Source organism: Diplotaxodon limnothrissa, linkage group LG3 (genome assembly GCF_057381915.1).
Source record: "Diplotaxodon limnothrissa isolate DT_005_m linkage group LG3, D_limnothrissa_male_GT1.1, whole genome shotgun sequence".
Lineage (NCBI taxonomy): Eukaryota > Metazoa > Chordata > Actinopteri > Cichliformes > Cichlidae > Diplotaxodon > Diplotaxodon limnothrissa.
Genome location: NC_140598.1, coordinates 34,589,088 through 34,733,266, shown reverse-complemented (window position 1 = coordinate 34,733,266; position 144,179 = coordinate 34,589,088). Strand labels below are relative to the sequence as shown.

General features: G+C 40.0%; 5 protein-coding genes across 5 annotated transcripts; 2 read left to right on the top strand and 3 right to left on the bottom strand.

Annotated features, from left to right (window-relative positions):
• Positions 1–5,083: 5,083 nt before the first annotated feature.
• Positions 5,084–7,114, top strand: LOC146635517 (butyrophilin subfamily 2 member A1-like). The gene is made up of 6 exons (XM_085350158.1): positions 5,084–5,171; positions 5,516–5,857; positions 6,093–6,386; positions 6,477–6,609; positions 6,748–6,820; positions 7,106–7,114. Exons 1-6 carry the CDS (start codon positions 5,084–5,086, stop codon positions 7,112–7,114), a joined length of 939 nt encoding a protein of 312 aa, XP_085206284.1.
• Positions 7,115–30,983: 23,869 nt separating this feature from the next.
• LOC146635516 (high affinity immunoglobulin gamma Fc receptor I-like) lies at positions 30,984–41,792 on the bottom strand. Its single transcript, XM_085350157.1, has 4 exons — positions 41,759–41,792; positions 41,242–41,493; positions 40,615–40,872; positions 30,984–31,258 (listed from the first exon to the last, which is right to left on the bottom strand). Exons 1-4 carry the CDS (start codon positions 41,790–41,792, stop codon positions 30,984–30,986), a joined length of 819 nt encoding a protein of 272 aa, XP_085206283.1.
• Positions 41,793–60,680: 18,888 nt separating this feature from the next.
• Positions 60,681–69,275, bottom strand: LOC146635515 (uncharacterized). The gene is made up of 11 exons (XM_085347234.1): positions 69,188–69,275; positions 68,570–68,911; positions 67,947–68,240; positions 67,728–67,853; positions 67,353–67,471; positions 65,324–65,341; positions 62,238–62,315; positions 61,788–61,904; positions 61,244–61,402; positions 60,927–61,034; positions 60,681–60,833 (listed from the first exon to the last, which is right to left on the bottom strand). The coding sequence occupies exons 1-11, from the start codon at positions 69,273–69,275 to the stop codon at positions 60,681–60,683; spliced, it is 1,602 nt and encodes a 533-aa protein (XP_085203360.1).
• Positions 69,276–73,464: 4,189 nt separating this feature from the next.
• LOC146635514 (Fc receptor-like protein 5) lies at positions 73,465–74,961 on the top strand. The gene is made up of 3 exons (XM_085349857.1): positions 73,465–73,495; positions 73,964–74,218; positions 74,651–74,961. Exons 1-3 carry the CDS (start codon positions 73,465–73,467, stop codon positions 74,959–74,961), a joined length of 597 nt encoding a protein of 198 aa, XP_085205983.1.
• A 10,806-nt stretch (positions 74,962–85,767) lies between these two features.
• Positions 85,768–129,258, bottom strand: LOC146635513 (uncharacterized). Its single transcript, XM_085347256.1, has 25 exons — positions 129,171–129,258; positions 128,519–128,860; positions 128,090–128,383; positions 127,864–127,989; positions 127,682–127,776; positions 123,981–124,067; positions 121,754–121,858; positions 121,364–121,462; positions 118,491–118,565; positions 112,717–112,812; positions 111,565–111,615; positions 104,183–104,249; positions 103,718–103,776; positions 103,251–103,329; positions 102,833–102,924; positions 99,928–99,996; positions 99,582–99,638; positions 98,966–99,040; positions 98,125–98,217; positions 97,061–97,153; positions 94,785–94,859; positions 94,362–94,451; positions 92,955–93,053; positions 86,129–86,179; positions 85,768–85,965 (listed from the first exon to the last, which is right to left on the bottom strand). The coding sequence occupies exons 1-25, from the start codon at positions 129,256–129,258 to the stop codon at positions 85,768–85,770; spliced, it is 2,655 nt and encodes an 884-aa protein (XP_085203382.1).
• Positions 129,259–144,179: the final 14,921 nt, after the last annotated feature.

The following is a 144,179-nucleotide window of genomic DNA, read 5'->3' as shown; positions in this document are numbered from 1 at the left end:
TGTCTTTACGTTGGGTGAATATTTGTATATGTGTGCATGAGGGTGGGAATGCACGCACACCGCAGACCACGGCCTATCTATGTGAGGATCTAAACGCATTCTACGCTAGATTCGACACAGCGAACACCACGAGACCGGACAGTGTGCGCACCGCGGATGACGTCAGTTTGCACACTGTGTCTGAGGAAGTGTGCGGAAGTGCTTCAGGAAGGTGAATGCACGCAAAGCTACTGGTCCGCATCCTCAAGTCATGCTCAGCTGGCTGGAGTGTTTACACACATCTTCAACTTTTCCCTCTCTCTGTCTGCAGTCCCAGCCTGCTTCAAAATGGCCACTGTCGTCCCTGTACCCAAATCCTCCACCATCTCAACATTGAACGACTGGCGACCGGTAGCCCTGACCCCCATCGTTAGCAAATGCTTCGAGAGGCTGGTCAGGGACTTCATCTGCTCTATGCTACCCGACTCATTGGAGCCTCTACAATTCGCATACCGCCACAACAGGTCCACTGATGATGCCATAGTCCTGACACTACATACTGCCCTCTCACAGCAGGAAAAGAGAGACACGTATGTGAGAATGCTGTTTGTAGACTACCGCTCAGCATTCAATACCATCGGGTTACAGGGAGGAGGTCAGCACCCTGACACACTGGTGCCGAGACAACCATCTCACCCTCAACGTCGCAAAGACAAAGGAGTTGATAGTGGATTTCTGGAGGTGCAGAGAAGTACACACCCCTATCACCATCAACGGCGCTGCTGTGGAGAGAGTGAGCAGCTTCCGGTTCCTTGCTGTACATCTGGCGGAGGATCTTGCGTGGTCAGTACACATAAACAAAACAGTGAAGAAGGCGCAACAGCGCCTCTTCTTTCTCAGGAGACTGAAAAGATTTGGCATGAGCCCCCGCATCCTCAGGACCTACCGCTGCGCCATTGAGAGCATCCTTACTGGATGCATCACCACCTGGTATGGCAACAGCACCGCCTACAACCACAAAGCTCTCCAGAGAGTGGTGCAGTGTGCGGAAAGGATAATTGGAGGTGAGCTTCCCTCCCTCCAGGACATCTACAGGAAACGGTACCTGAGGAAAGCGGGGAGGATCATCAAGGACTCCAGTCACCCCAGCCATAAACTGTTCAGACTACTTCCATCAGGAAGGAGGTTCTGCAGCATCCAGTCCCGTACCAGCAGACGGAGAGACAGCTTTTTCCATCAGGCCATTAGACTGCTGAACACTTCATAGACACCTCACCTTCACTTAACGGAACTTCAACATTATACACTCCATACTGTACATTAATGCCACTTGTTTTGCACATTTCCGACTGCCGACCTCTGTATATTTTATTTTATTTTATTTTACTTTATTTTATGTATACACACACAAACACATACACACACACACACACACACGTTGATATAAATATTTAGTATACAGGGTGGGCCATTTATATGGATACACTGTAATAACATGGGAATGGTTGGTGAACATCCCTTCGGCAGATATTAGCTACTTACCCTTACAAACTCCAGCTACTGCAGCATCTCAACAAGGATGACCCAGATCTGTGCACAGAATTTGCAGAATGGGCAAAACAAAAATTGGAACAGGACCCTCAGTTGACGCAGAAGATTTTGTTCAGTGATGAGGCAAACTTTTATGTGAAGTTAACTAACACAACCACCGCTATTGGTCTGACACTAACCTACATTGGATGGATCCCTCCAAGACTGTTGGAACAACAAAAGTGATGGTTTGGTGTGGTATATGGGGTACAACAATAGTGGGTCCATTCTTCATCAATGGAAACCTCAAGGCCACTGGATATTTGAAATTGCTACATGATGATGTGTTTCCCTCTTTATGCACTGAAGCTGGCACGTTCCCTGAGTTTTTCTAGGAAGAGGGTGCACCACCACATTATGGGTACCAGGTCTGAGCATTCCTAGATGAACAGTTTCCTGGAAAGTTGGTTGGTCATCGTGGGCCAGTTGAATGGCCCCCAAGGTCTCCCGATCTGACCCCCTTAGACTTTTATCTTTGGGGTCATCTGAAGGCAATTGTCTATGGTGTGAAGATACGAGATGTGCACCACCTGAAACTACGGATACTGGATGCCTGTGCTGGCATTTCTCCTGTGGTGTTGCTATCAGTGTGTGAAGAGTGGGAGAAGAGGGTTGCATTGACAATCCAACACAATGGGCAGCACACTGAACACATTTTATAAGTGGTCAGAAACTTGTAAATAACTCATGAAAGAATAAAGTTACGTTGAAACCAAGCTCACCATTGTTTTTCTTGTGGCATTACCAATAAGTTTGATGTGCCACATGACCCTCTTTCTATTGAAAAAACAAAAGTTGTATCCAAGATGGCCGACTTCTAAATGGCCACCATGGTCACCACCCATCTTGAGTTTGCCCCCTCACATATACTAATGTGCCACAAACAGGACTTTAATATCACCAACCATTCCCATGTTATTACGGTGTATCCATATAAATGGCCCACCCTGTACATATTCAGTAATGCGCATACACTCTTATATTTGTACATATATTTGTTGTTATAATCCTCAGTGTTAAGTCTAATTGTTGAATGTTGCCATTGTGTTTCTTAAATTTGTACACACACACACACACACATTCTCACATAACACACACACACACACATTCTCACACACACACACACACACACACACACACACACACACACACTTACATACAGTGCCTTGTCTACGTAACCAAAGGGGGGTTGCAAGGGGAGGTGTTTTGTAAGCTATTGTTTGAAGTTTGTCAATAAAAGGCAGCGAGAGGAGGCCACCATTGGGGTCATTGTCGTGCTGGACACAGATGAGAGGCCTCCCTTGCGCAAGTAATGGATCGATCGACTGTCTTGTTTTCTTCATGATGAATAAGTCTCTAGAATTAGCGGGGTTTGTGGAAACACAGACCCAACACTCAGATTACCCATTCTTATATTTTGCTTGTTCTCATGTTATTGTATTGTATTTTGCACACCTCTTTTGCTTGTGAAGCTTGCACATAAGAATTTCACTCGCATGTTCTGTACCAGCGTACCTGCACGTGTGATGTGACAATAAAAGTGATTTGATTTGTTTGTGTCTGTGTGTGCCTGTTTGTCTGTGTCTATATCTCAGGTCCGGTCTTACACTCCACCTCTCTGGGAACATCTCAGGCCCTCCAAAGTATGGAGGCCTATCTCCCCCCAGCACGCTCCCTGCTGGTAGCTGATGCCCTCAGGTGTCGGTGCGTTGGTGGCTCTTGGTGTCCGGGGCTGGGCGCTCAGGTATGCACCTGCTCACTCCTGGTGTCTACTTGGTGGGGCCAGGCGCCCGAGGTCCGGTTGGGCCTCTTCCGGGGTGTGGGGGGCCCTCAGACCTCCAGCCTCTGGACCTACGGCTCGGTTCACTCTGGTGGCCCAGCCAGGTGGCTGCCGGCAGAGCCCGCGGGCACGTCACTGCAGCCCCCTCTGGCTTCTGCTCTGTGGCTGCTGGGTAACCCCTCAACTGGGGCTCTCCTCAGCTCTTCCCAGGAGGGTGGCACAGATGCCCCTCTGGCGTGCTCATCCACACAGGTGTGCACATGGATGTTCACTGTTCATAGACACAAACTATACCTTTCTTGGCTGCTACCTCAAAGCACATTGTGCGCTGTCGGTCCTGCGTGCTGCACAAACACATTCAATATTTACTATTTACTGTTATTTACACTTAGCAAGATTAATGCAATGGTGTCATGTTTATTATGTTGCTCTCTTTTTTGCTTGTTTTCTCTTTTTTTCTCTCTCAACAGGTGATCTGGGAGAAATTTTTTTTCTTCTTAGGTGCCCTTTCTCACTGTCCATCTTCCCCTCTGTTTTTCTCTTCCTTCATCTTGCTTTCTTCCTTTCCTATCCCCCAGCAATGTCTGTCCCGTGTGTAACAACTGAAAATAAAATAAATAATAACAACAAAGGTTGATCAAATGGACCAATACGGCAAGGCTGTGATGATCACAGGAACCCAGATCCCTGCTGGCACCACTGCTCACACTGTAACAGCTGGGAAAGGCTCCGCACCCCTGTGACACTAAAATGGATCATTTAAAACACCCCTGAGTAGCTTATCAGTGTGTGTTCAAATATCAGTCCTGTACTGCCACCTTCAGTATGATAGTTGAGATAACACATAACATGTGAACGCTTCCCCCCTTTTTGAACACCATAAAGACAGATATGGTTTCAGCTCGATTATTTTATAACAGGCTCAAAGTTCAGCATTTGACACACTGTATACCTGATCGAACCAGATTCAACAATGAGTGTTAACCTGATAAATTAATATTTTTCCAGCATTATACTTTGATTAAGAAGAACTTGAGCCTATTTTTTCCATAACTCTGAGCATATATGAGGGATCTGCAGTTGATAAGCCAAAGTAAGTTCAAGCCGCAGATTAATGATTTTCAGACTTCACCTTGTAGTCTCACACAACTTTCCACAGGTAAGTCTCTTTCAAATTCTGTATTTAGTGTGTTTAAGTTCTACATGCTTTTCTGATGTCTAGTTATAAAGTCTAATTATAGTATAATTTATTTCACTGTCATGAATAGATCTTTGTAAATGTTATCAAATGTTTTAGAAATGAATCACCGAGATTTTAAATATTTGACTGGAGAGCAGAAAATAAAGTTTTTATAGTTAAAGTATACTGTAGAGGTCTGAGCAGAGATATTCTATTGAATAACTCAGTACGGTATCTATGAAAAGTCATACAGAGAACAGAGATAGCACTGATCAAAGGTTATTCTCTAATGTGCAATTTGGCACTAATGCAAAATAATGGGTTTGCTTTAACCAACAACTTTATGTCTGTTGCTTTAACTCTGGAGTTACTGGAGAGCAATAACATGTTAAGTGAAAGTCATGTTGATGACCTCATGAAGGTAGTTAATATACTGAAATAACATCTAAAATGTGTTTTTAGTCTTGAATAAGTTGATTTTAGATATGAAATGAACAAATTATTATTATATTAATGAACTTTTGTGGCCACACTTGATGTATTTTCAGAGGAGGATGCTTCCACAGATAGATGCCCTCTCCCTTTCTCCAGTCAAAGTCTTCAGTATTTTCATTTTCCATCTTCTAATATACCTAAATAAAGGTAAGTTTGATGTTACATGCATTATATCTTTTATTATCATTGGTGCTAATGTACTCACTTTTTGTGCAGCAAGACTGTATAAAAACCATACAGTTATTACAAAATGGTGCAAATTTGTTACATTTGGTTGAATTGTAATTTGTACTTTCATGCTTTTTTTTTGTTTCCTGCCTGCCATGCTGAGTATCATCTTTAAGTTTGATATATGCATTCACTCCTGCTGCAGAAATTAATAAACACTTCTTTCTTTCTTTCTTTCTTTCTTTCTTTCTTTCTTTCTTTCTGTCTGTCTGTCTGTCTGTCTGCCTGCCTGCCTGCCTACCTACCTACCTACCTACCTACAGCGGAGTCTCAGGTGGTTGGTCCACATCAGCCAGTAATTGCATTAGTTGATGATGATGTTATTTTACCATGTCACGTGGAGCCTGCAGAGGATGTGACAGCTCAGATATTGGAGTGGACACGATCTGACTTGAACCCAAGATTTGTCCATGTGTGGCGATCCGGTCAGGATCTGGTGAATACAAGAAATCCTTCATACAGGGGAAGAGCATCACTGTTCATCAATGAACTGAAGCGTGGAAACATTTCACTGAAACTCTCCAGAGTAAAACTCTCTGATGAAGGAACCTATGAATGCAGCATTCCTTTAATGGGGAAAAAATATTTTGTTAATCTTGTGGTTGGTAAGTAGATACACGTCACATGTTCATGGTGTAGTGGATTTAGTTACAGTGAAAATTAATATTTGTGCAGGATGAGGAAAGATTTTATCCCAGAAATGTTTATTTATTACCTTTACAAAGAGAAAAAAACCAAACAAATCTGAATTTTGCAATAATAATAATTTCATAATTGTGAATTACTGTACAAAATGTTTTTTTCAACTATTAATATCTTTCTTTTACTCTTTTTGCTCAGCATCCGATGCTGCCACCTCACCTGTCATCAGTTTATCAGGGATTGACAAAAACAGAGGAGGAGTGGTGTTACAGTGTGAGTCTGCAGGATGGTATCCAGAGCCTGAGCTGCTGTGGTTGGACGGTGAGGGAAACCTCCTCTCTACTGGACCTACAGAGACCCTCAGAGGTCCTGATGACCTCTATACTGTCAGCAGCAGAGTGACTGTGGAGAAGAGACACAGCAACAACATCACCTGCAGAGTCCAACAGAGGAACACCAACCAGAGCAGAGAGTCACACATACATGTTCCAGGTTCAAATTATATTATTACATTTATGATAGAAACACTTTGAATATCTGAAGTCCAGTTTTATTGAAATGTTGTGTTTTTTATGATTTCAGAGGATTTCTTTAACATCCTGTCCAGTTCTCCCTCAGTCACGGACACTTCGCCTGTTAGTTTGGCTCTTTGCATCATCTTGTTAATTTTATCAGTTGTTGTTCTTGTACGTAGAAAGAGGAAACACATCAGTAAGTCACTGGTTAATTATTCTTTACCGCTACTATGAATCAATGTTTTCATTGAGACTCTGATGAGAGTTTTAATATTATAATCCAAGTTTTGGCATTTCCTTCTTATTTAATTTTAATTTCAAAAAGAGACCAACAGAAGGCCAAAGGATCACATTGGAGATTTTCAAGTTTCCACGGACGAAGACAGAGAGAAAGAGCAACTCAATACGAAGGTAAGAGGAAAAACTGAGAAGCAGAATTAACTTGTGAGTAGATAAACACACAATATCAAGATGTTCATTGGTTTTCAGGAAATTGAATACTAATCAAACAAAATGTTACCATCGATTTCTCACTTAGATAGGCAATATTTATGCTCAGTATATCTTATTCAACACAATTTTATAATGAAACATAAAAATAAGAATATCAGGTTTTAAAACAGAACCCTAATATGAAAAACAGGGCTAAGTGTAAACGTTTTGACCTTGTCATTGTGTTTTATATCATTTGAGCAGATCTACTGATGTGGTTGTAAGTAGTGTTGGGCTCATACTGTAACTCACATTACACTTTAAAGTAATGTGTTAAATTACTTATCACTTTGAGTGAGTAATCTGTTACACCATGTGTTATATTACTTTTGTGCTGTCCATAACAAGGCCTGAAACGCACTTTGATATAATTACCGTTTAACAACATGAACCTAGACTGCAGTCGCACAGAGTGACATAAACCTTCATCTTAACAACATCAGAAGTACAGACAATCTGTATTAGATGTACAGATTCTAGGGTTAAAAAATACTGTTATGTGATTACTGGAAAGGTAATTAGAAAAGTAATGTTTGACATTACTGTGCTACAGCAAAATGTAATGTGATTACACTAATATTTTACAAAGTCATGTGTTAGACCAAACCCTGATTATAACTCTGGTAATTAAATGGTGTTTATTATTCACTTTATTCTCTCTTTCTCTCCTTCCATTTATTATTTTTTATTATCGAATTATCACCCCTGTTTAGCTGTAATGTAAAGTACTAATGTCATGTTGTCCACATTACAGTTTTTCTCGATTGGTTTGGCTCATTTCTTGAAACCGAGATGACAATCTCAAAACCATAAGGTCATTTGGCCAAACAGTCTTACAGTTCTGCCCAACATTATAGCTCACTAGCAAAATCAAATATCCTTCCCCAAACTCTTCGTCCATGCTTCAAAAGCAGATTCCTTTCCCATATAAAAGGTCAGTACAGTCAAAATAGCACAGATCCTTCTCAATTGCCTTGGCATATGTGCATTCATTTAGTGCTTTTGTCAAAATAACCTGGATGGTTTAGCACAACACCATGAATCCCCTGCAAAAGCTCATATCTCTCCCAAAAGAGTTTATCCATGTGTCAAAACTAATTATCCTTCTCATATAAATAGTCAATGCCCCCAAAATGCATTATACCTTTGGCATTGTTTAAGCACTGCAAGTCAAAATGCTTAGACGTTTTGTCACTGAGGCACAGGTCTAGCAACAGAATACCACTATGAATAAAACTAAAAGATTTTACAGTAAAATCAGCCTCCAATAAACCACTCATACTCAAGGAAACTGTAAACATTTTTATTCGTACAAAGAAATGTTAACATTAGAGAACATACTGTGAAAAGAAAACATATACAGGATTCTGTAAATGTGAACAGTCATAAACACAAACAAAAAACAAAAAAAACAAAAAAAAACTAGCCTACCATACTGTAAATAAAGTTTCAGAACTATAGTACAGTAATATTTTCAGTGGTCGCCATTGTCACCCTCTCTTTCCTGGCCACCATCCTCATCCCCCTGGCCATCGACGCGCTGCTCTCTGTCAGAGTTTCTCTCAAATGGTACCCTGTAAATCTGTTTCATGGTCATCTGATGTTTCTTCAATACCCGGTCTATTGTGGAGATGCTGATAGAGTTTATATTTTGGAACATTACATTGTCTAGCAGGATTGCATTACGAATCTGTCTCAGTGTGATGGCATTATTTGCAATGACCATGTTGCATATTTCTCGTTCTTGTTGTTCATTTTGAAGTTTTCTTCTGCCACCCACTTGAGGCTGTCGTCCAATCCTAGACATACAAGTCAAAGGTCAACACTGTAAATTTGTTACAAAATGAGTTACCAATGTAATTGTACTGCTGTTTTATGGTACTAAAAGTGTGATGCACTGCACAGTGACCGGAATACTATTCACAGTATTTTCTCCATTTTTTTTTTGTCATTTTTATAGTATCATATAACATCACATGAAGATATTACAGTACTCTAGGCCTACACACACACCAACACTGAATAGTTCAATAACATAGTTCTGTACCTGTTTTCCCTGCGAAAGGTTTGGATGATGGGGGAGACTGTGGACCGAGGCACATTAGGCTGCACTCGGCGACCTGCCTCTGCCATTGTGAGGCGATGGTTTATAACGTGGTCAATAAGGGACATCATGGTGCCTCCGTGCTCCTCGGCCTCTTCCCCCTATTCCTCCACGCATTCGCACTCCTCCTCTTCCTCTTCTTCTTCCTCCTCTTCCTCGAGCAGGAAGTTGCTGTTGTACTTGGTGAGGTGCTTCCATGTTCACACTGCAAATGAAACTGGCCCCGGGCAGCAGTCATAATCATAGACAACACCTGTCAGGTATCTAAACAACCTGTTTGATTGGTCATCTGAGATGTGGGAAACTGCTCCTTCGTTAGTTCTAATTTCACCTGATTGATTGTCAAGTACTGTCATAACTTTATCAAATGTTCCAAGATATTCTTTCATGGTATTATATCTTTGACTAATTTTGACAGTTGAACAGACAATTGTGCATATGATGGCTTACACAATGAAACCATGCTGATATGTTTTGGAGTGAGTAACCATTTCACTGAAAAATCAACTACCGTATTTCCCGGACTACAAAGCGCACCTGAATATTAGCCGCACAAGCTAAAATCAGGGGAAAATCCTGTTTTGTACATACATTAGCCGCACCTGACCAAAAGCCGCAGGTGTTTCAATATTGACTTATCATATGTAAGAGAATATGCACAAAGCGAATTGTCAGGAAAGAGATGGCTGTTTGGAGACACACCCCTTTTATTAATATTTTGAAAATCAAGTTATGGGTACATATTTGCACATGTGCTGTGCTTCATAAATGAGTAACAAATGTAGTACATAACAATAACCTACAGCACACCAGAAAAATAGATTCAGACTACCTTTTAGGCTCAGGTGCAGTGACACGGCTTTAACAAGAAGAAAAGTCAGTCATTCACCACCATCTTCCTGCGCACTAAAACCACCAAAGTCCTCTTCTCCAGTGTCGGAAACGAACAGGCTCAGGATGGCTTCGTCATCCACTCTCAGCTTCTTTCCTTCGTTGTCACTTTCAAAACCAAAGATAATCCTCATTGTCATTGTCAGTGTCGGAGTCGAACACCCTCTGAAGGGCCGTGGCGGTGTCCTCCTCTTCATCATGCAGCAGTCCAGCCCTTCGAAATCCGTTGGTGATCGTGGATGTTTGCACACTTTTCCACGCTGTCAGAATCCACCGGTAGAGTTGAGCACAACTTGCTTTTCGCAAGTTTATCGCCGCTCGTCATCCACGACTCCCGCTGAACGCATAGCGCTACTTTGAAGTTTGTTTTTCGCGCTACTTGTACGGCACTATGTTGCCTGGCGGATGGACATGTGACCAACATACCACTCTTGAACCCCGATCCTTCCGCCAGGCAACGTAGTGCCGTACAACAGCGGAACAAACAAAACAAATCGTCTTACGATATCACAAAAATCATGGACAATCCATAGAAAAGCCGCACCTGACTAAAAGCCGCAGGGTTCAAAGCTTGTGCAAAAAGTAGCGGCTTATAGCCCGACAATTACGGTAATCAGTTTAGATCGCCAAGATCTATTTATTTGGAAAATGTGCTAAATGTGGGCTCATTGTGCTAACTGTAGCTACTTGTACATAATCATTTGAAAAGAAGCACAGAGTCACTTGAGACATGTACTAAAGCATTTGCAATTTGATAAAACCAATGAAAAATGACTTTCTGTTGTGAACAATTGCAAGGTGGTTTGGAGATTTGTCCATGTTATTTTGAGAATGTCATCTCGGTTTCAAGAAGTGAGCCAAACCAATCGAGAAAAACTGTAACTTAATATGAATTTGAAAAACTGTATTATCTTGTAATCTCTGCCATCTCTCAATGGAAGTTGCCAATAACTTCAAGGCAGCAGCTCCAGGAGGAACAACAGAGGAGGGAGGATGCTGAAAATAAACATGGCGACCTGCAGAATGATAAAAAAAAGGTTGATATTTGTCATTTGTTATATGTTTTGTGTGTCTTTGTCTATTAAAAGCTGTGATGTCTCTCCCTCTTGTCTGCAGCTGGAAAATGAGCTCCAGGATGAGAAGAAGAGGAATGTGGAACAAGAAGCAAAACTCAACGAGGTACATTTTTCAAATATTTTTTTTCATCTTTATTTGATCTTTTTACATTTAATACTAAAACTGTTACTAAAACATATTTACAACTTAAATAAAATGTTATTATTTTTGTGTCTTAAACATGAACATTTCTTCCTTCTGGTCTTTCTTCATGTAACATTTCACCTGCAGTTGGAGAAGAAGAATACTGAAATCATCAATCAGCTCCAGCAGGAGAAAGAAACATCAGAGGAGCTGAAGAAGCAGCTGGAGTCCAAAAATCAGGAGGTTTGTGTTTCAGTTACAAATATCCTGAATTTACTGACCCCAAACTCTTTATCTCTGTATTGTAAAGAGTTATGGAGGAAACTTTATAAATTAGAATAAAATGATCAGGCTCTTAATTCTATATAGTACAATCATTCAATTAATCACTCACATATAAAAAAATATGTTTTTTCATCTCATCTCTCTAATTTTATCTTCTCAATTGCAGCTTTCTGACAGCATCAGTGAGCTTAACAGGGAGAAAAGTATGAGGGAGAGTGAAATAAACACCATCAGGGATCAGCTTGAGTCCAACAAACAGGAGGTTCATTTCATCATTTGATACTCAGCTGTCTGTCACTGTCATATGAAACATATTTAAACATGTCCAGCATGTTCTTCATCTGCTAAATAATTTTTCATCACTGGTGGAGAACCTTATTGTCTCCAGGATCTAAAGGATCAATTCTGCTCCAGCTTTTTATTGAGCCAAAAAGCTGCTGTTTAAAACAGAGGTTATGTTAACCAGTTATAGAGAGAAAGGACCAGGGGAGCACAGAAAATTCATAGAAATATCACCACTTGCCTCAACATTGACATAATTTAGAGCAAACATGAATTATGCAGCTTGCTGTTGTTCATTTTGTTGAATTACAGCTGTGCGTCAGGCTGCTGTGTGACACATCCTGCAGACATTATGTGCATGTTTTGCTGTCTTTGAAGGTGCAGCTGATGGAGAAGAGCAGAGACACTCGTGTGAAAAAGATTGACCCTAATCTGAGCGTCATTTATTGCATCAACTCACAGTTCATTATGCTGTAGAACACGTTACATGTATTTCAATATTAACTCTGAGGCACTGTGGTTGGAAACATGTTGTTCACAGTGTGAAGCTTCAATAATTTTGTCACTTTTATCAACAAAGCGCTGCAGAAACATCAACATCTGTCTGACTTTATTTCTGACAGATGATCAAATCTGAAATGGAGAAGGATGAAATCATTACGAAGCTGAGGCAGACGATCCTTACACTGGAATCAAAGGTCAGTGGAAGTATCTGAGTATACAAAGATCATCATGGACATATGTGATGGCTGTCATACTCCCGATGATCAGACCGGCACACTCTGTGTGTACCTCTCTGTGACTTTCTGTGAAGTGGTTGGTAGCACAGCAGCTGATGTGACGTGTTTAATGTGATCAACCTGCTACTTTCTGACTTTCTGTTGAGAAACAAGAACAAGAAACAAAACGTGTTAATTTAAAAGAGGATTTCATTGTATTATGATCTTTTAAAAGAACATGTGTGTAGTCTGTTCTTATGAGTCTTTTTCCCTTTTTCTTCAGCTCCAGGAGGAGAAAGAGAGAAGGGAGAAACCTGAGAAACAAGTTCAGATGTTGCCAACTGAAACAGAGGTTTGTGTTTTTAATTTGGTCATGAGCCACTTACCTGTTGTCAGCTTTGATCTCTATCTTTATGACACTAACCAAGAAAAATTAAACCATCAATGACAACAAACGTGAAACAATAATGGAATTAGATTACTAGTGACAATGAAATCCAGTGTAATTAAGCAATATATAAATCAAGATTAGTTTAATGTATTTGTTGTCCTTTTAATCCAGTTTGATAAAGGTTTGATTTTTTGAATTTATGTTTGAATTATTTCCCCCAAAAAGATGACAGCCTCCCTTAATTACAGGTTTACTGACTAATGTCTGATCAAATCTTTTATTTTATAGGCAGAACTTAAATATGATTTAAAGGGTATTTCCTTATAGGTTTTGAAGAGGTAAAGAGTAAAGAAAAGGATGCTTTTAATTTCAACAGGCAAATTTAGTTATTTGTTTTACTTTATTTACATTTGTTCTTTCATGTCTCCCATTTTCACTTTTTTCATGTCTTTTAATGTGCAGTTAAAGGAAAAACATTCTGAAATGAAAAATCAGCTCCATCAGGAGAGAGAGAAAAGGCAGCACATTGAGAGGAAAATGGAGAAACTAAAGGAAATATTTAAGTTCAAAACGCAGGAGTTTCATCTTATCATTATCAGTTTCTGAAATATGAAGTGCTAGGAAGGAAACTTTAGTAATGTAATCTTTATTTTATAAAACTGTTTTGTTAATGTGCAATTTCTACACACTGAAGTTGATAAAGAAATCAATGATTTCAATAAATGTATGACATAAAAATGTTTCCATAGTAGATAAGCCTGAAATATTGAAAAAGGGGATAAAAGAAGAAAGAAAAACAAAAGTCACACATCTTAAGAAAGTCTCTTTCTCAGTTTAATGTAAAGTGCTGGAAGAGAAACTTTGGTAACAAATGTCTGCACATCTGACTGTTTCTGTACACTGAAACAGATGAAAAGTACAAATTTTACTTTTCAATTAATAAAAATATTTTTATTGTAGATACCAAACCCATAATTAATATGTACCAATTCTTCAGCTGAGTGATGCAGTTGTAAACCAATGTTGGTATAAAGGAGTATTATTATTAATATTTTGATATAATGAAAATAATTTAGACTGTGTCATGTATCTAAGCAGTGTCTGTAAAGCATTTATTTAAATGCACAATGATATGCTCAAAGCGAAACAATCAGAAACTTAAAAGCACAAGAAAACTAAACTAGGAAACATAGCAGACTATTCAAGATCAAAGCAATAATACATAAAAGAAAAAGTCTAGAAGACTAAACACTGGGTCAAAGACCATGACAGCAAGTGTATAATCTGGTCTCATGAGTCTTTTTATTCAACTCCAGGAGGAGAAACAGAAAAAAGAAGAAACTGAGAAAAAAGTTCAGACCTTGCCGATCAAAGCAGAGAAGGTTTGTGTTTTTAATTTGTTCACCAGTGAGGAGCGCACACGTATTATTTATTTAGGTTTGAGAAAAAGAACTGTAATTACATGGTCAGGAAATCCAACGCCAACAAAGAAAACAACCATTTATTATTAATTAATGATCTGATTAAATGTCAAATAATATTAAAGAAATGTCTGTCTACTTTAAGGAAGAAACAAATCTAAAAAAAATTCAAATTCAAATTCATTGTTAATTAATATATTTCACCAATTTTTAAAATTTAAACTATTGGCATCTGTGACTGTGTTGTGTAATTACTCGTGTGCCTTAAAAACAGCATGTCTCACATTCCTTAATGCTTCTGACTTGCAGATTTCTCACATCAAGAGTCCGTCCAAGCAGAAGAAAAAGAGACTGAAGGAGCCTCAGAAAGAAGTCAAGGCACAGCCCAAAGATCAGTGCTGTGCTTTCTGATTTGATTTTTATTTTTAAAGAATTAGTTTAAATTTATGTTTACATCAACAGCTGGTGAGACAAAGCAAATTGCAAGGCACCCATATGTGTATGTGTGTGTACGACAGAGAGCAATTTTAAAATGTGTAACTTTAATGCTGTTATATGCACCAACTGGTCGCAGCAGATGGCCACCCCACCCTGAGCCTGATTCTGCTGGAGGTTTCTTCCTGTTAAATGGGAGTTTTTCCTCCCCACTGTAACCAAGCAACTGGACTCACATGGGATTTTTTTTTATTGTTGGGGTTTTCTTTGTATTATTGTACGATCTTTACTTGACAACAATGTTCCCTCTAATTTTTCACGTGTCTGAGCGAACACACAAACTCCCTGAGCGATCCCTTGGACCACTGTGAGCGACATCAGACGTGTGCACTGTGGTCACGCCGGCATCTAATCCATCCAAGTTACATGGTTTATTAAAATAATCAAATTACAGCATTTACGTTTATGTTAGACTACTTTTAATTAACTGCTTTAGCCCACTTACAATGAAAATTTAAAAAAAAAAATCTAGTCATTGTAGTATGTTAACACTATTATATTACATTATATTAACACATTAATTATAATATAATATAATTATAATAACACTAGTATAGTATTATGGAAGTAAAAATAACTTGAACTCCAATTTCGAAAACACAACTTAATTTTTTTTTTTTTTTTTTTTTATAAAGCTCTGACTTGTATTATGAGTCTGTGGTTTGGGAGAGAGTCCTGTCTGCAAAATACAGTATATAATGACCAATGTTGGGCAATTAATTATATAGTTACTTCTTCAAAAAAGTTACTCAGTTTGGCAAACAAAGTTTTTTGCAGCTATTTTTTTTTAAATGCAGCCAAGGCGTTTTTAAATAAACATTTCAAACTATTTACAGAACAACCAGCTGTTGTGCATCAAATCTGATGCCACACAAATTATTTGTGCCACTCCAAAAGTAATTTCTGTCCACTATGAGATAAAGGAGAACAACAGCCTGGTACCTGCAGGCCTGACAACAGCAGATGTATCACTCCTGTAACACCTGTAACATTCAGCAGTCGCCTCATTGTTCTGACACACACAACAAAACTACACTACACACTAACTACACAAGATTTGCGCTAAACGTCTCAAATCTCTCACATCTCAAAGCACCGCCGTCACTCCTAAAACTTCCCCCCGTTTCTTAACAACTAGATGCCACGTTGCCATATCATTTTTTGATTGGTCGAATGGTACTTTTTTTGGACGAATAGGAAAGGGAGAGGAGGGTGGAGTTTGTTTTTGCTCACAGGCTCAGAGTGCTTTCAAGCCTTTTTTCTTATAAAACGCAGTTTTTACCGTTTCTTCCCGCAGTAAATATGAACAACGATAGTATTCAGCAAGGAAACCAAACATTGCAGATATTTTTATCATACCTCTGGTTTTACGTGGCCCATCAACATGATTTAAAAACTGGTATAAAGTTCACACTTTTTCCATCAATTGTTCCGTCTGTCCTGCTCACATCTCCAATGGTTTACATGTTGTCATTAACGTGGCTTCACTTCACATCAGCCGCTTTGCTAGCTAAAAGACCGATGTCAGCACATAAGGACGCTGTCATAGCCTGTCAACAACGTTGATTAGCTGCGTATATACGAATGTAAATCGCATCATTGGCTGGACTATGGGATAAGGTGGCATCGTTCTAACCCCATACAGGAGCAGCCAGTCACTCACTGACTAACACTGCAAAACAGAATTGTTAAAGTATTAATTTTAATTTCAATTCAGGTTGGATTTTTTTTTGTGCGCAACGCAGATTTTCTGTGCGCAGAGACCGTGCCAGCAGTGCGCAATTGCGCACGTGCGCAGCTTAGAGGGAACATTTCTTGACAACATAATGAACTTTGACTTTGCTATATAAATAAAATTTAACTGAAATGAATATATCTAAATGTTGTCATTGTGATTGAAATTTATTTTATCTGTTGATCACGTTTTAGTTTTATCACTTATGTGTCACTTTATTCTATATGTTGCACACTTGGACAAATGACACTTCCAGGCGTGCATGAGTTCAGAATCGTTCTCTTTACTTGCTCTTTTGCAACTGCAAATACAAAACACAAGCACTTCAGTTCAGCGTAGCTGCGCTTTGCAGGCTATCTGTGCAGTAGAACACACACGACCATTTTACATATAACTACTGAACACGTGTTAACAAAGTACTCATTTACTCAGTATTTTCCCACCAATGTTCATATTACAATATTCTGCACACTCGTATGCTCCTCCAACTAGTATTGTTGCGCATGGAGACTACCCTCTCGATCCCCTCATTACATCATTTGCGATGTGACATCCCGTTTAACACCAGTTCAGGTACATCATGTAAATCACAAACTCCGACATTAGCGTTGTGTTCCATTAATGACAGTACCATACTCTAATACATTTCTCATACGTCAACATCATTCCGTTTATCAACACATAACTTGTGCTCACCTGCAAATACAAAACACAAGCACTTCAGTTCAGCGTAGCTGCGCTCTGCAGGCTATCTGTGCAGTAGAACACACAGGACCCCAAGGCTGCCCGATTCAGTGCCTGCGTGAGCCCGAAGCTGCCCGTTTCAGTGCCTGCGTGAGCACCACCCGTGGGAATCATCATTGATCAGAGTATCCTAGCTATATTGCCAGTTATCACAGTATGTGTCAGAAATAGTAATACAGAACTGAACGCATAACATAACAATGATAAGAATGCATGAGATTATGGAGGGGGGGCGATATCTATTACAATACTTCCATCTGTGCCCACCCATTACATGAGTCCCACACTCTCCCCTCCAAAAATGAATGTCATCCTGACATTAGAGATTTTTTCCAGAATGCATGTCTTCAACAGAAGGTTACAGCAGTAGCTTCACTGGGAGTCAGCCTCTCAAGATACGTTCTGTCCGGTAACAGTCTTTGGCATGACATACATCTCCCCCTTCATATCATGTACCAGCAACAGACACTACTGGCCAGGCAATGTCTGTAAAGTCTCTCCGCCACTCAGGCGTGCTCTGTATCCGGCTGAAGGTGTAGACCTATCACTCTACCATGTAACCTTTTACACAGACACACATTTACTGCTGTATATCTCACATACAAGCCAGTATCTCTCTATGTGTAGCTAGTCTGGTTCTGGTATTCCCTGTTTAACTCATGTGAACTATTAAACAAATACATGCAGTTGTTGCTCTGTCAAATTTGCTCTTTTTAACATTTGCTACTGTGAACACTTCCCTTTCTGTTTAAACTGTCACCACAGTAAACTCAACATGTGACAATGAACTTAGTTTTTTCCTCTTAGCTGTGGACATCACTTGTGTCTGTTTATGACTGATGGCTGACCTAAGGTGTCATACGTGAATGTCTTGGGTGGATTTCTGCATCGGAAAGGATACTTTCTTGTGGGAACTGGCTGTGAGTTGGGCTCTCCCTCGTCTTCTTCATCAGATGACGACACCTGTCCTTGACTTCTTCTGTTCTCCTCCCCAGACAGCTCACTTCGCCCTGCCTCTTCCTCCTCTGCACTTGACTCCAGTCCACCTTTTCCACCCTCGTCTAGGCACTCGCTGCTGACACCACCACTTGACAGTTCTCCGTTAGCTTCTTCTGGCTGGAACTCCTCTGCCTCTGCCCTCAGCTGACTCCTGATCTGGGTGGGTGATTCCGCAGCTTGTGTGGTGATAATTCCCCAGTCACACTCATCCTCTGAACCGCTGTCGTGGTCACTCTCCTGCTGCTTTTCTTGGGTCTTTCCTTTTCTTTGTTGTTTGGCATCCTCCTTCCCATTCTTGTTTTTCTCCAGCTTCTCCTCCTGGACGGGGAGAAAGTCACAGGGCAGTAGGAGGTTCCTGTGCAGAACTCTCACTTTCCCTGGTCCTCTCTCTGGCTGTACGGCATAGACAGGGCTATCTTTGTGCTTTCTTTCTAACACGACATGTACCCGCTCCTCCCAGTAAGACCTTAGCTTTCCGGGCCCACCCCGATCTCTGAAGTTCCGTACTAGCACCCGACATCCCGGTTGCAGTTCCACTCCATGAGCCTTCCGATCATACTGCTTTTTCGCTCTGTTCCTCTCTTTCTGGGCTGTTTCTGATGCCAGTCTGTATGCCTCTTGCATCCTACTTCTCCACTTACGGACGTAATCACTGTGAGAAGTACTCTGGTCACCTGGAACCAGGCCAAACATGATGTCCACTGGTAGGCGGGGGTTTCTGCCATAGAGAAGATAATATGGGGCATATCCTGTTGCTTCACTGCGTGTGCAGTTATACGCATGCACCACTTTGCTCAAGGAGTTTTTCCAGTCCGCCTTGGCTTCCTCTGTCAGGCTCCTCAACATGGAAAGGAGTGTCCGATTAAATCTCTCCACCTGGCCGTTCCCCGCTGCATGGTAAGGTGTTGTGCGTGACCCCTGGATTCCACAGTACTTTTCCAGGGTGGCAAACAGCTGGTTCTCAAACTCCCTTCCCTGATCATGGTGTAACTGGGCAGGGAATCCAAATTTGAGCACAAAATCTCCAAAGATCTTTTCTGCCGCTGTTCTTGCTGACTTGTTGGTGCATGCATATGCCTGTGCAAACCGGGTGAAATGATCCATCACGACTAGGATGTACTCATATCCTCCTTTACAACTCTCCAGATGCAGGAAGTCTATTGAGACCATCTCAAAAGGGTATGTGGTGACAATGTTGACCAGCGGTGCTCTGTCTGGTTTGCCGGGACGTTTCCGTTTCAAGCAACTGCACACCTTAGTCACATAATGTTCCACATGTCTTTGCATATGTGGCCAATAGAATCGATCACGGACCAAGGCGAGTGTCCGCTCCACTCCGAGATGTCCCATTTCCTCATGGAGCTCCTTGTACACCAGCTGATGGAATTTTGTGGGTAACACTAGCTGAGCTCGAGCAGCTGATTTCCTGTACAGGATGTCATCTTTGTCGAGGTACAGCTTACTCTTTTCCCGGCTTAGAACGGAAGTGTCTTCCCCCCTGTCTCTTCCTCTCCAAGGGGGCCATTGTCCTGTCATAACACATTCTCGCACCCTGCCAATGACTGGATCATCCTCCTGTGCTTTCTTTAGTGTCTCTTTGGAGATCTGTGTCACTGGGGCCATTACTCGTTCAAGCTCTACATCAGCACATGCTGTGGTTATGGTAGCTGGACACATCCATGGCTCATCTTCATGGGCTTTCAACTGAAGCACCTCTGTCGCAGGGGTGATTACCTCTGGTTTCATTTCCTGCGAGCATGTGCGCATGTACTCCTCCATGTCTAGCGGCATTCGTGATAAACCATCAGCATCGCCATTAGCCCTTCCCGGCCGATACTTGATTGAGAAGTTAAAATCGGCTAGCTCAGCAACCCACCGGTGTGTTGTAGCATTTAGCTTCGCTGTAGTCAGGACATAGGTCAACAGATTGTTATCTGTATACACTGTGAACGAAGGTGCGTAGTACAGATACTCCCGAAACCTCTCAAAGATTGCCCACTTCATTGCTAGAAACTCTAGCTTTCCAGAGTGGAGGTGGTAGTTGGTTTCTGGAGCTGTTAGAGTTCTCGACCCATACCCAATGACAACCAGTTGGCCCTGCTGTCTCTGGTACAGGACTGCACCAAGCCCTTCTTGAGAGGCATCACAGTGCAGCACAAATGGCCTTTCGAAGTCAGGGTATGCCAGGAGTGGTGGACTCAGCAGGTGTTCTATCAGTTGGCATAGCACTGCCTGGTGTTGTTCTGTCCATGTGATTGGCTGGCTTGAGTGGCGTTGGTCTGCTTTTTTCCGCTGTCCTTTGTGCTTTGTTACCGTTGATCTTCTGTCAGTAATCACTTGACTCTTTCCGATCGATAGCAGCTGGTATAGTGGCTTGGCAGTGCGTGAGAAGTTTGGAATGTAGGGGCAGTAGTATGACAGGAAACCTAGCATTTTCCTTAGGTCTCCCACAGTCTCAGGTTTGCGGTTTTCTAGTGCTTGCACTGGTGCCAATTCAGCAGGGTCCATGCAGTAGCCATCTTTGGATACAATTTTTCCCAAGAATTTCACCTTGTCCTTGAACACTTCACACTTTTTGGGGGTTAGCTTCACCCCGTGCTCTTGGTAGCGGCGCAGGACCTCCCTCAGATCACGCAGGTGGTCCTCAAATGATCTGCTGTGGACCAAATTGTCATCCAGATATGGCTGAGATATTTCATCCCTCAAGCCTGCCAGGCACTCTTCCATACTGCGCTGGAACTCTGCTGGAGCCGAGGACAAACCAAAGGGAATCCTTACCCACTCATATAAGCCCCAAGGTGTGATGAAGGCTGTGAGGGGTCTGCTACTCTCCTCCAGGAAACCCTGGTGGTACGCCTTGCCCTGGTCCAACACTGAGAACCATGCACTCCCAGTCAGGCTGTTTAGCATGTCTTGAACACGAGGGATGGGGTGACGGTCAGGAATGGGTTTCCGGTTTAACTCACGGTAATCCACGCAGAGACGCAGACTTCCATCCTTCTTGCGCACACAGACGATGGGCGATGAGTAGGGGGAACGGGATTTCTGAATCCATCCTCTATTCAACAGGTCCTCCAAATACTCCTTCACCTCCTTGTGGAGTGGCTTGGGGACTGAGATGTATGTGCGTCTTACTGGGGTTGTGTCATTCAATCTGATCTTTAACTGCAGGGAGGGGATGCATCCCACATCGCTCTCATCTTTTGAAAATGCAGCACACTCATCACGCAGGACTTTTCTCACCTGCTCCTGCTGGTCTGGGGTCAGGTGATCAACTGACACCGGTGGGTCCCATAAATCTTGGCTGCATCTGCCCACCTCTTCATACTCCCCTTTGTGCTGTTCTGGGGCGCTGATGGTGCTCCCTGTGTTTTCACTAGCACACGTCAACTTGCCCATGTTTTCAGCACTTACTGGTCTTACGTCTACTGGGTAAATAGCCTTCACTTGCTGTAGCCGTCCCAACACTGCATGAGGGAGGAGGGTGATGTCATGGCTGCTGCCATTCGTGACTGGAATAACCACCCTGGACCGGGTTCCCCTCTGCAGTCCAATGACAGTTTCATTCAGGTTAACCCCCTCTGGTAGTTTTGAAATGTCCTCTGGTTCGAAAAGAACCTCCTGTTTCAGGCGAAGGGGACCTGTCCTCACACTGCACTTAACCTCCCTGCTTTGTCCCGCTGGAATCACTATCTTTTGCCTCCCAACTTTCACCACACCCTCCTCGTCGCTTTTGTGGCAGCGCTGCACGATGTTAATTAGCACTTCCGCTTTCTTACAATCAATCGAGAAGGCTTCCCTTACCACCGCAGGTGTAACGTCTGGATGCTGCTCCATTCCATCCTTCACAAAATGCTCAATCACATTATAGCCAATGATGGGTGGCTCTGCTACTCCTGGTTCTTTTGAGACAAGCACGGGGACAACTAGCTCTGGCTGTGGATCTCTAGTTGACCCCAGTCTAAATTTTAGCTCAACCCAACCTGCGAAGGGTATGGGTGTTTGGTTCGCTGCTTTGCCCACCAGAGCCTCATCCTCACCTAGGAGTTCACTTGTGCTTCTCAGTTGGATATGTGGAAAGCAGGACTTCCTCCAGTTCTCATTAATGATAGTCACCTGTGAGCCTGTATCCCACAATGCTTGTGTTTCTACACCTTCAAAGAAACAATCCACCATACACTTCTTCCCGATCAGGGCTCTCAGCTTAGCCTGACAGCGTAGTGAGAGATGACTGGCATACGTGGCACCCACAGTCTCTTTAGCCTTGCCACTCTGCTCTAATTCTGCCTCCAACTGTCTTATCCGATTCCAAAGCAGTTCATGCAACTTGTCATCTGCTTCAGCATGGATGGGAATTAATGATTTGGGAGGGGCGATGGTCTGGATTCCCACTTGAGTGCTCTCCGATCTTTCTGCTGCCCCCCTTCGCCCTCTACAGCCTCTGGAGAGGTGTCCTGGCTGGCCACACTTGAAGCAGTGTTCACACCCTTCATTGGTTCCCTGCTCCTGGCATGCCTTACATCCCCTCCTCCCACTGGTTCTTAGTGGGCGAGTGGGGCCTTGAGGGGTGGTGATGCTCCTCCTTAATTCAGCCATCTCCTCTCTCAGCAGCCTGACCGCTTCATGCAGCTCTGACTCTCGGGAAGCAGCTACAACAGGTGTTCTGCGGTTCTTGGGTTTCACCACTTCAGCTGATTGCTCTTGAGTCCCCAACCTAGTTTCGGCTACACCCAGACCCAATTGACTGGCTGGCCTTTCCGTCTGGAGTTCATTTACTTTCACAGATTTGCTGCCTGTAGTTTTCTTTTGCTTCAATTGTCTTTCTGATTCAACACTAGCTGCTTCATTCATCTTATCAATGAGGATTTCATCTGTCACCCGAGGGTCATCCAGATAGGGCTTGAGCTGAAACTTGATAGGGTCACTCAGTAGCCCAGTACTGACCGACCTCAAGAATTTCTTCTGGATGAGCTCAGGGCTGTATTGTTCATCGGACCCCGTGTCTTCCGATGCAAGCAGCAGCCTCTCTTTTAACTCAATTGCTCTGAAGAGGAAGTTTTGGGGAGACTCACGGCTGTCTTGTGTGACGTTCACTAGTCTGTGATACAAATCTGTGGTGCTATCTTCTTTAAAATGCCCCTTTTAATATGGCCTTCAATTGGGGGAGGGTGAGGTCACGTTTTATCTCAAGCATGTCTCTAAGACTCAAACCTGGGCTGACAGACTTCACCACAGCCTCTATAACCTCCGCTTCACTGTGTCCTTTGTTCAGACCTCTGTCAATCTGATGCATCAGGTTGGTGTATGAGAGTCTGTCCTTTTGGCCCTTCTCCCCAATTTGACCACAGATTTTGAATTCCCTCCTTATCGTCACTTCCGAAAGGCGGTTGGCTGCGACAGGAAACACATTTTGTGGGGTGGTTGGTTGATTTGGTGGTGTCCTCTCCACCCTTCCACTCAGCCTCCTAATTTCTTCCTGCAGTGCTTCGCTGTTTCTCTGGAGCTGTGCGTATCTCTCTGCTAAATCAACTTCTTCCCTTATTTCCTGAGCCCCCTGTGGCGAGCTCGTTGGATTTGATCCACTTTCTGTGCTTCTGGAGCTCCCTATCGCTGGGTCGACACTTTCTAACATTTTCTTTAGATAGCAGAGCGCAACATCCTGCTCTTCATCATTAATAACCTTGTCCATCGATTCTGTAATTAATCTTATTAACGCTCGTCTTGTTGTGACATTTCCACTAGGGATTTTAGCTTCAGCACATACCCCTTTGAGTTGGTCGAGTTGTAGGTTCCAGAGTGTCTGGGACACAGTCTCTGCCAGCTCCTCGAGGTCCATCGTGGTTGCTGTAGCCACGCCCCTTCCTTATTTTCATCACGCTGGACACGGCGTTAATAATCCCAGCGGTGCCTCCAATATTTGTTGCACACTTGGACAAATGACACTTCCAGGCGTGCATGAGTTCAGAATCGTTCTCTTTACTTGCTCTTTTGCAACTGCAAATACAAAACACAAGCACTTCAGTTCAGCGTAGCTGCGCTTTGCAGGCTATCTGTGCAGTAGAACACACACGACCATTTTACATATAACTACTGAACACGTGTTAACAAAGTACTCATTTACTCAGTATTTTCCCACCAATGTTCATATTACAATATTCTGCACACTCGTATGCTCCTCCAACTAGTATTGTTGCGCATGGAGACTACCCTCTCGATCCCCTCATTACATCATTTGCGATGTGACATCCCGTTTAACACCAGTTCAGGTACATCATGTAAATCACAAACTCCGACATTAGCGTTGTGTTCCATTAATGACAGTACCATACTCTAATACATTTCTCATACGTCAACATCATTCCGTTTATCAACACATAACTTGTGCTCACCTGCAAATACAAAACACAAGCACTTCAGTTCAGCGTAGCTGCGCTCTGCAGGCTATCTGTGCAGTAGAACACACAGGACCCCAAGGCTGCCCGATTCAGTGCCTGTGTGAGCCCGAAGCTGCCCGTTTCAGTGCCTGCGTGAGCACCACCCGTGGGAATCATCATTGATCAGAGTATCCTAGCTATATTGCCAGTTATCACAGTATGTGTCAGAAATAGTAATACAGAACTGAACGCATAACATAACAATGATAAGAATGCATGAGATTATGGAGGGGGGGCGATATCTATTACAATACTTCCATCTGTGCCCACCCATTACATGAGTCCCACATATACATGTGAGATAGCATTCAGTTTCAGCTTTATAGCACACCCTGTTAATCATCATGAGAAAGTTGGAGACACTCAAGCGCCGACCATATAGAACAACAAGTAGAACAATCAAACTTTCCTCTCGTCCACATCAGGGGAAAGCTGCAGGTCCCATAAAGGTAAACAAAAAAATATACTCTCAAAATTACAGTTACAATTTTATATACAAACATTTTTCTTGTTCTTTTTCAGATTTTCAGCACAGCTTTAAATTGAGAACTCCTCCACTTTTGGAGTCAGGTGTCACTGCTCTCTGTGGCCTGTAAGACAGAATAAAATATCATGAAATAAAGATGTACATATCCCTTACTATCCCTTACATATAGCTTAAAGCCCAGGCTTTAGTAAGCAAAATTTACTCTAGAGGTAACAAGACAAGTACATAACTTCACTCACACCCTTACACCAGCACTAGTCTGATACACTACAGACTAATAAGACATCTGTTTTAGGCCTAGCACAATTACATGGCCGCTTCACTGAATGTATGCATGACAGCCACTGCAAATTGAATGCATTTCTCAGAATGGAAGAGGCTAACTTTCAAAATAAAGAATATACATTAATGTTCAGGTCTTAAGCCACCACTCATTCCTTTATATTTTACTAGGAAATTGAAACTGGAAATAAGTGCAGCAATTTATTGAAATATGCAGTGTAGAACCCCCAGAACACCAAACCTCTGAAAACCACCAGGGGGAGCCCTTTTGATCCCACCCTGCAACATCAGCAGTATTTACAAGGTCCTTTCTTGAAGGAGAAGTTAATTTTCACCATACTTCTTAGCAGCCACTTTATTGATATCCAAACATGATTTATCATCTTTGTGATTTTGTGGCGTTAAACATGTTCCAGTACTTCCAAGGGTTAAAAACCAGGACTTACCATTGCAAAGAAGTGAGGCATTCTGGATATTCCTGGATGATGACTTGTACTCAGTGTTATGTTGTAGCTTTTTCATGACCAGATTTTTTGGGGTGTATTTGGTTTGACGTTTCATTTGTATAAATTGTGATGTTTGCATTTTTCGAAAACATTGCACGTCACTGACTAAAGAATTTATAGAGCATTTTTGTAAACTAATGTTATACTTTTTATTCATGGATTCAAGTGAGAGTAGAGTTTTTAACAGTTTTGGATGAGAGGATGTTGTAAAATTATGCCTTGCGTCTGTCTAATAGCCAGGAATCCCTGAGTGCATGAATCTTACTGAATGTATGTGCAAATGTTTGCATGCCCATCAGAGGGAGTTGTTCACTCTGTCTGCTCTTGTTAGTACTAATTTACATTTCTTTTAGCAACAACTCCAAACTTGGCTCAATTCTAACTTGTCAGCTTTGGTGATTTGGTCTTCTGTCATTTAACTTGTGACAGTAATTTTGACTGCTCAAATAAATAAATAAATAATTTTGGAAAGAAAAAAAGAAATCGTATCATATTCCTTTAACTCAAGAATATAAATGACAAATTCAATTATTTTTAAATGAACCCTCAGGTACAGAACCTTAATGCTGTCTTTAAAAAATGTTCACATCGATCCACATGATAGATTTAAAAGGAATGACAGCGCACTTCCCTGCATTAATGTGTTACACTGTGTGATGACAGCTAACCTCTGACATTGATATACAGAGACATTATACTATAACAATTGTTTACAGTAAGTAGGAATGGCTTCTGAAGGCCAAAGACCAGTAGTCTTACAATCCGGATAGAGGAATAAATATCTTCCTTCACTGGGAGCCCTGGGCCTTCACCTCCTCTGGAATTCACTGTGGAGCTCAACAAGTCTGATTCTTCTAAAAACAAGAAGATCACTTGTTTTACTTTAATGGAAAAATGATACAATAATCTGAGAAGATTTTAAAAAAAAATTGAGCGAAATTTTTTTTGAAAATATTTCAGAAAAATTAAAAAAACTAAGAATAGATGAACAATTTCGGTTTTGACTGGCATTTCAGTTTAACATCTTGAGTAAGAGGATGAAGTTAAAGTTACTGTCTTACAGTGGCTTTAAAGAGTAAAGAGATTTAAATGTAATGGCATCATTTTGAAAAGATCTAAAATGTAATAAAATCAAGATACTAACCTGGCTGGCAATTTTGTTGGGCCCCACGAATGGTTAAAGTGGAGTACACAAGTTCATCCGAATCATCTGAAGAAAAAAAAAAAAACTCAATATAACATAACCAATTATAAATACATATATTACATACTGAACTTTTATGCATTTTCTGTCTGTGGATTTATGCTGTGGTTTGACCCAAGGCAGGTTCACATTAGCACAAACACCAGATGGATGGAAAACAAAACCCTGCATATAACACATAGAGGGAAGGTAAAAATATCCCGCATGTATGCAGCATATCTCAAACGTCACATGATGACGCTACTGCTGCCAAATTTGACTCTCGTAATTCTCGGAGGTCAACCTGTTATAAATAATAAAAGTATTTCAGTATCTCAAAAGAAGCAGTGCATGTTTTAAAAAAGTGTTATTAATTTAGACATACACATTTTGTGTTTGTCACACTGAGATAAAAAAAAATACAACAATACAACAGCATATACAACAAAATACAAAGAACCGCATCTTTCTAGCAATTTAAAAACAAAAATCAGTTGACACAATGACACTATTTTGCTCTAAACTACTGACCTGCTGTGTTGGCTTCAGCAGAGTGTGATGTGCTTGTTAGCATCCTTTGTAAAAGCGATGAACAGAAAACAAGAAATCCTGACATGAACAGAGACACAGAGAAAGAAGATGGATTAAAGCTTATCATTCCAACATGACTATGTATATACGCAAAACAGGTGATTTCAAAAGTTAGAGTTCTAGCAGTAAATATCAGATTATCAAAAAAAACCCTCTATTTTGCTTTGAAATTAAAGAAAATAAAGAAAAAACAGTAACAAACTTAATATTTACCTGCTGGATTGGCTTCCATTGAGATAGACGCTGCTGTTGTTCTCCTTTGTAAAGGTGATGAACAGAAAAGCAGAAATCCTGAAATGAACAAAGATACAAGAAAAAATATGAATTAAAGTTTAGCTTTTTATCATGACAAAAAGTCAGAAAAAAAAGAAGACTAACAGTCATTCATACAACCATTTTCTGTTTAGTGGTTGGTCACTCATTCCTCATCAATACTGTAGTATATAATTTCCTCAACCTCCTATGTGGACATCACATTTTGGGTTGTCTAGACCACAATACTAAATTTTGCTCTACAAGGGCCTGATATCCACTTACGAGGATATTATACTGCCACTGTTCTATAGAAATTGAAAACAAATGTACTAACATGTGGATTTCATTTTTCTCAGAAACAAATATCAGGTAATTATTTGTTTTTACATTCATTAGGTCCCAATCAGCCCAAATAGCAAAGAGAAATTGAAAATGCATGCCATGAAAGAGTTCAGGTTTTAGGAGGTTAAACATGTGGGCATGTAAGATTTTATTAAAAAGTAAAAACTAAAAAACACTAATTTACAGAAAAAATGAGTTACAACACCCTTTGATTAAAGTTGTAAGCCAATATAGCAATGAATTAAAAATAAGTTGGATTGTAGAAATCTAGCGTCAAATCCAGATTGTACTAGATTACTACGTGTTTCATACTTTGTGTTTATTTGAGAGTCTTTTGCCTACAGTTTATTAGAGGTAGCAGTCATTTTTACCTCTGCCTTTTCCCGTATGAAGAAATCGAACCAGCACAGTCACCAGTATCATGATCAAAATGATGATGGCAGTCCAAAGCAGGGCGATGACATATTTGTAGTCAGAACCATGAGGGCGAGTGTCTTCATGAGGCGATGCAGATAACGCTAGACACAGAATGTTTTTGTATTTATAAATTATACATATTGTAATAAATTAACAGAAAGAAACAAGCATTTTTAGAGAACATTTGTTCCAATGAATATAAAGCATTCGCTCAATCTTCTTATAATTCCTTATTTATTTATTTTTTGTAGTGAAAAAACAAACAAACTGAACTTTTCTTCCAAGTGTCAAATTACTAGATCTGATTATGTGTCTATACATTTACATTATTTTTCTTAAAGCCTAATAACGAGGTGTATCTGTTCTAATTGAAACTGATATGTTATTATGACTCACCTTTCATAGACAGCCAGCTTTCCGGTGACTCTCCAACATCAGGGATGCTGCACTTGTAGAGACCTTCATTCAGCTTGGAAAAATTGTCAATATTTATCCTTTGTACAGCTCTTTTTTCCAAGATGACATCATCTTTGTAGAAAAATGCAAAGTTGATAGAAGTCGTCTTATTTCTGCAGAGAAGAGTGACACTGCTGCCTTCAAGCACAGCAAGAGCCGGACTGTCCAGGATCACTGAACCACCTAAATATTTATAAAACATGATAATTTTTTTTTTCTTATGTGCACTCCTTGTGATAATCTGAAAAGATTATTGAAAATTTAAGTGCGATAAAGAGATACAATAAACTACTACTACTATACACAACATTACAAGGTACAAGAACATACAGATAATCGTATTAAAACCCTTAAGAAGGTATTCGTAACTACCAATGGGATGAAAGCGATTGCAAATCTATATTTTTTTCACAAATAAATAAGTTATAAATATACAAATGAATGAATGAATGAAAAACAAATTGATTTGCAGTATAAACAAGCTGTGATACGCATACCTGTGACTGTGATGTTGATAGTATCACTTCGCTCTCCTCCTTTAGCCTCACACCAGTACTCTCCACTGTCTCCTTGATAGACTTTATCAAACACACAGGAGGACCCTGATGATGTCTTCTTTGTTATACATGCTGGACTAAACGCTTCATTATTCCTAAACCCTCTCAGCTGAGTGGAGCCATCACAATGCAAAGACACAGATTCATATTCAAAGTGCTGCAGTCTGTTTGGAGTAACACGAGGGACAGTGACATCTGAAATTAAGAATATATTAGTTACACAGCCGACTGTTAAAACTGAAACTGTGTAAATGCTTCCTTCAAACTAAAATGCCTTCTGGTATTATTTAGTAAACCAAAATTAACAAATCACTTTACCTAAAAATAATAATGAGATGTTTTAATGAAAAAGTAAAAATGGAGGATCCTAAATGATATTGTAAGCACATACAGAACATGTTTTGGCTCTTAACATTGTTTATACAAAAAGAATGAATGAGTTCTAAATAAATTAATAAATTTAAAAAAATAAACAAACTCACCCTGATCCCACGTACAGCTTTTCTGAACTTGTGTTCCCAGCAGAATAAATTCAACCATCACTAGATAAACAAAAAAAAAAACTCTTGATGTTTTTCCTCAAAAATTATCTACTGGTCATATAAACTCATACAGAAACCTGAGACTAGACACTTACTCATCCTGAAGCACAGAGTTGTGACTGCCATGTTGTCCAGTTGACTGAGCATCAGGCTGAAATACAGCTGAAGTATTTGAGAGTTTCCTCTTCCTGTGCAGAGTTAGAGTCACGCTCACTGTAACCTCAGTCTATAAACAACCACAGCTGGAGTTTATATCGTCCTTTACATGTCATCACTTACTGTATTTACTCATCTCAAGAACAAGCTTTAAGTGAAGGTCATATTTTCTAAGATGATGAACTTACAGTTTCACTCCAAAGAATAAATGGCATGGAAAACTGATTTAGGCCACTATGATAATTAGTTCTTTAATTTTGAGAGCCCATTTTTAGCTTTTGAGCCGTGGACATGTAGCATAAATGGAGAGTTCAAAATGATGACGTCTCTGACTTTCTAATGCCATGAATTTAAGCTAATACTAACAAGCTTGCTTAGAAAGTGTATCTGTGAATTTAATCATAGTAGGGCCATAAAACATACTAACACTGAACTATAAAACCAGTGCAGAGACTTTGTGATTGGCCTGATATAATTAAGTATGCTGCATTTTTAACCATATATTATTATTGCAGATAATTAAATGAAAATTCCATATAAGTTAACCAAGATCAGAAACACTGCAGATCTTAATAAGATTCTGAGCAGTATAGTATAATGTTGCATTATTATGAGTTTATACCTCCAAACACATGTTTTTGGATAGCCAGCCAGCTCTGTGGTGATTCTCCCAATCCAGAGAGAGTACACCTGTAAAGTCCTTCATCAGATTTTGAAACATTGCGGATGGTAATGTGTCCTTTATAGCTGGTTTTGAATAAAAGCCCATACTTATAAAATTCAGCCACAAGTTCAGCTGAGCTTTTCTTCTTTATACAGCGCAGAGTCACACTGTCTCCCTCCATCACAGGCAGAACAGGACTCTCTAAGATCACAGAACCAGCTGAAGAAATTGCATCAAATGTGAAATTGAATCAAAAAACACCACAAACAAAACAACCAGTTACTGATATTAACAGAGAATCATTAATGACATTAGTTATCAGCAGTATTTCATCTATGAGTTGCTAATGCTCTATAGCGGCCAGCTTGAAAATGTTTTTGTAAATAAATTTTCTCTTCCTCTTTGAATGTGACTGAATATTCTAAGGCACTTGCAGACTTTATGAATTACCATTTAAAGTAAATATCATTTCAAATGACTAGAACACTTGTTTATTTTTCAGTGTATAATGGGATTGCACATGACAATATTTTTTCTCCGTACCGGTCACACTCATGTTGATAATGCTGCTTTTTAGTCCTCCTTCATTTTCACACCAGTATCTCCCGCTATCTGATGAAAGTGCAGGGTTAATGGTGCTTGACCCAGCTGATGTTACCCAGTTGGAAATGTTTGTTGGAACTGCTTCTTGGACGTCCCTCATCACTTTCCACACAGATGAGCCATCAAACTCACAGTTTAAAGTGATGGATTCATATTCAAAAAACTGCAGTCTGTTTGGAGAAATACGAGGAAAAGCTACACCTGAGGGATATGGACGAGGAAACACATTAGCCTTTTGTCATGATTTCCTGTTTTAAAATTTTTCTCCCTTGCATCTTACCATACTTCAAATGACCAAATGAACTCTCCCGAGTGTGTGCAACCAGCAGAACCAACACATTCATCACTGGTGAGATAACACAAGCCAACAGATAAACCATTAAGACTCATTTTATACAGCACATAACCCACTTATTGATAAAGTGTGATCTGTTAAATGCAACATATTCTTTGCAGTTAGGAATGATGGGTGGTTAGACAGCACCGACTTTGTTTTGTAAATATAATTATGGCAAAGTACTCACCCAGTCTAACGCAGACGCCTGTAAGTTCCATGTTGTCTTGCTGGTGACTCTGAAGATCCGAATCATAAACGTAACACTGTTGCTGAGAAGTTTTCTACCTGCTCCTCTTATTTCTGGGTTTGAAACATTAGCATGCATGAAGCTGTTCTAGAAATATCCCTCAATGTTGAGCTGCTCTGAAGCTAGAAATAAACTGAAGATGTGCAACCGCAGAGTTTCGAAACACAATAAAAAGGTTGAGTAAGGTTAAGTATATGTTTAATGATCAAGATTACTTTTAAACTACTCACTGAGAATACTTTACATTGTGTGGAACAACATATGTGATGACCTTCAGTAAATTCAGACTGCTATTTTTTTTATACTAATAGGGATCAAGGTATTTTCAATAGGGAGCTACAATGGTCTGCCATACTAAAATAATACGGACATAATTACATTTTTGGTCTCTGGATGTCTTTTCCATAATACAGCTAATACGGTGGTGTGAAAAAGTGTTTGCCCTCTTCCTGATTTCCTAGTGTTTTGCATATTTGTCAGACTAACATTTTTCAGATCATCAAACACATTTTTTTATCAGACAAAGATAACCCGAGTAAATACAAAAGGCAGTTTTTAAATAACGATTTCACTGATTAAAGGAGAAAAATTATATATATATAAACCTACCTGGTCCCATGTGAAAAAGCCATTGCCTCTCTTGTGAAATCATGAATAAACTGTGATTAACAACATTGTTTGGAAAGCTCAGTTTAGAGTTCAGTTTCACTAAACACACTGATTACTGGCTGCCCTGTTGAATCTAGAAATCGCTTAAATACAACCTGTCTGACAAAATGAAGCTAGATCACAGGCAAGATCTCAAAAAGCAACACATCATGCCAGGACCTAAAGAAACACCTGAGAAACAAAGTCACTGATATCTATCAGCATGAAAAGGGTTACAAAGACATTTCTAAGGCTCGAGTAATTTTGGTGGAGCTTCCCAGGAGCTCCACCAAAATTACCCCAACCTTAACAAGACAACATTAAAGAAGCCTTACATGTCTCAGTTACAGTCAGTGTTCATGATTCAACAGTAAGAAAGAAACCAGGCAAAAATGGCATCCGAGGGAGAGTTCAAGGTGAAAACCACTGCTGACCAAAAATAACACGAAGGCTCGTCTTATATTTGCCAGAAAACATGTTGATGACCCACAAGACTTTTGTGAAAATCCTCTGTTGGTTGACAAGACAAAAGCTTTGAGTCTCATTACATCTGGCATAGAACTAACAGCATTTCAGAAAATGAACATCATACCAGCAGTAAAACATGGTGGTAGTGTGATGGTATGGCGCTGTTTTGCTGCCTCAGGACCTGGAAGACTTGCTGTGGTAAATGGAGCCATGAATTCTGCTGTCTACCAAAACATCCTAAAGGAAAATGTCGGGCCATCTGTTCGTGACCTTCAGGCTGAAGCACACTTGGGTTCAGCGACAGGACAATGATCCAAAACACCTCTTACTAGGACACTTCAAAGTCTTCAGTTTGTTTTTCTTAGGCCATTCAAAGCCATTATATATTTTTATTTGCATCTTTTTATCTTTAAGTTGTTTAGTGTACACTGAGGGCCAGTGGAGTATTTTAATTTTAGTTGAATTTTAAATTCCTGTGTCTGAGCTATACATATGGTTTTTGACAATAAAGACTTTGACTTTGAATTTTGACTTTGAAATTCCTGACTTGAATGCAATGGCATGGATGAAAAAAGCCAGTTCATGCTCAAAAACCCTCCAATGTGGCTGATTTAAATATGGTAAATTAAGAGCTACACTGCTCTCTACTGTAAGTCAGCTATATTCTCAGTCTATCACCATATTTTTTTTATTTTTTTTTTATTTAGAATTTAATAAGAAATGTGGATCACAGGGCCAGCCTCCTGTACCCCTTCCATACTTCTTTCTGACTCGATTGAAGAAACAGCCTTCTGTGTCACATATTTAAGAGCTGGGTTGTAATTAAACACAAATCTTATTTACTTGGTCAATTTAAAAAGGCATAGTTTAGAAAACACACACAGAAAAACAATCGCTCATGCAATCAAAGTCCAATCAAGTTTTTTGTCTTTCTTTGTTTGGATGTCATTTGTATACTTGATGAGGGACTAAGCCACCATTTTCTCAAGTCTTGACATATCTATTGGTGGGGCTATGTGTAAGGTTTATAATATACATTTGTCATCAAGATGTGGTGGTCTATTGAACATTATATATTAAAGTTAACTGCATGTGGGTGTTATGGAAGTGGCTAGATATGGACCCATAAAGTGGACACACTTTATCTCACTACAGCTGGGCAGAGTTCAAGTATTTTATTCGAGTACTTTACCCATTCGGTTTACTTACGTTACAGTAAGCAGTAGCGGTTTTTGATATGGGTGACGAGGATACTCTGTCTGGCTGGAGTGGCATCTAATAATCAGCTCAAACCAACAAACTAGGCGCTGTCATCATGATTAACGCAATTAAAAACTTTAATGCAATTAATCATTTTAGAGCGAATGACTCAAAATCCCTAAAATGTCTCTGTCAACGCATTTCAGGCAGAAAAGTTTGTCCATTCTGCGCTCCAGATGGGTTGATTGCGTTAAAAATTTTAATGGCGTTAATCATGATGACGGCATTAATGCGTTAACGTTGACAGCCCTACAACAAACACAAAAACTGAAGACTTATAATTTGCCCCGATGTGTTTTCTAAATTCTATCACACACATATACATGAAAAAGTGAGCTCGAGGGCCCTCGGTGCGTCTGCTTGCTGCTGCTGCTCACACACAGCCTGTTGAAAGGGGAGGGGGCGGGCTGCTTCCAAATAGAGCACATTTAATTCATAATGTTGTCAATTCAAGCCCATTATATATTAATTATGTTAACTGGGTTGTTTGAAAACCCAGAAAAAAAACTCTATACAAGGTGTAGGTCAATTAGTCTAATAGTCTATGTTGTGTGGTTGTGTGTTGACACTGAAGTGCAAAATTACTGATGGAAGGTGGACAAGAAAAGGTCAAAGGTCACCAGGTCCCTCAGTTTAGAAAAAAACATAGAAAAGAGGAGGAGAAACAAGCAAAACATACGGGTAAGCAGATGTGTCTGTTGATAATGGGAGGTATTATGGATCCTGAAACAAGATAAAATTCATTAGTAGGGATTGGGAAAACTTCTGTTTACCTTTGTTAGCCACTTGGCTATGATAGTAAACAGTAGACAGACAGTAGACACTGATGTGGGTTACTGAATCTTTTGGACTGTGTTCAGCATGATATTAATTAGCCATTAATTGGCTAATTAATTTGATTTGTCTGCTATTCTCAATGTATGATGAATTATAATGGCTGTTTGTTTTTGCGTACTCTCTCTCTCAGTATATAAAATATTTATCTGGTTAATTTCAGTATGGTTCCGGCAGCAGTTTTCATAATAATATATGTTACTGTACTATCCTTAATATGTTTTATGTGTGTGTGTGTTGGGGTGTGTCAGGGTGTGTTAGGGGCGGCAGAGGGAGGTTTACCTAGGGCACCAGACAGGCCAGGACCGCCCCTGACAGTAAGATGACTGTTGTGGCATACAACAGGTAAGAAAATTAGTAAGTCAATTTATGTAGTTCATTTCGTAACATTATTGATCCTTTTGCAAGACATTCATTCATTCTGAAACTGTCTACTTGTGTGTTTCATCGGAGCAGTGGCCGTTTTTGATATGGGCGACATGGGTCTTTGCCCAGGGCGGCATCACAGGCATCGACAAAAAAAAGTTGCTTGTACTCATGCTGCCCCGACATCATGCCAGCATATTTTGGGGATGGCCAATCATTTCAAACAATCACCAATCATTTTTTTCTATTGCCCATTTGCGAGAAGTAAAGGTGCCCTCCACTTGTGAGGTGCACCTGCTGCTTGCTGCACAGGGAGAACCTGCTTGCAAAATAAAAATATAAAAACAAACCGACAAACACAAAAACACAAATAAACAGCCATTATGACATAGACTTATAATTTCCAACAATGTGTTTTCTAAATTCTGCCACACACGTGCGGAAAGTGAGCGTGAGGGCCCTCGGTGAGCCTGCTTGCTGCTGCTGCTGCTGCTGCTGCTGTGCTGAAGTCTCACATACAACTCGGTCTTGTATCACAGTTGTCAAAGAAAATCAACCAATCTAAAATTTCTGGAGTGACATGATGGCCCAAAAAATTGTCTGACCAGACTCTGCATCCCATAAACTGCATCTAAATTTGTTTCTGTATCTGTACACACCACTCAAAATCATGCATGCTTTTATGTCTTTCTTATATATGTATGCAAAACTTCCCACAGTGGCTCATTAGGGAGAAGCACAGAGCCATCGTTAACCCTTAAATTTCAATAAATTAAGTCGTTCATGTGTCAGTTGGGTTGAACTTAATTTGAGTGTGTGGGTTTCAGAAATACACTGCTGCATTTAGCAGAGTGTGTTATAAAAGATGTCAGTGGTTGAATATGTTAAATAGGAACACAAAAAACAGTGCACTGTTATGTTAGTAGCTAACCACAATGAATTTATATAAAAAGATGTAGCAACTGTGGTCATATGCACAGCATCTTCAGATGTGCTGACAAATCGAGCAGGAAAGAGCAGTTTAACTGACACTAATGTGACTGAGAAAGAGACTAATATAGTGACATCATGTATGTGAGGGGGGGTCTTCAGTTTAGTTCAACTCTCCCACTAACTCACATACTTTGAAACTGTGTTGGGAAAAAGCATAACCACCAATACTGTAAGTAGTAAGTTTGCATTTGTATGATGTGTAACAAAAGGCGGAGGTTACTCTTTACCACTGCAACTTACTGTGAATATGATTTTTTTTTTTTTTTTAGAAAGAAGACATAATTGTTTGAAATTGAGGAAATGATAGTAGAACTTGATTGATGCTTTTTTGGTACCGAAATATCTTTGGCTTTGCAAGTGGTTTCTGTACTTTTTGTGCTTCCTGAAATCCTGATCTTTGAGGAATGAATATGAATAGGTTAGAAATGAAATGTCAGTAAAGTTCATTTCAGTCCATTCCAAACACTGTCCTGTGGCACCAGTGTTCAATAAAACCTTGCACTATAATGACTGCTAACAAAAAAAAAACCAAAAAGCAAAAGAAACAATACCTCAGTATTTGATTTTTTTTTCCTTTATTGATGCTTCATTGTTGCAAATTACAATGACTGGAGAAAGAGATCCTTTCTCAGATGAAATCAATTTCTAACACACTTTAAAGAACTTTAATGTGCCATTTGGAGGGCTTTATGGGATAATACTTTCAATAACAGGTAAGGCTGATTTTTCATTTTTTAAGCTAAGAATAACAACAGTAATGATCATCGTTTTGTTTTTTGTTTATCTGTTTTTCTTATTTCACATCTAACCTTAGATAACAATTTACTATAGGTCCAGCAAATGATCTATGTATGACGCTGAACATCCTTGACGGAAGAATAGATGACAGTCTTTTCTCGACAGCATGGAGTCATGTTTGCTCTGGACAGTTTTGGTTCTGTGTTGGAAACAAAGGTATCTGTTGAATTATCAAGAAACTACTTTTTTTCTTGATGCATGTTCAATCGTCCAGGTAAAGAAATATCAGAAACTTTATTTGATCGTGTACATTTTTTCATGTTCAGTGTTTTTACTGAAAATGCTACATCAGGATGAACAGAACAGATTGGAAATTCTTTTTCTTCTTTCCATTGGTAAAACATGTATATTAGATTATTTTTTTTGTACAAAACATAATTCATACTGATCACTATATATATATGTATTTGTGTGTGTGTGTACCTTTTTTCTTCCAGTGGCTTTTAACAGTGGCATACAGGACATCATCTGGATCATCTTCATCTATCAACAAATATAAGTCAAAACCTGAGCACTAAGACACTTTGTCACATGCTGTTGTTTTTGTATGTATTTAATTCTTTAAAACAAAGTATAAAGGACAAATAAAAACTTTACCTTTCTTTTTCCTTTGTTTTCTGACCACACTATATGTCACTTGATGTGGGTCAATGATGTTGTTGTCTTGCAGGACTGAAAGGTAAAAAAAAAAAAAGGGGGGGGGGGGGGGGGGTCGGGAGTCAGAAGGCATGTCTGAAGTTTGGGTTATAGTGTTACATACCAGCACTGGAAAGTTAGGTAGACAATAAACTGCCTGGATGTCCATAAAGTCATTAACCCTTTAAGACCTACCATAGAACCAAGTTCGCCAGAGCTTATATTATATTTTTACATGCTGTGGAGCCATTTTTGGGAGCATTTCAAGTTGCTATACATCAATACAACCATTATAGCCCAAACTTTAATAATATGTCTGCATTAGGTGCATAGTAATTACATAAATTGCAAAAAAGTGCAATAAACTACAAAAAAATTGAAAATCGTTTTTGTTTTTTTAACATATATTTCTAGTTAGAGAAATTTAAGAGGCTTATCCCTCAAAACTGTAAATACAAAAAAGTTTCACAAACTAGTTTCCCACCACAGGAAATTTATTTTGAGTGTCTTCATAGTTTTATTTTTGAAATACACCAATTTTTATATACTGCAGGAAAAACGAAAATAAATATTATAGTGCAAATTTGCAAAATAACAGCATATGCATCAAAATAAACTATTTCCAGCAGTGCAATATGAGTCTTAAGCATCCCAGAAACGACACAGAAAGTCATAAAGTCAAACATAACTTTTTAAAACACATAACAAGTAAAACACAATATAGGCTCATAAGGCCCCGATCGTAAAAAACTACATTTCCGCAAAATGACGTCACTTCCGGTTTCGGGCAGGTCATGCGGTCATGTGATAGTTCGCGTTGATGGACGTAGGAAGTGTTACAAACAGCTGATGGATCGGCGAAGCGTGTTTCTGGAATATCATGTTTTTGTTGCTGCAAGTGATTTTTATGCAGTTTTTGCAAAGCTATATGTGGAAGGAAACTGTGACCTAGGACAAGCTGATGGCATAAGATGTAAGTACAACTCCTCCAGTTTCATATGCAAAAAAAAATATTGCGCTAGCTTACTTGGTTGCAGAGCTACCGGGATTTAAAAATAGTTACGCAAAACAGAGCGTGCCCGCTCCGATCGGCTGTAAAGGGTTAAACCTTTTAATACAAATATGGCATTTTGATTACCCTAACTATTGCCAGCTGACTAATCTGTGATGCTTCCAGTCATACTACTCAAACATGTTTGTTGTTATTAAATTACCAAATGATTTTGATATAGAAATAGTTTAAAACCTTCTGTTCACAATCTCAGTATTTGTTAACTGCATATATTTTTGTTATTGTTTTTTCCATGTATTCCCTGACTGAGGAAAGCTTGACAAATAAGTGTAAGGACTTTAGGGTCAAACAATAAAAATGCCACCAAAAGAATATAAGCTTCCACACTTAATAAATTATGAGGATTTAAAAATGCTAAAAATATATTAATGAAAAGTGCCAAATTCTGACCCATAACACTGTACATGTGCATAGCATGAGGATCAGTTTTGTATGGCAGATTGAATGTCATGAATTCATTTATTTATTTGAATTTTCCTCTTGTGATGAGACTATCTTAAATGCACCTCTCATTTACACTTCTGTCTTTTTCTACAGGTTTGAATATGCAAGAGTTCCCTTCTTAGGGTACTATGTAATTGTAGGCATTCAAAGCTGTCAAAATAAGAGAAAATGCAGCTTAACAAGATGATTATTATTGATAATAAAATAACATTAAACTCAAATCAAGTTATATATGAATCTAATTTTGTCACATGTTCAAATTGCATTATATTGTATTATTGTATAATTTTATTATACACATTCCACTGAACAAGGATGCAGTTTCTCACCGTTACTGTCTTCTCGTGAGTGTGAACGTCGTACTGATGAAAAACAAGCTGATACTGAGAGAAAGAGCAGTCATAGGATAGAGGATAAGTGAAAGTTAATGTAATGATATATAATAATCAAAGTTAGCAGCTGATACATGAGAAGAAATTCCTGCTAATGTTGTGTTGATCTATTAAAATTAGGAGAAAAATTAGCTTATCATTAAAATAATATGCTAATTATGACAACTTTACTGGAAAAATTAAGTGAATTTACAATGTATTTCTATACCTGTGTGCCTCTTATGAAGAAGTAGGCCCACCACCAGCAACAACAGAGCTACTGATAAAGCACAGATAACAGTCCACAGCAGAATGTCTTTTTTATGGAATTGACTTTGTGAAAGATCAGTTTCTTTGTGAGGCGTTGGAAAGGTGCTGGCTGCATTAGACATGAAGTAATTTAAGAAAGAGAGAAAGACAAATGAAAACAAAGAAAATAGGTATACACACACACTCATATATATATCCTGTTATATATGTATATATAATCTAAATCACCTTTGCTTTGTTTTATAACAGCTAGCCAGCTCTCAGGTGATTCTCCAGCTCCATCAATGCTGCACTTGTAGAGTCCTTCATCAGACTTGGAGACATTTTTGATGGTCATGCTGCTTTGATACCGGGTCGCAAGAGATAAACCATCTTTGTAGAAGTCAGTGATGTGTTCTGACTGAGTTTTCTTGTTTTTACAGTTAAGGGTCACCTCATTTCCCTCCTTCACAGGGATGGTTGGACTTTCCAAGATTACAAAACCAGCTGAGAAATGATCCAATACATTTTATTATTTTTTACATGTTTTTGTAAACATCTGACTATGGAAAATTACATTATTATGAAAAGTGCTAAAACAACTAAGGCAGGTCCAGCCATGTATTGTAGACTCTGCTGGTTAATGCGTTTTACTCTGTACCCTTCACCTAATTTTGTTTCTCTTGTTAGCAGATCACATTGAATATTAGTGTATTGTTGAGTATAAATAATGTGCTTCATATTCATCCTGATTGTCCTATTATGAGGAGATATTTTAAAGAAAGGTTGCCATATATTGTCAGTGAACACCAGTAAAGCTGAATTAACACACACACACACACATGTATATCTATCAATAACAATCACTCAACATACCAGTGACAGAAATGTTCACAATCTCACTTCGTTTTCCATCTTCATTTTCACACCAGTATTCTCCACTGTGTCTTTCATAGATGGGATAAATTGTACAGGGTGATGTTGATGTGTGGGAAGTGTTCCTTATTTTATGGGATTTCCACTTCACTCTCCATTCAGTGGTGTTGTTATCTTTCTCACAATGTACAGAGACAGACTCGTATTCAAAGAACTGAAGCCTGTCTGGAACAAAGCGAGCGACAACTGCACCTGAGAGAGAGATATGAAGAAGGAAAGCAATCAAATCAATTTTCTTTTCTCAAAACAAACAACATAATATGTTGGCATTGCAAACAAAAAATAAAAGTGCAAATTTTGTTAGACAGTGAGCAGTGACATTACTTTCTAGGCAGGATCTGCTAATGTTAAAAATGCAGACCATTAAAGACTACAGTTTCAGAGCTTCAAACACTTTTAACGGTAGTTGGCATTAAAACTTTAAGTTTATATCAGGAATAAACTGTTTCTTACTCACCAGCAAGGTTACTGTGGCCAGTTTGTATGGCCATCATCACTAAAACATCAGTGACTGAAGAGACAAATGGAATTTTGTGCATCAGACATATGTGATTGCTAATCAATGACTGACTGGTTGAATCGGTACTTACAAAGTTGGATGCTGAAAGCTGCAAACGCCATAATGTCTTGCTGTTGACTGTGGGAGCATCAGACTGAAATACAACAAAGACAGAATCTAGGTTGGGACTTCCTCTTCCTGTTTAATTTATTTCTGATGTTTATGGTGTAACTTGTTAGATGGAATATATATTAGTGATATGATGCTAATGATGTCACATATATGATCCATTTTCTAGCTATTTTTTGTGAAAAATTTTTTTTTAATTAATTAAATAATTAATTACTGTAATTTTTCTTTGTTTTCTTTGTTCACCATCACCCAGGACCTGAAGTGGGAGCCCACCATCACCTCCGTCATCAAGAAAGCCCAGCAGAGGATGTACTTCCTGAGGCAGCTGAAGAAATTCAACCTGCCAACACGGACGATGATGCAATTCTACACTGCAATCATCGAGTCCATCCTCACCTCCTCCATCACCGTGTGGTACGCTGGAGCCACTATCAGGGACAAACAGAGACTGCAGCGTGTTGTGCGCTCTGCTGAGAAGGTGATTGGCTGCAGACTCCCATCTCTGCAGGACCTGTACACCTCCAGGACACTGCGGCGTGCAGCCCGGATATCAGCTGACCCTTCTCACCCTGGACACAGTCTGTTTGACCTGCTCCCCTCAGGCAGGAGGCTCCGGTCCATTCGCACCAGAACCTCTTGCCACAAGAACAGTTTCTTCCCCTCTGCTGTTGGACACATGAACAATAACCACATGACTGTCCCTGCCACTAACACATGACCCTACGCTGTGTCACTGCATCATTTCATGTCTGGCACTGATCACCACCTGCACTCATGTATATATCTTTCTACGTAGCACTCATAATTCTTATTCTCATGTATATATCTCATGTATATCTCATGCACATATCTTTCTTTCTACATAGCACTTTAATTCTTATTGTTTGCACTGAAGCACCGCAGCAATTTCCTAATGTTGTAAACCTCAACATCTGGCAATAAACCCATTCTGATTCTGATTCTGATTCTGATTTATTTTTAGAATTCCAACTCAAGGATTTTGAAACAAAGATACTTGGACTAATGGTGGCAACAGATTATTTAGAGGATTAAATCCAAGATAAAAACTTTCCAGAACTAATCTTCATACATTCAGTAACACAGGAAGTCAAAGCTGTCCTCAATATGAAGAAGAAGGCTGCATCGTCCCGGTCCCCAAAAGGACCTGGCCCAATGAGCTGAATGACTTCCGAGGCACTGACGTCATATCTTATGAAGGCTCTAGAGCGTCTCTTCCTCAACCTCCTCCGACCACAGGTACAACGTGCCCAGGTCCCACTACAGTTCGCATACAAGGCAGATGTCGGAGTGCAGGATGCCATCCTGTACCTCCTACATAGAGCCCACTCACACCTGGACAAGGGAAAAGACACGGTCAGGATCCTGTTTCTTGCCTTTAATACCATCCGGCCCTGTACGCTCCAGGAAAATCTGAACAGGATGGAGGTGGACCCCTGCCTAGTCGCTTGGATCTCCGACTACCTCACTGACAGCGGTCAGCAGCACATGAGCACCACAGGGAACTGTGCTGTCCCCTCTTCTCTTCACCCTGTACACCTCTGACTTCTGCTACAACTCTGAATTATGCCATATTCAGAAGTTTGCAGACGACATCATGGGGTGTATCTGGGATAATCAGGAAGAGGAGTACAGAAGTCTGGTGAGGAACTTCGTCACATGGAGTCACACAAACCACCTGCAACTCAACACCTCAAAGACCAAGGAACTGGTTGTGGACTTCGGGAGGTCCAGAGTAGGTCCACTGCCAGTTCAGATAGAGGGGGAGGAGGTGGAGGTGGTCAACAAGTACAAGTACCTCGGGCTGTGGGTGGACAACAAACTGGACTTGTCATGTAACATAGAGCACCTGTATAAAAAAGCCCAAAGCCGACTGTACTTCCTCAGGAGGCTGAGGTCTTTTAACATCTGCAGGAAGCTCCTGAGGATGTTTTACCAGTCAGTGGTTGCTGGAGTACTTTTCTATGCTGTGGTGTGCTGGGGGAGCAGCACAGCAAAGAAGGACTCATCCAGGCTGGAGAAACTGATCAGGAGGGCTAGCTCTGTGGTCGGCATGAAGCTGGACACTCTGGTGACAGTGGCAGAGAAAAGGACATTAAAGAAACTGCTGGACATTATGGACAATGCTGGGCATCCTCTGCACACGGCCATTAACAACCAGAAGAGTCTGTTCAGTGACAGGTTGCTTCTCCCAAAGACAAGAACCAACAGACTTAAAAACTCCTTTGTCCCACACGCCATCAGACTGTTTAACTCCTCTCTGGAGGGGAGAGGGAGGGGAAACAGGAGGACAAAGGAGGGGGGAACAACTAAGCTGTAGTGCCTCTTCACTTCACTGTACAATACCTTTTGTTAATAGTCAATGGTGCAATAGACTTCAATACTTGAAATGTGCAATTCACTTGTATTTTTATTTTTATTCCTATTTATTCTATTTATCCCCTTTGTATATTTTATTTATATATGTCTCTGTATTTATATATGTGTATATATATAATATTCTGCTCACATTCTGTAACTTCTGTCGGTGCTGTGCTATTGGAAACCGAATTTCCCAGAGGAACCCACCCGAGGGATTAATAGGGTTTTATCTTATCTTATCTTAATGGCTGTTTTCCTCTCCCTTCACTTTTTGTTAGTTCCTCTGCCCTCTGCTGTTAGTCAGCCATTTTACACTCTTCAGTACATATATTATTGCTCGTTTTTACTGATCAATTGAACACTGAACCTTATAAAATTCAAGGGGCTTAATGATAGTCTGATAAGGTGGAATTTATTTTCTACTATCATGTTATAGAGTTTGTGATAATCAGTGTTGGTCAAGTTAGTTTAAAAAAGTAATTAGTAACTAATTACTGATTACTTCCTCCAAAATGTAATCCTGTTACTTTGCTGATTACAAATTTTAAAAAGTAAATAATTACTTAGTTAATTTTAAAAACATGATACACAACCTGAATACGTAATAAAGCAATAGACCTTTCAGCCCAATTCTATTTTTTCTGCATAATCCATCATATAAAATTGAATCAAATGGAAAGCCTCTTTTTAAAACTTGTTTTATTATGTTTAATCTTTTAATTATATGGACATTGCATTCATCAAACATTAAATCATATGCAACTGTCCTTGACTTGAAGAAATTTGTTTAACATTTAAACCTATTTTCTGCATATTCCAATATTTTTGTGTTTACACTCACTCTTTCAAATAAATGCAAGTAAAACACAGCAAAAAATACATAAAATCAAAGATTCAGCAGCACTAAGTCCTGTCGCTCTTAAATCTATTTTCACCGGTTTAGCAGGAGTGGGGCCGGTGGAGGTTTTCCTGGTGCTCAGCGGACGTGTCAGCGAGGGGATCTGGGGGTTTCTCTGTGAATTTCACATTCCCCCGGTGGCTTGATAGGTGCTTGCTCAGATTTCAAATTAAATTTTTCGCTGTAGAAAGAAGTTTTCTTCTCACACAGAGTGTACAGCAGACACTAATGTTTTTGTCACTTTTTACGGACTAAAAATGAAAGTAATGTAATTACGTCCACTCTTTAATCGCTGCATGGTCATACTCTCTCCCGCACTCCATATTATCCATTGTTGATCTACACACGGCTGTTGCTGCCACGGGTGTCGCACGTGCTTATGTCATTGTCATGAGACACTCACAAACAAAATCAAGATGGTTTAGTAATGCAGTAATGTAGCGTGCTTACGGGAAAGTAATAGTAATCTAATTACTTCTTTTGCAACCGTAATCCCTTACATTAGTTGTTACTTGAAAAAAGTAATCGGATTAAGGTAACGTGTTACTTGTAACGTTACTGTCCATCTCTGTCAGCCTGCCAGACTTGTGGTGACAAAGACCATAATGGAAGGCCTTTGTCATCACTCAGGACAGAAATGTGGCCTTGTCCTGTGAGCCACCATAAGACCCCCCCCAGCCAGGGGCCCGACCAAGCCACAGGCACCTGGGAATGAGCCACCAACACACCGACGTCTGAGGGCATCAGCACTGGCAGAGAGTGTGATGAGGGGAGATAGGCCCCCATACCTGGGAGGGTCTGAGGTGTTCTCAGAGAGTTGGAGTCTAAGACCTGACCTGACATATAGACACAGACAAACAGGCACACACAGACACAAACATGCATTCCCACCCTCATGCACACATATACAAATACTCAGCACATGTTTGGGGAGTGTGAGTGTGTGTACAGTGTCCAGTGCACCAGAGGCCCACTGGGCCAGGGCTGACCCTAGGCCTAGGGCATAGGTGTCAAACTCTGGCCCGCGGGCCAAATTTGGCCCGCAGCCTAATTACATTTGGCCCGCAAAGCCATACCAAATTACTATTAGAGCTGGCCTACTGGTATTATACAGCTAATATATATGTTGTTTAGTATTAAGCTTTGCTTGTTCCATATTCAGTTTTTCAGCTAAACTTGTTTGAGTCCATAAGAAAAGATTCATTCTTATATCTGGAGGAAGATTTTTTTTTTTTCAATAAATATTAATGTTAGCCCGCGACTTTGTTCCATTTTGAATTTTGGCCCACTGTGTATTTGAGTTTGACACCCCTGGCCTAGGGGATGTTACCCTTTCCCTGGGGTGGAGACAGGCAGGCTGTCCCAGGTCCCGTAGCAGCAGGGAGGCCCCCCAGAGAACGGGGGAGTGTAAAGACCCCATCCACCTGCTCATATGTGGTGTTGCTGCGTGCTGTTCTAAAGTGCATTTAAAACACGGGAGGGCATGGTGCTTTCTGACAGAGAGCACCAGGTCTCAGCATGGCCCCTCCCGAGAACCCTTAATGTCGACATGCATTTAAAATTGAGAGGTGGGCACCAGCACCAGAGGTGAGGTTGAATACACCGACCTTCCTCCCCACCCCCAAGGCCCTATATGTGTGTGTTATGCGAGTGTGATGAATGTGGATGTCTATGTTGTGGAATAAAATTAAGGCACTGGTGGCTAGAAGGGGACAGAGGGGGGAATGCCTCCCCTGCACCCGGTTAACACACCTGCACCCCAAGGCCCTGCATGTATGGGTTGGTAAGGTGGAGTGGGAAGAAGGAGGCAGTTGGGGATGGGAAGGGAAGGAAGGTGGGGGCAGGTAGCCCCTCCCTGGGGCCAGCTCCCCCGCTGACCCTAGTAGGCACCCACGCTCTCTGGAATCCACCAAGCCCCACAGAACTCGTGGCACCCCATCCGACCCCACGACAGAGGAAACTGTACCCACCCCATCACCCAATCATCTCCCAGACTACACAAGACAATAGACACCCAGGTTAACTTCATTCTCCACCTCTCCTATATCTCTCCCCCACCTGCAGAGTGAAGGAAGGCCAAGGAACATAAACTCTGATGAGATCAAAGCCACTTGACCATGTGGTCAACACTGTTGCCAAAGGGGGTCAAAATGGTGATAGTAATGTATGTATGTATTATTGTAGGGCCTACCTTACAATATAAAGCGTCTTGAGGCAACTGTTTTTGTGATTTGGAGCTATATAAATAAAACTGAATTGAATTAAACCTAGAATTTCCCCTGGTTAAACTTATAGTTGATTATATTCTGATTAGTATTAACCCTTTAAAGCCAGTCGTAGCGGGCACGCTCTGTTTTGCGTAGCTATTTTTAAATCCCGGTAGCACTGCAACCACGTGAGCTAGCGCAATAATTTTTTTTGCATATGAAATCGGAGGAGTTGTACTTACATCTTATGCCATCAGCTTGTCCTAGGTCACAGTTTCCTTCCACATAAAGCTTTGCAAAAACTGCATAAAAAGCACTTGCAGCAACAAAAACATAATATTCCAGAAACACGCTTTGCCGATCCGATCAGCTGTTCATAACACTTCCTACGTTGGAATAGACGTCAGCGCGAACTTTTGCATGTCCGCCATTACCTGCCCGAAACCGGAAGTGACGTCATTTCCGCGGATTTGTAGTTTTTTTTTTTACCATCAGGGCCACAGGGCCTATACTGGTGTTTTTAAAAGTTATCTTTGACTTTATGACTTTCTGTGTCATTTCTGGGATGCTTAGGACTCATATTGCACTGCTGGAAATAGTTTATTTTGATGCATATGCTGCTTTTTTGCAAGTTTGCAGTATAATATTTATTTTCGTTTTTCCTGCAGTGTATAAAAATTGGTGTATTTCAAAAATAAAACTATGCAGACACTCAAAATAAATTTCCTTGGTAGGAAACTATTTTGTGCAACTTTTTTGTATTTACAGTTTTGAGGGATAAGCCTCTTAAATTTCTCTAACTAGAAATATATGTTAAAAAAGCAAAAACGATTTTCAATTTTTTTGTAGTTTATTGCACTTTTTTGCAATTTATGTAATTACTATGCACTTAATGAATACATATTATTAAAATCTGGGCTATAATGGTTGTATTGATGTATAGCAACTTGAAATGCTCCCAAAAATGGCACCACACCATGTAAAAATATAATATAAGCTCTGGCGGACTTGGTTCTATGGTAGGTCTTAAAGGGTTAAGCAAGATTAACTACCAGCAAAATCACATAAATTATGACTCTGGGTTTATCAATCACAACATAATTAATATCATTTTCATATTTAAAATCATGCATAGTGATGGGCCTGAAACTTCCACAGTCTTATCTTCCACATCCAATAAAATCATAGAGCAAATAGAAAAGCATGATGCATGACCAACTGCTGCATCTGTAAGGAAAAAAATAACATACAACACCTGGAACACAAAGATATGAAAATGGACAGATAAATCAACATTCTTCTCTCTAACCCCACCCTCCATGACCATGTCGGATAGGGGCCGAAGCCCCCTGACCCAGGCCCAGTCATGCATCACCCCCACATGGGAGCGATGTTGATAGGTTTGTAGCTTGAACCCATCCGCTGGAACGTTGAAGACAATATAATTACACTGCTAAGCAAGACACAAATAGGCAAAGTTCTTCATGTTACTCGTGCACGGGAGAGACCGGACAGAGCGCCGTCCCTTCGCTTGACCCCAGTTGCTCTCGTCCGTCCTCCCGTAACACTGTCCTTTAATTGAGGTTACATGAATATGCATAGGTTCATTAACATACGACGTCTACATACAAACAAAGAGTACCTTGCCTGTGTGTGTGTGTGTGTGTGTGTGTGTGTGTGTGTGTGTGTGTGTGTGTGTGTGTGTGTGTGTGTGTGTGTTGCTGATCAAAGGGTCAAACATCCTTGGTCAGGAAGAGGGTAGACTAGACCCCCCCCGGTGAGGAAGTCCAGCAGTTCATCTAAACAGAAAAGCACTTAGACTAGAACAGACGTAGCTACGTTAATCCTACCATAAAACAATTAAAACAAGATGCGACCTCTTCCCGTGCTCCCAGGATGTAGGTGTGCATTCTAGTGTGGAATGCACACCAAGCCTCTGTAGCCTGTTAAAGATCACACAACTTATCACTACACAATTGATTATACACCTCTAAGCATCTATGGTTAAATATTTCTAAGCATAAATAACAATCAACAATACAAACTCTAACATTCCCCCGTTTTTGACCTTTATGCTAGAAAGTTCCCAGTTATGCATACCTCATGTCTGACAGTTTCAATGCAAACATTTTTTTACTCAGCATATGTCAAATCACCCTAAATTACTGTAAAAGTTACACAGTTTAATAAATGTATTAGCAGTTACCCCATTCATTGAGCTCATCTCATGGCAAACTGCATCTTACGAGCAACCAAAGAAATTGTTAATTTAATAGTGAAACTAAGAAAGTAACATTTTCAAAAACATCTCAGCTTGGTGATGCTTCCTCCGGGTGTGCAAATCACATGTCTCTCTGCAGAGTGGTTTGAGTTCTGCAGGGCGTCATGAATGTCTCTTCTAGTTGTTTCGTTGTCCATAGGACCAGAGTCCAAATGTATGTAGAATAAACATTCAAACATACCAGTTAGTTTTGTTGTTTGTCAACATGGGTCTCAGCTATTTCCAAAGCTGCAGACCTCTCAGCACTCTAGTTTTATGGCCTCCCATCACCTCACTTCAGGCCTTCATCCTGCGAGGGGGATATTTATGACTCCTTCATTGTCCACGCTCTGCAGAGAAACACCTCTGTGGAAAGGGTGCAGGGTTCAGTTGTCTTACTGCTGTTATGATCCCAGCAGCCTTCAGAGTGTCATCGTATGCACAGTATAGTGGCACAGCATTAGGTGATGTTCATAGGAAACTGCTGTCATCACCACCATAGCTTCTGGTTCCTGTGCTTTCACAGAATCATGATGTCATCCTCGAACTCCTTCTGCGCTGTCGATGGAGCTTGGCACGCTCCCCTCATCCCACGAGTTTTCATGTTCCAACGCTGCTGAAGGTTTAAGGCAGAGCACGTCGTACACCTTAGTTGTCTTCCTCAGCGTCAATATTGAATCTTTCATTTTATTTAAAATCTCCTGGAAGCTCAGTAGCACAGCTCTCTGTGTGATGTCTGCTGTGCTGAAGATGATCTCTGATCCTCCTGAAGCCTCTCTCCTGGCCTCAGCTCCCATCTTGTGGACGATCCTCTCCTCTATTTTGCAGGCAGTTTCATGGTCCTTGCTGTGGCTCCAAGGTCTGATCTCATGATGGGCCCCAACCAGCTTGACCTTTGACCTCAACCACTGCCTGGCTGTCAGCTATGCCTGGAATGGTTCACGCTTCTCACTGGGCCTCTGAAGATTTCTCAGGAGATTACTGCTGCACCTGTATTTCCTTGCTAAGAAGAAAAACTTCTATTTGGAGAGCATGTCAACAATCATCAAACCACATTCTTTAGTTCAGTGAACTTCACTTATAGGCCATCAAAGCCTCATCTGAACATGGATGCACCACTTGCATAGGTTTAATACTTGTAAATAAACGGCTAATCACACAAATCACTGCAACAATAATAGTAAACATTGTTTAATGTTAATCCTTGCACTCCACCTCTTGACGCATGGACATTTCCATGCGTCAACTCACCAAACCTGGATCCCTGTCTTAAAGAAAAAGATTAGCTAGATAATGTCCCAGGCAACATCAGGGCACCTCCTCCGGAGTAGCTCCGTAACCCTGCAATAAAAGATGTTAGCGTGTGTTGCATATTAAGTTTGCTTAACACCTGGCTCTCCCAGGAGCCTGCATACACACCATCACGGCCTGGAAAGCAAAATCTGGAAGTGAAATCAAACTTCATACCTGTAAACAATTGTATCATAAGAGTAATAAGCATTCAACATCAGCAAGACAAGTGTCATGTGCAGGTTTTCTCAAATCAGTAACTACAACTATTACCCTAATTCACCTCAGACATGGATTATCCCATGTACTCTGTTAACATTAATGTAATCAGTGACTTCTCTTAAGCAAAGTCACTCCACTCATATATTATTATTATGGGTTCAAAAGTGGCCAGCAAATGAGCCCATAATAAACTATTCCATAATTACCGTAATCTCTTATTTGTTTTACTCATGTCACTTGTCCGCTTCAGCTGAATCTTCTAAATGCAGTCTCAGAAAAACAAACATTAGCAATACACATTGACCATCCTGGTGGGCAGGCGTCGGCCATCCACATTCCAGAGGTGCCATAAAACACCATAAAGTTAACACTCGCTGTGGAAAAAGTAACACTGGTCTCATCACAGTATGTCTCAAACTATATTAATTTCTCCATCAACATATAGCCTGTAACTACAGTTTTCTTCACACATAAACCCAGAAATCTTGTAGTAGAGAAACATTAGCCAGTATTCCTATAAATCACATGATCAAACACATGAAGAACCGTAATGCTGTAAAAACGAAAATGCAAATGTTAGCGCTTGCGCAGGCGTATGCATACTTTGTCACAGTTATCTCTGTGAGCACACAAGCTAGTGAATGACACACACATAGTAAATTCACAGACACAGAAAATGGCATTTAAAATGTTAAATCATCACGCAACCTCGAGTGTTGCTGTCATCTTTCTGCTTCTGTAAAGGGAAGCACACACAGACTCATCTGCACCCCTGCCAGGCGGGGGTCAACTTCACACAGTCGTGTTACATCAGTAAAGTCTTGTCAGCTTTTGTCAGCTTTTACCAGTCAGTCAGTTTGTTTTCCTTTCACTCACTCATTCATGCATTCATTCTTTCTTTCTTTGCTGATAGTGGAACCTATCGTCGCATTTAGTTTCCACTCTCAGCAAAATGACGTCATTTCAAAAAGAAAAAGAAGAACTTTAGTTTGGATTACATCGCTGAATCCTTTTGGACTGGGACTGTCATTTAATAATTGTCCCAAATAAGTGGCTTTCTCCAGAGTCCATTTAAATGTGGAGAACTCACTTGGCACAATTTTCTCGACGACGTGTAGCGCTTTTAATTCCCGACGTGCAGATCTGCTTAAAGAACAGAGATTATCGAACAAAACTTTCAGTGCACTGTGAAAGTATCAAAATAAAAAGGCCTTGTTAAGTCATGACACAAGCTCCTCATCTCAGGAGGGTAAATCATACCATTAGCATGGTTCATCATACCATCATACTAATCGGCAGGCTCAACTTCACAACAAAAGAAAAATCATCAGCTAGATTCACTCCAAATCAACCATCAGCTGCACAAAACAACATAACCTTAATGCCTTATTAGCTATGAGTTTAATCCCCAGGTCTGTGCTCTTCACTCATTTAGGTCACAGATCTATTTTATTCAATTTTCCTTTTCCCTTCATCATAAAACATGTGACATGTGTCATGCACTTCACAAAACAGTCTGTTCTGACGTATTCAGAGTTGTGTATCTAAATACAGGATTCACTCGCACATCAAAGCAGGAAACTCAGTGTTTTAGAGTCTCCACTCAACACACAACAACTCCAACACATCTCATTCACTCATACTAGAATTCAGTCACCTTTCATTAATCTAAAACCGATCAACTAATTTGCATATCAGCTATTAACCCACTAAGTTGACAGGACGACAGAAAAGCATGTTCAAAATAGTATCACAAAAGACAATTTCCCTCATACAGTAAATCACTTGTGCTGCATTAATCAAGCAGGAAGCTTCTCCCAATTTACTATATTAACAACTAAATTTATTGTCTGATCACTGGTTGGTGGTCAACCCAGGATCAAAGGTTAAACTGTTGTCCTGCAACCCAGAGAGTCAATTTTTTGCATTGGATACATTCAGTATTTAATAACAAGTGTCTGCTAAATTGACACTAATTTAACACTGATGAAAGATAACAAGCTAATTTTCATTACATGTGTTTGTGTTATTAGGCAGGTTTAATGCATGTCTGTGGAGCTGCATCTCCAGCAGAACATGTTCTTAAAGCTGCCTTTCCTACACACTTCTCTGCTATTATTTAATCATTTCTTAACTAATGTGCTATGAGTCTTCATGAGTCATTTTGTGTTTGGAATTGTTAGTAGGGTTAATGCATGTTCTGCTTGTGTGTGTGTGATTTTGTATATGTTTCTATTTTCGCAATGTTTCAGACTCCGTCTCAATTTTCCAACTTAAGCAGTCAGTTTTCTTTTCCCCAGGTTTGCTAACCCAAATTTTGATTTCCCACATGAAATAATTCCTATGTGTTCTCACCTAGTCTTCTCACTCTGTTGTCCTCTCACTCTTTTGTCCTCTCCCACTTCAACAGTCCCGGCAGTTCTCCTTCAGCTTTGTCCTGTCTAGTAGCTGAAGTGCTGCTGCTGCCTTCTTGGGCGACTTCTTAGCAGCTGCTGCCGGTTTCTTGGCTTTGGCCGCGGCGGGCGTCTTAGCTTTGGTCTCAGTAACCCTGTTTATCTTGAAGGATCCGGAGGCCCCGGTGCCCTTGGTCTGCACCAGAGTGCCCTTCGCCACCAGACTCTTGATGGCGGTCTTGACACGGGCCTTGTTCTTGTCCACATCGTAGCCTCCGGCAGCCAGAGCCTTCTTGAGGGCGGCCACGGCTTTCACAATCAGCTCGCCCACACTGGGGCCGACCTTCTTGGGATTGGAAGTCGTCGTCTTCTTCTTCTTGGCCTGAACCTCTGCACAGGGCGCAGGGCGTGTTTATGATGGAGCCTTTCCCACCACAGCGCCGGCACGTTGAGCGCATCATGAAGGGTCCATTTCTTTCATGTAGCTATGGTCGCTAGCCAGCATGCTAGCCGCATGTGGCTTGCCCGAGTCACTCAGTCCTTTCTGAGCATTTCGACATGCTGCCGCCGCAGAACCTGGCCTCAAATCCAGCAAGTTTAGCGCGCTGATCTCCAAAAAAGTCCCGAAAGCCAGAAAGACGTCAAATAAGTGTCTCGTGCTAAGCGCTCGAACAAAAACTCCTCTTCACGCCGCCATCTTGCTCGCCCTTCCGTGGAATTCATTCAATCAGACAGGAAGATGGGTTTGCTTTCTTCTTCTGCTGCTTTTGCTTCTGCAGCCTCTGCTCCGATACTGCCGCTGCTGATCAGGTTTTTTCAGGGAAGAGTGAGAGTTTTGAGACAGATCGTGCTGTAAATAAGTCAGCCAGAAACTTGGCTTGAACGTTTCCAATTGTTAAACTATAACTTTTCTTCCGACTGCTGCATGTGGAAAATTGATTCAGGTCTGCTTTTCACCTGAAAGTGACAACTAAGACATTTTCATTATTATCATCAATGCTTAATCAACACATATCTCTCTCTCTCTCTCGCTCTGTGTTTTTGTGAACAATCCTTTCTTAAAAGCAGAAAATGAAATTATAGTTGTTTTTTTGGTTGATCAACACAAAACCTTTTTCCTATGATTATTTTTTTTCTACAATATAAATTCTCCCTCTTATTCACTCTTTTTTTTTTTTATTTACAATAGCTGGTGACCTGCAAAATCACCGCTGTCACTCACAATCAAAGGCAATTACTCTTGCACAGTGCACAAAAACACTGTGATGTCAGACACATTCACACTCACTTTGTCATCTGCATAAATAAATCATATGGCTGGAGATATGTGCCATGGTGATCCATAGGCATGATCACACGTTTATTTAATTATTTTCAACCCAACAAAACAAATAAACAAAAACATGATGCTGATGCTATGAACACTCCACACACAAGAGTCAAGATTCAGGAAAACTGCTTGATCAGCTGTTGTTAGAATTTATTTAATATTAATTTATAGTATCAGCTGATGTTTGCTGGAGCCACAGCTGTAAACCTGCTGGTCATGATGTCGGTTTGTATATGTGGTGAGAGGGAAACATGAAGATGAAACCAGGAGATGTCCTGACTGAATCATCAGAGCTGAACAGGTGATGGAGAAACAGGTTTACCTTTTAGGTGACATGAATGAGTTGAAGGGAAGTTATGAACTGTTTCTGAGAGACAAATAACACCAGGATCCTTTTTTTTTATGTAGCTGACAGCTGGTAACTGTGCAGGGGCGGGTCTAGCAAAGTGTTGCCAGGGGTCCATGTAGGGCATTAAAAGGGAAAGGGGGGCACAAGGAAATACTTTCTTATTCTCATTTAAAATGTCTCACTTTTAAAAAAAATAATTATCTGAGTCTTACAACAAACAATTGATAGATTGATACATATATACCATCAGAACAGTGTACATCACTGTCACAACAGTGTTTATTTTCATTCAAAGGTTTTATGATTTTTCCTATAATGGTGGGCCGGTCTCTAGTCAAAATGCCCGGGATGATTTTTTTGTCCCAGTCCAGCCCTGTAAGCAGCTCATCTGCAGTCTGGTGTTACCTACATCTTCCTATTCAGAAGGCAGAATTTCCGAGTTCTGAGTACAATCGAAAGCACCACGACTGCAGTTTTTGTGTTGGATGTAAAAAGCAGGCTAGGATAGAATCAGGTGTGGGATTTCTCTCGTGGAAATGTGTACATTATTTTTTCCTTTCTATTGGTAGGTGGCACAGTGCACTTGTGGCAAGTAAGCAAGCTAGAAGACTGGCAATCTTGCTGGGTGTCCAGTTATGGAAGCAACACATTAACAAGAGAATTCTGAGTAAAACCAAAGTTACTTTCCCTAGTAACTAGTTACTCTGAAAGTAACGAGTAACTTGAAGTAACTGAGTTACTTTTGATAGAAGTAACTAGTAATGTAACTAAGTTACTAATTTAAAGTAACTTACCCAACACTGGTTTTCAGTGACCAAAAACACTGTTTACGCGTGGACAAAAGGTGCAAACGCATAGAAAAATCTGCGTTTTCAAAAATACCCGGGTACATGTGGACGTAGCCAAAGTATGAGAAAGCCCTGGACATAGCAGATGATGCTCTAGAGCCAGTGACAGATTTCTCAATAGCTGGGTCAATAACACAGTTTAAATCACCTCCGAAGATCAGGAGGTGTGTATTTAAGTCAGGAATCATCCTCAAAAGATTATTAGCAAACAGAGCGTTGTGAAAGTTTGGGGCATAGACGTTCACTAAAACAACTGGGTTATTCATGAGGGTCCCTACAACAATTACATATCGTCCATTTTTGTCAGCAATCAATGTAGAGAGAGAAAAATGTATTTTATTGCTAATTAAGATTGCCACTTATCTGGCTCCAGTATCAGTCTCCTGGAGAAAAGCTACATCTGCGTTGAGATGTTTTAAGTGACTGAGAACCCGAAATCTCTTTACCAGACCATTCAAGCCTTTCACATTCCAAGACAAAAATCTAACAGTACTATTGTTAGTGCTATAACCAGCCATATATATGTTTTACTGAAAACTGGTCTATGACAAGATGACCGTAACTAGGAGGGGAGAAAAAAAACGCAAACAAAACAACAAAAAGAGAAAAAAGAAGTAGAAGAAGAAGAGAAAAAAACAAAAAGCCCCCCCAAAAGCCCACATAAAACCAAAGCAAACAAACACAGGAACAATAACACAAGGTGTAACAACCACATTTGTGGGCCATAGTTTCCACCCACCCCATCCACTTGGTCCCATTTCTGAACTAAGGTGACCGCAGTATATCCCCACCAACTTCAACCTCCTAGCCCAAACTCGTGCTACATAGACACGCCATACAACCTTAACTTTGGAGTACTAAGTATATATTCCAGTAGTAGTAATATAGCTGTGGCAGTCGTACTGCAACAGTAAGACTTGATGATTAAACATAGGAGGTTACAAGTGGCCGCCCAACAGTCAGCAAAACAAGTCATAAAAAACAACACAGGTTGTTTCCTTAACAAGAGCATCCGAGGACACACACCCTAATGTTCACATAGAAAGGTGCACACTGCACCTCTATAGTTTCCACTTTTCTTTACAACCTGCTCTTTATCTCTGCATGTCAGAGGTCAACTGAAACAAAGTCCACCTATATAAAAACACCCCATCAGACACACAGTATTTTCCTCGTCACTTCACAACTGCTGCAGGGCATATCGTTTTAACGTTTTTCGGACCCTACACAAAGCGGTGTGAGGTAGTTAGCGCACAATTTGGCCATGTAGAAAACATTTTTTATTTGGAACACATCAGCAGAGAGGTAGAATTCATCGCTGTTCAAAAGAGTTTAGTTTAATCAAACCTAATTTTACTTTTTTTTTTTTTCCAGTATCCCTGCACTCCCCGTGCTCACTGCTCCTTCTCATCCCACATTCCTCCTGAGGGAAAACAATAGAGGCAGTCATTACACACTTTATCCCAGCAGGCATACGCTCACACTTTATGACTGTGCTAGAAGACTGACGTGAAGTCAAACGCAATAATCCAGCGTCGGTGGAAGCTCCATCGCTCATCTAAATAATTCCCCCGACGAGCCCAGATGAGGAGCAGATGGGTGGCAAAAAAATTGGAATTAATTTTATGTGACTGTTCATATTAAATCCAACAAAGAGTGAAAATCCAAAACCTGCTGCAATCTTTTGTATTAATGATCTCTCTCTCTCTCTCTCTCTCTCTCTGCGCGCGTGTGTGTGTGCCTTAGAAGTCAAAGTCACATTAGCCATGCTTAAAAAAAACATCTGAACTTCATTTAGAGCTGAGATTCTAAGCTGTAAGCAGAAATCTTATGCTCAGCCAGAAGCATGTTTCCCCACTTTCACAATGCTAAGGTGTCAAATCCACAACCCCCAACAGATGGTTTGTCACACGCTCGGTTCAAACACTCAAAAAGCAGCACAACAGCAGGTTCAAGAAGGGCAAGTCCCTCTTTATTTGCACAGCCTCACACACTATAGATTTTTAAAGTTGTGGTGCACAGTGGTTTGGCAACAGATGTAACTTCTACTTTTGATAAAGACCACTCCACCTGCATATTTCTTAAGGAATGAAGCGCCTTTATTAAGCTCTTATTTTTTAAATGTCTACACAATAATAGACACCGTGTGCTCTGTGACATTATAGTCTTCTACTTCTGCTTCCATCGGTTTGCATTTTAAACTTCCAGCCTTACAGGTTGTTATGAACGGCTTTTATTTCTAACATTTTGTGATGTAAAAACGAACCACACAGCTTTTTTTATTTTCACTTAAGACACGTGATATTAAAACAATTCTAAATGACAGTGTGATGGCCATAGTACTTTATAAGGGGGTCAAATATGTTAAGGATAATGTTTATCAATGTAAAATTGCAAAGAACTTTTGAATAGGATACATCTTGTAAACAGTTACCTCAGAAGCTGTACTGTCAGATGTATGTATGTAAGGTAAAACTTTCCACAGTCCTTCCACTTAAGTAACTAAACACATAAAGTCACCCTTACCAATAATCGACTGCTCCTTGAAAAAGTAGCACAAACAGACAACTGAATCAGCAATGATAAGTAGAGCTACCCGAGGCCGATACATAAGCAGAAGAAAATTAAAAGTTGTTGTTTTTGTGGCTCAGAAATTAAAGCGAAATATGTTTAATAATTCAATGAGAGCCGCACCTTCAACACACGTACATTCAAATTTTGGAACAGGCTCAACATTGCTGTTGTTCAATAGTTTTTATCCACTCTCAAAAGTCATTTTATGGCTTTAATATTTCCAGCTGATAAGGAGACTTACGCCATTTCAAATGCGCGTCCAAAGGCTTTAAACATCTGCTTTGTCTGTAACAACAGTATGAAACTACAGAGCATTGTTTTTACTAAAATTCAACATTTTCAGATGAAAATTTTGCTGCTTTGTTTTCACTGTAACACCTCCCTCTATGCCATGTTTAGGATATTCTTGGAGATTACATTTTTCATATTTATGCTTTTGGCACTGAGGGTATCTAATACGCACATTGTCACTGTGTTTTGTACTACCTGCTGTGAGAGCTCTGCTTTCACTTTGAGCAGTCTGTTTTTATTTTGTTTCGTGAGTGTGTGTTTTTCAAACGAGATCCTCGTCAGTTTGATTTTGTTACCACAAACTTTGTGTAAAGTTCACAACAGAGGTAAAGAGATTTAAACACCCCAGTTTAAGGAGGCAGGCAGGGGTTGGAACAGCTGCACATGACAGGTGAAGAAGAGAGTATCAGGGGAGATGTGCAACAGAAGCAGAGAGAACTTATCACAAGATGATAAATGGCAGCTTTGTTGACAAGATTAAAAGACACGTCCATCAGAGTTCAGCAACATTGCAGTTTGATTAAATAAAAAGTTTTTAAACTACACAAGGGTCATTTTCTCCTCTGATAGTAATCATATTTAACATATCAGTGATGGAAGAAATACAGACTATAAAGAAAAATAGTAAATGTGTGTCTAATTAAACTGTTCCTGTGAACCTTAAATAATCCTTAAATATGTTCAGTGTTACAAACTTGAAGAAGCACAGAAAAGATCATCAGACATTAATCTAATCAGTTTTCAGCCTTCATTCATATTGAAATGCTGAAATCTTCCCTGCTAGACCCAAGTGCAGCGTTTGATACCATTGGCCATAACATTTTATTACTGCTATTATTAAAAGAGTCCTCTTCACACACTGAGGTTAATTATGAAGCTCCACAGGCTGCAAAGACCAGTTCTGTTTACATTATACATGCTTTAGAAGCCATAGCATACATTTTCACTGCTATGCATATGATACCCACTTTTATTGGTTAAACTGAGGTTATTGTAACGGGGTGTAAAACTCTTAGAAACACTGTGGCTAACAAGATCCTTACTCTGGACGGCATTGTCTTGAGCCGTCTGTTGTAGTGATTTGGCAAATTATAAGTAAAATTAAGGCACACAACCCCATCGCACAACATCAACATTTATTTATATACAAAATAAAAATGCTTTTTTATGGAAAAGAATTGTAACTTCACATTTCATCACCAATTAGTTGGGTACGGGGTAAGGCCTCATCCTTATCCCGTAGTTATTTGGGTAATTTCTCAGGACCTTGGAAGAGTGTTAACTATACTAACTACAAAACACCTCCTGTTCTATAATCTGTGCTAAAGGATGAAAAACCAAAAATTACATCTGTAATGCAAATAGTCTAAACTAGGGAGTGGTCGCTGTGACTTATGTTAAAAAACAAATAATAATCACTTTTCCAAGTAAAATATAAAAAGAGATCTTGTTTTCAAGTTTTCACTCATGTACCCTCAGCTTTAAAACACACAGCAAAGTCTAATGTTTGTCCACATCGTTGCAGTTAAACTATATTTGTGATGCACCTCTAAATAATAAAGACTCCTTTTTGAACATCTTTTTATTTACATATTTTTAATTCAATAAAACCACAAAATTTTTAACTGACTTAAAATGATATGAAATATATAAAATGTAATAATGCTCTTATTTAATTTATCCCTCAGAAAAGTTACTCTGATTATTTTACATGATCTTGTTTTTAAACAGCATCTGTTCTTCTCCAGTGTTGCTGATGAGGTCGATCTTCACGTCGTCTCCGATGCTCCACTTGACCATGTTCATCCACAGCAGGTCAGCATCAGTTTTAATTGGCTTGGAGACAGCATCTGGCCGTAACTGTAAATGTAACCAATAAAAAGGTCACAGATGTCCAAGTTAAAAGTAACAAAAGAGAGACTGAACGAAAAATCTAGTAACACAGAGACTCACAACGAGTGTCTCTCCAGCTTTCAGTATAAAGTTTTCTTTAAATTCGTATGTGGCACTTTCTCTGTTGTTGATCTGTAGTTTTAACTTCCAACCTGACAAAAGTTTATTCTGTAAAAGGAAAACAAGAGAATAAAAAAGGGGGAAAATGAATGAGGCAATAATAAAGTTCAGTGTGTGTTAAATCCAAAGTGTTTATAAATGAGTGTGTTACGTCCACATAAGTGAAAAGGACCTTTTTAAAATATTTCTGAATACATGGAACACGTTGTTTGTGTTTAGGTAGTACTCATTGTTCATCAGCATGCAAGCAGCAGTACCTCACTGGAAGTGTTTTTCAGAAAGATATAGCCGCCATTTTTCTCGACCTCGACCAACGTGATGTCACCTGTCTCTGAGCTGTGATTGGCTGAGCCGCTCTTATTCTGTTCCTCAAAACTGGTCTGAGATTTCTCAGGAGGTGGTTTGCTTGTGTCTGGCTGAGAGAGAGACAACATAAGCAGATTAGTGTGTGCGAGAGGGAGAGATGGACAAGATATTTGAGCCTATGAGAAACAGTGTTTGATTCGATCTCCAGTTTTTATTTGCAGTCCAGTTTTCAAGAAGACGACACGACATTGGGTCTTGTCGTCTTCCTGTTTTTTCTTTAGATAACAGACAGTAGAGTCTTTGTCTGTGTTTTTAATATAAATCTGTTTTTACACACTGAGTTTGGGTTTTTGTTTTCTTTTTAAGCATTAATAAAGTGTAAAATACATGTAAATGTGCTGCATGTTTGTTTGTTTATGGTTGAGGACAGAGCGAGGTCCCAGTAAATAAATGTGTTTGTCCTGAAGTGTTCAAAACAACAGTCTGTGTGTTTACTTCTTTCTTCATGTTGCTGATCTCTGCATCTTTCTTCTCCAGTTGTCGATGAGCCTCTTTCAGTTTTACATCTGCCTCCTTCAGCTTCTCCTCAACTGCATGTTGGTTTTTCTCACACTAACAGACAAACAGATCAACACAACGGTTTAGCCTGAACAAAACTATGGGTGTGGTCGAACAGTGAGTGCTGCTGTCATTAGGAACATGAATGTTTCCAGCTGTAGCACATTGTGTCTGTTGTTTGGCAGTGTGTTTGTTCATCACTCATTTCAATGGATAATAAATCTGCTTTTGCCCAACTGGAGTTTGGATTACTTTCTTTTGAGGACAAAATGGAAACTAATGCAAACATGTAAATCTGTGCATTTGTTTGTTACTGTTAGGATAAGGTTTCTGTTAATGAATATGAGTCAACATAATGGAAATGTGGATGTTTATCTGTGTGTTTACTTCTTTCTTCATGTTGCTGATCTCTGCATCTTTCTTCTGCAGTTGTCGATGAGCCTCTTTCAGTTTTACATCTGCCTCCTTCAGCTTCTCCTCAGCTGGGCCCTGTTTCAGGAAGCCGGTTTAGTGGAAAAACTGAGTAAGTATACCCTGAGTTAACGAAAACTCTGGGTTTTCGGTTTCACAAAGCGAGTTCAGCTGCAGCCTGAGTGAGTCACTATGACGACACACTCCGTGAAGCTAACCTGCCCCCTAGCAGGTTTACTACAACTAACCCTGACTGTCTCCGCCCCTTTGTTGGAAACCTGACAGTAGGAAGTGTCGGACATGGCGTGCCTCTTCCTTGAAGAGCCAGTAGATCGTGAAGCCCAAATTCTCCGCAGAGCTCTCCGCCGGGAGAGAGTGATTAGAGCGCGTTTGGACATTTTATCATTTCCTGATGATTTTCTGTGCGAACGTTACCGTTTCTCAGCACAATCTATAATTTATTTGGATAACATCCTCAGGCCATATATTACGCATGTGACACATCGCGGACATGCTCTCAGTTCATTGCATATTATTTGTATTGCACTTCGGTTTCTTGCAAACGGGAGCTTTCTGTATAATATTGGTGACGCTGAGCACGTTTCCAAGGCTACCGTCTGTCGGGCAGTCAGGAATGTTACAGTTGCACTGAAACGTCTCCTGCACTCGTTTGTGGTGTTCCCCGGTCACAGACCCACAAGATTTATCAAAGAGGGATGCCACAAAATTGCAGGTATCAGGATGAACAAAACTTAATTTATGATGTGGTGATACTTGGACTACTACTTAAATTGCACATTTATTTTCAGGGTTCCCAGGCGTGATTGGCTGTACAGATGGCACTCACATTCCAATCATTGCTCCTTCAGTAAATGAAGGAGACTATGTGAACAGGAAGTCTTTCCACAGCATTAATGTACAGGTACATAGTTCCCTGTAGCATGTCAAACTAACAAATTATTTCATTATAGTAATGGATGCTAATTTGTGTTCTCTGCACTGTGAAGATCATATGTGATGCTGCCAACATTATCACAAATGTGGAAGCCAAGTGGCCAGGCTCTGTCCATGACTCACAAATATTCCGTGAATGTACACTGAGCACAAAATTTGGACATGGTGAGTTGAGAATACTTTAAAATATATAAAGACCAATTGCTTCAGGGACATTTGAACTGAAGTGTATCCTTCTGTCTTAGGAGAGTTCACTGGCTACTTGCTTGGTGATAGGGGGTATCCATGTTTACCCTATTTGCTTACCCCTTACCCTGACCCTGAACCGGGCCCACAGCAGCGATATAATCTGGCTAATTGCAGGACAAGAGCCAGAATTGAAATGACTATCGGAATGCTTAAGGCCCGGTTCCAGTGCCTGCAAAGACTCAGGGTCACCCCAGAAAGGGCATGTGACATTATTGTGGCATGTGTGATTCTTCACAACATTGCCACAATTAGAGGAGAACACTGTCCTTCTGAACCAAACATCAGCAGTGATCCAAACCATGAACATCCTGACCCTCCCACGGACATACAAGATGGAAGAGCAGTCAGAGACACCATATGTCACAATCATTTCTTTTGACCCATCACCTCAACATGTTGAAAGAAGAATAAACAGATTTTTTGTTCAACTGGCTTTATTGGTCGCCTGTATTTCCTGTACACAAAGTATTAAAAGATGTAAACCTCATAAAGTGTCTCTGTTGCTTCCTCCTCTGTAACAGCTGTCAATGTTTCTTCATTATTTTCCTGTAGTAAAGAAATAGACAACATTGCTGTTCTACTGTAAACTCATATAATCTGTGGAGTATTACTCACAACTGCATGTTGGTCTGGCTCAACAGGAGGCTGCACCAGATGCAGTACACCATCACCATCAACTGATAGAATATGAGGTTTATACAGGTCACTTATAACTTACAAGGGACCAAATGGCAATTAACAAACATACCAATCACCTTACACTTCATTGTCATTATGCTCTCAAAGACAACCAAGGCTGAGGGAAGGCAAAATCAGTCGGAAAATAACTTCACTACAAAATAATTCATTATGGTAAAGAGTTTATCAAATGAATGTGTCGCACTGCAAAGGTGACTGTGAAGAAAGGATGTATGCACATCATGTATTATTTTGAATTTACCCCTTATGTAGGCACTTGTGTCTTGCGGGGTTATTGCCTCAGAGGATGTCCCCGCAGAGATGCCTTCGGCCACAGGGCGCCCACTGTTTTGGCTGAGGGCCAACTGCTCAGCCTCTGTGAGTGGTGGTGGTGGAGGACCCCCACCTGTTTTTCGGGCCTCCGCTTTTTTTCTGTTGGCTATAACGGGCCACATTTGAGCATACAGAGTAAGCAAATATGTACTTGTAATGTGCTCAGATAATTTCAATAAGTGCTTACAGAAAGAATATTAATGTAGCCTCTAACTGCAATTGATTTACATGGGACAAACAGACCAAGCACTGTGGCTCATAATACAATTACACCTTACCTGTTTGGACTATATTTTTATATTTCATTTTTACTTGCTGCCAGGCACGTTTGGGGCCTGTTGGGTTGCACCTGCGCTCACATCACATCACAAAATAAAATGTATAAAATAACAAATAAAATAACATGTGATAAAATAACGTGTTAAATGGGTGGAAATCCCTCGATCAATGTTTAAATTAACACTCACGCATTGACTCTGTCGGCTATGTTTTGCCATGCATGCTTTTGCAGCTGTGGCTGTGTTACTTTTTTCCGCGGAATTTGCATGTTATCGGCATATGCTGCCATCAGAATTTCGGCCTCAAGCGCTGTGAAATACATTGACCGCGCCTTCTTTCCCTCCGTCTCCATGGTGACTCGCTTAATCTGTGCTCCGCTTATCAGGGCTTTATGTATCCTCGTCCGCGCGCTTCACTTGGGGTTAAAGCAACTCCGCGTTGACTGAACTAATTGTTATCAGCCTTTCTGAAACGGAATATTCCGAGTTGGACAGTTCGGGGTTACTCAACCCTGAGTGTCGTTTTTCACTCTGAGTTTTCCAAACCGGCTTCCTGAAACAGGGCCCTGCATGTTGGTTTTTCTCACACTAACAGACAAACAGATCAACACAAAGGTTTAGCCTTAACTTTACTATGGGTGTGGTCGAACAGTGAGTGCTGCTGCCATTAGGAACATGAATGTTTCCAGCTGTAGCACATTGTGTCTGTTTGGCAGTGTGTTTGTTCATCACTCATTTCATTGGATAATAAATCTGCTTTTGCCCGTGTTGCGGGAATTGCCATCTTGTGTGTGACTGGGTGCAGTAAGGAGTTTATGTGATGTGAGTGTGAGCATGCGCGTGAAGGAAACGCGGGGAGCGAAAGAAGAAAAAGAGAGAGAGAGTGTGCCATGGGTAGAGAAGGCGACCGGGAGCAGCGTTCTAACGGGCCACAGCCTATGCAGTGTGTTTTTCGAAGTGTGCAGTACTGTTATTAAAGCCTCATCTCTTCAGTACTCTCCGGTGCCTCGGCTGATTTCTGTCTGCCTCACTACTCCACAAAAGTGAAGGGAGTTAACCCCGAAGGAGGACAAACTTCGGCCCTGGAGGAAGCATCTCCCCTCGCGTCTCCCAACCACGGTCAGGGGACTGACGGCGAGGAATGGTTAACAACCGACTGGAGTTTGGATTACTTTCTTTTGAGGACATTTTTTGCATTTTTTAAATGTTTTACTCATGCTCATATTTTTGTTTTATAACATCTTAAAGACATTTAAGGTTTCTTCTGAATTTTTTTTTTTCTTCTGATAATTTGATATTATTGCATTTCTATCTTCACTGTGAGCGTGGCCATAGGGGGAATGATGTCAATCATTAGGAACATAAATGTTTTCAGTGGTTACTGCAGGCAGCCTTTAATTTAGTTGTAGCATATTATCTGTATTTGTCTTTGGTTTGGTAGTGTGTTTGTTCACTTATTTTGCATGAGTTTAGGTTCCTGGTTTCTTTTGAGGTGAAGCATTACAAAAATGAATAGAGGCTTTTTTTTGGAAATGGGTCAACTTTGTCTTGACACGGTGAAATTGTGTTTCCTTGTTTCTTCGGCTCACTGAACTCTCCATCCTTCTTCCTCAGATTGTAATTCAATTTTTCATTGGCCCTCTTTAATATCTCGTCATCTGGATGTTGCTTTTGCTCAAGCTGACAGACAAACATATATCAACACAAATGTGAGACTGAACAAAACTATCTGGACTGTTAAACCATAGCAGTCTGAAAACCATTGAGGCACTTGTGTTTTGTTTCAAATCTCTCTTTCTTAAAAGAGCTCGCACAGAGAATCTGACCTCTAACTGACCCTAAACTAAGGTAACTGTATATGAGAGCAAGAATAAAATATTAAAATCAAGCTGAAGACTGACTGAATTAATTTTATTATCTCTCATCTATAAAGTGTCAGTGCTTTTATCAAATGTTCTCTTTAGCTTATGACAAAATATGCAAACTTTAACAGTTTTCATTTAAGAAATTAACAATATGAACCCAGGACTGTGTTGTTGCAACTATGCTAACCACCATCCTGCCTCTATAGCTTAAACATGTTAACATTATGTAAGGTTTTAATTTAAAAGTGAATACATGTGATTTTAGTTGTATCTTTTGTGGATTTGTGGAAATATGGCTTTTTAGTTACAGAAGAACTCTGGACTCTTCTTCATGAGAAACTGTGGAGATTAAGAGTGATCAGTTGCTGAGTTTTGGGAAGCGCTCCAGACTTAAAATAGAAAAAGTTCTGTTGTGAGATTCTGCATAACAAACTGCACAATGACACATGACAAAACAAAAGATGTGAATATCAGGACGGCAGAAAAATATCATCTGTTCTTATAACAGAAGATGGTAACTATTTCTCTGTCATGTATAATTGCTCTAAAAGATTTATTTCACTGTTAGCTAACCCTGGACATGCTATTCATATATTCTTTTTATTTGTGCCATTTTCATTTTCTCTCTTTTCTTTCCACTCACACTCTTTCTTCCCCATATACAAGTAATATCCTGATTATTTTTCAAAATTTTCTGTCTGTTCATTTTCTTGTGTTTCGTTCATATCACTCACTGCAACGATGTCCTGTGACATGAGCTTATCTTGCTCTTGGTCTCTTTCAGTTTTGTCACTTTCAGGGCGGTTTGCTGTTTCTTGTTCTTTACATGCATCACAGTGAGCTCTCCTGACATCTGTTAAAGGCATAGACAAGATTACAATATGATGTTGTCTTGAGCTAAAATGATAACGCAGCATATAATCATCTCATTTTAAACTAAATTATGAAGTGCGTATATTGTGCCTTATCTCATAACACACAATGATGTTTAGCTGCTTATAAAAAAATAAGTGTAATTTACACAAATGTGTCTTTCTGTTGCTTCAAAACCTGTTAGAATAACTTGAGATATTAATTTAGACAGCATGGTGAATCAATTTGTGTCTTACTTGTTTTGTTTTGTCTCCAGATGAAAAAGACTCCAATCAAAATCAAGATGATGCTTACAGCCAAACTAACAGCCAAACCAATAACAATGGGAGCAGCAGAACAGGATGTGAGCTCAAAGAATTCATCTGAAACAATAAACACAGAATTACATGTTATTTCAACAGATTTTGATTTAGGCTGAAATTAAGCATATCATACATTTTATAAACGATATTTGCCTGGAACATGTTTGTGTGTCTCTCTGCTCTTGCTGATTTGCTTCTGTTGGACTCTGCAGGTGATGTTGTTGCTGTGTCTCTTCTCCACAGTCACTCTGCTGCTGACAGTATAGAGGTCATCAGGACCTCTGAGGGTCTCTGCAGGTCCAGCAGAGAGGTTGTTTCCCTCACCGTCCAACCACAGCAGCTCAGGCTCTGGATACCAGCCTGCAGACTCACACTGTAAAACCACTCCTCCTCTATTTTCGCCACTTCCCGATAAACTGATGAGAAGTGACCTGGCAGCATGTGATGCTGAGTAAAATGAAGAGTTTAGAAAAGTTCTTAGTGGGTGAAAAAACACATATTATGGACAGTAACTCCCAATTATTAAATTATTAAAAAATTCTGATGCATTAGGTGTGTTGTTTTTTCTAATGTTAATCATAAATAATAACATAATGCTAAATTAATAAACATTTCTGTGATAAAATATTTCCTCAACCTACAGAAATATGAACTTTCACTGGAACTAAATATGAAAATCTCACCATTTGTTCTACCAAAATCGTGTTGGCTGGATTTATGATTTATATCATATCATAATCCACTACACCATGAATATATGACGTGTATCTACTTACCAACCACAAGCTTAACAAAAGATTTTTTCTCCATTAAAGGAATGCTGCATTCATATGTTCCTTCATCAGAGAGTTTTACTTTGGAGAGTTTCAGTGAAATGTTTCCACGCTTCAGTTCATTGATGAACAGTGATGCTCTTCCCCTGTATGAAGGATTTCTTGTATTCACCAGATCCTGACCGGATCGCCACACATGGACAAATCTTGGGTTCATGTCAGATCTTGTCCACTCCAATATCTCAGCTGTCACATCCTCTGCAGGCTCCATGTGACACGGTAAAATAACATCATCATCAACTAATGCAACTACTGGTTGATGTGGACCAACCACCTGAGACTCCGCTGTAGACAGGAGGAAAAGACAAAGAACGAAAGAAAGATGCGTTTACTAATTTTTGTAGCCAGTTTGAATGCCTATATGTATATATATATATATATATATATATATATATATATATATATATATATATATATATACACATATACATATATATAGGCAACAAATCATCAAATCATGAAAATCAAAATATGAACTACTGTTTGTACCAAATGTAACATATTTAATGTTTTGTTTATATGCACTGTAAAAAAATATTTTGCAAGCAACATCAAGCTTACCTCTATTTAAGTGTATTAGTAGATGGAAAACCAAAATACTGAAGACTTTAAGCGGAGAGAGGGAGAGCACATCTATCTGTGGAAGCATCTTCCTCTGAAAATACATCAGTGATACAAGATGTGATGCAAGAGGTCATAGAAATAATAAGAATGTGTTTATTTCATATCTAAAATCAACTTATTCAAGATTAAAAACATATTTTACATGTTTAATATGTTTTAATATGTTAAGTACTGTCATGAGGTCATCAACATGCACTTAGCACTATTGTGTTCCATTAACTCCAGAGTTAAGACACCAGACATTTTGCTATTGATTAAAGTGGACACATTACTTTACCATGGTGCTAAATTGCAGCTTAGGGAATAACTTTTGGTCAGTGGCATCTTTATCTTTGACGTGAACTCTGCTGCTGATTGTTTTGATTGTGTAATGGGCTGCAAGGAAAGCTTAGCTATCAGATTATTACTTTTCATAGATAGATACTGTGTGTTACGTTTTTATCCACCCACGGCTTCTGGTTGGGAAATGTTCGGATGATAGTTCTTTCTGCTGTGTCGTCCGCTAGTTTGCCGATAAATCCCACAACCGCTTCTGTAAACATGTTGATGTCATCAGAGCTGCGCCTAAACATGTCCCAGTCTGCGTCATCCAGTGCGTCCTGCAGCGCGGCCACTGATTGGTCCGTCCAGCGAGCGACCTCCCTCCTGATTGGTGGTTGCTGCTTTAGCCTTTGTTTGTAAGCAGGCATGAGGAAGATGGGGGCATGGTCCGATTTTCCAAATGCCGGCAGGGGCTGAGCCTTGTAACAGTTCTTGAACGGGGTGTAGCAGTGGTCTAATGTCCTAGTGCCCCGGGTGGGGCAGTTGATGTGCTGGTGAAGGTTGTGAAATGTCCGTTTGAGATTCACTCTGTTAAAATCTCCCATAACAATGAGTGCAGCATCTTGGTGAAGTGTTTGATGATGTGCGAGAGCCTCATGTAGCTCACATAAGGCAGTGTCCGAGTCCGCGTGAGACGGAATGTAAACAGTGCAGGCAATGACCGCAGTGAATTCCCGAGGGAGATAGAAAGGGCGACATTTGACGATCAAAAGTTCCAGATTGGGCGAGCAGGAGCGTGTGAGTGGGGAGATGTTTGTGCTGTCGCACCATCTGTTGTTCACCATCAAACACACTCCACCACCTCTTTTCTTCCCCGACTCCATTGTCCTGTCCATGTGGTGAACCGAAAAGAACCCCGTCAGCTTCACGGCGTGGTCTGGTATCGCTGGGTTCAGCCAAGTCTCGGTGAAGCAGAGGAGGTTGCAGTCCCGAATGTCTCTCTGGAACTTGATTCTGGCTCTGAGGTCATCAAGCTTGTTCTCGATGGATTGAACATTGGCTAGCAGGATACTGGGCACGGGCATGTGCGCGAGCCCGTAGCCTGTTCCTGATGCCGGCTCTCTTACCCCGAGGCCGTCGCTTAGGGTCGCGTCCTTTGTTCTCTTTCAGGATCTCCTTTGGCCAGGTTGGGTCCGAAGTTAAACATGGTGAAATGTTCGTGTATTGTAGACCAATAGAAACCAAAGTGTCTCTACTGTAGCGAATTTGTGTGTTTTGCATGATGCCCATGCAAGATTATGGCAGATATAGCAAAAAGTGACGAAAAACTGCAAAAAGTGGAGAAGTTGGGGCAGAGCATCCAGCACGGCAGCCGACCTCACCGGCGTCATTTTTGTACATAAAGGAGTAGAAATGGTGCAAAATACATCAGCAGGCTATGGATGACATGCAAGAGTAAGGGACACACGATTTCAAAAATTTGATTAAAAAGAAAAACATCCCTATCACAAGCTGTAACACAGCCAAAATCAAAAGTCCTGAGTAGGGCATACGTGTTTTGACAGTGTAGTAAACAGTAGTCACACCCCTGTGTTTTATCTCTATTTGGCAAATATATTAAAGAAAAGCACAAAGTCTCAGCCAAGACTGGAGGTGACCAATAGAATACTCACCAGGAACACAGATCAGCTCAGACTATGAGCTTTGATTTTGAAATGAACCTGCTTCATAGCAGTGTAACTTAAGCACATGACTAAAACTGAAAGCTCAGTTTCACCCAGTCACCCCGATGAGACAAAGTGCTGCTTTAAGTGCAGGTCTCTGATTCCAAGAACAGTTCTTTATCAACATAAATACAGCTTTTCTCACACTTTGCTGCTACATTTGGAGCTTTTAACAACTGACAGACATTTGTCATGTAGTATGTGCTCACGGTTTCACAGAGAAACAACAGTCTGACTTTATTCAGTAATCCAAACTGTCAAAGTGAAACAAGTCACTGGAGCCGAGCAGGAAACAAAAACTCAATATTAATGAGTCACTGCAAACCAGACATTCCTGTCAGATCAGTTTCTAACGTTCATTGCTGCACATTCCTTGGTCTGTCTATGAAATTTCCCACTCGTGGGACTAATAAAGGTATCTTATCTTATCAGATAAACACTGAGCATGACAAACACAGGGGCGGGTGACCTTGATTGCATATGGCATCAGATCAGTTCAGATCATGTGTAAACCAAAAAGGTCCTCAAAATGGTTTCCGCAGTTTCTTCTTACCTTAAACAAGGAGCTCATGTTTTTGGTAGCATTTCATTCTGTCTGTAAACACAACAGCTCTAAAAGTTTTGAATGTATTCTGATAAAACTCTGTAGGGTGTAGAGCAGGATCATGTTATAACTATTCATTAAAATCTGGCTTAAATTCACCGAGGTCTTCAAGGTAGACTTTATGATTTGTTGGTGGAAAACTGACAAAAAGCCTTAAAACTTGAAACTATGATTCTTAAAAGTGTGCTGTGTAATGTCAACATTTTCATAGCATAAAGATTTAAAATATCATATCAGATTTGACCTCTGACCTCTCCCTAAATCCAACAGATCAACCAGAAGGTCAGAGTAATGATAATGCCTGTTACTACCACACACCAAATCCGGTCGTTGGTACTTGCTGGCTTGTGTAGCCAGTAGGTAACAAAAGCTCAACACTGCGCCCAGCATCCTGGAGCACTTCTGTTGTCTTTTGTACGTGTTTTGAGTTTTTACGTGATCTGTTTGACCTGGCAGCAGGTCGGCAGATCAGTGATTTCGTAGACTTGCAGTATACGTACAAAGGTTCTGCCTGCACCAATTACATGTTTGCTAAAATAACACAAACACATTCTTTTCTGTTAGAAGTGAAGTGAACTATCTAATACTAGCAAAGTCAAGCAGTTTCTTTTATGTGGACCTCACTACGAGTTTCATTTCCACCCGTCTCCCTTTCTTTTTAAACTTAGGCTCCTATTATCACTATTAACAGAAGCATCCTACCATCTTACTGCTCAGCATCAGCTAGCAGCACCTGGACCAAACCAAATCATGAAATAAGGAGGGGGAGGCGGGGTCAGAGTGACTGGATTTATTGTTTGCTGCAAAAAAAACAAAACAAAACAAATTCTAGGAAACAAAAGTCTTTCTAAGTACCTCGTGAAGCAAAAATAAAAAAGACTAATTGAATGTTCACCTGTGTTCTAGATTCCAGTCAGTCACAGGCCCTTAGAATCATCATCACTCAGTGTTTGAATACAAACAAGGCTGAAAAACGGTTATGTTTGATGTGTCATATAGGAAACAGCTAATCACATGTAATAAAAACAATAGAGTATGTGGTTTAAAGAGACTTCACATGTGAGACATTTATAAATACAGTTTATACTTTGAATAAATATAGATGATGCATTCTCAGTCTTTCTTACTCTGACTGAGTGCTCATAGCTGTTTTTACTACAAGTCTCATTGATACAATCACACAGACATTCATAGAGCATTTGGTGTTTAAGCATTTTAATATTCACTCACACTCTGGTGGATGCATTTGGGCAACATGGCGTTTAATATCTTTCTTAAGGACACTTTCACGTGCAGACTGCAGTAGAGGTCAATATTAATCTTAAACTGCTGTTTGATCTGCAGATTGAATTTAAAGGAAGCGATAAATACTCAAAACCTAAGACAAAGACACAAATATATTGTAACTCATCTGTATGTAAAGAATAGTTTTAGCTGGACTTGTTTTTGCAGCTCGTGGTCAGTATCAAACTCCTAACTGCTCTCTTTGTCCTTTACCTGCTCTCTGGTAGAACCACAGTGAGTCAGGCTTCATGTTATTGAAGTCAAACTGCAGGAAGAAGAAGTTTTCATCTGCAGTACAGAGCAGCTGTATTTCAGGCTCAGACATTCAGCTGCAGGACAACATGAAGATTACAGCTGTCGGCTTCACAATGTGTGAGTTCTCTGGTTTTACATATTTCTGTGTACTTGAATAAAACTTCCACAAATTGTTTTAACAGCATTAACACTGGAAACTTATTTAATTACAGTGTTTCTGTCAATCTGGTCTTTGTCATGTTTGTCAGTGTGTTCACAGTTTGCATTAAATAAAACTCACTGAAGGTCTGACAGATTAAAATGTCATAATTTATAAATATTTCAGCAGGAGGTCGTGTGCAGAAGTTCATTTGTAACTGAGTTTATATTTGCAGTAACAAACTCTTTGGCTGATAATTTCTTTAATTTTTCAGTGTTGCTTGTATTTATTCTGCTGGCCGCACATGTTGAAAACAGGGGTAAGCAGCTGAGCAAGTTTCTCTCTTAAATCAGACGATTTTGTCAACAAACCTTTGTTTACTACAAAAATGATTGATTGTTCCTTTACTCTATACAGTAACTTCATTTGATGTCTTTCTGGTTAAGATGCTGCGTTTCGCATCGTCCCAAAAAGACTGCAGTTCTTTGAGCTGGAGTCTGTCTTCTTTCACTGTGAGGGTCTTGATGGAGCTTCTCAGTTAAAAGGGATCAGAAATACAGAAATACTCATTTCAGTGTGTGATGAGAGCTCACCAACACTACTGTGTGCGATTCATCGAGCCTATGCAACAGACAGCGGTGAATACTGGTGTGAGACTGGAGCAGGAGAGAAAAGCATCAGTGTCAACATCACAATAACTCGTATGTTTAACACTCGAGTGACTGAAATATTTTATTATGAAAAGATGACGTCATTTATGACCTGATGGATTTATGTCATTCAGAAACATTTTCTAACATAAAACTGTTCTATGTTTATCTATAACTATAGTATTCGGAACTATTATTAGTATTATTCATTGTAAACAGCATTTAACTTACTTATTTTAATGAATCATAATGATTCCATTCAAATGTTGTCACAATATTGATGAATCAAGCCACAGTTTTGTTCAGTCTTATGTACTATTAATAAAAATTAACATTAAAATTAGTGAGTATCAATGAGTCCAACATTTCGTTGCCATGGCAGCTGTTAACTAAAAAATTATTCCACTTATTATTTCAGTGTTTTGCTTGCTTGGTTTGATATGTTACAGATTTCTGTATCAGATAAAAAGTCTTGTTTTTCAGCTGGTTCTGTTGTCCTAGAGAGTCCTGTTGTCCCTGTCGAGGAGGGAAACAATGTGACTCTGCGCTGCAGGAACAAGACAAAGACTTCAAACCTCACAGCTGATTTCTATAAAGATGGCTTCCTCATCGGGAACAGCTACACAGGAGAGATGAGCATCCACAAAGTTTCCAGGTCTGATGAAGGACTCTACAAGTGTAAGATGTTTGATGCTGGAGAATCACCAGAGAGCTTGTTGACTGTCACAGGTACAAATTCAGTCATTTTAAATCAGAAATTAAGAGCTAGAATAAATGATAATTTTAGAGTGTAGCTAAATATAATTAAGTGGAGACAATCAGTTTTCCCATTCTGTCATTTAAAGGTGAACCTTATTTGTTTTACAGCAGATGTATTTTTATCATTGCAGCACTTCACAGAGAGACCTGCTCATCTTCTTGTTCTGTCGTCCACGTGTTCCTAATGTTGAGGACTATTTTCACCATTGTGATGGTGGTTCTGCTGCTTTTGTTAGTGGGATTACTTCACTTTGGAAAACTCAGTGTTACACAGACATAAATGGTATCTGTATATAAAGATGACTGATTCATGACAAATGGAGAATGTTCTGGAAGTTTTAACATTTAGATAATAAAACAGTGCAGTAAACTGGACAATTATAAGAGCTACACTATGACGGGTGATTGCAAATATTGTAAAAAAAAAAATACTTCGACTTCAGTTTTTTTTTTTACTATATACTTTTTTTCCTTTTTTATTCCGTTGACTTTCTTGTTTGCTGTTAAACTTGTCATGCACAGAAGAGTGTAAAACCACAGGCCTGCTGAGCATGTTTAAAGACCTCTCAGTATCTCAGTTTACTCAGCGTGTGATTATTTTAGATGCTGCAGATGCTCCAGTAATTTTAGCTTCTTAGAGATAAACCGCATGAGAAAATGTTTGTTCACAGTAGAGTTAAAATACGTCAGCGTGATCATTTCAGTGCCAGCTTGTGGCTTAAAAATTCTACATAAGCCTTGTAGCTGCAAACATGTCAGTGTATCTTCTGCAGCTAAATAGTAAGCATGGCAAGAACAATAACTTATATATATATTAACATATTTTAAAATAAAATGACCCAACAGAGGGGTGTGGATGTCAGATAGTACTTTCATTTCATTCATTCACCTTTAAATTTGTTAACTGTTTTAAAATAATTGACAAAAATATATATATATAAAGACAATCCCAGTGTCATCCACTCGGGTGTTGGTGATCGGGGCTCAGCTATTCTTCCCTGCTGAAGAGCGGCCCGCCTCTAGTCGGTGGATCCAAGCCTCACCTGGTTTCCTCCCACGCTGTCGCCCACCTGTAAGGACATCTGCGGTTCTTCACCTGCTGGAAACTGCCCTCGATCCATAGCTCTCCTGCTATGGGAAACCTGTTGGCAGAGATCAGTTGTTCTTCTTTTGTGCTAATAGTAATCAGTAATCATCAGAGCTATAAAATCTACAGTCAACAAACCTGGAAGACAGATTTAAAGTTTTGGTCTCAACACCCTCAACAGCCCTGTTATATTAGTTTGGTTTCTATAGAGCAAAATATATAGTTCAGTGATTATAAGATTAAATGTTTATCACAACTTCATCAGAATATGTTCAAGTGCAAAGTGTGGAGGATGTCATAAGGCCTTGAGGCAATCAGATGTAAAACACAATATTTATAAGTGTTTTAAGTTGTAAATCGGTTAGATGAGACCTGAACACAACAGGAAGGTTATGTTCACTGTTAGTTTTAATGGTATATGCAAGGTCACATGGGTAACTTATCATATGTATAACATGGGTAGATGCACAAGTAATCAGACTTCTAATCTGAAACATTTTTCCAGTTTGTGGATGAGAAAAGTGTGTAGTTTTACTTGTACTGTGACCGTAGTGTAGTTGCCACACTGGTAATTTCCATTTGCATGAGGGTCTGATGTGGCTGACTCTCTTGTTTTGTTGGATGCAGAATCTGCATAAACCAAGTAGTTGGTGAAGTGAAGGGTAAAATTGTAGGTCAAGGGCTGGAGACTGAGGGAGGCTGCAGGTCTGGTGATTGAAGGCAGTTGTGGAGGGTGTGATACACTTTGTCATACTTTTACAGTAATTAATTTACTACAATGCATTTCTTACTTTGCTGGAGCCAACTGTGAGGTTAGTTTTAAAATGTAGACAATTAGCTGTTCAGTCCAGTTTTCATGTCAAAAATGTGATAAAATCAGACTAATCAAACACCTCAAAATTCATCTAGAATACTTTTAAAATTGTAACTGGTAATTTTAATTAGAAGTATGAGGTGAAAATTAATCCCTCCTTTAAGAAAGGACTTCTAATACTGCTGATGTTGCAGGGTGGGATCAAAGGGCGCCCCTTGGTGGTTTTCAGAGGTTTGGCATTCTGGTGGTTCTACACTACACATTTCAATAAATTGCTCTGCTTATTTCCAATTTCCTTAGTAAAATATAAAGGAATGTGTGGTGGCTTAAGCACACCAGCTGTTGATGTAAACATAAATGTATAATAATTCTTTATTAAGAAAAAATCAAATCAGAAAGGACAGCACTGATTTTGGGGCTGTTCCTTGACTTCTTTCTAAGGCTCCTTCAGTCTCTTTTTCTTCTGCTTGTGAAAGTGTGACTACAGGGATTTTCTTAAAACCCCGTGACAAATCACTTTTCTGTACTACAAACATGGAGTAAGCCTAATCGTTGAGTCACTTCCGGTATTTCAGACAATCCCTTTCCGCCAAGAGTCACTTGTTAATTTGTTGCAGACTTGTTAAAGTGTTTTCTGAAATGTCATTTTGTAATTCTTCTATTGCCTGTGTAACTACCTATCCAGGTACAGGTATTGAAACTCTACAGGTAGCACAGATATGATCAGATAAACCTTGTGATCAACTATAAATGGATTTCACTGAACTAATACCATATGGAGGTAAAAGTATTGCTCCAGGTTATTGACATGTTCTCAGAGTGGATAAAAGTTGTCCCTTGTAGCTTGGCTGCTTCTGGTGTTACCACAAACCTGGAAAGGTACTTAAAGGCAGTTAATGTAACAAACCAGGATTTATTCACAGGTTAAACCACAGGCACTATCCCCTCATGATAGGTTTAAATGTTCCAAGGACATCTTTGAAGCTGACGCCAAAGTGTATGTAGACACCATGGGTCTTTCTCAAGGGGTCACTGATAAGTATAAAGCACACAATTAAATTGCCTCAGAATTGACATAATGACTGTTCTTTGGGGATGTGATAGACAAGCAACAAATTACAGATTTTATAAACAGAAAATTTCACTAGACATGCACTTAAAGCTTAAAGAGCAAATTCTAGCAGCCGGTCTGATGATCAAACAGCTCCAAAGTCTGTGCGTGATGTGTGGTGATAGATATAGAAACTTTATTCCTAACAATGCTTCTGCTGATGATTGTTTTCCACATTAGAAACATTAGCTGATGGATTTACAGATGTCTGACACCGAATGTTTTCCTTAATTGAACAACAATCTCTCATGAATGAGCAGCTTCATTTAAATCAAGTTTTAAGTCTTTCTTTACAGTTAAACCACTAATGGTCATTTATAATTCCAGTTTATGATGTGTTCACTTAAACTGCAGATCTGTAATCTGTGATGTTTTTGGAAATTTCTTTTTTTTAATATTTTAAAATATTATAATATTATTTTGCACACACATTTTATACTATTAAAAATTGTTAAAAATACTCAAAAGTGTAGAAATGTAATAGAAAATTTATGTTTTGTTATGTGGCTGTAACTTTCTTGAACTAATGATCAGTGATGATTTGAAAACACACTAATTGTAAACTGTGTTCAAGGTTATTACTCTGTGTAAATAAATGTCAGAAAATCATTTTGATTTATTTTTCCACAACACAATGTCAGTGTGGAGGACGGTAAGACCCAAAGATCCAGCAGTTTTTCCTCACTAATAGTATACATACAGACATTTTTATATTCTTAAATGAATATATCCTATATATATTTTTCTACACATCACAGTCTGGTATCATGCAGCCACTAAACAGGACAGGAGCAGACTGCAGCGGACTGTACAGGCAGCAGGAAGGATCATCGGCGACCCCCTGCCCTCCATCCATGACCTGCACCTCTCAAGAACCAGGAAACGAGCAGGGAAAATCATCACAGACCCCTCACACCCTGCACACAGACTTTTTGACCTGCTGCCCTCTGGCAGACGGTACAGAAGCCTGCAGACCAGGACCACCCGACATAGGAACAGTTTCTTTCTCCTCGCCATCTCCCTCCTAAACAGTTGACCTGTCTGTCATTCCACCTCATTTCATTTCTGTCATCCTGTATTCTATGTATATAAGTTTAGATTGGTTATTTATAGTTGGTTTACACAGCATTGTGTATGTTTGTGTATGTATATGTATGCATGTGTAATGTATATATAGACACGTGTGTGTGTGTGTGTGTGTGTGTGTGATTTACATTGCTGTGCTTGAGAGTCACCATCTACCAGAGCCAAATTCCTTTTATGTGTATATATACATGGCCAATAAACACGATTCTGATTCCGATGTCCGACAATATTTTCATGGACCGGCCTTTAAGGTGTCGCGGATGAATACAACAAAATAAAACCAGATAATAAAAATGATAAAAACCCTGAAAACCATAAATTTCACACCCGAGTCTCAACTCTCGCGGCCTGGTACCAAACAGCCTGGGGGTTGGGGACTGCTGCTTTAGCATACAGGTGAAATCAGATATTTACATACACTTCAGAAAAAAAACAAATACATTTTTTTTATTTACTGTCAAAAATCAAATCAGAGTGAACTTTTTTGTTTTGTTTTAGATCAATAAATATTAACATATTTTTTGTATTTGTGTAATGTCAGAATAAAGACAGAGTTGTGTTTTTTTTATTACTTTCATGCACTACGTTTATTGTGTCTTAATCAAACAAGACATCAGGAAAAGAACTGTGGACTTCCACATGTGTGGCTCATCTATTGGTGCAATTTCCAGATAACTGAAGGTCCCACATTTATCAGTTCAGACAATAATACACAAGTATAAAAAACATGGGAACGTACAACCATCAAACCGCTTGTGAAGGAGACAGATTCTGAGTGCCAAAGAGGAACATTTTTGGTTTGAAATGTGTGAAACAACCAGTGTTGGGTAAGTTACTTTAAAATAGTAACTTAATTACATTACAAGTTACTTCTCTCAAAAGTAACTCAGTTACTTCAAGTTACTCGTTACTTTCAAAGTAACTAGTTACTAGGGAAAGTACACTCAACAAAAATATAAACGCAACACCTTTGTTACTGCTCCCATTCCCCATGGGATGGACGTAGAGACCTAAAATTCATTCCAGATACACAATATAACCATCCCTCCCAAACAGTGGTCACAAATCAGTCCAAATGTGTGGTAGTGGGCACATCTGCTATATTGAGATAATCCATCCCACCTCACAGGTGTGCCACATCAGGATGCTGATCTGACATCATGAGTAGTGCACAGGTGTACCTCAGACTGCCCACAACAAAAGGCCACCCTGGAATGTGCAGTTTTGTCTCACAGCAAAATGCCACAGATGCCACAAGCAATGAGGGAGCGTGCAATTGGCATGCTGACAGCAGGAATGTCAACCAGATCTGTCGCCCGTGCATTGAATGTTCATTTCTCAACCATAAGCCGTCTCCACAGGCGTTTCAGAGAATATGGCAGCACATCCAACCAGCCTCACAACCGCAGACCTCGTGTAACCACACCAGCCCAGGACCTCCACATCCAGCAGGTTCACCTCCAAGATCGTCTGAGACCAGCCACCCAGACAGCTGCTGGAACAATTGGTTTGCACAACCAAACAATTTCTGCACAAACTGTCAGAAACCGTCTCAGGGATGCTCAACTGCATGCCCGTCGTCCTCATCGGGGTCTTGACCTGACTCCAGCTCGTCGCCGTAACAGACTTGTGTGGGCAAATGCTCACATTCGATGGCGTCTGGCACGTTGGAGAGGTGTGCGCTTCACGGATGAATCATGGTTCACATTGTTCAGGGCAGATGGCAGCTGAGAATGTCCCAGTTCTTGCATGGCCAGCATACTCACCGGACATGTCACGCATTGAGCATGTTCGGGATGTGCTTGACCGGCGTATACGACAGCGTGTACCAGTTCCCACGAATATCCAACAACCTCGCACAGCCATTGAAGTGGAGTGGACCAACATTCCACAGGCCACAATTGACAATCTGATAGACTCCATGCGACGATGTGTTGCACTGCATGAGGCAAATGGTGGTCACACCAGATACTGACCGGTTCTGGGTCCCCAGACCCCCAATAGCGCAAAAAACTGCACATTCCAGGGTGGCCTTTTGTTGTGGGCAGTCTGAGGTACACCTGTGCACTACTCATGATGTCAGATCAGCATCCTGATGTGGCACACCTGTGAGGTGGGATGGATTATCTCAATATAGCAGATGTGCCCACTACCACACATTTGGACTGATTTGTGACCACTGTTTGGGAGGGATGGTTATATTGTGTATCTGGAATGAATTTTAGGTCTCTACGTCCATCCCATGGGGAATGGGAGCAGTAACAAAGGTGTTGCGTTTATATTTTTGTTGAGTGTAACTTTGGTTTTACTCAGAATTCTCTTGTTAATGTGTTTCTTCCATAACGTTGCCAGTCTTCTAGCTTGCTTACTTGCCACAAGTGCACTGTGCCACCTACCAATAGAAAGGAAAAGATAATGTGCATATTTCCATGAGAGAAATCCCACGCCTGGACCGTCATTGACTGCTGCCATGATTCTAGCCTACGTCACAGCGTCATGTGCGCCTTTTACATCCAACACAAAAACTACAGTCGTGGTGCTTTCGATTGTACTCAGAACTCGGAAATTCTGCCTTCTGAATAGGAAGATGTAGGCAACACCAGACTGCAGATGAGCTGCATACATGGCTGGACTGGGACAGAAAATTGGCCCGGGCATTTTGACTAGAGACCGGCCCACCATTATGGGAAAAGTCATAAAGCCTTTGAATGAAAATAAACAGTTGTGACAGTGATGTACACTCTTTTGATGGTATATATGCATCAATCTATCAATCGTTTGTTTTAAGATTCAGATTAGTGGAAGTTTTAACATTTAGAGAATGAAACAGTGCAGAAAACTGGACAATCATAAGAGCTACACTATGACAGGTGAGTGTAAATATTGTAAAAATACTTTGACTTCATTTTTCTTTACTGCAACCTTTTTCTCCTGCAGTATTCAGCTGATTGCTGTTAAACTCTGTCATGCACAGAAGAGTTTAAAACCACAGGCCTGCTGAGCATTTTTAAAGACCTCTCAGTAAATCTCAGTTTACTCAGCGTGTGGTGATTTTAGATGCTGCAGACACTCGAGTAATTTTAGCTTCTTAGATACAAACCACTCAAGAAAATGTCTTTGTTCACAGCAGAGTTAAAATACTTCAGTGTGATCATTTTAATGTCAGCTTGTGGCTTCAGAATTCTGTATAAACTTTGTTGCTGTAAACATGTCAGCGTATCCTCTGCAGCTAAATAGTGAGCATGGCAAGAATAATAACTTTTATATATATTAACATATTTTAAAATAAATGTACCCAACAGAAGGGGCGTGGATGTCAGCTACTACTTGCATTTTATTCGTTCATCTTTAGATTTGTTAACTGTTTTTAAAAAATTGACAAAAAAAATAAAGACAATCCCAGTGTCATGCACTCGGGTGTTGGAGATTTGGGCCTGGCTATTGTTCCCTGCTGAAGAGCGGCCCGACACCCAGTGAAGATATAATGTATGAGAAAAGAAAGAAGCAAACAATATGTTTATATACAGCACAGGAAAAATGAGAAAATGTTTTGGAACTTTATTTATTTTAGTAATAAGTTTATTAATAAGAAATTTAGTGTTAAAAGATCAAGATTGTTTTTTTTCCCGTTTCTTACTTCAATTAACATTAAAACTCAGACTTATATAAAAATGTTTTTGCATCACAATAACACAGATACAGCAACATTACAGTTCTATTTGTCGGACACAGAAAAATGAACACAATATTAAACACACAGACACACAAATGTTCCTAGAATAGTGCTTTAACTCATGAGTTGTTACCTGATCAATTATTTATTTATCAGTTGGTTTATTAACTTAAAATATGTTTAAAATCTTTCAAAAAATAAAATTAACTTAAAAAATTTGCAGTGCATTTTCAACATATTTTTAGTTGATAAGATTTATTAGCTTTTCTGTACAACTGAACAAAGACTGAACAAATTTAGTATTTGGGAATTTTAGATGGATGATAAGAGCTTTAGCTTACTTCACTTAAAGTGTTACAAGTTGAACAACTGATTATTTAAACATGAATCAGTGACATAACAAACACCAAGTTTCTCCATGATGAAGCTCTTTGACTTTTTGACTCCTCAGTTACATGTTGAGCAACTTCTGGATTAGTTTTGATTGGATCATTTCCCAAAGCTAAAGCCAAATAGGCTGCTGCGGGAAACCTGTTGGGAGAGATCAGTTAGTGTTCTTTGTTTGTAAATACAATTCATCACATCTGTAAAAACTACAGTCAGTAAACTTGGAAGACAGATTTAAAGTGTTTGTCCCAACACCCTCAGCTGCCCTGTAATATTAGTTTTGTTTCTATAGAGCAAAGTAAAAAGTTCAGTGACTATGAGAGTAAAGGTTTATTTTAGGACTTCTGCTCAGAAGTTTATTCTGACAAAAAAAAGAAAAGAAAAGAACCAAGTCTGTGTGAACCTCGAGGCACTTTTTAAAACAGAAAATTGATAAATGAGGAATTAACAACAGTAACTATGGAGATAAGAAACGAACCAAACAGAGCAGAATTCTTAAAATAACGTCCAACCATCCTTCTTCTGATTATCTGGGGCCGCAGGGTAAACAATGATTTAAAAATCTAAGTAGATGGCTAAGTTGCTATGGCTAAAGAAAAGAAATTAATGGATGTAAGAAAGAAAATTAATCTTTAGCAAAAAAAACCAAAGGGCATCTAAGGTGAGTGTAAGATGATGAATGTAAGGATTCCCAATCATGCTTCAGTAAGAAATGTACCCATAGTGATACACATGTAGTAACATGTTATATAAAACATGTAGAAAAGAGAGATAATAGCGGGTGATTGATTTGACAAAGATTTACCTCAGTTTTCTCCTCCTCGAGCTGCTTTACCAACTGGAAGACAGAAGAGAGATAAAAACAAAGCTCGGATTTGAACTATATTCACCACAGTTCACTAAAGCTCCAGTTACAGCTTCACTTATACTTAAATATAACTGGCCTGATGTAAAAAAACAAAAACTCCAGAGAAACATTTAAATTTCCATTTAACTCCTCCCAACAACAGTTTAAACTCTTGTCTGTTTATAATTTCTGTTTTATTACAGCAGAGTTGATGGTTTAGTTTCTCACGATTGTTTTCATGCATGTTTCAACTTGTAATTTCAGTATCTGTATCTGTACCATATAAAAAGAGATGATGGGGAAACATCACAGTAACTTGTTATGTTGGAAACCTTTTGGTTGAGTTTGGAAAAAGATATTTAACCCAGAGGGTTACTGGGGGTTATATTACACCTGAATATAGCATAAATAGTGCTGCTTACAGCTTGTGAACATCTGCTCTGCCACCTCCTAGCAGATCTCAGTCTGTACACCTGACCCCATGAAGAAAAATGAAACAGGTGACAGTGTCAAACTTTAGCTGTTAGTCAGGTGAGGCACCTTTGCACCTTTGACTAACAAGTGCTCTGCAAACCTTAAAGCTAACAGGTGGATTTTCCTGTTTTATAATTGAAGAACCACTGACTGCTTCAGAGATGGACAGTGAAAGTGGACAGTAGAGCCTTGTTTTTTTTAATATAAATCTCATTGCTGCAGCTATGGGCAGTACAAAAGTGCCGTCTTAGTCTGATTAGTAGTTAGGTTTTTTCACTAGTTAGCTAACACAAACTAATGTCTATTAGCACCAACCAACCAAACAAACCGGTAATATTGTACTTGTACAAGATGGATCTACACATGGTCTAACAAACTATAAGTGAGAACACCTATTTCTTAACTCCAGCATCACAAACTGAGTTAAATCTGCTTAAACACTGTCTGCAGTTTTTGAGAGGATGGCTCCAAAGTTTAATATTTCATGTTTACATTAAAGTCAGAGTTTTCTGTGTCACAGAGGTTTCTCTCTTTTTACCTGGTTAATCACTATGGTAACCTGTGCTGATCCCATAAACAGGTTATGATCTGAGATTTGGTTTAAAATCAGCTGAAAACCTCTGATTGTTTAATTTACAGTATCTTGTAAGTTTCCTTACAATCTCTTCTTGCCAAATACATTTTAAATGTGCGAGCTGTTAAACCGTACCTTACTAAAACTACTGAATGATCAGTGTGCATCCATTAATTGTGTGATGCAAAAAAACATAAATACTGCTGAGTCTCTTTTACACTGCAGCAATTACAAGTCACACAGCAAGAATATCTGTTCAGTCAAATTAAATTCACTTTGATGTGTGAGCAATGTCTCCTCTATCAGACTGTGGGGCAGTGACCTTTATTGTTTAAATGGATCCAGTTTAAAGATTCATAAACCTAATGTGCAGTCGTCACCTTAGACAAGAACACTGAGAGTGCGCTCAGAGATAAAATAATGAACTGGAATTAAAATGTTTATTTTCTGTGTGCTAAATATCCAAGTTAATGACTTTCAGCATTTGTCTTTTTTTGAAACATTTTTGCATTTTTTATGTTTAGAAGAAAATTCAGCAGGATTATAACAGAGAGATAAAATCCCTGATTTCTGGACTTTAGTTTTTTCTCCTGCTAGAGCTGATTGTTTAAGTATGAATACTTTTTCTCCAACAGCAGGTGAGAGGACACATGACTGGAGACGTGCTCTTTTATAAGACATGATATAACAATACATTCACAAACTTCACTAAAGAAAAAAAAATCTGTTTAAAATAAATTAAAACGTGTGTTATGTAAATATAAAGTGGTTGAGGATGTTTTTAAGTTTCAAGTTTGAAAGCAGTGAGAACAAACTTGAGCTTCACTAACAGTTATTTGGTGTCTGAGGTTTGTTCTCATGTGTGATTGTAACCTGAACATGTAGAAAACAGAGATAATAGCAGGTGATTGATTTGGGTGACAAAGATTTACCTCATTGAGATTTTCCTCAGTTTTCTTCTTCTTCTCCTCGAGCTGCTTTACCAACTAAAGGACAGAAGAGAGATGAAGAAAAAGATCACAGCTATGAACTGAAATATGTTTTTGTGCTGGAAAATTAATGTTTGTGAAGAAATTCCAAATTTGGATTGTATACAAAGAGATAAAAGAGAGACGACAGCAGCGAACTGCTTTGGGTAAAAAGATTTACCTCTTTGAGTTTTCTGTCACTTTCATCATTCCTCTTCTCAGCCTGGAGCATCTTTTCCAAATAGCAGAGAGAAATGAAAACATCAGTATATTTTTAATGGAAATATTTTTCTAATTACTTTTGCAATATCCTAATTTATTTAGATTAGTTTATTTCTTAATGTAGTAAAACAGCTGTCATTCTTATGTAGATCACCAGTCAAAGGTTTTAGAACACATCTTATTTTTAAGTGTTTAACTGGTCCCTCAAATCCTACATTTTCCTCTCAGCATCTTGTCTTCTCTTTGTCCTGATGAAGCTGATGCTAATTATAGAATAATTTCTCTGACTGCACATTAAAAGACATGAAAAAAGTCTCAAGCGTTGACATTTTGTGAGCGCTTTCTGTCATTTTTCAGGCCTGCTTATAGAAAAATATGACTAAAACAACTCGTGTATTTGAATTTCAATAAATGTTATTTAATTAAAAACTTCCCATCTATCAATTTTCTTACACTAATCCAATTTACATAAATCAATTCATCAATCAATAACTAAAAGTATTGGGGCTAACACTACTGTGTTATGGGGTATTTTTGAACTTGTGTTTCTTGTTTCTCAATAAAAAGTCAAAAATTAGCAGGTTGGTCACATCAAACAAATCATATCAGCATCATAATTTCCACTAACGACTTCACATAAAGCAGAAAGTCACACAGAGGGACATAATGAGCGTGCAGGTCTATGATCATTGGTATAGCAGCCATCACATACGTCCATGTTTATCTGTCTTCTGAGCAACACTTTCATATTGAGTCTTCACTATTGGGGTTGGCACAACTCAGCTCTGTGTACTTTGAGTTCAGTTTATGAACTTGAACCACAACAAATAATGGTCCCATTTACTTTGACATCTGATAGCAAATTTCTTAATACTGTCAACATTTATAGAATAATTATGAATTTCAATATAACCACAACTTTTATAAGGATACTGTTTAAATGAAATGAACATCTGCAATAGTCTTACTCTTGTGTTTATCTTTTCACACACAGTTAATCCAATCAAACGTAATAATAAAATAATAAAATCCCCCTTCCTCTTGAGTCTACTCGTTTCTGTCAACCTACAGTGGGGCAAAAAAGTATTTAGTCAGCCACCGATTGTGCAAGTTCCCCCACTTAAAATGATGACAGAGGTCAGTAATTTGCACCAGAGGTACACTTCAACTGTGAGAGACAGAATGTGAAAAAAAAAAAATCCATGAATCCACATGGTAGGATTTGTAAAGAATTTATTCGTAAATCAGGGTGGAAAATAAGTATTTGGTCAATAACAAAAATACAACTCAATACTTTGTAACATAACCTTTGTTGGCAATAACAGAGGTCAAACGTCTACTATAGGTCTTTACCAGGTTTGCACACACAGTAGCTGGTATTTTGGCCCATTCCTCCATGCAGATCTTCTCGAGAGCAGTGATGTTTTGGGGCTGTCGCCGAGCAACACGGACTTTCAACTCCCGCCACAGATTTTCTATGGGGTTGAGGTCTGGAGACTGGCTAGGCCACTCCAGGACTTTCAAATGCTTCTTACGGAGCCACTCCTTTGTTGCCCGGGCGGTGTGTTTTGGATCATTGTCATGTTGGAAGACCCAGCCTCGTTTCATCTTCAAAGTTCTCACTGATGGAAGGAGGTTTTGGCTCAAAATCTCACGATACATGGCGCCATTCATTCTGTCCTTAACACAGATCAGTCGTCCTGTCCCCTTGGCAGAAAAACAGCCCCATAGCATGATGTTTCCACCCCCATGCTTCACAGTAGGTATGGTGTTCTTGGGATGCAACTCAGTATTCTTCGTCCTCCAAACACGACGAGTTGAGTTTATACCAAAAAGTTCTACTTTGGTTTCATCTGACCACATGACATTCTCCCAATCCTCTGCTGTATCATCCATGTGCTCTCTGGCAAACTTCAGACAGGCCTGGACATGCACTGGCTTCAGCAGCGGAACACGTGTGGCACTGCGGGATTTGATTCCCTGCCGTTGTAGTGTGTTACTGATGGTGACCTTTGTTACTTTGGTCCCAGCTCTCTGCAGGTCATTCACCAGGTCCCCCCGTGTGGTTCTGGGATCTTTGCTCACCGTTCTCATGATCATTTTGACCCCACGGGATGAGATCTTGCGTGGAGCCCCAGATTGAGGGAGATTATCAGTGGTCTTGTATGTCTTCCATTTTCTGATGATTGCTCCCACACTTGATTTTTTCACACCAAGCTGCTTGCCTATTGTAGATTCACTCTTCCCAGTCTGGTGCAGGTCTACAATACTTTTCCTGGTGTCCTTCGAAAGCTCTTTGGTCTTGGCCATGGCGGAGTTTGGAGTCTGACTGTTTGAGGCTGTGGACAGGTGTCTTTTATACAGATGATGAGTTCAAACAGGTGCCATTCATACAGGTAACGAGTGGGGGACAGAAAAGCTTCTTACAGAAGACGTTACAGGTCTGTGAGAGCCAGAGATTTTCCTTGTTTGAGGTGACCAAATACTTATTTTCCACCCTGATTTACGAATAAATTCTTTACAAATCCTACCATGTGGATTCATGGATTTTTTTTTCACATTCTGTCTCTCACAGTTGAAGTGTACCTCTGGTGCAAATTACTGACCTCTGTCATCATTTTAAGTGGGGGAACTTGCACAATCGGTGGCTGACTAAATACTTTTTTGCCCCACTGTATGACAGCAGCACCATCACACCAAGCAAAGAAATCATGCATGTAAAGTGAAACAGCAGTGCTTTTTGTCTGAATGAAAAGCTGGAACAGAGCTGATCCTCTACATCAGACATCAGGCAGAACGTGGACCAGATCTGGACCCAGTGTTGAGATTTCTCTGTAAAGTCGAGACTGTTTAGTCAGGATTTAAACCGAAAAGGGACAATTCAAGCGTTTTATCTCTTTAATGAATTTTTCTGAAGTTAAGCACTTAATCTAAATGTGGGCAGTTTTCATATTTATATGGTGAGAATTTCAGCAGGCACACATACATATCTGTTCAGTTTTATGTTGTGTCACCAAAGCTGTTTTTGAATTATATGTTAAAAGGTTTTGAAATGCACAATCATATGAAAATATCTGGGAACCTCTCTCCCTGCATAAATATTCACTCTTCATTCAACAAAAAGATAACAGTGGCATGCATTTCATTTCCTCCTCATTTCCTACATCTGAGTACTGGAGTGTTTCACAAACATCTATTTTTAGTGAAGCAGTATTTAGACGTACAGAATGGAGTTAGTTGTAAAAGCTGGCTGTGCAACAATTTGGGTATCGTTGTAATTTTACTGATTTGAATGCATGGAACTGTTCAATACTGATTACTTGCAACACTAAATCAGTTGGATTAGCTTGTTAATCCTTGAACTTCATAGGCAAGCAGGTCCAATCATAAGAAAATGTATTTAAGGTGGAAACTTTCAAGTTGTGCTTCTCTTTGACACTGAACACTGACAGAACTGGATTCTCAAAGTAATTCTCAAAAGATCTGAAAACAAAGATTGTCAGTACTGTGGTTCAGGGGAAGGCTGCAAAAACATCTCTCAGAGGTTTAAACTCAGTTTCAACTGTAAGGACAGTAATCAGGAAATAGAAGAGCACAGGCACAGCTGTGGTTGAACTCAGGTCAGGCCAAGAAAATTACAGGAGCTGCATATGCAGCGGACTGTCAGAATGAATCACCTCCAAAACCCTGCAGAGCATCTTGGTGTTGTATTTGTACATATGTATGGGAGGGTAATGAAAAGAAGGCCTTTCTGCACTCACACCACTAACAGAATCGCTGGTTGTATAAAAGCTCATTTAGATGAGACAGATTGAAACTGTGCTGTGGAAGAATAACACCACATTCCCCTGAATTGAATCAGAATCAGAATCAGAATCAGAATACTTTATTGATCCCTGGGGGAAATTATTTTTTGTTACAGTGCTCCATTTTAAACCAACATTAAGACAAGACAGACAATACGCTAACTAAGAATAGTACAATATATACATATATATACATACATACATACATAAGTCACTTATAAATAAATATTTGGAAAAGAAACATGTGTAGTTGTAGCAGCAAACAGTGTGTTAAGTGGATGCGTTGTACAGGGAGATGGCCACAGGCAGGAATGATTTCCTGTGTCGTTCAGTGGTGCTTTTCGGTAATCTCAGTCTCTCACTGAACGAGCTCCTGTGACTGACCAACATGTCATGGAGTGGGTGGGAGGTGTTATCCAACATTGTCTTTATCTTGGACAGCATCCGCCTCTCCGACACCACCTTGAGGGAGTCCAGCTCCATCCCCACAACATTGCTGGCCTTACGGATCAGTTTATTAAGTCTGTTGGCATCTGCGACCCTCAGCCTGCTCCCCCAGCATGCAACAGCATAGAGGATCGCACTGGCCACCACAGACTCATAGAAAATCCTCAGCATTTTCTGGCAGATGTTGAAGGACCTCAGTCGCTTCAAAAAATAGAGACGACTCTGGCCCTTCCTGTAAAGTGCTGTGGTGTTTTTAGCCCAGTCCAGTTTATTGTCAATGTGTACTCCAAGGTATTTATAGTCCTCCACAATGTCAACACTGACCCCCTGGATTGAAACAGGGGTCAAGTGTTTCCTGGTCTTCCTGAAGTCCACGATCAGTTCCTTGGTCTTTGCCACGTTGAGCTGCAGATGATTCTGCTCACACCACATGACAAAGGAGTCGACCACAGCCCGGTACTCTGTCTCATCATCCCTGCTGATGCATCCAACCACCGCAGAGTCATCAGAAAACTTCTGAAGATGGCAGGTCTCTGTGCAGTGGCTGAAGTCTGTGGTGTAGAGGGTGAAGAGGAAGGGGGAGAGGACAGTCCCCTGTGGTGCCCCTGTGTTGCTAATCACCTTGTCAGACACACACTGTGGGAGACGTACATATTGTGGTCTTCCTGTCAGGTAATCAATAATCCAGGACACCAGAGAAGCATCCACCTGCATCGCTGCTAACTTATCACCCAGGAGGGTCGGCCTGATGGTGTTGAAAGCACTGGAAAAGTCAAAAAACATGACCCTCACAGTGCTCGCCGGCTGGTCCAGATGGGTGTAGACACGATTGAGCAGGTAGATGATGGCGTCCTCTGTTCCGAGACGAGGCTGATAAGCGAACTGAAGGGGATCCAGATGTGGTCTTACTATGGGTCGCAGCTGGTCCAGGATGAGCCTTTCCAGGGTCTTCATGATGTGGGAGGTCAGTGCCACGGGCCTGTAATCCTGGGGGCCACTGGGACGAGGCGTCTTTGGTACAGGGACGAGGCATGATGTCTTCCACATCACCGGGACCCTCTGCAGACTCAGACTCAGCATAAACAGTTTATGAAAGACTCCACACAGCTGGGGGGCACAGGCCTTGAGGACAAGGGGACTCACTCCGTCTGGTCCAGCAGACTTGCCTGAGTGAAGTCTCCTCATTTGCATCTCAACCTGGTATTGAGTGAAGGTGATGGGTGGGGGAGGGGTGTCAGGAATCTCACAGGAGGCAACATGTGAAGAGAGAGGCTGGCACAGTGGTGTGGCTCTGGATTCCAGGCTGACTGCAGGTGAGGTTGTGGGGGTGGGAGCAGACACTGTGGTGTCGAATCTATTGAAAAACAGATTCAACTCGTCGGCTCTATTCTCACCTCCCTCAGCTCCCCTGCTGTTGGTTGGCCTGAATCCAGTGATGGTCTTCATGCCCCTCCACACCTCTCTCATGCTGTTCTGCTGGAGTTTCCACTCCAGCTTCCTCCTGTAATTGTCCTTAGCCTCTCTGATCTTGTCCTTTAGTAACACCTGGATCTTCCTCACCTCCTCTTTGTTGCCCCCTCTGAAAGCCCTCTTCTTGTTGTTGAGGAGGGCTTTGATGTCCTTAGTCACCCACGGCTTGTTATTTGGGTAACAATGAACAGTCTGAGCTGGAACAATGGAGTCGGTGCAGAAAGTTATGTAGTCTGTGATACACTCAGTAAGCCCATTGATGTCCTCGGCGTGAGGCTCACAGAGTGTTTCCCAGTCGGTCACCTCGAAACAGCCCTGTAGTTCCGCTATTGCCTCCTCTGACCACCTCCTAACAGTCCTGGTGGTCACAGGTTCCCTCCTCACAATTGGCACATAGCGGGGGGTGAGGTGAATCAGGTTATGATCTGACCTACCAAGTGGGGGGAGGGAGGAGGAGCTGTATGCATCCTTGACGTTAGCATACAGTAAGTCTAAAGTTTTCTCTCCCCTGGTGGGACAGTCCACATATTGTTTGAATGTTGGTAGTGTATTGTCCAGTGATACATGGTTGAAGTCACCCGAGATCACAATAAAGGCACTCGGGTGCTGGATGTCATTGAAAATTTGTGGGATAATTTGAAGCAGGCTGTTGATGCTTTTTTGCTTTTTTGTATGGAAGAAGGATCAAACATGGCTTCATCTAAGATCCAGACACTCATCAAAGACTATCCGAGGTGTCTTGAAGTATATTTGCAAATGAAGCTCAATTAAGTGTTGATGTGCTTAAGTGTTAACAAAAATAATGAGACATTATGATCATCTGGATCTTCGCATCAAGAAGTTTTCTCTAACTGGACTCTCTACATTTCAGTTTAATAACAATATTAATAATAAATCAGTGTGTGGAGGGGTAATGTGTATTTATATTGTACAGTTTGATGTAAATACTGACACTAACTGTATATGTTCTGAATGACAATAATGTGGCTATTCTGTTCTATTCTGTATTACCAAAGAGAGCCGAGTCAGCAAATTCTCATTGAGTATAAAGGAAACACAAACCTCCCAATTTTGGGACTCCATCTGCTTCTTCAGATTCTCTGCTGTGTCTTTCACCTCCTGGAGCTGATCGATGATTTTACTATCTGTCTTACTCTGGAGCTGAAATGTTACATGAGGAAAGAGCAGACGGAAGAAATGTTCATGTTTAAGACACAATATTAATAACACAATAGGATTTAAATAAAGCTAGAAATAAAATCTGTATTATGTAAATATAAGCTGGATAATATAAATTAATATTTGTAAATAAATATCTTTTGTTCAATTTAGTTTCTAAAACTAAAACCAGCTTTTACTTTTTCCTTACTAATTATATGCACAAAGGTGAAACATATTTTGCTTTATGCTTGCTTAGCAACTATTGATGCAGAAGGTGTTAAAGATAAGCATGCCATGAATAAGTCGACAGGAAACATCTGGAGGGTGAGACAGCCATATAGGGTAAAATATTGTTGAACACGGAAACGTGTTTAACTGTCATTAATTATAACTTATATTCTTTATTGACGCGAAAAGGGGCGTGAACCCTGACATAATAAAACTATTTTAAAAGTATGCTTTGAGCGGAGATCTGTGTTGACAATGTAGTGCTGCGTATCTTCCCACACGTGTGTTTAATAAATTGAATAAATGCTTAAATAAAAAGGATATCGAAGAATAAACATGATATAAAAATTATATAATTCCCACAACACATCAGTTCTGCTGATTTTTTTAATTGATTATATAAATCTACTGTTCATAAGGTTGGGGAAACCTGCAGTCAGCTGAAGCTGACGAAGAAGTTACTTGGATGAGTGACAAAACGTTTCTCCCACTGAAAACGCTACGTCCAGATGAACAGAATCAACCTTTTGGGAATATGAATGCACACTGTTTTTTCTTACATGTATCAATCAGTCAATCTTTATTTATAAAGCACTTTTCATACAAAGTGCTTTACATGGTTAAAGGCAGCCCACCCCACCTCGCCCTCCAACTCACTCCCCACACTCTCATTAACATAAACGATCATGGATACATACATCTTTTATAAAAAGATAAAATAATTAAGAATGGGATACAATATAAATATAAGAAAAGTAAGAAGATAAAAAATGACCAAGAATAAAATCAATAAATATTAGTAAAACCTAAATTAATAATATAAATAGAATAACAGGATAAATAAGCATAAAATAAATAAACGTTAAGTAAAAGCTAAATTAAAAAGCTTAATTTTTAATTTTTAAGCTAAATTAATTATATCTGGGATTTTTTTAAATAATTTAGATGCTAAGATTTTGATTTATTGATTCATTTATACTGTACAGTCTGATGGTGAGTAAATATTGATGTGTGCAATTATTCTATTCATACAGAGAGTTGGCTCAGTAAATTCAAAATGTTTATAATGGAAACACAAACCTGCTGATTTTGCTTCTCCAGCTGCTTCAGTTTCTCTGCTGTTTCTTTCACCTCCTGGAGCTGATTGATGATTTTAGTATTCTCCTTCCACTGCAGGTGAAATGTTACATGAAGAAAGAGCAGAAGGAAGAAATGTTCATGTTTAAAACACAATCATGATAACACAACCAGTCACATTAAAGCTGTATGATGTAAATATAAGGGAGCTGATGTAGCATGATGCTAACAACATTAAGTGTTGTGGGATGACGTCAACAATCTTGCAGTGGTAGGATTTCAAAGTTGTGTTTGGTTAATGATACAGAAGCTGCTGCTGGACAAAACTGCAGGAATATAAGTGCACAGGTCTGTGATCATTGGGAGGATGACAGCATCACATGTGTCCATGTTTACCTCTGTGTGCTGAGAGATGCTTTCACTGACCTTTGAGTCCAGTGTAGGAAATGTTTCCATCAGCTTCTGAATGAATTCATCCTTCTCCCTCTCAGATTTGATCATCTGTCAGAAAAAAAGACAGACAGATGTTGATGTTTCTGCAGCATTTTGTTTATAAAAGTAACAAAATTATTGAAGCTTCACACTGTGAGTAACATGTTTCCAACCGTACTCAGTCTGATTGGTGGTTTTCTATTTTTTAAATGATACACACTGTATAGAATAAAATTTCGCTACTTTGTCTAAGAGAAACCAAGATTGCGTCAGTGTGTACAGCCTCTGCCGGAGGTTTCTTCCTGTTAAAAGGGAGTTTTTCCTTCCCACTGTCGCCAAAGTGCTTGCTCATAGGGGGTCATATGATTGTTGGGTTTTTCTCTGTATCTACTGTACAATATAAAGCAACTGACTCAGGAGACTCAGCTCTGTTTTTGCTTTTGGATCTGACCGCTGCCTTTGATACTGTTGACCACAGCATCTCCATCTCATGATTGGAGCATTGCAGCATCAAGGTCATTCCATCAGAGTGGTTCAGGTCTTACCTGTCTGACAGGACTTTCTCTGTGAGCTTTGGAGATTTTATCTCTTCCTCAGCTCCCCTTACTTGTGGTGGCCAATTTTATTATCTATTTTTATGCTGCTTCCAGGTCTAATTTTTTGGAAAATATAACATGTTTCCATTCATATGCCAATGACACTCAGATCTGTCTTCAACTGAACAGAAACTGTTCTGCCCTACCTGAACCCTTACTTCAGTGTCTTGGTGAAGTTAAAGCCTGGATGTCTTCTAACTTTAATAAGAACAAAACCAAAGTGATAACTTTGGGACCAAGTTGCAATCCCAGCACGTCTCTTGTTAACCTGCACAGTATTGAACCTTTTATAAAATTGCATGCCAAAAATGTGGGGGTTATAATTGACAGAAAGTTTGCATTTGAAAAAACAGATTAGCCCAGCGGTCTTTTTCCAACCTTATATCTATCTCTGAAATAATTTTTATCTTTTACAAACTTTGAACAGGCGATCCATGCTTTTATTACATCCCAGCTGGACTATTGTAACTCCTTATATGTTGGAGTTGACCAGAGCTGCCTTGTAAGACTGCAGTTGGTCCAAAATGCCGCAGCTCATCTTCTGACACGAACTACACATTTCCTCGGTGCTTGCCTCTCTTCACTGGCACACTGTTCACTTCAGAATTTATTTGAACATTTTATTGTTAACTTACAACGTTAACTTACAGCGGCCTTTTTTTAAACTGAGGTGAAATCATTTTTATCTTTTAAAAACTTTGAAAGGATGATCCATGCTTTTATTACATCCTAGCTGGAGACCAGCTGCAGTTGGTCCAGATGCTGCAGCTCGTCTTCTAACACGAACTAAACGACTTCCCATATTTCCCCGGTGCTTGCCTTCACTTCAGAATTCATTTTAAAATTTTATTGTTAACTTACAAAGGCCTGAAGGGACAGGCTCTCAGGTATTTATCTGACCACCTTCTAGGTCTCTAAGAGTAAATGATCTTTTGCTTTTAGCCATACAAAGGTCAAAGCTGGTTCACAGAGGTGATTGAGCGTTTGGGGTCGTAGCTCCTAAACTGTGGAATAATCGACGCCTACACATCAGACAGACTCCTACTGTCAATCTTTTAAATCTTATCTTAAAATACATTTGTATTCACTGGCTTTTAATAGAGTATGAGAGTTATTTGGTATTTGATGTTTGGTACTAATATTATAAGTTATTTTACCAGTTATTTTGTATTTTTGTAAATCACTTTGATCAACATTGCTGTTGTAATGAAATGTGCTATATAAATAAATAAATGATAAAGAATCTAAATTATGTAAAGTCACAAACTCATAAAATCTAAACTCAACCAAAACTGCTGAGGGTTGGTGCTTCAGCTTATGAACTGTAATCAGTTAGAAAAGTTAGAAAACACTCTGATTTGATGGGAAAAACATTTTTCTACTTTACTGAAGAGTTGATTGTTTCATCCTCTTTCATAAACATCTAAAAATCCCTGTACAGGGAGGAAGGTGACTGTTTATTTACTGAGATCAACAGCAGTATGTGTAGCTTCCAAATCCATATTTAAAATATATTTTACACCTTTACATTTAGTTTTATTTATTTATTCATTTATTTATTTATCTAAATAGTCTGTTAGTGTGTAAATACTGATTTGGACTATTATTTTATTCATAATAATTCATAAAGAGCTGAGTCTGCAATTTCAGAATATTTATAATGAAAAGACAAACCTGCTGATTTTTGGACTCCAGCTGAATCTTCAGGGTCTTTGCTGCTTGTTCCAACTGCTGGAGCTGATGGATAGTTTCAGTTTTCTCCTCCGACTGCAGGTGAAATGTTACATGAAGAAAGAGCAGAAGGAAGAAATGCTCTCTACTGAGATCAACAGGAGACTTTTCAGATTGAAATCTAAACTGGAAAACTGAAACTTGTTGCTTCTAACATGTGAATGACAATCAGATCCTTTTACACAGCAGTGAGTCTGCTCCTCTCCATCAGCCTACGACAGCAGCACCATCACACAAAGCCAACAAATCATGTATGTAAAGTGAAGCAGCAGCTTTAGTTTAATGAGAAGCTGAAACACAGCTGATCCTCTGCATGATCACAAACACCAGAAGTGAAGTTTCTGCTTTGACTGTCATGGTCCTGAGTCAGTGACACAGTGGTTCCAGGTCTCTGGACTTTATAATGTTTGGATATTTTATGTTGGTTTCATTTATTTTATGCTTTAAGTGTGTTTAGGTTAGAATAAGCCCTCCCTCTGTGTTCCCCGTCCTCTCGTGTCTAGTTCTGTTTGTTATTTGTGTCTCAGTCTTGTCTCCATGCTTATTTGCCTTTCTGGTCCCCAGTCATGTCTCTCCGTCTCATTTGCACTCAGTGTGTGTTTCTCATGTTTCCCATTTTATTTCAGTCTCCTGTCCTGTGTGCATCATGTCCAGCTGTGTTCCCCGAGTGTCTCCTCTCTGCCCTGATGTCCTCTTGTGTGTAGTAATATTTCAAAGAGTTAGTTCCCAGTTCATGTTCACGTCACCTGTTTTCTGGGAATTTAGCAATAAAACTATTTCCAGCACAGTTTTGCCTGAGAGTCCACAACTCTGCCTCCCACAGAAAATTTACCATGACATTGACTGAGGTTTGGTTGTAGACTGCCTCAAGATCATGTATGGATGATATATTTAGACCCTTAGATTTAGATTTGTTTATTTTTCGTTTATACTGTAAAGTCTGCTGGTGAGTAAGTACTGATGTGCACTTTTATTCTATTCAGTTATAGAGAAATGGAAAGACAAACCTCATGAGTTTGGAGCTGCAGCTGCTTCTTCAGGTCTTCTGCTTTTTGTTTCACCTGCACGAGCTGTTTGATGATATCAGTGTTCTTCTTGCACTGCAGGTGAAATGTTACATGATGTTAACAACATTTTTTTTATTTTATTTATTTATTACTTATATATAAGGAACCCCATTAGCTTCCACAACAGTGATTACTGGTCTTCGTGCACAATGCATAAAAATCAAAAACCCTCTTACAATATTTACAATAATCAAAAACTGTGTAAATAGATTTTTATTTTTTTTAAATTAGGAATAGTAGCTAGTTCTCTAAGGCAGTTATAAGGCAGTTTATTCCTCTTAAAATATGCTCTCAATATAACGATTTTTTTAAAAAAAAATTGCTTTTGGATCAAGGAATTTCTAAATTGCAGTTTGTTACACACCGTGTAGCATGATTGTGTATTTCATACAATACTGCAGCTGAGCAGAGAAAACATGTGTTGTGTTTAACAGTGTTGCTTTCTTTATAAATAAAAAGAAGCCAAAGTGTAATTTAGTTTGTACTGGAAGCTAAAAATGTTTATTATCTATTCGATCGTGCATTAATAACATCTTATTTAGACGGAGCATTTCCTAACCACAGCTGTGGCCTGTCTCATTTTCTTGATGACAGAGTCTCTATGCTGAGACCATGAGGTGGTGATTTATAGTAACACCAAGTAGTTTAATCTGGGTGATCCAGCTATGAAGAGAATCAGTTGTGGACTGTTGACTAAACTCTACTTCCAGTTAACATAGATTTAGGTTTAGATGAACTAGAATCGTGTTATTTTTACTTACTGAGCGATGCTTTCACTGACCTTTGTTTCCAGTGTAGGAAATGTTTCCATCAGCTTCGTAACGATTTCATCCTTCTCCCTCTCAGATTTGATCATCTGTCAGAAAGAAAGACAGATGTTGATGTTTCTGCAGTGCTTAGTTTATAAAAGTGACAAAATTATTGAAGCTTCACACTGTGAGCAACATGTTTTGTGGTGATCTGTATGAAACAAAACCTACACACAATATTCGAAGCACATAGTGCACACTGTGGGAATTTACGACTGTGTTTAAGGCTCTGATATCTATTCTGTGTGACTTAAAGCAGTTATGACACGGTCTGATTTTCTCCCCCAATAAAGGAATATTTAATATATCAGTCTACTCTTCATTCTATCAGAAACAGTTTTCTGGTTGTAAACTGTCCCAACACGTTTAAACTCAAAGATCCAAAGATTCTGTGATAATATGCATATCATAGAATCTTTGTCATATGCTAATAATAACTCACTAATAATATGCAGAGAGACTTTTTAATGTTCTTAAATAAATATAGCCTAGAATTTTTTTTCTACACATATTGTAGAAAAATACTGGTGTGCACTTTTATTCTACAAATTCAGTCAACAAATTCATAATGTTTATGGAAACACAAACCTCACGACTTCTGAACTCCAGCTCATCCTTCAGGTTCTCTGCTGCTTGTTTCACATACTGGTGTTTTTGCTACACAATAATGAAACAACCAGAGTCACATTAAAGCTGCATGATGTAAATATAAGGGAGCTGATGTAGCATGATGTTAACAACATTAAGTGTTGTGGGATGACGTCAACAATCTTGCAGTGGTAGGATTTCAAAGTTGTGTTTGGTTAATGACACAGAAACTGCTGCTGGACAAAACTGCAGGAATATAAGTGCACAGGTCTGTGATCATTGGGAGGATGACAGCATCACATGTGTCCATGTTTACCTCTGTGTGCTGAGAGATGCTTTCACTGACCTTTGAGTCCAGTGTAAGAAATATCTGCATCAGCTTCTGAATTATTTCCTCCTCCTCAGATTTGATCATCTGTCAGAAAGAAAGACACACAGATGTTGTTTCTGCAGCGCTTTGTTGATAAAAGTGACAAAATTATTGAAGCTTCACACTGTGAGCAACATGTTTTAACTATTGTGTCCTCTTACTCAATCCGATTGGTGCAGTTATTTTAATGATTAATTTAATTATGGTCACAAACTCACTAAACTAAAGTCAATTTATTTCATCAGCACTTTATTTAAATACAACAAATGAGTGTTGGTGCTACTCTGCTCCAGGTTATGACCTTGACAATAAATTGTAGACTCTGATGCCTGAAAAAAACCTTTATTATTTCTGTCAATGTGAATTTTATAGAATAATTAAGGATTTAAACAGAACCACAGCTTTTACAAGGATACTTTAATGCACAGGTGAAACCAGATATTTACAAACACTTCATAAAAAACACTTTTTTCTTTACCGTCAAACTTTTTTGTTTTGTTTTAGATCAATAAATGTTAACATATTTTTGTATTTGTGTAATGTCAGTATAAAGACAAAGAACATGTTTTTTCATTACTTTCATGCACTAAGTTTATTGTGTCTTTATCTAACAAGACTTCAGAAAAACAACTGTGGACTTCCACATGTGCGGCTCATCTATTGGTGCAATTTCCAGATAACTGAAGGTCCCACGTTCATCAGTTCAGACAATAATACACAAGTATAAAAACATGGGAACGTACAACTGTCATACTGCTCGTGTAGGAGACAGATTCTGAGTCCAAAAGAGGAATTTTTTTGTGTGAAATGTGCAAAACAAACCCAGGACATCAGGAAAAGACCTTGTGAAGATGCTGACTGACACTAGAAAAACAGCGTCACTGAGTGAGTCCTGTACCACGAGCTGAAAGGTCACTCTTGGAGGAAAAAGACATACTTGAAAACCATCATAAAAAAGTCAGACTACAGTTTGCAACATGGGGACAAAAATCTTAATCTTTGGGGACATGTCCTGAGGTCTGACCAAACAAAAACTGAACTGTAATGATGAACTTTATATTTGAGGAAAAAGGAGGAAGCTTTGAAGCCTCAGAACATCATCCCAACTGTGAAGTGTGGAGGCGACAGCATCATGTTGTGGAGCTGTTTTGCTGCAGAAGGGACTGATGCACTTCACAAAATAGATGGAACGTAAACAGTACACGCTTAGGCAACATCTGAAGACATCAGCCACAACGTTGAACCTTGGATGTAAACTGGTCTTCCGAATGGACAATGACCCCAAACATACCTCCAAATTAGTTACAAAGTGTTTTAAAGACAACAAAGTCAGGGTGTCGGAGTGGCCATCACAAAGCCCTGATCTCAGTCCCACAGAAGATTTGTGGGCAGCACTGAAAAGGTGAGTGACAGCAAGAAGGCCTACAAACCCGGCCCAGTTACACCAGTTCTGTCTCTCAGTGAGCCCAGATTCCAGAAAACTATTGAGAAAGTTTGTGGAAGGAAATCTGAAACGTTTGGCTGAAGTGAAACAGTTTGACAGTAATTCTACTAAATACTAAGATGTGCATGTATGCTTCTGACTCTGATGAAAGTAATAAAAAACCCACAACAAATATCTTTCTCTATTCGGACATTTCACAAATACAAAACATATGTTAACAAAAAATGTTACTCTGATTTGATGTTTGACAGTAAAGAAAAATGTTTTTTTCTGAAGTGTCTGTAAATATCTGGTTCCAGCTGCATCTTTAATATAATGAACATGTGCAGGATTCTCACTCCTGTCTTTGTCTCTTCACACACAGTTAATCACATCAAACGTAACAATAAACAGAAACTTTAAATCTCACTTCCACTTAATGCTATTTGATCAGGTGTGTGATAAGGTCAATATTTAATAAGGAATAAATTCAAATTTCAACAGCACAAAATGCCCTCAGTTTAAAAAATAAATAAAAAAATCCAACTTTCTACTTTACTGTGAAGCAGGTTTTACAGTGTTTCATCTTCTTTTACCCTCATTGTGCTTTTGGTATGTGGCTAAAGTTTGTTAAACAAAGAATGAGTGAAGGTTCTACATCCTGCTTCCTACAACTGAACAGATAAAGACTGTATCCACACGATGGCCATAAAGGAGCAACATGTTCTTATCCCAAAGCGTAACATATCGACACTGTGACAAATCGTCGGTATGTTGTGCTTTCACCCACCCAACATGTCGGTGTGTTACACGTTTGGAAACATGAGAACCGTGTGGAATGAATCTACACATGTACATTTATTTTACTTTTTCATCGCTTTGAAAAACACTGTCTGACACGATTAAGGCTGTGGTTCGAGTTAGGCCTGGAATAAACAGCTGGATCGTGTCTTACCACCAGGAGCGTATCATAGGGACACTGAAGGTTTGTTGTAGAACCTTTTGCCTCAGGATGTGACAAAACGCTGGCATGTTACACGTTGGGAAAGAGAGCGGTCTCAAAGGAGATGTTATTATTTTGCTTCTTTGTCACTGCTTGTAAGAACCCTGTTCATGCTGTATTGATCCCTTTGCAAAGGTTTTAACTTTCTTTTAAAAAATCTCAGAAAATCACTTTGATTTATTTTTTCCACAACATACAAAAAATCTCTGTGCAGAGAAATTTCTGCTGTGACTGATGCTTGGCTGTAGACTGCCTCAACATGCAGATCTTAAACTGAGTGGGGAGGGTTAGGACAATGAGACCCTGAGATCCAGCACATATTCTTACTTGGATACATCCTGGATTCTTTTTTATATTTCAGACCTTCAGATTTGGTGAGTAAATATTGATGTGCACTCTATTCATGAAGAGAGTTGAGTCAGCACATTTTGAATGTTTACAACTGAAAGACAAACCTTGTGAGAATTCTTCTCCAACTGATTCTTCAGTTTCTCTACTCTGCCTTTCACCTGCTGGAGCTGCTGTTTGATGATTCCAGTAATCTTCTCTGACTGCAGCTGAAATGTTACATGAAGAAAGAGCACAAGGAAAAAATGTTCATGTTTAAGACACAATAATGAAACACAAACAGTCACATTAAAGCTGTATGATGTAAATATAAGGGAGCTGATTTAGCATGATGCTAACAACATTAAGTGTTGTGGGATGATGTCAACAATCTTGCAGTGGTGGGATTTCAAAGTTGTGTTTGGTTAATGACACACAAACTGCTGCTGGACAAAACTGCAGGAATATAAGTGCACAGGTCTGTGATCATTGGGAGGATGACAGCATCACATGTGTCCATGTTTACCTCTGTGTGCTGAGAGATGCTTTCACTGAGCTTTGAGTCCAGTGTAGGAAATGTTTCCATCAGCTTCTGAATGATTTCCTCCTTCTCAGAGTTGATCATCTGTCAGAAAGAAAGACACACAGATGTTGTTTCTGCAGCACTTTGTTGATAAAAGGGACAAAATTATTGAGGTTTCACATTGTGAGCAACATGTTTATGTATAGAAATACTTTAACAGACAACAAATAAACAAAATAATTGTCCTTCCTTACTCTGCAACTGCAACAATGGAAGGCACATGTGTGTGATTACACAATGCAATCACACATTCATTCACAAAAAGTTAATAAATTAAGTTTTATATAGAAATAAGAGAATTTGAATGAATTAGAAATTTGGTGTCAAATAAACAAAATTATATCTAAAGTTTCCTTCATAACTCTTTACAATACAGAGATAAAGAGGATTTTGTCAGCATATTAAAAATGTTTACAGTGGAAGAACAAACCTCGTGACATTTGGACTTGAACTGATTCTTCAGTTTCTCTGCTGCTTGTTTCTCCTGCTTGAGCTGATTGATGGTTTCAGTATTCATGTGAAATGTTACATGAAGAAAGAGCAGAAGGAAGAAATGTTCATGTTTAAGACACAATACAAACACAACCAGAGTCATTAAAGCTTTAAATAAGAGCTGAATTATGAAAATATAAGTTGGTTCATATAAATAAGTAACGATTTATTTATTTAAATGTTTTATTTGAATTATCTAAATAATTTAAATAAATGAAGGCCCAAAGGATACATTTGATTTTGAATGTAGTGTCTCCAAAAATAAAAGCAGATTTTACTTAAACACACTCACACACAAAATATAACATTTATAAAATCTGATTTATAAAACGAAACAACTGTTTTGTGTTTGTTGGTAAAAATTAACAGCATCAATGTCAGAATTAAATGTAAAAACATAAAAGTATCTTTTTGACTTTTTCCTTTGTTTCTTCATTCCTCTTTTCCTCATCCTTGAGTTTATTTTCCAGCTGCAGACAGGACGAAGAAACATCACCGTTTTTAACAGAGAAACAATGTTGTTTTAGTACTTTATGCTTTTCGCTTATGCACAAATGACAGGATTTATTTATTTATTTAGCAGAAAGACCTGATTGACTCTGGATAAAGCTGCTACACTGGCAACACAAACGGAATTTGCAGTTCAACAAACTAAGTCCATGGAAAGAGCACTTCAGCGATACACCACTACAACCACCTGATCTTCAACTGGTTACATACACAAAGAAAATAATTCCTGTGTTAGGCTGAACATCACCCTTTTAGGCAACACTGTTCTACCTGCTGCTCCTACTGCTTCTGTGATCTCTACAAACACATCACCTGCTTCCTGCATCCCTGCTGCCCAGATATTGACTGTGTGCATAAAGTGAAACAACTCTGAAAAACAACTCTCATGCCTCCGAACGAGGCAGAATTTTCTTGTAAAACAAAGGGGGGCCTACCAAAAACAAGTTTGGGAACCACTGCTGTAGACAAACACCAGGGTCCTCTCTGATGATGGCCGCCGCCCTCACATCTTATATACACACAGACACAAAGATGTTCCACAACTCTTACATGTTGCCTCGTCTCACCTTCCCTTCAAGGAGAGACATTTACGACTGTTTTTCACTGAGCTGTTGCCTCCCTTCTTCCACAGATGATCTATCTATCTATCTATCTATCTATCTATCTATCTATCTATCTATCTAACCCCCCACAAACCTGAACGTCTCTGACTTACTGCCGCGGCCGCTGTGTGTGTCTGTGTAGAACACATGTGATAGAACATAAGACACGTTTGTGAAGCTAACCTAAGTGACAAAATGATACAACTGTTACTAAAGTGATATGGTTAAAAAATGTGATCAATACATAGAATAAAGAAATTTCCACCACATGGCACAGAGAAACCTGCAGCGTTTGCTTCCCCCAAACTGTCTGCAACAGAACAAACGTTTTCTACTGTTGAAAAAGAAGCTCTTTCTTGTGTGTGGACTGCAGAGAAAAGGAGAACATATTTGTGAGGCTGATGTTTCACGAGGACAGACCACCAAGCTCTGACAATGCTGCTGAGCACCAAAGGAATTCATAGGGCGAGAATGAGTATCACCTGCTGGTCTGCTGTTATTTACCGCCCAGGTTCTCTCAGTCATACAGCTGACTGTCTATCTCATCTGCTTCTGCCTGTTTCTTCACATCTCACTTCGGATGCAGATCTTGAAATGGTAGCTCAAATTTCTGCTGCCATGTCGTCACTTCCAGTTGCTGATTTTCATTCTGCCTGTTCAACTTGACCTGAACTGCTTGCTTTGCTCTCACAAATACAAAGTGTTTTGTCTGCCTCAATCAAATCACTTGCACCTTATTACAACATCTATAATGAACTCTCAACTCTAAGTAATTATGTTCTCAGAGGCTCATTGCACCATGTACAGTGAGACCTACATTGATTGCAGTAGCACATGAAAGTCACCAAAGGATTGTGAACACAAAACAAAGATTAAGAGCTCTCTGCTGGTGCATTGACTGACTACTACTCCAAATGGCCTCAGCTTGCCTTTTCACCTTCTGCTACTACTAATGATGTTGTTCAGCTCCTCTCGTCTGTCTTTAGTCGTCACAGCAACCCAGAGAACATTAATGTAACAGACAAAAGTACACAGTTTACCTCTGAAGCATTTGACTCATTCCTCCATAATACAGGCAACTCTCACAGCAGAACATCTGTCTACTGCCCAGCTGCAAATGGAGCAATTGAATGGAGCAATTGAATTTCTCTGTACATTTTCAACCAACAACAACACCCTGAAATAAAAGACAGTCTTCACCCAGATGAGAAAACACTGAATCTCAGAGTGACTGATGTCTGTAAAACTCTGAGGAGAGTGAGTGTATGAAAGGCAGCAGGACAACATTCAAGGACGAGTACTCAGAGAGTGTGCTGAGCAGCTAGCACACGTCCTTACAGAAATCTTTAACAACTCCCTTAATAATGAAGTCCTTGTAGAGTCCCTTCCACATCAGTCTTTGTATTGCTGCTGCTGGAGCAGCCAGTCACTGGTCACTTACTGACTCACATTGGAAAACAGAATGAATTATTAAAGTATTTATTTTAATTTCAATTCAGGTTAGATTTTTTTTGTGCGCAGAGATCGTGCCAGCAGTGTGTGATTGCACATGCGCGCAGCTTAGAGGGAACATTGGTTATAGCGCGTTTTCATGTGTTGAGTAAGGCATGTGTCGCCATAGTGTAGTAATTTTATTCAGCCACACGATGGCGCATTTAATGATGGTTAGAGACAGTGAATGTCTCTGCTTGTAGTATGACGTTACCACCGTGTTTAATCTGAGTTCTCTGTATGTTTGAACCCAGTAATTATTTATTTATTTAAATAATATAATAATAATATAATTAATTATTAATACTATTATTTATTTTATTATTTATTTATTCAAAATAAACACAAACACACATATGACAAATAAATAACAAATAACAAATCCAAACCTTTTCTTTAATGTCCTGCAGATTCTTTTCAGCTTCCTCCCTCCTCTTTTGTTCCTCCAGAAGTTTCGACGTCCAAGTTATTGGCCACTAAGAGATGGCAGACAAGCCAAGTACAAATACTTTGTTACTGTACTTCAGTATAATTTTTCAGTATCTTTACTTGAGTATTTTTCTGAGATCCTTTTAGTTGTACTCACATTTTTAAACAAATATCTGTACTTTTGACTAATTATATTTTCAGAACAGGCTTGTTACTTTTTTTTTTACGCACTGCTGAGGAGTCATTATTTTACATCACTGTGAGCCTTCAAATATCAAACTGATTTGAGCCAGGAGATGTCGCATAAAAAGAGATGACATGTGCCAAAGTCAGAGGTTAAAGTGGACCCCTAGTGTGGCATCTCTTCATCTGAGCATCTGCTTTTTCCTTGCCACACATTGACCTACTTTGATGGGATTCAGTAAGAAACTTAGTTATATTTGTGCTGTGATTTGCTTGTAGCGGCCGTTATGTTGTAAAACAGCGCTGATGGCAGCAGCTGGTTGCACAACTTGGTACACTCGGCCAGAGGAGGAAAAATCAGTTTGTGTTGGTCCCGTGACTCAGAGTTGCTCTCCTCCACACAGTGCTCATTTATAAAGTGCTTTAAAAACCCAAACGTTTGAGTGCAGCTAGACAAAAAACAAACAGCACAAATGTAGTCAAATAAACTGATTTTTAGTTTTACTGTAGTTATTTTCCTCTCAGTTCTCGATTCTCTCACTAGTTAGCTAATGTTAGAGAATTGTGGATCAATATGATTGTCATTGTGTAAGATGATTACATCTTTAGGATGAATACTGACTTCTGTTTCCTACACAGACACACACACACCACTGATCACATCACATGCTCATAGAGACACACACATCAGATGTTCTCTGTTGCAGACACACATGACACATGTTCCTCCAGGATTTTCCTCCTTGAAGTTATTGGCAACTGAGAGATGGCAAACAAACAAAGTACAAATACTTGTTACTGTACTTCAGTAGAATTTTCAGGTATCTGTACTTTACTTGAGTATTTATTTTTCTGAGAACTTTTTAAGTTTACTTTAGTTATTGGATATTCATCACTTTGAGCCTCCAAACATCAAACCAATTTGAGCCAGGATGAGGATGTCGCATAAATATAGATGTCATGTGCCAAAGTCAGGGGTTAAAGTGTGTGTGTGTGCATAGCTGGACCGGCCATCGGGCATACCGGCGATTTTTTTTTTTTTTTTTTTTTTTAGGAAGGGTATATATAATGAAAGGTGTTGGATTGCCCAATTGGTCATGATCGACTCTGGGCTGGACCAATTACAGCCAAGGAGGCCGGATGCACCCTCTCCCTTGTTTAGCAATCACGTGATTTTCGCGCATTGCATGCCGGGAACTCGTGGCAAAACAATCCAAGTACCGCATCGAATGCAAGCATTTGTAGCACCGCAAAACAAAGGTAAGTTTACCAGTCTCACAAATCGTCGTCATAAATACACATTCGTTAACCGTTTATTAATATATAACCTTTGAGCTCAACGGTAATTAATTAGTAATGGAAATAATTTCTGGCAGCATTACAGAAATGTAGCAGTGACAATAATATTGTATGCTGTAATCGTACTGGACAATTAGTGATACAAAACAACTGTTTTATCCTGTGAATAAAAGTATATGTTTTTGTCAATGTACCATAATAACAGAAGCGAAACGCAATATTGTGTCAGGACAATTCACTATTTATGCACAATAAACAAAGGAGCATAGCGCGACAATTTCTGTTCAGCGCCAGACTTGCTTGTAACCTATATCACCAATTATGTTAAGAAAAATGACGTATTAACTACTACAAAACTCTGACCTTTGTGGGAATGCTTGGAGCAGACTAACATGTGAGCTGGAGTGTTCTGAGACGTTATATTTGGTATATCCAGACCATCCGTCGGCTCTTACTTTGGAAACATGGCTTAAAAAAAATTCTCTTCAACGACGTAATCCGATAAAAAAAACCGATCTCTTTACCCGTCGGCTTCCCGTGGCTGTCATGCGACCGGCTATTGCAGTTAATAATACAACAGCTTCTTGCCATTTTTTGGGTTACTTTTTATCGCTGTGTAACTGAGTTCAATTGAAAGCCTGCGTGCTGAAAAATGTGTATAAGGTGGATTTATAAGTGCTTTTGTGGTCAATGATACAGAAACTGCAACAATGGAAGGAAACACACATGTGTGTGATTGCACAATACAATCACACATTCATACATAAAAAATATTAAGTTCTATATAGAATTAACCCTCTGGGGTCGCCGGACGCGCCGGCGTGTCAAAATCACATGACCATTGGGGCTCGCTCGGAGGTGGGGTGCCCCCGGCCTCTCGGCCTGGGGCTCGGTCACTCAGGCGCGGCTGGCTGCCGGCGGAGCTCACGGGCGCGTCACTGCAACTCCCCCTGGCTTCTGCTCCGCGGCTGCTGAATGAGCCCTCATCTGGGACTCTCCTCAGCTCTTACTAGAACAGTGGCGCGGCTGCCCCTCTGTTAGTCTTCCTTGTTCTCTTGTGCTCTGGGGGCCTCTGGATGTCTGGAGTTTTGATCTCCTCCATACCTGCTTCATACCATAGAGGACAGGGCTGTGGCTCGCCACACTCCCTAGTAGATCATTACATGGAGAAACCTTTGGAATGCAAGCATGCTGATCCACACAGGTATGCACACAGGTGTACACACGGGTATTCACAGACGTGGACTACAGCTTTCTTGGCTGCTGCCTCAAAGCACATTGTGCGCTGTCTATCTTGCGTGCTGCACAATATCGTTTATTATTTAGTAATTATTGATATCTATTGCTAGCTAGTTTATTGTGATGGTGCTTTTTTTTTTCTTATTATGTTGCTCTTTGTTGTTTGCTTTCTCTTCTGTTTTTTTTTCTCTCCATACAGGTGATCCAGGTGTTTTGTTTTTTTTGTTTGTTTGTTTGTTTGTTTTTCTCTCTTCCCCCCCTTCTCACTGTCTCTTCTCCCCTTTGGTTTTCTTTCTCTCCCTCTCTTTCATTCTTTCTCCCTGTCCTATCCCCCAGTCATGTCTGTCCCGTTTGTAACAACTGAAAATAAAATAAACTCATAATTATAATAAAGGTCAATCAAATGGACCAATATGGCAAGGCCATGATGATCCACTTAATAAAATAAATCCGCTTGGCATCTTTCTTGGCCTTAAGACAACAATTCTGATGGCTATAGATCCAAACGGGACAAAAATAAAAAAAAATAAAATAAAAAATCACATGACCAATTTAAGACGACACAGCTACAAGATGCAGTAAGTCAGAGTCTCCATTTCACCTTGGGTCGAAAGTGCGGACTTCAAACTATATACCAGTTTTTGAATTGTGTCGATGGGCCACGTAAAACCAGAGTTATGATAAAAAATACACACGATGTTTTTTTCTGAACAAAACTGGTGTTTACAGCGGGAAGAACGGTAAAAACGGCGTTTTCTACAGACAGCGCTAGCAAACACTCTCCGCTTGTGAGTGAAAAAAGAAAAAGAAAAACACCCCTTCCCTATTGGTGTTAGAGTTTACCATGTCAGCCAATCAAAAAAATGATATGGCAACATGTGATATTTAGTTGTTTAGGGAGAAGGGGAAGTTTTTAGGAGTGACACCCGCGACGGAAAGCAGGCGAGTGAAAGACACAGAGAGAGAGTTTTCATATGTGAGACATTAGTGACGTTTAGCGTGTTTGGACGCTATAATAAGTTTGTTGTGTAGTTATTGTCTTGTATTGTGTGTCAGTTATACTGCTGAATTTCACATTTGCTCTAAAAAAGCCATCAAAGGCAGATTCCAGTGTAAACGCTGTTCCCACATGGAAAACTGGACTGATGCACCTCCTGCTGTCAGACCTGCAGGGTTTAGGCCTGTGCTGTTCTCCTCTGTCTTATACTGAACACAAACTACATTTTTGGACTGGCACAAATAATTTGTGTGGCTTCTTATTTGATGCAGAACACCTGATTGTTCTGTAAATAGACTTAAATGGTTATATAAAAAACCCCTGAGGCCTTGGCTGCATTTTTAGGTAAATAGTATCATATAACTTTGTTGTTTGCAAAACTTGTGCGTAATTTTTAGAAATGTACAATTTCTATTTGCATTTCAAGTTATGAAAATGATTCGTTAAACATGTTTGTGGGTTTTACAGTAAAAAATAGAACTTTTTTCTACTCGGATTTTGAATTTTTTGTCTGAATTTAGATCAGCTGTGCTAATATAGTATACCAAAATGAAAAAATAACTCAAATTTCAGATATTTGAGGTTGTGCTGAAAATAATTATACCAAATAAGGCAAGAAAAACATATTTTAAAGGTGAAATATAGAGGTCAAATCAAAAGTAGTCAAAAACGGCCAATTATACCCTGGACCCCAGAGGGTTAAGAGCCTGCTATGATATAAATTACAAAAGGATGATCCCAAAGAAACACATTCATTTGCATTTTGTTATTAGTTCATAATTAATTGAGTATTTTAAATTAACAGTGTTGATATAAATGAAAAAAGGAAGATGATGAGTTTCTGCATGTCAGCACTTTCTTTGGATGTAAAAATGAATTATATTCTTGTTCAATATATAGAAACAGTTACTTTTATAGACTGTTGGTGTCAAATAAACAAACTAATATTTAAAGTTTTCTTCATAAATCTTTACAATACAGAGATAAAGAGAGTTGAGTCAGTAAATTCTGAATGTTTATAATGGAAACACAAACCTCACGATTTTTCTCCTCCAGGTCCTCTGCTGCTGTTTTCTCCTGCTGGAGCTGATTGATGATTTCAGTATTCATGTGAAATGTTACAGGAAGAAAGAGCAGAAGGAAGAAATGTTCATGTTTCAGACACAATAATGGAAACACAACCAGAGTCACATTAAAGCTCTGAATTAAAGCTGTATTATGTAAATATAAGTTGGCTGATACAAAAAAGCAAATAAATGAAGACTCTAAGGAAATATTTGAGTTTTAATGTCGTGTCTCCCAAAATAAAAGGGATTATTGGTTAAATAAATAAATGCACAAAATATAACATTTATCAAGTCTGATTTATAAAATAAAGAAAAGATTAAAATATTGAGATTTTTAAGCTTTTACTTGAGTGCAGCTGGATGTCAGTGTCACTAAAGGGTGTTTAGTGTCTTGTGTTGGTCGATAAAGCATCAGTGTCAGAATTAAATGTAAAAACATAAAAGCATTTTTTGTCTTTTGCCTTTGTTTCATCGTCCCTACGCATGCTCAATCATCCAGGTAAGTTTTCAGTGGGAGACTCTTCAGTCTCAGCTGACTGCAGGTTTCCCCAAATCTTATAAACAGTACATTTGCATAATGACTAATACGAGCACCACTGAAGGAACAATGGGCTGTGAGGTCAGATCCTTGCTCAACATCATCATGTTTAAGGAACACGTCTGCTCACACTCAAAAAAATGAAATTGGGTGGTTGTTACATGCATAAGAGCCAAACTTGCAATTTGAACTAAATAATTCCATGTTTCTATGGTGAACGTAATTAAATCATGTAGCATCTGCATGAAATTCAGCAACTTAATTTTTTCTTGTTGAGATGACATCATACAATCTAGTAAGAGTGGCTGGATCCAGGCAACTAACCACTCTTACTAGATTGTATGAGAATACAACAGAATAAAGATTGCTGTCAATAAATGACAGTTAATCACAGCATCACTGCAAACAGCAGATAAATCAGCCTAAAAAAATATAATCAGTACAGCTCTGCTTATTTTCAATGAATTATATAAAATCAGAATTTCTGAATTTTTCTTCAGAGTGTTTCAATCACCAGAGAAAGAGATCTGATTAAACATGGCAGTCATGTAAATGCAGGAAGTTAGTGTATAAAAAATGAACCTGTTGTTTTGTGGAATCGAGCTCATTTCTCAGTCTTTCCATTTCTCTCTCCATCTCCTGTTTCTCTTTCTGGGCTTGACTGATGTTTCCATAAAGCTGCAATTAAAAAGAAACAAAGACAGAGAAGACAAAAGTACATTTTTATGTTTTTTGTTATAGCATGTGGGTGATTACACAGAGGCAACAAATTAATTTCTATATGGAATCAGAAGAATGGAGAAGCTAAAGAAAAAACTGTATTTGAATTTCATTATAAGTAAATTAATTAAGCTTTGTCTTAAATTAAGAGTTTTCATATAAGAAGAGAGTATGTGTGACAACAACACACACTGTCTCAATGAGGTCAACAAATTTCTCTGTACATTTTCAACCAACAACAACACCCTGAAATAAAAGACAGTCTTCACCCTGATGAGAAAACACTGAATCTCAGAGTGACTGATGTCTGTAAAACTTTGAGCCGGACAACATTCATGGACGAGTACTCAGAGAGTGTGCTGAGCAGCTAGCACACGTCCTTACAGACATCTTTAACAACTCCCTTAATCATGAAGTCCTTGTAGAGTCCCTTCCACATCAGTCTTTGGCCAAACTGCTCCACAGAGCGATGTCCTCTGCTCGTTACCTGAGCTTTACGAGAACAGTCACGTATGAATGCTGTTTGTTGGTTGATCATCCCCCAGGAGGTGGTGAAAAAACTGACCCCTCCCACAGGTATCAGCACCCCCATTTGTATCTGGCTGCTGGTCTTCCTCAATGACAGAACTCACTCTGTGAGAGTGGGAAACAGCATCTTCAGCTCCACCTGTCTCTCCATTGTTTACTGAGCCCAATGCTTTTCACGCTGATGACACATGACTGCAGCGCTGCATCTTCCTCTAATCACATGATTAGGAACACAAATGACACAACAGTGGTGGGTCTCATTATGGACAACATAGATCTGTCCTATAGAGGACCGGTGCAACAATCCTGAATGTCAAGAAGACCAAGAACTTGATCATCAACTTCAGGACAAAACAGTCCAGTCATTCACCACTAATCACTGACAACAGAGCTGTGGAGGTAGTCAGCAGGGTCAACTTTCTGGGGGTACAGATAACTAAGAAGTGAGACTGGTCACCAAACACATCAGCAATGGTTAAACAGTCTCAGCAGTGTCTGAGCTTCCTGCTTCCTTCCAGGACTTCTCTTCCATCCATCCAGGAAGTCGAGCACAGATGCTGTCTCAGCAGAGTCCATAACATCATCAGAGACTCCGCCCACCCCCACCATGCACTGTTCTACCTGCTGCCCTCTGGAAAGAGGTTTAGCAGCATCAGGACCAGGACAGCCAGATGTTACAATAGTTTCATTCTCCAGCCATCAGCACACCAACCACCCACCCTGACTGCCTCCCCCCTCCCCTCTGTCCCCCAAGACTCTATATTTACAGCAGTGTCATTTCATGGCTGAAATGATGATTGTACACTTTTCCGCTGTTCAATATATTAAAGGTCCTGCACAGCTTTTCTTTGCCAATAAAAATATTTCATAATCCTGATAACATTTATTTTCCTATATTGTTACACGTTTATCCAAGACTCGTTTTTATATTTGTCATGGTCCGGGTGTGTGCCAGTGTGTCTCCCTCCGAGCCGGTGTCTCCACCCCTGGGAGGGGCCTCAGTGTTTTTGCTGATCGCTCACACCTGTGGGTAATTTAGCCGGGGACTTATAAGGCCAGCGTACTCAATCTCTCTTCGCCAGATTCTCTGCTAACATCAGTCAGTGCAGGCCACCACCATGATTCCCTATGTATTTTTGTGAATCACCTTGCCTCACTGTATGTTTGTTTTTTGTGCGCCTCTCTCTTAGCTACACCTACCTGCCTCCCTGCCAGGAGTTTTTTTTGGATTACACACCCGGACTACTCACCCCTCTACGTCATCTCCGACCACCTGTGGCAAGTACGCAGTACGAAGGAGGATTCTGAACCAACAACATATTCATATGTCTCCTTATCCGTATCTGAACATCTGCACTCTGTTACAGTGACCCCGACCTTTTCCTGGATCTAATGAGACTCGCTTTCCAGTCCAATCCCCGGAATAGCTGTCCTCTCTGACCCGGACCAGATTGTGACTTAGATTCAGTGGTGGAATGTCGTACTTGTCTAAACTCACCTTTGTTCATGAATATTTGTGGAGTCATTAAATATCATTTCTCAAAATCGACTTACGTGCTGTTCGGCGTCCTGCATTTGAGTCCTGTCACTCGTCTAAAACGGTCTCGGCCGTAACAGTAGAATCTGGCCAGCAGTTATGGACTCAGCGGACGCAGCCATTCAGAGGCAGGAGGCGATATTAGGAAGTCATGAACAATCTATACAGTTCCTGTTAGCCCAGCAGCAGACTCTTAGGGATGGTCAAAGTAAAATACTGGAGTCTCTCCAGGCTCTACAAGCGGGTATTTCTACTGCTGCTGGTTCCGCCTCGGGCTCCGCGGGCCAAGACTTCGGTACACCAGCTCCTCTGCCACAGTCTGTTGCCTTTGCATCTCCACCTACATCGGTTTTTCGTGATGCCACGTCCCCGGAGCCCGAACCCTTTTCAGGGGATCCAGGGAGTTGTGGCGGTTTTCTGCTTCAGGTCGACCTTGTTTTCGGTCGTTCTCCGCGCTCATTTGTTGCGGATTCTGATAAGATATCTTATTTGGTGGGTAAACTGCGTAACCGTGCGCTTAAGTGGGCGGAGGCGTATCTATCGAAGAATCCTTTGTTAACCTGTTCTTATGAGGTGTTTTTGGGGGAATTCCAGAAAACGTTTGTGCATCCCATTTCTGAGGGTAGTTCTGCGCAGAGGCTGCTGGATCTTCGTCAGGGCCGTCAGAGGGTTGCCGATTTTTTTTGATTGATTTTCGTACTGCCGCCGCCGAAACCGGTTGGCCTGACGACGCTCTGCGTGGGGTATTTTTTTTCGGGCATTGAATGAGGGTATGAAAGACCAGCTTGCCTCCCGTGATGAGCCTAAATCTTTTGAGGAGCTGGCGTCCCTCTCCCTTCGCATTGACAACAGGTTGCGTGACAGGGAGACGGACAGGAACTACAAATCCCAGCGCCGTTTACCGCGCTCGTTTCCGGGTACGTCATCGTCGCCGCCTCTGACTGCGGACTCTCATGAGTTTGTCGCCTCGGCTTACGTCACTGATCCGGAGCCGATGCAGATTGGCCGGTGACGGTTGACACCGGAGGAGAGGGAGCGGCGGCGTCGGGCACATGCCTGTTTTTACTGTGGCTCGTTGGATCACTTGATTGCTGCATGCCCGAAGGAGGGAAAAGGCGTCGCCCGCCGGTAGAGTCGGGGATACGGGTGGGCGGTTCGAACTCTGGTCAGAAACCCCGTTTTCAACTCCCTGTCACCTTGGAGATGCTACAGATCACTCATTCGTGCACAGCCTTGTTAGATTCCGGTTCAGAACAGAATTTAATCAGTCTCGCTCTCGCTGAACGATTAGGCGTTCCGCTCGTGCACCTTGAGCCGCCCATTCCAGTTAGAGCGATTAATAACCAGGTTTTCACTAAGATTTCTTTTCACACTGGTCCAGTGTCACTGTGCACTTCGGGAAATCATAGGGAGAGACTCACCTTTTTTGTCCTCGATTCACCTGATACTCCTCTCACTTTGGCTGTGTTTGCACAATCCGCACTTGGATTGGGAGGGGCAAAGGGTTATCAGCTGGAGCCCTTTTTGCCACTCCAATTGTCTGACTTCCGCCCGTTTTCCCGGCCCGGGGGAGGCTTTGGGGACTGATGCATATGTCCCCGATCTCTCCGGGGTGCCGCCGGAGTATCATGATTTGCGGGAAGTATTCAGTAAGATCAAAGCGCAGTCCCTACCGCCCCATCGTCCTTATGACTGTGCGATTGATTTGCTCCCCGGGGCGCCCTTGCCCGTGAGCCGATTGTATAGTATCTCTATGCCAGAACGCGCTGCGATGGAGGAGTATATTTAGGGATTCACTAGCGGCTGGGATAATCCGTCCGTCTTCATCCCCCGTGGCAGCTGTTTTTTTTTTTTTTTATTCTTTTGTGGACAAAAAGGATGGGTCTCTTCAACAGTGTATTGATTTCAGGGGCTTGAATGACGTCACTATTAAAAAGAAGTATCCCTTGCCACTCATTAGCTCCGCTGTTGAATCCCTGCAGGGTGCCACGGTGTTCACTAAGTTAGATCTTCGCAATGCTTATCATTTGGTGCGAATCCGTCAGGGAGACGAGTGGAAGACCGCGTTTAACACCCCCTAGGCCATTTTGAGTATCTCGTCATGCCTTTCGGTTTAACGAATGCTCCAGCGGTGTTTCAGGCCCTTATTAACGATGTCCTACGGGATTTCCTCGACCGGTTTGTGTTCGTCTATTTAGATGACATTCTTATTTTTTCTAAGACTCTGGCTGAGCATCGTTCGCATGTCCGAGCTGTCCTTCAACGCCTCTTGGAAAACAGACTGTATGCCTGAGCTTATTCAACTCCTCTCGTCTGTCTTTAGTTGTCACGGCAACTCAGAGAACATTAATGTAACAGACAAAAGTACACAGTTTACCTCTGAAGCATTTGACCCATTCCTCCATAATACAGGCAACTCTCACAGCAGAACATCTGTCTACTACCCAGCTGCAAAATGGAGCAATTGAACGGTTTCTTCGTGACCTCTGCACCTGCACCCAGACAGCAATCCAGCCGTCACAGCCATGGAAGGAGACTGTGCTGGACTGGCTTCAAGTTTACTGTATAACACTGCATGCGACCACTTCCCTCTCCCTATGAACACCTTCATGGCAGAAAGATGGGTAATAAACTGGACATACTCCCTTTGCCTTCTACTGTAAGAAATATCAGCTGAAGAGGCAACATTACACTGATGCTAAGCGTCATGAATGGAAGCCTGCTTTTCTACCAGGAGAGAGAGTGAGGATGAGGAAACCACATCATTCTGTTAAAGGACCCCAGATTTACTCCTCCTGACCTGGTAGCACGCAACTTAAGTTTTTAAGTTAGATAAATAAATAAATGAAGCAAGTATGTGTGACAACAACACACACTGTCTCTGTACATTTTCGATAAACAACAACACCCTGCAATAAAAGACAGTCTTCACCCTGATGAGAAAACACTGAATCTCAGTATCACTAATGTCTGTAAAACTCTGAGGAGAGTGAATGTATGAAAGGCAGTGTGCTGAGCAGCTAGCACACGTCCTTACAGACATCTTTAACACCTCGCTGCAGCAGAATGTTGTTCCATCATGTTTCAAATCTGTCCCCATCACATGTTTTGTTGACACCTGCCCTCTGCATTAACTCCCTTAATAATGAAGTCCTTGTAGAGTCCCTTCCACGTCAGTCTTCGTACTGGCCAAACGGCTCCACAGAGCGATGTCCTCTGCTCTTCACCTGAGCTTTACGAGAACAGTCACGTATGAATGCTGTTTGTTGGTTGATCATCCCCCAGAAGCTGTTGAGAAAACTGACCCCTCCCACAGGTATCAACACCCCCATGTGTATCTGGCTGCTGGTCTTCCTCACTGACAGAACTCACTCAGGCTACGTCCACACTAATGCTTTTTTGTTTGAAAAAGCATCTTTTTCTCTCCGTTTCGGCCTCCCATCCACACTGAGACGGCGTTGTCTCAGGAAAAACGCAGCATTTTGAAAACCCTCTCGAAACCTTCCTCCATCATCTCCACTTTATCCCCCCCACCACCACCACCATTCTTCTGAGCGATGTTTTCACTGACCTTTGATTCCAGTGTAGGAAATGTTTGCATCAGCCTCTGAATGATTTCATCCAGCTCCGTCTCAGATTTGGACATCTGTCAGAAAGAAAGACAGACAGATGTTGATGTTTCAGCACTTTGTTGATAAAGTGACAAAATTGATGAAGCTTCACACTGTGAGCAACATGTTTAAAAACACAAAAACTAAAATCACTTCATTTCTTAGACATTTTATTTAAATACGACTACTGCTCTTTGCGGCTCCTCTGTTCCAGCTTATGACCTTCAACCACACAAGTCTCGTATACTCTAAAGTCTGAAAGCACATTTATTTTTGTTACTGTCTGTTTAAGGTTTGTAGAATAATAATGAACTTAAACAAAATCACAGCTTTAACAAGGATACAGTATCTTTAATGAAATGAACCTGAGCAATATTCTCACTCTTGTCTTTGTCTCTTCACACACAGTTAATCACATCAAATGCAACTGTAACCCAGTGAGTTTACACGACTCAGTAATGCACTACAACATGTTATTGTTAATTGGGATTTATCATTACTCTGTTAATCACTGAGTTGATCAAAAATAAATCAATAATAAAAGATAAATACTATAAATATAAGAATAAAACCCAAAGAGTATATTTAACACCCCTACTGGTTAGGAAGGAACAAGCCCCGCCTTCCCCTGCTCTGTACCGTCACGTGCTCAGACACAGAGAGAGACGGAGGTGCACGAGACCATCACTGATTTTCACCACCAAGCTTTTCGCTGGAAAATAACTATTAACTTGATAAATTGAGCAAATATCCATACCGGAGATCTGCATGGACCTTGGAGAAACGGACCTGATTTATTGTGAACATTTCGGACCTTGAAACCATCGCGGTGAGTCAGAAGCTGTTAAGCTAACCTTGAAGCTAAAAAGCTAACAAGAAGTTAACAGGGAATATTAATGGCCCGATTTCAATGTTGTAGATCTGCGCGGGAGCGGATGAAGTGGACAAGATCCTCTCTGAGAGTTGAACAAGATCCTCTCTGAGAGTTGAACAAGATCCTCTCTGAGAGTTGAACAAGATCCTCTCTGAGAGTTGAACAAGATCCTCTCTGAGAGTTGAACATTAGAAGTGTGCTGGTGAGTTAAACTGGGACTGGGCGAATCAGGCTAATTGAAAAGCTAACTAGCCTAATGCTCATAGCTGTAGCTGACCACGTTTTCACTGTGGGAGAACACACGGGGTTTCTCACTGAGTTCAGCCATTTTGAGCACTCAGCTTGTGTGCTGATGATGTTCTAGTATTACTTGTTGAATATTAAATGCACTAAAATTAGATGATGGAATAAGTTAATGTTGATCTTAAAGGTCATGAATCTACTTTATTTTGTTACATTTGATGCTCGAGCGGCACTGGATAGATGTCCGTGTGTATTCTTACTGTGCTGATACGTTACCACATACTGTAAAACTGCAGCCTGTGGGTTTTTGTATATTCTTTTGGTAATTTTATTCTGTACATTGAGTGTAAATAATATATTGCTTCATTGCTATGCAGTGTAAAGCAATGCTCCTGTAATTCAGTTAAAGGGCAATACTGTAAAAAAATAATCTACCATAGTTTATGGTTTATTTCTGATTTCTGATAGAAATGTGCACCTTGACGATAGAATAAGCTGATTGTGATTTAAAGATTGCATTCATGATTAAGATGCACTGTATAGACTATAGTTAGAAATTAGAATTAATGTTTTGTGCTTGTTTTGTTATAGCACTTACATTATTTACACATGGCCATGTATATCATTAGAGTGTGAACTGAATTAGTAATAGTCCTGTTGTTTACAGGCTAGGTTTTTTATGGGATCGTGAGACCTGGATCTCTTCCTGACGAGGAAGATGGCGAGCCTTTCCCTTTGAACCGAACCGAACCACAGCCATTCTGAGTTGGCCCAGAAGGGCAGGTTGCTCTTCTCTCACGAACAATTGCAACAGTGCGGTAGGACGAAATCGCACCAATCACAAACTTTTGACCTGTTGGATTTGACTTGACTGAACACTGACTATTAAGCCGGCAAGACTGACATATCTGAGCTCAGATAGGATTCTGACTGTTATTATTATTGCTGTCACTGTATTTTATTTTATGTTTTCATTCCTGTTCATAAAATGCTGTTAAATTGTTGCTAAATAGTTTAATACAATTCATAGCAACTTTACCTGTGGCTCTAGTCATTCTTCTCCACGCAACTCCCTTTATCCCTCCTGCGAATCTAGCTATTGGCCCATTCTCTCCATCTTACTTTAATTTCCCCTACCCTATCCTGTACTTGGCTACACAACAATAAACAGAAGTTTTAAATCTCACTTCACTTACTGCTATTTGATCAGGTGTGTGATAACGTCAATATTTAATATAGAAGCTCAAATTTCAACAACATAAAATGCTGTCAGTTTAGAAGATAAAATTAACATAAGAACATATAAATATTCAGCTCTGGCAGACTGCTACATATCAAATTTGATGACACACTGATTTTAGGACAGACTTTTTTCTTCTTTGATGTGGAGCATTTTTTACAGTGTGTCATCATGTTTTTGCCATATCCACAAAATCTCGGTTAAAGGAAGATGACTGTGTTCATTTACTGAGATCCACAGTTTGTATATCATAAATTCTTTTTCTCATATTTTAGACATTTAGATTTAGATTAGTTTATTTATACAGTTGAGTGTGATAGTGAGTAAATACTGATGTTTACAATTATGTTCAATATGTATTTGTTGTGCCTGAAAATGAACAAATAAATGAATGAATGAATGAAATGAATGAATTATACTTTTCACAAAGAGAGTTGAATCAGCAAAATCACAATGTTTATAACTGAAAGACAAACCTCTGGATTTTTGTTCTCCAGATGATTCTTCAGTTTCTCTGATGCTTCTTTCACCTGCTTGAGCTGATCGATGATTTCAGTATTCTTCTCTAACTGCAGCTGAAATGTTACATGAAGAAAGAACTGAAGGAAAAAACGTTCATGCTTCAGACACAATAATGAAACACAACACAATGAGTCACATTAAAGCTGTATGATGTAAATTTAAGGGAGCTGATGTTAACAACATTAAGTGTTGTGGGATGATGTCAACAATCTTGCAGTGGTAGGATTTCAAAGTTGTGTTTGGTTAATGACACAGAAACTGCTGCTGGACAAAACTGCAGGAATATAAGTGCACAGGTCTGTGATCATTGGGAGGATGACAGCATCACATGTGTCCATGTTTACCTCTGTGTGCTGAGAGATGCTTTCACTGACCTCTGAGTCCAGTGTAAGAAATGTCTGCATCCGCTTCTGAATGAATTCAGCCTTCTCTAACTTAGAGTTGATCATCTGTGAGAAAGAAAGACAGACAGATGTTGATGTTTCTGCAGCGCTTTGTTGATAAAAGTGCCAAAATTACTGAAGCTTCACACTGTGAGCAACATGTTTCCAACAATTGTGTCCCCTTACACAGTCTGATTGGTGTGTTTTTTATTGTACTATTATTATTGTATTGTATTATTATTGTATTATTATTATTACATTGTAGCCACAGCCACCCTGGGGCGCACTGACAGAGTTTGATGTGCTGCGCTGCTGCTCCAGAGGGAGAGAAAGTACTTCCAGGTCAGTTTTTTGTTATTCCCTCATCCTGTAAGCTGTGTTCCTGTTTGCAATCCTTCACGGTGATGCTCCGAATGTTAAGTTAATGTCTGAACGTAAGTTACCTTTAATTTGTTGAGTTGCAAACTCAAGTTTTGCCGCGGCTTTGACTTTCTACCGAGTCATAGCGGCGCAATTTCACGTGGTGATTAAAGGCTTGTGCCACCAACTGCTGCCATAGTGTAGTACTTCCATTCAGCCACACGATGGCGCCATTAATGATGGTTATAGCCGGTGAATGTCTATGTTTGTAGTATGACATCACCACTGTGTTTAATCTGAGTTCTCTGTATATTTGAACCAAGTAATGTAATATTTACATAATTTGAGTTTTTATATATTATGTCATGGACATTATATGCATAGATGGATGTGTAACTTTATAGTTTGAGTTTATATTAGTTGAACCACTGTTGCTGTAATATATTTGGTCTAACAATAACTTATTATTTACTACAGACTATTGGCTACACTGAGCTTTGAGGTGACAATAAACCAGCTGACTGTGACAGTTCAGCAATGTGGAAGCCTCTTGTCCTCTTTCCTGTGTTCTGACCAACACACCCTCTTGTTAGCTGCTGAACCTAAAATAACTAGCCCTGACCTATTACTCCTCAATAAAGACAGAGACAGACAACCATCACATCTATGAGCAATTTAGAATCATCTGCTAACCTAACACCACTAACATGTCTTTGGACTGTGGTGGGAATCTGGAGAGAACCCGTGCAGACACGGGGAGAACACGCAAATCCAGTCAAGATGGGGGATTTGAACCCAAGACCTGCTTGCTTCTTGGAAATGGTGTTAACCACCATGCCACAGTACAATGTTTCAGTGTAGGCCTTAGATAACGGACAGTCTGGACTAGTCATTAAACAGCACTGGTTGAACAGTCTCAGCAGTGTCGGCGCTTTGCATTATGGATGAGGAGAGCACAACTTTCTCCTCCAGCATCTCCACTTTCTACTGAGGCAGCATCAAAGTGTGCTGAGCAGCTGTGTCTGCATCTGGTTTTACAGCTTCAGGGCCTCAGAGAGGAGATCACTGCAGAGAAGATCACCAGGACTTCTCCTCCATCCATCCAGGATGTCGAGCACAGATGCTGTCTCAGCAGAGTCCATAACATCATCAGAGACTCCGCCCACCCCCATCATGCACTGTGCTCCCTGCTGCCCTCTGGAAAGAGGTTTAGCAGCATCAGGACCAGGACAGCCAGATGTTACAATAGTTTCATTCTCCAACCATCAGCACACCAACCACCCACCCTGACTGCCTCCCCCATCCCCTCTGTCCCCCATGACTCTATATTTACAGCAGTGTCATTTCATGGCTGAACGATGATTGTACACTTTTCTGCTGCTTTTGTTGATGTTCAATATATTTAAGATCCTGCGCAGCTTTTCCTTATTAATTTCCTCACTAATAAACTAAAATATTTATTTTTTATTCTCACATGGATCTTTCTTGCATTTTATGCCTTTAGACATTAATTTTATTTATTTATTTTTATATTTGATGATGAGTAAATGCACTGGAATTTCATTCTGATGTGCACTAACTGTTCCGAATGACAATAAACTGGCGATTTCATTTAATTCTGACACATTTCTGCAAGCCAGTCCTTTCTTTGAATTTCAACGTGGATTATAAGTTTGTTTAATATATAGAAACAGTTACTTTTTTAGACATTTGTTACAAAATAAACAAAATAATCTCCTTCATAACTTTACAATACAGAGATAAAGAGACATTTAATAGGGACACACTCACACACATGACAAATATATACCAAATAACAAATACAAACCTCTTCTTTAATGTCCTGCAGATTCTTTTCAGCTTCCTCCCTCCTCTTTTGTTCCTCCGGAAGTTTCGACGTCCAAGTTATTGGCCACTAAGAGATGGCAGACAAGCCAAGTACAAAGACTTCGTTACTGTACTTCAGTATAATTTTTCAGTATCTTTACTTGAGTATTTTTCTGAGATCCTTTTAGTTGTACTCACATTTTTAAACAAATATCTGTACTTTTGACTAATTATATTTTCAGAACAGGCTTGTTACTTTTTTTTTTACGCACTGCTGAGGAGTCATTATTTTACATCACTGTGAGCCTTCAAATATCAAACTGATTTGAGCCAGGAGATGTCGCATAAAAAGAGATGACATGTGCCAAAGTCAGAGGTTAAAGTGGACCCCTAGTGTGGCATCTCTTCATCTGAGCATCTGCTTTTTCCTTGCCACACATTGACCTACTTTGATGGGATTCAGTAAGAAACTTAGTTATATTTGTGCTGTGATTTGCTTGTAGCGGCCGTTATGTTGTAAAACAGCGCTGATGGCAGCAGCTGGTTGCACAACTTGGTACACTCGGCCAGAGGAGGAAAAATCAGTTTGTGTTGGTCCCGTGACTCAGAGTTGCTCTCCTCCACACAGTGCTCATTTGTAAAGTGCTTTAAAAACCCAAACGTTTGAGTGCAGCTAGACAAAAAACAAACAGCACAAATGTAGTCAAATAAACTGATTTTTAGTTTTACTGTAGTTATTTTCCTCTCAGTTCTCGATTCTCTCACTAGTTAGCTAATGTTAGAGAATTGTGGATCAATATGATTGTCATTGTGTAAGATGATTACATCTTTAGGATGAATACTGACTTCTGTTTCCTACACAGACACACACACACCACTGATCACATCACATGCTCATAGAGACACACACATCAGATGTTCTCTGTTGCAGACACACATGACACATGTTCACATGTGAGTGTTTTATCTGTTGCATGATTAATGAGATGTTTGTGTGACCACAGAGTTAATAAAAGGCTGTAGGAGAGGCTGGCTCTTGGGAGTTGTCTGGGATCAGGTGAGGAGCTTGCAGCTCCAAGACCCTGGTCCAATCAGCTCCCCTTGCAAGTTAAAATGGATCGAGCTCTGTCTTGCTTTGTTCACAGGAATAAGTCTAAACCAGCAAAGCGCAGACCTAACAGCTAACAACATAAACTAATGTAAGTCTATCAGCCGCAAACAACCAACCACATGACGTCATGTACCAAATTGACAGAAGATGGCGCTAAACATGTTTTTAAAACTTTAAGCCCTTGTTTCTTAAATCCAGCTTCACAGTTACATCTATGTCAGTGTTTGAGGGCTCTGTGTGTAAATTAGCCTTTATATGTGCAGCTGTCAAGTCATCTTAAAGGTCCAGCTGCTGTTTTTCACAGGGAGAGAAAAGAAAGAGATGACTTCACTCAGAGATGGAGAAATCCCACTTTAACCTCTTCTATTCTCATCTTCTGTTTAGAGGAAAAGTCAAACCCTCTACAATGGAGACAACAGAAAATAGAGTTTTAAATTTTTCTTTTTTTTGTCTGCTCAATCTCTTCTTAAGTAATTCAAGCTAATTAAATATATTAGAATTAAAATTTATACTCAACTTATATTTGTATTCCCATTTACTGATATTATTTCATTATTATGTAGCTTTGAACAAAATAGCTGGTAACAATGCCCTCCAAGGAGCTGCTTTTACTTTCTTACTTTGAGTAAATTTCAGTCTGTATTTTTTACATTTACCCGTTTAAATAGCCTGAATCAGTAATTTAACTTTTACTGAGTATTTTTCTAACACAGATCTCTGTACATCTACTTAAGTACAGAATATCTCTACTTTTGTCACCTCTGGTGCCATTATTAGGATGAAGATTTGTGTCAGTGTGTGGGATTGTCCTCCTAAGGTTTTTCTTGTTAAATGGTGATTATGGGTAAGTGCATGTCACGGACTGCCGGGGCAGACCGTGTGGAGTGAGTAGAGGACCCAAGAGCAGACAGAGGTGAGGACACAAAACTGGATTTCGAACGAAAAGCGAGCCTTTATTGTGGCTGAGGACAAGGAGTGCAAACAAGGCAAAAGCGTAGTGACAAAACTAAACTATAACTAAACTGGGAAAGTGATACCAGGATAAACTATGAAGACACAGGAAACCATAACTATGACTACAAGGACTGGCTGTGACAACATGGAGGGTGGGAACACAGACGACGCGACACAGACTGTATGAAACACAGAGACTAAATACACATGAGGGATGATCAGGGGAAGTGGCCACACATGGGAGCACAGCTGACACACATGAACCTAACGACAGGACAGGAGAAGTGAAACTGAATACACTGACAATGAATACAGACTTACAAAGTAAAACAGGAAACATGGAGATTAGACATGACAAGAACTAAACATAACCACGCAGACATGACACATGAACCAGGCGGACTTAGTACAGGGGGAGATGACATAAACAACTAAGGAACAAAACTAAACTGCAATCTGGAAATTAACTAGGTGAACTAAGCTAGGTGCAAATGAATACAAAAGATACATGAAACTCAAATACTGGGTCGCTCGACCCAGGACCATGACACCGCATTTTGGGGTTTGTTATGGAGTAATACAAAACTAATATAACACATAGTGTAATGGATTACTTACTGCGGGTAATAAATAATGTAACACATTAGTTTAAAGTGTAATGTGAATTACAAAATGAGCGCAACACTGATTAAAGCTACAGTTAATAAATATGAGATAAAACGCAATCATGAGGTAGTGTCAATGGAAAATTGTACTGAGTAGTCAGTATAAGCTTTTAGTGATATAAGTTTATTGATGATAGAATACTGCATGATGGCCTTTTCCTTGTTTAGAACTGATTGTTCTTTTGATTGCTCAGAACTGATTGTTCTTTATGAAACGTGTTCTGATATTTGTATCTGAATCTTTCCACAGCGATAGTAAGAAGTTGAACAAGCAGTTCTGACCTCGCACACACACACACACACATGCTCATGTCACTGAACGAATGTATTCATTTCGCTTGTATAAATAAAGAACGCAGACGGTGACAGAGCGCAAGTCTGTGAGTGTCTCTTACGTGTAGGAGTGCTCTGTCACTTGTCCTCGCGAGTAAAGACAACTGCAGTGTTTGTGTTTTCTAACTCAAGTGTCTCAGCTGAAGAACTGCGGGGTGACTTTAAGAAATCCCCTGTGAGGTAGAAAAACTTGTTTTTCATTGCTGGGTTGTATTTTTAAATCAATATGTTTCTTTTATGTATGAGCACACCTACTGTCTCTGTTGGTGATGTGTGAAGTCCAGGAAAAGCTTGATTATATAAAATAATTTCATCAGTAGCAACATTTTTACCAAAACAGAGACTGGTGTGACATTACTGAAGTAGTAATCTAATAATGATGAATGAAATCACACTGATGTTTTCACATTGTTTCTGCTTCATTCCTTTAACATCAATAGAGAATTCTTTCTACTCAACCTTAGTAAATGCCCATAATGCACATGATGTCTGTGTGGTAACCGTGTGCAGTTTTTTTTCTTTTTTCTGTTAAGCATTATTTCAGATAGTTTTATTTTGAAATTAGGATTAATATTCCATTTCATTTCTGTAAAACAATGAACATCTTGATATTTAATTTGTTTGTGTTTATCTACTCACGCATGAAGTCTTATTCCTAGTTTTGGGAGAAGAGCCTCTCAGAGGAACTTCAGCACCTCCCACATCAGTCTGATCCTCTGGGCTTCTGTTGTTCTCTTTTTGAAATTAAAAATAAATGAGAAGGAATGAAAATGAAAACATTGATTTATAGTAGAGGTAGGAAAAATTTATCAGTGACTCACTGTGTTTCTTCATTCTACATAAAAGGACAGCAGCTGATGAAATTAACAGCATGATGCAAAGAGCCAAACAAACAGCCAAACCGATGATGACAGAGGGAGAACTGGATGGGACCTCAAAGAAATCCTCTGAAATGGTAAAAAAAACAAAAAAAAAAACAAACTAGAAATCTGGACTTCATATGTTCAAAAAGTGTTTCTATCATGAATGCAATAATATAATTTGAACCTGGAACATGTATGTGTGTCTCTCTGTTCTGGCTGATTTTCTTCTGTTGGACTCTGCAGGTGATGTTGTTGCTGTGTCTCTTCTCCACAGTCACTCTGCTGCTGACAGTATAGAGGTCATCAGGACCTCTGAGGGTCTCTGTAGGTCCAGCAGAGAGGAGGTTTCCCTCACCGTCCAACCACAGCAGCTCAGGCTCTGGATACCAGCCTGCAGACTCACACTGTAACACCACTCCTCCTCTATTTTTGTCAATCCCTGATAAACTGATGACAGGTGAGGTGGCAGCATCTGATGCTGAGCAAAGAGTTTACAAAAAATGTTAGTGGGTGAAAAAACTCCTAATATGGACAGTAATTCACAATCATTAAATTATTAATATTACAAAATTCTGATGCATTTAGCGTGTTCTCTTTTCTGAAGTCTACTTACCAACCACAAGCTTAACAAAAGATTTTTTCCCCATTAAAGGAATGCTGCATTCATATGTTCCTTCATCAGAGAGTTTTACTCTGGAGAGTTTCAGTGAAATGTTTCCACGCTTCAGTTCATTGATGAACAGTGATGATCTTCCCCTGTATGAAGGATTTCTTGTATTCACCAGATCCTGACCGGATCGCCACACATGGACAAATCTTGGGTTCAAGTCAGATCTTGTCCACTCCAATATCTCAGCTGTCACATCCTCTGCAGGCTCCACGTGACACGGTAAAATAACATCATCATCAACTAATGCAACTACTGGTTGATGTGGACCAACCACCTGAGACTCCACTATAGACAGGAGGAAAAACAAAGAACGAAAGAAAGAAAGAAAGATAGATGTGTTTTTTCATTTCTGCAGCAGGTGTGAATGTATATATATATAGTTAAAGATGACACTCAGAGCATTATTTTTCTTTCTCGTTTTAAAAACTTTGATGAAGAAACCTGTTTCACTAAATAATTAAATAAACACTTGCGGGCAGGCAACAAATCATAAAAATCAAACTATTAACTACTGTTTGTACCAAATGTAACATATTTACTATTTTATTTATATGCACTGTAATAAAAAATATTACGCATGTAACATCAAACTTACCTCGATTTAAGTGTATTAGAAGATGGAAAATGAAAATACTGAAGACTTTGGCTGGAGAAAGGGAGAGTCCATCTTTCTGTGGAAGCATCCTTCTCTGAAAATACATCAAAATAAATACAAGTGTGGCCACAAGAGGTCATTAAAATAACTTATTCAAGACTAAAAACATATTTTACATGTTACATGTTTTAATATGTCAAGTACTGTCATGAGGCCTTCAACATGCACTTAGCACTATAACTTTCCATTAACTCCAGAGTTAAGGCACCAGACATTTTGTTACTGATTAAAGTGAACACATTACTTCACATTACTTCACATTAGTGCTAAATTGCAGCCTGGAGAATAACTTTTGGTCAGTGTCATCTTTAGCTTTGAGATGAACTCTGTCTGCTGCTGATTGTTTTGATTGTGTAATGGGCCTCAAAGAAAGCTTAGCTATCAGATAATAAGGTTTCATAAATAGGTACTGTATTGATCCACAAGGGAAATTGGTTTGTTACACCAGCAGGATAAAGAATAAAAATAGTGCAATCTGCAATAAACAACAAATAAATACAAAGTGATCGGATCAAAATCTGTGTTTATAGATTACAAGTTCAGAGTTGGATAACCATATCTGATGTTTGCACATGTTCTCCTTTATTTCAAAAGATATCCATAATAAAAGTATTTTAAATTTTATTATTTATTGTTTTCCATCTCATAATTTTCAGCACATGGACAAAAGCTGGCCTCACCATAAAATCCATAAAATGGCCGTTTATGAAAAGTTGGAATCACAGCTGGTAAACTTCAGCCAACAGAGACAGTTTGCTGTGAGTGTAGACTGCAAATTGACTTTTTAGCTGCTTGACTGTGCACAGCTGCTGTAAATCAGTCAAATATAAAATATTTACAATGTTTTAATGCCTTCAGTTTTCTTTACACAAACAGAAGAAAAAATACTTGGAAGAATGACTCTGCACAGACCTCTACAGTATACTTTCACTTTCAAAACTTTCTTTTCTGCTTTCAAATGAAATATTTTAAACCTGTGTCATTCGTTTGTAAAATGTTTAATTACATTTACACGGATTTATTTATGTCAGTGAAATAAATTATACTATAATCAGACTTTATAACTAGACATCAGAAAAGCACGTAGAACTTAAAAATAGACAATTTGAAAGAGACTTACTCGTGGAAAGTTGTGTGAGCCTACAAGGGTGACGTTTGAAAATCATTAACCTGCTGGCCTTAACTTTATTAACTCCAGATCCCTCATATATGCTCAGAGTTATGCAAAAAATAAACCGTGTTAATCAAAGTGTAATGCTCGAAAAATCCATTTAACATCCATTGTTGATCCTGGTTAGTTGTACAGTGTGTCAAATGGTGAACTTTGAGCCTGTATAAAATAATCAAGATGAAACCATATCCGTCTTTGCAGTGTTCAAAAAGGGGAAAGCATTCACATGGTAGGTGTTATCTCAGCTATCATAATGAAGGTGGCAGTAGAGGACTAAATGCACACTGATCAGATACTCAGGTTTACCAATGACCAAATGAATCTTTCTGAAGCTTGTATTGAAAAACGGTTCATTACTGAAAGCTTTTCTAAACAGTCCTCTTTGGTGACATCTGTTGACCAAAAATTTGAAGAGCAGCTTGCGTCTACAACTTGAAATAACTGCTTCTTTGTGATTGCCCACTCTACAGAGCTGAGTTGCCAGCTTCTGTTTAATTCCATGTGACATTTTTGTGAACTATCAGGGTACTGTTGTGGTGTTTTGAACATGTATTTTTAGGGGTGAAAAAATACATGCTGTGTTTATTTGATTAATAAATGATTTTGATAAATAAATATGTTTAAACATGTGCCGTGCTGTGTTCCCACTTTGCTTGTGACTTTTTTTTTCTTTTTTGTTAATCGATATTAAAATAAAATACATTGTATTGTATATTATTATATATAGTCTTATAATAGGTTGGGAGTATGCTTGCGCTGTGAGGTCTTTGCCTCTGATCATGTAATTAACCATGCTAATTAACAGGTTTGTTTATATATACAAAGCGCACCTGAATATTAGCCGCACAAGCTAAAATCAGGGGAAAATCCTGTTTTGTACATACATTAGCCGCACCTGAGTAAAAGCCGCAGGTGTTTCAATGTTGACTTATCATATGTAAGAGAATATGCACAAACGGAATTGTCAGGAAAGAGATGGCTGTTTGGAGACACACCCCTTTTATTAATATTTTGAAAAACAAGTTATGGGTACATATTTGCATATTTGTAGTGCTACTTTGAAGTTTTTTTTCGTGCTACTTGTACAGCACTATGTTGCCTGGCGGATGGACATGTGACCAACATACCACTCTTGAACCCCGATACTGTGTGTCTGATCACATGCCCTTCCGCCAGGCAACGTAGTGCCGTACAACAGCGGAACAAACAAAACAAATCGTCTTAGGATATGACAAAAATCATGAACAATCCATAGAAAAGCCGCACCTGACTAAAAGCTGCAGGGTTCAAAGCTTGTGCAAAAAGTAGCGGCTTATAGTCCGACAACTACAGTAATAAAACTCATATGTGTAGTGTATTTTTATGTTTGTTTTAGACCTGTCTTGCATACAGTGCCCTGCAATGATATTCAAGGGATATGCTACTTGTAATCAACTCTTCACATTTGTAAACCTCATTTCAGTTGGGTACATACTATGTTACCTTCAACAGCAACTTAAATAGTTGGATGACCTATTGCAGTGTCTAAGAGTAATTCTGAATCACATATTTTAATATACTGTATGTTTGGACCATAAGGCGCACAGGATTATGAGGCGCGCTGTCGATGGATGGCTTTCAACGATCATTAAACATGACTGAGCCGATTATTAGCCCCTCCCTCATTTATCCGCGACACCTTAAAGGCTGGTCCGTGAAAATATTGTCGGGCATAAACCGGTCCGTGGCGCAAAAAAGGTTGGAGACCGCTGATTAAGAGGATCGAAGGAAGCTCGGAAAGCTAAGCAGAAGTTATTTGGAGAGGAGAGAGTGACTGCCATTGGTTGAAAATGTAGTATCAGGTAAATGTTAAGTGGTAGGAACGTTTCTGCTGGGTTGTTGTTGTAGGGGGGGATGGAAAAATAATAAAGGACACTCATGGAGTAATGGCGCGTCTCGTGTGTCTGTGAGTTATGCCTCCAGTCAAATAACATCCATAACCTCAAATAACGGAACATGGTGTCAGAAGACAATTGGAAACGTTAGTTGGGCATAAGTGAAAGGTTTCGGCGTCGGTGCCAGGTTAAAGGTCGGCCATAGAGGAGCTGCGCGAAAAGAGACGTGGCGTCATGAGTCAGTTTCAAGTCACCCCGCCGGAGAAGTTCACTTTTAGGTCCGACGACTGGACCAAATGGATAAAGCGTTTTGACAGATTTCGCATCGCGTCTGGATTGGAGACGCAAGCGGACGAAAATCAAGTGAACGCCCTTATCTACACTATGGGCGAGGAGGCAGAGGACATATTGGTATCCCTGCACCTGACTCCCGAAGAGGCGAGCGATTATGAGACCGTTAAAAGGAGGTTGGATGCTCACTTCGTAGCCCGAAGAAACATCATATTTGAGCGAGCGAAGTTTAACCAGCGCCAACAAGAGACGGGTGAGTCAGTTGACAACTTCCATACTGCACTGCATTGTCTGGCAGAACATTGTGGATACGGGACTTTGCATGACGAAATGGTGCGAGACAGATTTGTCGTGGGTCTGAAAGACAAACGATTGTCAGAACAGCTACAAATGGATCCAGAACTAACGCTAGAGAAAGCGCTTAACAGAGCCCGACAAAGTGAGCTTGTAAAGAAGCAACAAGAGATGCTAAGCACTAACTTTAAAATGGATATTACCAACTCACAACTGAACCGCGTCCATGCTAAACGGCAAGAAGGGGCACGTCCCAAGCAGCTGACACCGCTACATAAACAAACCGCCAAAACACAGAAAGAAAAAAAGACACAATGCAGAAGATGTGGAGACATAAAAGGTCACAATCTTCAACAATGCCCTGCGAGGGAAGCCGCATGTAATTACTGTAAGAAAAAAGGACATTTTGCCAGGATGTGCAGAAACAAAAAACTGTGTGAAGTCAATGCTGCAACAGTTTCAGAGAACAGCGATACAGATGATGAGGTCGCTTTCTTGGGTTCCCTCTCTGCGGACACCAAAGAGAGTCCATGGGTAACAGAGATACATGTGGACAAATGCAACACATTCTTTAAAATCGACACCGGAGCGGATGTCACAGCAGTTCCAGAGACTTTCTACACACAGCATCAGTTGGGGAGATTGGATAAGCCCAAAAGGGTTCTGCAGGGCCCAGGAGGAACACGTCTGAAGGTAAAAGGCATGTTCACAGCCACTCTCAGCAAGAACAACCACAAAACCAAAGAAGACATTTATGTCGTAAAGGGTTTATGCACACCGCTGCTGAGCGGGCATGCTGCAGTGGCACTACAGCTGGTTGCTAGAGTTAATCATATTAGCTTAGACTCTATTGACGCTGTCAAACAAGAATTCCCCAAGCTTTTCAACGGCTTAGGCAAAATGGAGGGGGAGTACAGTATTGTTCTGAAACCAGAGGCACAGCCGTTTTCCCTCTCGACCCCTAGGCGAATCTCTCTTCCACTCTTACCAAAGGTTAAAGAAGAGCTGAACAGGATGGAGCAGCAGGGTGTCATTTCCAAGGTGGAGGAGCCCACTGATTGGTGCGCGCCTATGGTGGTGGTTCCTAAGCGCACAGGCAAAGTGAGAATATGCAGCGATCTCACTGAACTAAACAAATATGTCATGAGAGAGAAGCATCCACTCCCTTCAGTAGAACACACACTAGGACAGCTTGCAGGAGCAAAAGTGTTTTCAAAGCTGGATGCCAATGCAGGATTTTGGCAGATTCCCTTATCCAGGGACTCTTCTTTGCTCACGACCTTTATTACACCTTTTGGTCGGTATTGTTACAATCGTCTGTGCTTTGGAATCTCATCAGCCCCAGAACACTTCCAGAAACGGATGGCACGCATTCTTGAGGGTTTAGAAGGAGTCCTCTGCCAGATGGATGATGTGCTCATCTGGGGGACGTCACAAGCAGAGCATGATGAGAGACTTCGAAAAGCACTGGTTCGACTGCAGGAGGCTGGAGTAACATTGAACGACAAGTGTGAGTTCTCCAAGAACAGGATAAAGTTCCTGGGGCAGGTCATTGAGGCATCGGGGGTTAGCGCAGATCCTGACAAGACGCATGCCGTGAGTTCCATGGATGAGCCCAGCAACATAAGTGAGGTGAGACGCTTCCTGGGCATGGTGAATCACCTAGGAAAGTTTCTTCCTCACCTGGCGGAAAAAACGCGCCCCCTAAGAGATCTACTGAAGAAGTCCAACCTGTGGTCATGGGGGCCACAGCAGCAGCAGGCTTTCGACGGCATCAAAAAAGAACTGACAACACCCCCAGGGCTTGCTCTGTATGATCCAAATGCTGAAACGTGCGTATCAGCTGATTCATCTTCGTATGGCTTGGGAGCAGTGCTTCTCCAGCGGCACGCCGATCTAGGGTGGAAACCAGTAGCATACGCTTCAAAAGCTCTCAGCGCGACAGAGCAGCGATATGCTCAAATTGAGAAGGAGGCCCTCGCTTCAACATGGGCCTGTGAGAGGTTTGCAGAGTTCCTAAATGGGAAAACATTCCACATTGAAACAGACCACAAACCTCTGGTCTCGTTGCTTGGCTCCAAGGGCCTGGACGAGCTTCCACCTCGTATACAACGTCTACGCATGCGATTGATGAGGTTCTCTTATACCATATCTCATGTTCCTGGTAGAGACATTGCAACAGCAGATGTACTGTCCAGAGCTCCTGTATGTGACACAACTGAGGGTTTGCCGGAGGAAGAAATCAACTTGTATGTGGAGTCCGTCATAGCAAGCCTGCCAGCCACAGAGCCACGACTCAGAGAAATCCAGACACATCAGGACAATGACAGCATTCTAAGCCAGCTGAAGAAGTTCTGTGTGGAAGGATGGCCAGATAAGTACTCCATCGAAAGGGTTTTCCAGCCTTATCTGCCATTTTCAGGTGACCTCACAGTCCACAATGGTTTGCTTCTTTATGGGAGCAGAATAGTGATTCCCACATCGCTCAGAGCAGACATTCTGTCTAAACTACATGAGGGACACCTAGGAATAACGAAATGCAGAGAGAGAGCTAAACAATCTGTTTGGTGGCCAGGCCTGAGCAGTGAGCTGATAAAAGTGATTGGGACCTGTGACACTTGCTGCCGTGAGCGGACTAACCACAAAGAAACCATGCTACCTACCGAGTTCCCACAAAGACCGTGGGCCATGGTGGGAACTGATCTGTTCCAGATAGAGAATAAACAGTACCTGGTCATTGTGGATTACTTTTCCAGATTCTTCGAAGTTGCCAAACTGACATCTACAACATCAGAGGCAGTGATCGAGCACTGTAAATCAATCTTTGCACGTCATGGCATACCAGAGCGGGTTCGCTCTGATAATGGACCTCAGTTTTCGTCTGATTCCTTCAAAAGATTTGCACAAGAATGGGGTTTTAGCCATGAGACATCCAGTCCCCACTTCCCTCAGAGCAATGGGGAGGCCGAGAGGGCAGTCAGGACCATCAAAAGTCTTCTTAAAAAGTCTGGCGATCCCTATCTCGCCCTTATGGCATACCGGGCCACTCCATTGGCAAATGGCTACAGCCCAACGGAGCTTCTCATGGGTAGACGGATAAGGACAACTATTCCTGTCATCCCATCACAGCTACATCCAAGAGGTACGGACACAGACAAGCTCAAAGCTATAGAACAATCGTACAGACAAAAGCAAAGACAAAACTACAACCGCAGACACAGAGCACATGATATGCTACAGCTCAATCCTGGAGACAAAGTGTGGGTCTCAGACATGGATACTAGAGGGACAGTCGTGTCCATGGCAGGCTCACCGAGGTCCTACATCATCGAGACAGCAAAGGGCACGCTGAGAAGAAACCGTTACCATCTTACATGGACACCTGGGGCACCAGAGATTTCTGGCGATCCACCAGAGGCTTCACCTGAGAACTCTGTTCCAGCTGCACAGATTGTGTCGGTTCCAGACACTATCTCACAGGAGGCCAGCCAGCAGACTCCTGAAGCTGGGAGCCAAATCCAACCCAGGTCTAGGAGGCCTCCAGCATATCTAAAAGACTATGTTTGCTCATAGGGCTTGGAACTGAGTGAGCACTGGGGCAGAATAATCCCCACACTCAGGCTGAGGGCTGGGTAGTCTACCCCATCCCTCATAGAGACAATGAGAAATAAAGCAAATGGTTGCACTGTTTAAACATGTTGTTTGTAGCTGCACTGAATAGTTCAGAAATGTGCACTTATGCTTAGTGTTCAGAGTTGTATACTTTGAGAGTTTATTTTTGGACATTCTGAGTAGTCTGGTTTGAAACCAAGCGAGTTCAGTAAACAAGCTGTTACCAGATAAAGCACAAGGACATAGTAATAGTATACTTTAAAGCGTGCGGGTCTAATCTGTTTTCTTGGTTATATTCCAGCATCACATCCTATTTAGTAGGGGGGATGTAGTATCAGGTAAATGTTAAGTGGTAGGAACGTTTCTGCTGGGTTGTTGTTGTAGGGGGGGATGGAAAAATAATAAAGGACACTCATGGAGTAATGGCGCGTCTCGTGTGTCTGTGAGTTATGCCTCCAGTCAAATAACATCCATAACCTCAAATAACGGAACAGAAAAGAGAGGTAAAAAAAACTTCAGTGGTGTTGCACACTATTTTATATTATTTTTTTAAAGTCATTATTCAATACATTGCTATTGTTAACCCTTTAAAGCCGGTCAGAGCAGCACCCTCCGTTTTGTGTAACTGTTTTTAAATCCCTGTAGAACCTGAACCACATAAGCTAGTGCAATAATTTGTTTTGCATATGAAACCTGAGGAGTTGTACTTACATCTCATACCATCAGCTTGTCCTCGGTCACAGTTTCCTTCCACATAAAGCTTTGCAAAAATTGCATAAAAAGCGCTTGCAGCAACAAAAACATAATATTTGCCGATCTGATCAGCTGTTTGTAACACTTCCCACAGTGAAACAGACATCAGCATGAACTATTGCATGTCCGCCATTTCCTGCCCAAAACCGGAAGTCCTGGAAATAGTTTATTTTGATGCACCTGCTGTTTTCTTTGCAAATTTGCATCATAGGATTGTTTTTTCGTTTTTCCTGCAGTATATAAAAATTGGTGTATCTCCAAAATAAAACTATGAAGACACTCAAAATAAATTTCCTGTTGTTGTAAACTATTTTTTGCAACTTTTTGGTATTTAAAGTTTTGAGGGATAAACCTCTTAAATTTCTCCAAGTAGAAATATATGTAAACAAAACAAAACAAAAACGATTTTCAATTGTTTTGTAATTTATTGCACTTTTTTGCAATTAATGTAGTTACTATGGACTTAATGCCTACATATTATTAAAATATGGGCTATAACAGTTGTATTGATGTATAGCAACTTGAAATGCTCCCACAAACGGCACTACAACATGTAAAAAAATATAAGCTCTGGCGGACTTGGTTCTATAGTAGGTCTTAAAGGGTTAAATAAATATCGTCAAATAATCGAGATCTCAATTTCAGTGAAAATAATCGTGATTATCATTTTTGCCATAATCGAGCAGCCCTACTAGCAATCACATAGCACATCATTATATACCAGCTAGTCCAACTTCAGTAACCGTACAAAAGTCACTGCTGTCTAGTTTTCTGTCTTCATTTATGTTGTAAGTGATAGTAGAACTGTACGTTTTAATTTCTTCAGAAATCTCAGTCAGAACATGCTATATTGTGTTTAGGTGGAAACTAGCAAGCTAACCTCCTGCTAACTTCTAACTCTGCTAAATTTAATAAATTCTGTTTTCATGGATGCCTGGATGTTAAACTGAATTGTTACAGCTGGAAAAGCAGCAACGCTGATCATTTTATTGAAGATGAAAGAATTAGGACAGTTTTTTAACTCTCAGTGATGCTGCAGTGTTCGTTTGACTTTGGGACCTGAAGCGGACTGAGTTTTGGACCCAGATTACTCAGAGTCCGCCAGGCTCCTGACTATGGTAGCCGTAATGCTCCGACAATCCATCAAGCAGTGTGGCTATGTAGCTTACCAAAGTCGTACTAAAACATTTTTTGACAGATTTTTGAGCGCCATGTACCACATAAAATCAGTTCAAGGTCAGTAAGCACAACCAGAATTCATGTACAAGGCGCACCGGATTATAAAGCGCACTGTCGATTTTTGAGAAAATTAAAGGATTTAATAGTTTTTTAATAGTGTGCCTTATAGTGCGGAAAATATGATAATACACCAATTTAAGGGTTGAGTCTTGAGTTATCAAATCTGAGGTAAAGGCTTAATCATCTTGACCAAATTTTTCAAAATAAGTTGTTTAACAATTTGGGAGGAAGAAGAAGAAACATGCACAACATTGTTTCAGTCTCTTAAGCACAAAGTAGAAGAAGTAGAAATCAACAAACACGTAAAGTAAAGTAGCATTATTCAATAAAGAAAGTGGAAAATCACACTGTCACGACACACACAAGAAGCAAACTGGTAAGAGAGCTCCTTTTACATTAAATTTTTTTTTATTCTACCAGCCCTTTCGTTATCGTGCAGACTCAGCACAGAGCATCATCACTTATCCTAAAGCCAAGAGTGGAAAATAGATTTGTAGTCTTTCACATTAACATACAGTAAAAGCAGCCATCATGTTTAAGCCATGTTCAGAGCGATATGAATCCTACCAAACGCTGCAGTTCATAATAAAATAATTTATGGCTTTCCTCTGCTAATCTAGTAATGCTTAAAATAATTCTGCTGGTGACATGTTCAAAATAGCTTTACCTGAAAAGGGGGAGAGTAAGTTAGAGAGGTTAAAAAACATTTTACAAGGATTCTGATTAATCTGTTAACATCTTGTGCTGTTTCTAATTTTCAGGTGCAGCTATTCTTCATGTGTCTCCTAACAGACTCCAACACTTTCAATATCTAAGTCTTTATCTTTTGATTGTGAGAGCTCTGGTGGTTCTACTGAACTGAGAGGAGTCAGAACCACTGAGGAAAAGTTAGAACATATTAGTACAGTACGTAACAGTAAAAGAACTTTGTCTTCATGCACAATTTTTCAAACTTATGTAACAGACAGCGCAGAGTACTGGTGTGAGGTTAACGGGGGTCAGAAAAGCAGCAGTGTCAACATTATCACAACTGGTAAGTTTATCATGGATGCCCCTGCGGGCGGTTTATCCTTCAAGCTCGGGTCCTCTACCAGAGGCCTGGGAGCTTGAGGGTCCTGCGCAGTATCTTAGCTGTTCCCAGGACTGCGCTCTTCTGGACAGAGATCTCCGATGTTGTCTCCAGGATCTGCTGGAGCCACTCGCCTAGCTTGGGAGTCACCGCACCTAGTGCTCTGATTACCACAGGGACCACCGTTACCTTCACCCTCCACATCCTCTCGAGCTCTTCTCTGAGCCCTTGGTATTTATCCAGCTTCTCGTGTTCCTTCTTCCTGATATTGCTGTCATTCGGAACCGCTACATCGATCACTACGGCCGTCTTCTTCTGTTTGTCTACCACCACTATGTCCGGTTGGTTAGCCACCACCATTTTGTCCGTCTGTATCTGGAAGTCCCACAGGATCTTAGCTCGGTCATTCTCCACCACCCTTGGGGGCATCTCCCATTTTGACCTCGGGACTTCCAGGTTATACTCGGCACAGATGTTTCTGTACACTATGCCGGCCACTTGGTTATGGCGTTCCATGTATGCCCTGCCTGCTAGCATCTTGCACCCTGCTGTTATGTGCTGGATTGTCTCTGGGGCATCTTTACACAGCCTGCACCTGGGGTCTTGCCTGGTGTGATAGACCCCAGCCTCTATGGATCTTGTACTGAGAGCTTGTTCTTGTGCTGCCATGATTAGTGCCTCTGTGCTGTCTTTCAGTCCAGCTTTGTCCAGCCACTGGTAGGATTTCTGGATATCAGCCACCTCCTCTATCTGCCGGTGGTACATACCGTGCAGGGGCCTGTCCTTCCATGATGGTTCCTCGTCTCCCTCCTCTTTCTTCGGTTTCTGCTGCCTGAGGTATTCACTGAGCACTCGGTCAGTTGGGGCCATCTTCCCAATGTATTCTTGGATGTTCGTTGTCTCATCCTGGACTGTGGTGCTGACACTCACCAGTCCCCGGCCCCCTTCCTTCCGCTTAGCGTACAGCCTCAGGGTGCTGGACTTGGGGTGAAACCCTCCATGCATGGTAAGGAGCTTTCTTGTCTTTATGTCAGTGGCTTCTATCTCCTCCTTTGGCCAGCCTATTACCCCAGCAGGGTACCTGATCACGGGCAGGGCGTACGTGTTGATACGTACGTGTTGGTATATACCCATTTCAATTATTTATTTTTACCAGTGAAACCAATATAACATCTCCACATTCACAAATATACATTTCTAACATTCAAAAACAAAACAAAAACAAATCAGTGACCAATATAGCCACCTTTCTTTGCAAGGACACTCAAAAGCCTGCCATCCATGGATTCTGTCAGTGTTTTGATCTGTTCACCATCAACATTGCGTGCAGCAGCAACCACAGCCTCCCAGACACTGTTCAGAGAGGTGTACTGTTTTCCCTCCTTGTAAATCTCACATTTGATGATGGACCACAGGTTCTCAATGGGGTTCAGATCAGGTGAACAAGGAGGCCATGTCATTAGTTTTTCTTCTTTTATACCCTTTCTTGCCAGCCACGCTGTGGAGTACTTGGACGCGTGTGATGGAGCATTGTCCTGCATGAAAATCATGTTTTTCTTGAAGGATGCAGACTTCTTCCTGTACCACTGCTTGAAGAAGGTGTCTTCCAGAAACTGGCAGTAGGACTGGGAGTTGAGCTTGACTCCATCCTCAACCCGAAAAGGCCCCACAAGCTCATCTTTGATGATACCAGCCCAAACCAGTACTCCACCTCCACCTTGCTGGCGTCTGAGTTGGACTGGAGCTCTCTGCCCTTCACCAATCCAGCCACGGGCCCATCCATCTGGCCCATCAAGACTCACTCTCATTTCATCAGTCCATAAAACCTTAGAAAAATCAGTCTTGAGATATTTCTTGGCCCAGTCTTGACGTTTCAGCTTGTGTGTCTTGTTGAGTGGTGGTCGTCTTTCAGCCTTTCTTACCTTGGCCATGTCTCTGAGTATTGCACAACTTGTGCTTTTGGGCACTCCAGTGATGTTGCAGATCTGAAATATGGCCAAACTGGTGGCAAGTGGCATCTTGGCAGCTGCATGCTTGACTTTTCTCAGTTCATGGGCAGTTATTTTGCGCCTTGGTTTTTCCACACACTTCTTGCAACCCTGTTGACTATTTTGAATGAAACGCTTGATTGTTCGATGATCACGCTTCAGAAGCTTTGCAATTTTGAGACTGCTGCATCCCTCCGCAAGATATCTCACTATTTTTGACTTTTCTGAGCCTGTCAAGTCCTTCTTTTGACCCATTTTGCCAAAGGAAAGGAAGTTGCCTAATAATTGTGCACACCTGATATAGGGCGTTGATGTCATTAGACCACACCCCTTCGCATTACAGAGATGCACATCACCTAATATGCTTAATTGGTAGTAGGCTTTCGAGCCTATACAGCTTGGAGTAAGACAACATGCATGAAGAGGATGATGTGGACAAAATACTCATTTGCCTAATAATTCTGCACTCTCTGTATATGAGACAAATGGATTCAGAGAGCTCGTTACTACCCACCTCTGCGTTTCACATTGGTATACATGTGGACAAAGAATACCTTGTCTGTGTGTCATATATATATATATATATACACTACCAGACTATACAGCAATGACATTGGAATGTCGTTCGGACTGTTAGTCCTTATGTTAAATTAACCTGCTCCATAGCAGTGTAACTTAAGTAGTGTCTGTTGCTCCAAGTATATTCCGGACCCTTCTTGGACCTCTCCTCATCCGGACCCCTTGGACACCCTCATCGCATGCCACTTTCATATGCTACACATAAGCCATATCCATCATAGTCGAATCCACCGACAGAGATTCACTAGACTGCCACTGACTGCCAGTCTCTTCTCGTAATAGTGACTCTGTGTACCTCCACCCAGGCCGCTGCCCCTTTTCCTTCCCAGGATCCAGTCAAGAAATCTAGCATCCAGTCATAGCGCACAGTCTGAGCTTCATGTTCATAGCCTTCACAGTTCATAGGCTACATTTTTTCCTGCTCTGTAATTAAACTAAGCGTCACGCCAGCTTTCCCTCTTTGTTTGCATTTGAGTCCACACTCACCGCCTGGCCCTCTCGGCCGTAACAAGCACATAACTAAAACTGAAAGCTCAGAGTTTCTTTTAAGTCACCTCGATGAGAAAAAGTCCTGCTTTAAGTGCAGGTCTCTGATTCCAAGAACAGTTCTTTATAAACATAAATACAGCTTTTTTCATACTTTGCTGCTACAGTTCGAGCTTTGTGGGAGCTTTTAACAACTGACAGACATTTGTCATCTTGTATGTGCTCACAGTTTCACAGAGAAACAACACTCTGACTTTATTCAGAGTTTATTCAGTAACTTGTAGAAAGAAATCCCTTTGTTGTTTTTTTTTACCACAAATTGTAGTGTACGCTTCTTTTTTGTTTGTTCTCTGACTGAAAAACAACCCCCAAAACAAACAAATAAAAGAAGACTTACCACAGATAGACCCCAGACTATCACACAGTAATCCAAACTGTCAAAGTGAAACGAGTCACTGGAGCCGAGCAGGAAAGAAAAAATCAGTATTAATGAGTCACTGCAAAACAGACAATCCGGTCGGATCGGTTTCTAACGTTCACTGCTGCACATTCCTTGGTATATCAGATAAACACTGAGCATGACGAACACAGAGATGGTTTCACTTTAACACATTGTCAATGGAAAATTGTACTTAGTAGTCAGTATAATCTTTTAGTGATATAAGTTCGCATATGGTAGAATACTGCATGTAGTTATTTGTATTAGGAAATATTTAACCATGTATGCTTAGAGGCATATAATCAATTGTGTAGTGACAGGATGTGTGATCTCTAGCAGGCTGCAAAAGGCTTGGTGTGCACTCCAGGAATGCACCCCCACGTCCTGGGAGCATGAGAGAGGTCGTACTTTGTTTTATTGTTTTAACGTAGCTATGTCTGTTTTAGTTTAAGTGCTTCTTTACATATAGATGAACTGCTGGAATTCCTCACCATGTTATAGAGGGTGAAACATCTAGGGTGAGGGGGAGACTACCCTCTTCCTGACCAAGGATGTTTCCTTTTGTGTTTTCATGTTATATGACCCTTTGATCAGCAGGACCACACACACACACACCCACTGAAGTATAAATAAAGACCGGGGCAGTTTCTTAGCGCGAGCCTCAGTGCTGGAGGCTGCCCTTGTTAGCAAGAAGTTCTGTGTGTTTCTCTTCTCTGAGTCTTTACTGAAGAAGTGTTTTAGAGTATATTTCTTAACACACATACTGCATCAGATCAGTACAGATCATGTGTAAAGAGGAGCTCAAAATGGTTTCAGCAGTTTCTTATTAGCTTCAACAAAGAGCTCATGTTTTTGGTAGGATTTGCATTTCATTCTGTCTGTAAACACAACAGCTCTAAAAGTTTTCGTATTCTCATAAAACTCTGTAGTTTGTAGAGCAGGATCATGTTATAACAATCCATTAAAATCTGGCTTAAATTCACCGAGGTCTTCAAGGGAGACTTTATGATTTGTTTGTGGAAAACTGACAAAAATCCTTAAAACTTAGAAACTATGGTTCTTAAAAGTGTGCTGGGTAATGTCAACATTTTCAAAACATAAACGTTTTAAAAAAAAATCATATCAGATTTGACCTTTGACCTCTCCCTAAATCC

Excerpts from the sequence above, each read along its gene's own strand:
- LOC146635517 (XM_085350158.1), top strand. The coding sequence starts at position 5,084 with ATGCTTCCACAGATAGATGCCCTCTCCCTTTCTCCAGTCAAAGTCTTC. Across the intron at positions 5,858-6,092 it reads TTTTGTTAATCTTGTGGTTG|CATCCGATGCTGCCACCTCA; the intron begins GTAAGTAGATAC and ends CTTTTTGCTCAG. Across the intron at positions 6,610-6,747 it reads AAGAGGAAACACATCAGTAA|GCCAAAGGATCACATTGGAG; the intron begins GTCACTGGTTAA and ends GACCAACAGAAG.
- LOC146635516 (XM_085350157.1), bottom strand. The coding sequence starts at position 41,792 with ATGGCCATACAAACTGGCCACAGTAACCTTGCTG. Across the intron at positions 41,494-41,758 it reads TGGCCACAGTAACCTTGCTG|GTGCAGTTGTCGCTCGCTTT; the intron begins GTGAGTAAGAAA and ends TCTCTCTCTCAG. Across the intron at positions 31,259-40,614 it reads TGTTATAAAACAAAGCAAAG|CTGGTTCTGTGATCTTAGAG; the intron begins GTGATTTAGATT and ends CAATTTCTTCAG.
- LOC146635515 (XM_085347234.1), bottom strand. The coding sequence starts at position 69,275 with ATGCTTCCACAGATAGATGTGCTCTCCCTCTCTCCGCTTAAAGTCTTC. Across the intron at positions 67,472-67,727 it reads CTGGAGACAAAACAAAACAA|ATGTCAGGAGAGCTCACTGT; the intron begins GTAAGACACAAA and ends TGCCTTTAACAG. Across the intron at positions 61,403-61,787 it reads TCAGCAACATGAAGAAAGAA|CCAGACACAAGCAAACCACC; the intron begins GTAAACACACAG and ends TCTCTCTCTCAG.
- LOC146635514 (XM_085349857.1), top strand. The coding sequence starts at position 73,465 with ATGAAGATTACAGCTGTCGGCTTCACAATGT. Across the intron at positions 73,496-73,963 it reads AGCTGTCGGCTTCACAATGT|ATGCTGCGTTTCGCATCGTC; the intron begins GTGAGTTCTCTG and ends TTTCTGGTTAAG. Across the intron at positions 74,219-74,650 it reads TGTCAACATCACAATAACTC|CTGGTTCTGTTGTCCTAGAG; the intron begins GTATGTTTAACA and ends CTTGTTTTTCAG.
- LOC146635513 (XM_085347256.1), bottom strand. The coding sequence starts at position 129,258 with ATGCTTCCACAGAAAGATGGACTCTCCCTTTCTCCAGCCAAAGTCTTC. Across the intron at positions 128,384-128,518 it reads TTTTGTTAAGCTTGTGGTTG|CATCAGATGCTGCCACCTCA; the intron begins GTAAGTAGACTT and ends CTCTTTGCTCAG. Across the intron at positions 93,054-94,361 it reads TGGAGAAGCAAAATCAGCAG|CTCCAGAGTAAGACAGATAG; the intron begins GTTTGTGTTTCC and ends GTAACATTTCAG.